This window comes from Patagioenas fasciata, chromosome 2 (assembly GCF_037038585.1).
Source record: "Patagioenas fasciata isolate bPatFas1 chromosome 2, bPatFas1.hap1, whole genome shotgun sequence".
Taxonomy (NCBI): Eukaryota; Metazoa; Chordata; class Aves; order Columbiformes; family Columbidae; genus Patagioenas; species Patagioenas fasciata.
Genome location: NC_092521.1, coordinates 49,114,259 through 49,221,223, shown reverse-complemented (window position 1 = coordinate 49,221,223; position 106,965 = coordinate 49,114,259). Strand labels below are relative to the sequence as shown.

Genomic DNA, 106,965 nt, shown 5'->3' with positions numbered 1-106,965 from the left:
ATACACATAAGAACATATGTTCATAGTAATTAAAACCATATCCTTTGCCTAATTTTGTCTGATGACGAAATTAAACCAATTTATGCCCCTTTGTGGTGATTTTTTGTGCGCATGTTTAACGTTTTGGACTTCCACATTCATAAATAGCAACAGATCTAAAGAAACATTGAAAAAAGAGTCTACAGCTCCATTTTTGTTGCCATGAAAAGGGAAATTCACACTCAAAATCAACATTTAAATAATGGCACAGATGCATACAAGCAGGGAAATAGATCGCTGCAATGAAAATGTGCCACATGTCTCGGAACACATAACCACAACAGGGTGTCTCTTTTATGACTTTCTTAATGCACTGCAATATGCCTAGATATCAAAGGACATATGGTATATTTTCTCTTTAATTGCACATTTCTTCGCTCTTCTGAGTTACTCGCAACCTTAACATTATTTAATTGTAATTTAGATGCATAAATCTAGATCATCACTGAAAGTTTCACATGCAAATGTGTTTCAATCAGATCTTCTTCCACCTCTGTTCCAACTTTTGTCAGTGTAGTGTCTCTTTTTTCTTGATGTGCACTTGGAGAGACAAGAATGCAGAAAGAACAGGATGGGTCCTTCTCAGAAAGACTTTCTCCCTGTATTTCCAACTCGTATTTCTCAGTAACAAATAATAGGTAAAGATACAGTTCCTGAGACAAGGGTCTGGAAAGCATTAAATTTAGTTCCTAGAGAAAACTATCTGTTTGAAATGACGTGCTAATAGTAAAGCGATTTTAGTCTTCTCAGGATGTGTCAAAATTCCTCACTGCAGATGAATTAATTTCGTTTTGGAGAAAGCTATAATATTGACAGTGATCCAGTCTTCCAACAATTCTGAGAAAAAATGGTAAGCAATATTCGGTCTCTGTCTGTATTTTCTGCCATTTGTATTATCCAAGTTTCCATAAATCCTCTGGAATAGGAGAGATAAGTAAGATAAAGAACCCGCAGACATTTCCATCCACAAGTAGGAAAATACAGGATGCTGATTCATCACCATTTTCAAATTTACATTAAAATCAAAATTTCAAACTTAGCGTTTACAAAGCTATATACACAGGAAAGAGCACAGCAAAGAATTCCGTAGTAGCACCATCTGCTTAAACCTGCTTGACTAAAGGTCTCAGTATGAAAGATGAGAATGATTCCTGAGAGTTACTCAGACAAAGCCTTTAGCATGTTGGTGTCAGAACCTCATTTTGTGCATTGACTTCAAATTCACCAAAATAACCCCACTTTCTTTACTATTCTAAGTACGATAGCTCAGGATCTACTGCTAAGAGGATGACAGGGTGAATTTGAGCCTCTCTTTCAGAGTAGACTGCTTTTTCATCTTGCAATTAAAAAAAAAAAGTGTTTATACATGTGTTTTGTAACATTAGCAATAAAATCAGGTAACAGAGTAGATGCCAAGAAAGATAGCAAAAGGGAGAAATGCTATTTTTGGTTTAGTATGTCCTCACCAACTGAACTTGGTGTGATCTCCTAACCTTGGTGGGATTTCCTACGTGCCATGTCTCCATGTTAATTCATCATGTTGCAAAACAGAGCTTGCACCTGAAGGTCTGCCTGTGTTAATGGTAGAGCCTTGAAAATGTCTCAGATTCTGTTAATTTAACAAACAGTAATTTGTGATCAAAATAGACAACAGTATCAGACTGTTGGTAGGGTAGATACTGCTTTTTGCTTACTAAAAGAGATCACACTAACAGGATAAATTTGTCTCAGATTTATTTTGTTAGCTTCTTATTTGTGTTTTTCAATTTTGCCATTTATATTCTGTGCTATTGTAGAGAATATTAATAAGAAGTAGCACCTGAAATTCAAGCCTATATGTTCTGATATAAAGTGAAATACCCAGACAGCACTGCATGCTACAATGATATTGGTGGCTCTGCCATGTTCCAGAGGGGCAATAACAAACCCAGAAAAAAATCATTGGGATGCTAAATTTTTATTCTAGTATCTGTCATTTTAGTCTGCAAATATAAATATTTGGAATAAAGAAACTCACAGCAGGTTCAGCAGTTTGCGCTAGTGTGAGTAAATGCAACAGCCATGGTGAAAAAAGCTTTCTGTGTCCTGATTTTATTCTTCAAAAGGGAATCTCCAGCTACTACGAGCATAGGCTATAAATAAAGAATAGCAGAACATCTGATCTAAGCCTCCTTAGAGCTGAAAATTCTTCAAGAATTTGTAGAGGTTAATATTTTATTTTAGGATACAGAAGCAAAGCACTGCAGTTCACTAACTTTCTCATTTCTTGGATGTCAAAAGCAAAGCCGAAAAGATAAACACAAGGAGGCACTGCCAAGCAGTGCTGAAGAAAAGGTAGCAATGATGTTGGTGATCTGAATATACAGAACTGTTTAAGGCAACACGTATGCAATGGAGAGGTATTCTTCTAGGGATGCTTCTGGGGACTCTTCTGCACCATCTGCATCATCTTCAGCTTCTGCTTTCTGAAGACTCATGACCATGAAGGACAGAGGAGATGACTGAATGGCTACAAGGCAGTACTTCTACCTTATTGTCACAATCCTAATGAACAACTTGCTGAAGGAGTATAGAAAGATAATTATATGAAGTGTAATTTTCTTTCACTGAGCCTAATCCCATGACCTGAAGAAGACCTCCCTCATTCTGCTAGCAGTGCTGCTCCCAGTGCTGCCCAGGATGCTGTTGGGTTTTGCTACAAGGGCACATTGCTGGGTCACATTCACCTTGTCCACCAGGACACCCAGGGCCCCCAGCATGTACTGGTGCCTGGGCTTGTTCCTCCCCAGGTGCAGAACTTGGCAGTTCCTCTTGTTGAACTCTATGAAGTTCACGTCTACCAATTTCTTCAACCTGTTGTTGTCCCTCTGAACGGGAGTACAGCCATCTGGTGTATCAACGACTCCTTCCAGTCTTGCAACACCTGCAAACTTGCTGAGGGTGTACCATCTCCTGTCATCCAGGTCATTAATGAAGATGTTAAACAGTATTTACCCCAGTATTGACCCCTGAGATATATCGCTACTGATTGGCCCCCAGCTGGACTTCATGCCACTGACCACCCTATCAGCCTGGCAGTTCAGTTAGTTTTCAGTACAGCTCACTGTACACTTAATCTGTTACTTCAGTTTGCCTGTGAGAATGTTATTGGAGGTAACTGCCTAAAACATTACTAAGGTTGACACAAAAAAAATCCACTGCTTTCCCCTCCCTGCATGCTCAAGCAGTGTCTCTGTATTGCTCCAGGTCACCTGTCCCTGCTTCCACTTCTGCTATGCTTCCTTTTTATGTCTGGGTTTTGTCAGGAGCTCCTTGTTCATCCCTGCAGGCCTCTTCGGTCTATTTCCCTCAGGTTGGGGTGGACCATTCTTGAGTTTGGAAGAGCCGATCTTTGAAAACTGACCATCTCTCTTGGTTTCCTCTTCTCTCCAGGGCCACATCCCATGGGACTCTTTAAAGCAGGTCCCTGAATGGGCCAAATTCTGATTTCCTGAAATCTAGGGCTGTGATTCTGCTTTTTGTTTTGTTCTTTCCTCTTGGGATCCTGAACTCCACTGTCTCACGGCCACTGCAGCCAAGGCTGTCCTAGACCTTCACATTCCCAACCAGTCCTTTCTTCTTTCTAAGTGTGAGGTCCAGCAGAGCCTTGTTGGCTCCTTGTTGGCTCCTCAGTCACCTTTGTTAGGGATTTCTCAATCAATGCACTCTCCAAACCTTTTGCATTGCATGTGCCCTGCTCTGCTGCCCCTCCAGCAGTTGTCAGGATGGTTTAGGTCTCTCGTGAGGATCAGGGCCCACAAACACCAAGTTTCTTCCAACTGTCTTCCTGATCAAAGTGTCTGTAGCAGACACGCAGAACATTGCCCATGTTGTTCTGCCCCAGCAGTTCCCAATTAACTCCTCATCTATTCCAAGGCAGAGCTCCATGGTCCATTCCTGCTGCTGTCACATAAATGACATTTGATTTTGTTCTCTTCTGTCCACTGTCTTTGTTGATATACTCTGCATATTGCTTTCTAAAATCATAGAACAACAAATAGCCATTTAACATTGTGTTCTTTAACTTTCTATACATAGTGTATCTGAAAGTTACTGTATATTTTATCAGAAGTTCTTAAAATCTTTGTCCTGGTTTTGTTGAAAACAGGTTTCTCTTTTGGTGAATTTGCCTGTCAGCTGGGGCCTTCATGTTAGCTGCATTTTCCTGGAGAACCCAACACATGTTTTGGTTAAACCTAGCAATGGAATGCAAACTTATTGATAAGCACGGATGGACATCTCGCGAGAGGGGCAACGAGAAACTGATGACCGAGAGACTGACCAATGGTGTATAACATTCCATTCACGTGAATACTTCATATAAAAGTGGGAGATCACGAGGATCTCGTCCCTTTTTCCCTTTTTCCTTCCCTTCTGCTTATGGCCAACATTAGGAGAGGACCTTGCTGGTCGTCCCTGCGAACTGAGGCCTAGTGAGAGACTGAATCCAGCTCCGGTTGGCTGCAGAGTCCAATCCAGGACTTTGAGTGCTGGCTCTGCAGTTGCTGAGACTTACAAGATTGGTTTTGTATATTTTGTATTATTTTCTCTATTCTTATTAGTAGCATTAGTAAAACATCTTTAACTTTTCCAACTCTCTTCTCTCTGTCCTTCTTTCTCTCCCGATCGCCTGTCCTGAGTGGGAAGGGGGGAGAGGGAGGGGCAAAAAGGGGGAAGTGGGGGAGGGAGGAGGTTAACAATACATCTGCCGGGGTTTGATTGTCACCCCGCAATCCTAACCCTCGACAATCTTAAAAGATTAATTCTTTTGGTGAATAAAAATACTAAATTATAAAATGAAATACAAAATAGGGAATACAGTTGTATTTGATGAAAACTAGATTATAGAGAGAGTCTTGTCATTGTTAATAATCAGTGTTGCTATTTCTCATACACAGCACCTCAGCGACAACAAAGCATAGCAAAAGAAACGATACACTCACATTTTTGTAAATATGCTTTGTGAGTATTACTGTGCTTGAAACCAATTTGGGAAATATACTCTAACTAAAATCTTGTTGTATTGAATGTACATTTATTGTTTTCCACTTTTAATGTCTGTGGGATTCATGCTTCTTCAATGCTTTTTTCTACTTTTCAGGTATTTCCAAGGATGAAATTACAATGACTGGAGATCCAGTTCCAGAGTGAGGCTCTATAACATTTCTTATACAATGATGCATACATTTTATTCTTAGCTTGAAATGACAGAGATTGCGTGTTCATATTTTATGATGTTAAAAAAGGATTGATTTGCATTTTCTAAGAAAAAGGTTTTGTGGGGGGAAATGCTGTTTCAAACTAACCATGAAAGAAATAAATATCTTATCTGCTCTTGAGATGTTGACCTTTCCATTAGTCTTTCTTAGAAGTTTTCAAAGCAGCATTCTTCATCTTTCTTTCTGTCTGTGGATATGAAAGGAGCTTCTCAGAAATGTCTGCAGTATGTCATTGTCTACCTTCGAAACTCTTCCCCACCAAAATACCTATAAAACCAGTGACAAGCATTTAAGTTGTAGTCTGGAATTACCTTATAGCTAAGTAAACCTGACAGCTAGCTGTTATCAAAAGCCATGTTTTTCCTTCCTCCCCTCAACAGTCGTGGCCACGTGTTCCCACACAGCCTCCTGTGCCACCGCTTTTACTCATGTGATCCTATACTGAGATGTTTAAAGAAGCTAAATCAGCAGAAAAACAATTGCTTTTCTATAAAAGCAGATTTCTGCCTGTTAAGTTGCACAAATTGGGAGGAGCTGAGTTTTGATGTCAAAGCAAGGGAAGGCGATTACTGGGGCATAAGAGTGGCGCAGTGTTATCCTTCTTTGTCAGCAGTTAGCTTTCAGATCAGCTTGGCCATGATCGTACCTATGACCAGTGAGTACTGAGAATATTGCTTATCGCATTGATCTGTGTTGTCTTGCTGCCTCCCTGGGCTCTTCTGTCTGTAACCACCTTATTTCCTTTGTTTTCTATTTTGGTGGTAAGGTTTTTTCAGGGGCTGCCTCTCTGTACTGCATTTGTAAACCACAACTTTTGCAACTTTGAAACTTTTTGCTGTGACGTTTACCACACCTTATCATTATTTCCTTCCTAACAGATGTCAAACATTATTATCTATCGTTCAGGGAGGATGACACTGCCTCCACACAGCTGTTTGCTGATGTCCTTGTGGAAGGACTTGCTATTATAACGTCTCCTCTACATAACATAAATAAAGTTAATATTGGAAATAAGAACAATTTCTTTATTCTCACCTAAGAGGTTGGAATTTGAGGGCTAGATACAGCTCTGTTGCATACACAGAAAAAAAAAATCTGCTGCCAAGCTTCCAGAGGAAAGAACTGTGAAGAAAATGTGTGTACTTGATGATTATGTCTGTTTGGCTTTTGCAGGTATTGTTCTGAGAGTTATTGCTCCACAGTTCACTCCTCTGCAGGTACGGAGTATGTAAAAGTCCTTTAAAGACTGGATTTATGAAAACATTGTGAGGGTGGATGTGGTGGTTTGGGATACGAAGGCTTGGGTTCCTATATAACTGATTTGAATATAGCTGAAGGATTCTTATGGGGCCAGTAGGAATTATTTAAATTGTTAAAACTTATTGGTCCCCCTTTTTTTAAAAATCATGTTACATGAGTCTCTTTGCAGCTCATCCTCAGGGACAAGCCACTTAATTAGCAGAAGCTGCTCTGTACTGGCTACAATGGCAGCAGGCAGACTGAAAGGGACCAGAAAGGCAAACCTAGAGATCAAATTCAGCAAAACAAATGAGGATGATATTGGAAATATTCCTGGAGAGTTGTAAGACAACTACCTCTTGAAATGCCTGTCTCAGTTATAAGAGCCCTGTTCCATATATCAACTAACAATTGTGAATATTTGCCTCTGCGAGGAATATTTTCCTTCAGATGAGGATTCAATGAAGGCAAGACTGCATGGAAACTCAGCAAACTGGTTAGCAAAACTGCCTAGAGCATATGTCTCATCTCAACATACAGTTCCATGTGACCTTTTCTGACTGGTCGTGGCTAGTTGCCACTGCAAGACAAAGGTCTTATCCTGGGCTGTGCTTTTCCATTGTCACTTTTGTGCTGGCTTTGCTGCCCGGCTGAGGCAGGGTGAGCCAGGCTGGAAGCCTGCCTGCTGGCAGAGAGATAAACCAGGAATAAAAGGTTTTGTGCAGTGTCTGGCCAGGAGAGAGCCAGCAGAGGCTCAGGGGAAAGGGGAGCAATTCACAGAGAAGAGCCACAGCAGCACTGACTTTGGCCAGTCTAAACTCTCATACAAGTGCATGCTCCTGGGTGGTACCACTTCTTCCTCCTGTCTCTGCTCTACCCTGAGCACTCCTGCCCTTTCTGATGCTTCTTTGACCCCTTGTGAGTTGACTCAACTCACTAACCTCACACAAAAACCCCTCTTAATCTGCTTGTTGAATTGATCCAATGTGCAACTGTATGAACCCCATGATTCTATGTGGGAAGAGGGGAGTGAAGGAAGAAGTTGGGGGAGGAGATGGCACTGTCCTTTTCTGGTGGTCAAACAATTATTACCACCCACTGAGGGTGCAATTTGATGTTACACCCAACCAACTGTGCAGGCAAGCTGCTGCTGAAGAAAATGTCCTAAACTCACTGATCTGATGCAAAGTGGTAGGACAAAGGGTAATGGGTTCAAACTGGAACACAAGAGGTTCCACTTAAATGTGAGAAGAAACATCTTCTCAGTGAGGGTGACAGAGCACTGGAACAGGCTGCCCAGGGGGGTTTTGGAGTCTCCTACTATGGACACATTTAAAACCCGCCTGGACGCCTTCCTGTGTAACCTCATCTAGGTGTTCCTGCTCTAGCGGGGGGATTGGACTAGATGATCTTTCGAGGTCCCTTCCAATCCCTAACATTCTGTGATTCTGTGAAAGTGAATTCTTCTTTTGGTTAATGGCCACAAAGTCGTGTGATTGTTAAATCCAGTTCAGGGGAAGCTGCTGGAATATCTATGTGGAAGTGGCTGGGAAGAACAGAATTGCTGCTTTTGGAGCAATCTCCATGTAGATCATACTATCAGGATGTGAAACTGTCCTCTTTGCATGCTTTCAGAAGGGTTGAAAACAAAACTCAGCTTGTCCAAAAAAATTTATTTCTGAGTTGGGTCAACACACTGATCTGACTTAACAGCTGCAGAACAGCTCATCCTAACATAGGGAGAGAATGAGAAGATGCAGTGAGGGACAAGAGATGGGAGAATCTCCGATTTTGATAGCAGTGTGCTCTTAGATTGGCTGATGCTGAACATGGAGCTGCACCCCAAGAAGAGAATTCCAAGTGACAGAAGAAATGTTCATCTTTTTGTAGTAAATGGCTCACCAAAATGATACAACTTAAAAAAGAATTTAAAATTTATCTTTTACTTTTGGAAGCTGAGTGTTTTCACTGGCCTCACAAGCAGGTGAATTTGTGGGAGAGCAGGAAGATGAAGAACTACACTGGTGAGTGAATAATTGACTAGAAAATTGGGAAATCAGGAACCTACTCAACTGGCTTTACTGCCAGGAAAGTTACCATGTGCAATTTGCCTTGTATTGTCTACAGTAGCTTGTAATGAAGAAGAGTAAGGATATACCTCAGCTGGTATGGTGCTGTAACCCCAGCTTCCTGGTACTGAGGGGTGGAGGGAGTTGTACAATACCAAAACATGTGGTACAGTAGGGAGCAGGGTACTTTTTACATTGTTTTTGGAGGGGCTAAATCCATATTGAGTTCTGTCAGTTAACTGTCTGTAAACTTAAAAACTATTATGGCCTGAAATTTACTTGAAATTGCTGTTTTTCACCTAGAAGAAAGTTACTTCTGTGTGCTGGTTTGAATTTGTCTTCACCTATGTAATTTTTGCAGCAGTTTCTGACTTAAAGTTGCAATAGTTTGTGCCTTCTTGAATAATAATGTATTGCTAGCTAATGAAAGAGTCTTTGTGATGATTTTATCATTATGATTATTCAGACCTGGCTGCTGGTGCAAGAATAGTGATTAACAGTGCCAGTTTTCACTTAAAAGCATCAGATGATCCTGAGTATTGAAAACAAACCAAATGTTTCTATTATTATCTGTAAAAAAGGAAGTGAGGCTAAGTTTCCTTTGCACAACTTCTAAAAAAAAAAAAAGTGAATATCACCTGAGAAAAATAACTGCTTTTCACAAGAAAATAATCACCATTATGAGCTCTTTTCTTTTAAGAAGCACAAGCAAACATAACTGTCCCTCATATGTATAAATCAATGAAGAACTTTATTGTATAATTTGGAAATAATAATTCAGAGAGACCAAACAATATTGCTGTATAAAATACCTGAGATAAAACTATAAACTTAAAACAACAAAATCTCTTACAGAAGAGATCAATGTGAAATGACAAATTGAATGTACAACTCAGATACAGATTCTTATTTTCTAATACTAAAGATTAGGAGAACACCTGTGAGCAGGCGGATTGATTGCGGTCATCTGAGGTGTTTCTTCAAATCTGTTCACAACGGTGCTTGAGACCATGTTAAAGGATAATCTGATTGAGCCTTAATTCCTGTAGTCTGTGTGGTTTTAACAGGGAGCAGTTTCTTCATAGTGATGATGTTTTTGCCTCAGTTACTTGCATGTGAGTTGAGCAACTAGAACACTGACCACAAGCTGACTTCTGATGATCAGAAATAAGCTGTTGAAGCACTGGAAATTAAGGGTTTTATGGTGAATACCTCTATCCAGCCTTTTCAGTCTTGTGCTTTGCTTGTGTATTGGGCTAGTAAATGTCTTAATTTTCTGGGATGCTAAAACCAGTCAGCTTTCCCACAGTGCTGCACACAAGACAGTGGCTGTGGACCTTTTGTCATGTCTGCCTCGACTGTGGGCTTTGATAGCAGCGGGAGTCCTGACCTGCACCAAACAGATCCATCTGGTACCTACCAATCTTGGAAGGTAAGTGTCAACTTAATACATGCGTATTATCTGTCAGTATCTAAGTACTTATATGTAAGTACTACATATATGGACTGTATGAGGAATCTATGCACTGAAAGTTTTTGCAGTCACTGAATATCTCTGACATTGGATGTTGAATTCTGAACCAAACATCAACAGGATCAGAAGGAAGGTTCAAGCTAAGTCACTGAAGCATACTTGGTTTTGGAAATAAAGTTATAATGAACTATAGCAAAAATACATAAATAGATGTAAAAGCTTTACAAAGGCTTGATACTTCTTCTGATAAATGGTAGCCTGTTCATACAGGAAAAAAAAAAAAAGATCTGAAATATATCTTGTGTTTCTCTGTGATTCTTTTGTTCATTGGTGACTTTTTATAGAAACTTTTCTGTATAGGTACTGCGAACTTGCATATCAGCTCTATTTGAAAGAACACAAACAGCAACTGGGCAGTTATCGGAGATTTTGCACCAGAGAATTTTGAGTCATAACTTGCTCTCCATCACAGGATTTTGTGATTGACTCGAGCAGGGCTGGAACAAATACAGTGAACCCTTCTGCGTATGTATGAGCTCTCCCTGTCAGCATTGCAGCTGTGCCACTGGAAGCAGTGGTGAGAGAGTAATCTGGATGATTATATTTAGGCTTCCTTTCCAATTGCAGAGAAACTGTTGAATATGCTGGTCGGTCATGGAAGCAATGGCCAAGAGTATTATTACTGTATTATTATTATTATTGTTGTTGTTATTATTATTATTTGAAGACATGTAGGGGCAGGGTTGAGGATGTCCTCTGGCTGAAGGAACGGTCACACCTGACTGCAGCCGCTGTTACCTGTATTTTGTACTGAGTCAATCAGATATTTACCACTTCAAACTACTGGTGTAATTTCATTGCTGAGTTTGTGTCCAGTGCTTGCTGAAAAAGCCCTTACAGTGCATGAGCTCACATGAGAGAGCTCACTCTTCATTAGTGAATGAAACTGCCAAAGACCACTTTTTGTCCCCAAAACCACTTTCATACCAGACTCTCCTTGCCTCCAGGATGGACTAGCTGTGTCCTGGCTGCCTGTTGCCGATGTGTGCTGGAGACTATTGTAGCGATAATCAAGCTCCGGTGCCCGGAGCCATGTGCTGACAACTTTTCTGTTCTGGCGCAGGGGTGGCTGTGGCAGCTGAAAGCTGCTGAATTGGGTTGATCTCCCCATTGCAGACAGGAGCAGTGTCCACCCTCACTGCTCAGAAGGCTTTGGATTAATTCCCTCTAAAAATAAGTATCTCTTAAACTTAGTAGGCAGAGAGAAGTTAGTACGCCAGCATGCTGTAATAGCTTCTGTTTTTTGGTTATGTGTAAATAGGAGCAATTTTTCTCTGGAATGGATTAAAACTCTCCCAGATGTGCAAGTGTATGTGCCTTGGTGAAGGCTAAATCAAAGATAACATTTGCTTTGAGGCAAAGAACTGAAGGGCATAAGGTTCCCTTTAAGTCTTACACTAGTTTTATGTATGTTCTGCATATTTTTTAAGTTTCTCCCTGTATTTTGCCAACCATGAAATAAATCCAAAGAGAAAGTCAAATAGTGAGCATCACTTCTGTATTGACTGCGTTTGTTTTCAACTGGACAGTTTTATTATATTAGTATTTCTCATTCCTGTGTTGGTACTGTAAATAGTGGTTTTATCAATTTGATATTTTTGCCTTTTCTCTTACACCTCTTAATGGTATTGATGGCTTTAACATAGCTGCTAGAACTGGCAAGTAAGTAAACACTTTGCATTGTCTCCATTTAAGAAACTTTGTGGGGAAAGTTGCCTTGTAGATACTTTAATATGTCAGATAATAGCCATTCTTGCTGTTAACATTATCTCCCAACTCCCTTTTGCTCTGAGATTTGGGTTCTTAACTTGGAGGTTATGGACAAAATGTTATGAGACATCCTAATTACTTCTTTCCCTCTTCCTTAATTATTGCATGGGGGTTTTTTTTTGTTTGTTATTTTTCCCAAGGTGGGCATAGAGTAGCAGCGTTACATACCAATGCAGGTGGTAGTGGTTTTGCTTTGTCGTCTTCTGTTGTTCTATACTATGATGTGCCCATCATGCCACCTTCTTGGTTCCCTGTCCTGCTGGGACCTGCCAGTAGTTACTTCTTATCCCCTAGCTTTTGCCTCAAGGGTGTAGTTAATTGGATTGCAGTTCATGGTCTCTGTTTGATTCCCAAGAGCCAGAAACCAGGGAAGTCCTAGCCGCCATCTGCTTTTCCCCTGTCCTGTGGATTTCTTTCATTCTCATGAACTCGGACCAAAACACAGACCGCTGTGCTCATGAGCTATCACAATACCTCAAAGGCATTTTTGAGCTAGCTGGGAAACAGTCCTGGGACATGCAGATAGTTGTTGGACAGATGAAGCAAGGAGCCTGTGAAAAACTGAGGATTTATAGAATCTGACAACTATTTATTAATGACAGTATTGTAAACATGAAATACTGTAAACAGTGCAAGACACCATTCTTGCCATTCTCATTTTAGTCTGAGAAAATGCTGATGGAACCTTGCCTGCAGGATTGGCAGAGGTGTGTTGGCAGCTGGGTCACTAGGGATATGGTTGACAAAGCGGGGTGGAAACGGTCATCATCAGCTTCTCAGTAAGCCCAGATGAAATTTCTGCTCACCTTCCACTTCCCTTTTAAATTAGTTAATGTTAGTGATTTTGTTGTTATTACTACATTTGAATATTTTTCTTCATATTACATTTCAGAGAGGGGAAGATAATCCTAGAAATATTTATTCACTAGGTATTGCAAGAAAATACAATAGCTGCAGTACTAGAAGCCAGTCTTGCATACCAGACCACATGGACATTCCTCAATAGGAATTTCTGATAGCAATTTAAATGCCAGTGAAACTGTAAAAGAGTTTTGAATTCCATTTGAGAGAAACCATGTGTATCCCTTTTTTTTCCTGATGTAAGAGCTACCAAACTTTGGCACTTCTTCCAAACAGAACCTCTTGGTTTTTAACTGAAAAAAAAACCCACCACAAACAACACAGTGTTTGTAAAACCCTGAATATAGATTTTCATTGGTTAAAGATGTATTCTATATCCTGGCTTACTCAGGATGTTTCTCCCATGGACAGAATTTAGCTTGAGTTTCTTCAACTATTGCTCGCAGGACTGTGTTAAATGGTTTTGAAATTTGTCCTTCCTACAGCTGTACATGAAAAGAGGTTTTAACAAACAGAGTTGCTAGAATAGTTTTCATAAAGAAAAAGACACATATGGCACGAAAAATTTGAGAACTGCTATTCTAATATATTTATGTTCCCAGATACCCTAAGATGAAGTATTGAAACGTGAGCAGAATCTAAGCAGAAGCTGCAAGGGGAAATCATTTGACCTGGCAGACTGGCAAGTTGTGCACTGCATGTTGCATAGTGATGGTGGGGGACTCCCAGTATGAAATATATACAAGCCTTTATAAGACTGATTACAGCAGGTAAGTTAATGTATGTTGTAGTGAGATTTATAACTTCTTTTCTGACCTCGACAGGCCAGTGCAATTGGTGGCAACGCTAAAACTGGGTAAGAGTTTTTGGAAAAGAATTACACACCAGCAGCTACAGGAGCTCAAAGGGACACCACTGAATCAGCAATCAGCTTTGCTAAGAAATAATCCAGTATAAAGCATGTCATAAATGCTTCAAGAAAAGCTTGGGCTTCTTTCCTTCATGAAAATGTGAAATGCTTGGTAAATCTACTTGTTTTAGTGATTTCATTGGATGCTATGCTGTGAAATCTGGCAGAAAAAACATTGAACTTGCTATAATAAGGAGAAACCAGCCACCACAGCTATGTCTTAATGAGTTTATAGGAAACAAGTGTATAGCTGGTATACAAAATCTTCTCACAAAAATTATTCTGGGTGACACATGTGCATTCAACTTGATGCATGAAATCTCCCCTAACATCTGGTGGTGCAATGTTAGGTGACTTTTGTAGTGTCACTGTAGATTGATAGCGCTGGGAGCTATAGTGATTACTGCTAATTTATAATAGTGTAAGACACTGCTGGGAACATTTCATGCAGGAAGCAGCGTAGGAAGGTGTATGGCAACACGCTACTTGTGTGGGCTGTGTAAGACATTATCATTGTCTTTGAAAATGATGAAAATGATAGCAATGTTTTATCCTGTAGTGATTCTTATCACAGTATTTCTGACATGCTGTGGTCCCCTTTGTAGCTTAATAGCTTCTGTTTCTACCACAAGTGGGGAATACAGGCTTTAGAGTGTATACAAAAAATTTACATTAAAAATATTACCAGAACACAGTATTTTCATTTTTTTGAACGGTTACTTTAATACTTACTACATTCTACAAAGTATTGCCAGCAGGTCAAAGGAGGCAGTCCTTCCTCTCTGCTCAGCACTGGCGGGAACACACCTGGAATACGGTCTCCAGTTCTGGGCTGCCCAGTAGGAGAGAGGCATGGACATACTAGAAAGAGTCCAACAAAGGGTCCCAATGATAAGCATCTCTCCTATGAGGAAAGGCTGAGAGACCTGGGACTGCTCAGGCTGGAGAAGAAAAGGCTCGGGGGGACCTTGTCAACATACATGAATACCTGAAAGGAGGGTAGAAAGAGGTCAGAGCCAGGCTCTTGTCAGGTGTGCTCAGTGACAGGAGCAGAGGCAATGGGTACAAACTGAAACGCAGGAGGTTCCCTCTGAACATCAGGAAACACGTATTTTTTTTTTCACTGAGATGATGACTGAGCACTGGCACAGGTTTCCCAGAGAGGATGTGGAGTCTCCCTCCTTAGAGGTATTTATAAGCCATCTGGACATGGTCCTGGGCAACTGGTTCTAGGTGGCCCTGCTTGGGCAGGAAGGGTTTGGACCAGGGAACCTCCAGAGATCCTTTCCAACCTCAGCCATTTGGTGATTCTGAGATGGTAGAAAAATAAAGACATTATCTTCAAAACTGCGTTCATTTTTCCAGCTCACGATGGTTGTTTTGTTTTGTTTTGTTTTGTTTCTTTTTGTGTGTGTTGTTTGGTTGTGGGGTTTGTTTGTTTGTTTTTTCCTCCAGTAACTCTCAGGTGTGGATGGAGAGAAGGTGACTGTCTCTAGGCCTTCAGCTTGAGTAACAAGTTTTAACAATGACTGTGTGCTTTGAAATTCAGTGTACATTTGATCTCTCCCAATACAACAGTACAGTAAGTGAGAGTGACTTGGATGTTTAGAAAAACAGCACAGAGAAAATAGGAGAAGGAGCAACATGTAAACAAACTTTCCCAAATATGTAAAGTTAAGAAATTCATTTGCTTTGCATTAATGCTTTTGACGTTAATTAGACTTATTTTTTAGTTTTAACATTTGCTCAAATTTTAAAATCTATTTGTGCCCCTTCAAATATCAGAACAGGATGGGGAACAGAGACAGAGGAAGAAAAAAAAAAAGTCTTGATCTTTTTATTTTTCAGCGAAAGAAGTAAAAAGATAAATTCAGGTGTTCTTTGCAGGCACCTTTTCTTTTTGGTCAAGTAAACCAGTTTGTTTGAGACATCCATCAAACTAAAAGAAGGATACAAGATTGCAGTTCCAGGTTCAGAAATCGTGTATTTCCATGCTTTTACACTTTGTGTGTGCTTAAGGGAGAATCAGATTATGAATTTCCAGTGGACAGCCAGCAGTTCAGCTAAAAAACACGCACCTGCTTAATCCACAATGATATGCAAGCACAAGGAAGTAGAAATTAAATGCACCAGTCCAGCAATAGTTTCCTACAACGTGGTACTTCTGAGGATAGAGGAAAACAGGGACACAACCTTGTAATTTGAAGGAGAATTCATAGATTACTCTGATGAAACTGATTTGCAATGTCTGTTTTCCAGTCAGTGGTGTTTGTTGGTGTTTGGTTAGTCAGTTTAGTTTGCCTTTTTTTCTCCCCAGAGAAAAAAATTACTGAGCTCTAGGCTTATTTTCTCAACAAAGTTGGAATACTCACCAAAGCGTTAATTCTTGAGTGTTCTGTTCTCTTTTAGAAATAAAAATTTCTAATATCTGGCATAACTACCTATGTGCTTATAAAATGCTGATAAATGCAATGAAATACAGTACACATTTTAAAATTTTGGAATGTACCTAGTGGAGTATAGTTCTGACTGACACCTGAGCTTGTTTAATACTAGGGCATAGCATGAAAGAACAGGAAGACATCCTATAGCAGAATTCCAGTCTCTATTTAAGGTGGTAAATGAATACCAATATGCTTATTCATCTTGTGCTCTACAAAGAGGCATATATTCACTTTTTTTTTTTTCTTGTACATGTGTTTGCCATAAAAAAGTTGTTAACATGTTATTGAGGAGCTGATGATTGCTCTAGTTAGCATTGGTACAAGATATGTAAAATCTGTCAGAACCCCTATTTTTTTTCCTTTTCTACTGTAACTTTTTGCAAATTGGATACTTACTGCTCAGTGGTATCATAAGTCCAGTAAAGTTCTGATTTTTCTCCTGTTTCATTCACTAAATGTTGCAACACTATACTTTATTAATGGAAAATAGATTAGCAATGTCACCTTACCTCATGCCACATTATTATAGGCCACTGCAGCTTCAGTGATACAACTGCTTTCTTTTTGTGAATTTTACCAGATAGCAAGTGGTATCCAGTATGACTTCTTAATACAGTTATATAGTTCTTAAAATGTTAAGTCTTAGATATTTTTTTTACTCTTTGTGTTCCATTGAGAATATATTTGTGCCTGATGGCTAAACCTTTAATACTGTGAACCTCTTTTGCAGAGACATTTTAACTGCACCTATTTCCCATTACTGTGTATTTTCAGCTAACCATTTCTATTGCTTGTGGCCATTCCTTGCTTCTTTCTCCCTTGTCTTCATTTAGTCCTCTGATCTTTCTTCCACACTTAAAGCCTAGCCTGTGAGGTGCATGTGCTTCCCTGACCTTCCCACCTCATCAGATCACTTCTGTGGCTTCATGTAATGGGTGCAAGTTAATCCTGGGGAGATTCCAATTGAACACGAGAGGGAACTTCTTCCGCAATGAGAACAATCAGCCATTGGAATAATCTCCCCAGGGAAGTGGTGGATTCCCCAGTGTTGGACACTTTTAAGCTTCAGCTGAACAGGGTGCTGGGCCATCTTGTCTAGACTGTGCTTTTGCCAAGAAAGGTTGGACCAAACGATCCTTGTGGTCCCTTCCAACCTGGTACTCTGTGATTCTATGATGATGTAGCGTTGGGTTCCCTAAACCAGCAGGAACTGGAGGTGCACATCCAGATAGGCTTTCCTCTGCTGGAATTTACTGCACCTCACCATGTGGCTAAGCTCCATGTTCAGTTAGCTCTCTTTGTTATTAGCAGCTAAGTATACTCAACCAGGCTTTACAGCTTAGAACAATATAAAAGTATATACCTAATTCTTTTGTTGTACCTTCCAGTTGTACTTTAAATGTTTTATAAGGTTTTAAAGCTGCAGTGTATTGTACCTCATGGAACAAAGAGTTTGACTTATTTATATAATATTTAATTTGGCATTTGTGACCTGAATGTCCAAAAGAGAAACATCTCCATAAAAGATCATCAGTCAAGACAGAATAAACAGGGCAGACTGTAATGCTGACTGTAAGTTTTAAAAGGATCTACACAAATTGCAAACTTAGCGTATAGGTGTGGTTACTGAGGATAATTAATAGCCAATTGTGATTTTGTTTGGCCATTTTCATTAGTAAATAAATTCACATTTGCAACTGTATTCCCATTACTTCCTCTTTTTGTCATATTTTCTATTATTGTATTTCCAACTAACTCATTCTCACTTTTTTTAAAAAATGAATTTTTCTATTTTCTATTCCCCGTTGGGTTTTTTACTGCTTTTATCTACAGTATAATTTCTTTCAGCATTTTTTCCTAAAGAGCTACTGTTCTTTATTACTATTTAACTTGTCTCATGGTAAGTTTTTAATTTTTCCCAATAAACTTCACTAGTTTAACTAATGAGATTAAATCTTCACATGTATTCCTTCCCATCATGTTCCTGTCACATGTTAAAGTTAACTCTGTAGTGCTGCTAAGTCTCTGTCATTTTAAAAAAGCTTAAGGCAAATACCTGTTGTTTCAAAAAGATGGACCCAACAGGAGAGGCGTTTGGGATGAATTCAGCTATCATCTTGATGTTGTCCATACAGCAGGTGGAGGGAAGATAGGGCATTTATAAAAAGGTTACTCAAACTTGGGAACTTATTAAACTGTTTGCAAATTTTTGTGCAATTATAACGTGTTGCCATCATGAAAGTGGGTCCATCTTTTTCAAACACTCTGTATTACAAGTTTCTCATTCCAGCTAATTTGCTGGTTGCATTTAATTGATGATTTATCAATCAGAGAGAAAATAAAACTTTTGTATTCATAGAAAGGATCATAGCAGATTAAAAACCCTGAAGCATATTAGACAGATTTTATATGGCTGTAGGAAACTAAAACCAACATGTTGGATGTGAAACTGACTTTAACATCTAAGGACTTTATAAAGGTTTGTCTTTTGAAGAGTTAAGGCCTGCTGCCTGGAGAGGAATTTTGGAGGGTGGGTAGTAGGTTTATATTTTAAATATGCTATTTGAAAGCCTCAAGAAAGCTTAGAACAGCAGAGACTGATTCAGTGTGCTCTGTTTAAGTGTCAGCTGCTGGAAAGGGGTTACACAGACCAAACTATGGGCAGTACGTAACCTAACAGCTCCTGAGAAAGAGATCTGAACTGTTGTTTGCAGTTTGCTGTTGTGCTTTCCTGTGCCTGGACAATAAGGAAGATACTTCTACATGAATGTCAGATGAGTCCATTCATGCTTTATTTGAAGTAGTAAAGCAGGTCAGTTTGCCAAGGCTGGGCATTCATGGTAAAAACAGCTCCATGTATCTTCAGCTGACTTTGACAAGCAGTTATCCTGTTTATCAGTATTTCCTGGATAAGGTCTTGAGGAAAAAAAAAAAGGATAAGAAAAAAGTTGTAAACAAGAATGCTGACTTAATTCAGACTTTTTTTTTTTTTTTGGTGGTAGCAATCATTCAAGAAAACAAAGATTTAAAACAAACCAAAACAACAAAACTCCAGGTACTGACAAAAGTAACTTTTCTCACATGTGCTGCAACCTGTTCTGTTATGAAAATAGTTTTAAAATTACAGATTCTTTATTCCTTGTTATTCTGATTGACTTTTTGCATATCTCTTAACACGGGTAATGAAGACTACATACTGGTAACATTCAGTCTTCTATTATAACACATTTTTCCAGTCTGGAAAAAGGACTCTTCCTTTTATCTTCTGTGCAGTTTCACAGAATGATGGGTGCATCTGCTTTGTTTGGAGACGACACTTACAGCACTTTAACTGAGCCCAGTATTTTTTTTTAAGATGCGCATATTTCTAAATCTTCTGGGCTTTTTTTCAGTGGCAGTGGGGAAGGGGGGGTGTGTTTGCTTGGTTTTGCCTTTTTATTATCATTGTGCTATACCTTTTTCTGGATTGTCTTTCATATCACGTTCTTTGCTCGTTTTTCAGCGTCCGTATGTTTTTCTCTTGCTATGCTGTATTTTCTACTTCCTCTTTTCACAGTCTGTTGTGCTTCACAGCTTTAGTACATAGATGTCTGTTGGCTTCAGCTGTTTCTTTTTGTCTCTTCCAGATATGCTTTCATTCCAGAGCACTTGTATGGGGGGCTCAGAGATTCCTTCAGAAGTTGAATGGCCCCAAGAAGAGAAAAACTTGTCCTTAAGGAATGAGCCAACTCCATTCTTCCTGAAGTCCAAGAAGAGTGGACAGCGTGCCTTCCCTTGCATCCTCCTCCTTCTGCCGTCAATTGCTGCTGGTCACCGCTGGAACGGAAGTTCCCATGTCTCCTGGTCTCTGAGCATCCTTTGGTATGTGGGAGGTAACTCACTACGTCCTGGTTGTTACTTCATGTGTAACACAGCTTCATAGGCACAAGAAGTGATGCAATTTGCTCAGACTTGGCAGAGCTCTTAGGTGTACAGAGACTGCCTCCCTCGTTCATTATCCCGTCGCTTCCTCTTCCACCATTTTCCTAGCTGGCTCTCACATTTGGAAACTGTAATCCTTGCTCTTGCTGCCTCTTTGGAATTTTGGGCTGTTTGTTCTGGAATGGTCAGCATGGTGAGAGCTGGGGCAAAGTGAGAGCTGCCATGATGAGGCAGAGGGGATGCTGGGTGAGAGAGCAAATGCTGTGTTTGGATCCTAAACAGTCCTCTTTTTGTGTTCCTGAATATAGACCTCTGTAGCACTGTGTTTCTTACCTGGTAGGTTGCAAAGGCAGGTGCAATAGCTGCGCTTTCTGCAATCTGTTAAAGCTACCAGTGTAACAACATTGGTAAAAGCATGGTAGAATGAACCTGGAACGCAGGTAAGAGATTAAGGCACTTATCGAGCTTATCCATTTGACTTATCTTCATGCCTGTTGTTACCTGTACTAATAGAGTTTGGGAGGGCATTTACCTGTGTTGTGACTGTGCTGGAAATTAAGCTGTGGCCATATGCACTCTCACCTCAAGGGATTTCTGTTCTGTAGCTGTTTTAGTTGGTGTTGATGGTATTTTAAAGCAGTAATACTCTGAAATCAAGCAAGACTGTGAATGGGAATTGTTGAAGAGAGGAGTGTTTCCTTTGCTGCCACACTGACAAACCCGTAAGCAGCAGTGCATGGGAACTATCTATCAGGGCATGGAAAGATAAGTTGTATAACTTCTTGCATTCTGTTCACGTTTTACATGATTTTCAGTATATCCTCAAGTATTATAATTTCTTCATTTCTACCTGAAAAAAACATTTTTGCAAAGTATGTTTCATACAAGAGTCATTATTTTTTGCTCTCCTAACATTTGGTTGGATTTTGTGCTTTTTGTACCACTACAATGAACTGTATACCAGGCCTTGGTAATCACGCTGTGCTCAAGTTGGACAGATGAGCAACGCCCCTTAAGTTTTTTGGGTAAAGAGAAGCACGTGCATAAGCATGCTTCAAAACCTACTGAAATTTAACCCAAACTTAGCTATGATACACAAAAACCTCCAAACAGAATTACTGAAGGTCATGCTGACATCCCTATCAAATGAGCAAATACCTTCAGTTATACTCCAAAAATTGTTCTATGTATCCTGTAATCATCACGCTTGCTTTGGAAGGAGAGTGAACTGCACTGTCCCTTCTCAGCCTTTCCTCAAATCGAGCCCTGGCATGAAGGTCAAACGGGACAACTTTATCCCCTTCATCCTTACAGGTATGTGCTCTGCTTGGCTTTTCAGCCTGTCAGCAAGTTCAGCTGCAGCCCCGAGCTGGAGAGCTTCTTGCTGGAGCCCCCTTTGTGTTTAAGGGAAACCCCAAGGCCACCTGCAGCCCTCAGACACAGCCGGAGGGCTGGCGCAGGCAGGCGGGATGAGCAGCGCCCGGCCCGCTGGCTCTCGGCTCTGCTGTGCCCGCACCACCCGGTGCACCCGGGGCTCGGAGAGGAAGGCGGGCGGCCGGTGTTGCCCTGCGGCGGCTGTGGTGGGACGCGGGTCCCGTAGCGAGGCGACGGGGACGTCACCTTCCCAGCGGAGCCGCGCAGCCTCGTCCCGGGCCGGCCTGGGTGCACCCCCTCCTCCCAAGTGTGGGGCTGCTGGGGTGCCGCCAACTTTCTCCGTGGGGAACGGGAGAAACGAGTCTGCCGCCTGCGTGGCGTCCGCATGGCTCTGTAAACACAGCGGCCACGGACGCGCCGTGGCCGGGCGGTCTCTGAGGGGCGGTGGGGCCAGGCCCGGCTGGGCCGGGCGCCGCCGCAGTAGGGTGCGCCGGCGGCGTGGGCCCGCCCTCCGCCCGGCCGCCCTCCCTCGCTCGCTCCCGCCCGCCGCCGGCTGGGGAGGCCGGGCCGGCCGGGCCCACGTGCGCGGGAGCTGGCGGAGCGGGGCCACCATGTGTTTCCGCGAGCGAGCCGGCGGCCGGTGCAGCGCCTGAGCGTCTCCCGCCCGCGATGCTGCGGGGCGGCGCGGGGCTCTACGCCACGCTGCCACCCCCTGTCCCCTCGCCGCATCCTCCTCCATGAGCGCCTCGGCGGCGGCCCCCGTCAGCCTGATGCCCAGCGGGCACCCGGAGCAGGCGGCGGCGGCCGCCGCGCCGCCCGTGAAGCTCCTCTGCGCCTCCGCCGCGGGCCCGGTGCCCGAGCCGGGCAGCCCCACCGCCAAGGTGCCCGGCGGCCCCGCGCCCTCCGCCGCCCCGCAACCGCCGCCGCCGCGCTTGGCGGCCGCTCCCGTGGTGGCGAATGTGGCCGCCCCGGGGGGGCCGCGGCCCGTGGCGCCCAAGCGGCCGCCCACGGCCACCCTGCAGTTACCGGCCAACTTCCAGCTGCCCCCAGGTGAGTGGGCGGTCGCCCTGCCCGGGCTGCGGGCTGGCTCCCGTGTCGCGGCTCACCTGGCGTGTCGCGCTCCCCGCTGCCTGGGAGCGGGTGGGGAGGACGGGCTGGCAGCCGCTTGTCCCCAGGAGCCCGTCGCCTTGCCCTTGCTGCGGGGGACGAGCCGTAGCGAAGGACGGGCAGGGCGGCGGGGGGAACGGCAGCTGCCGCCGCAGGAGGGGGCGGTTCGCGGCTGTGCCCGAAGTTTGGGACGAGTTGCTTTTCTGCCCCAAACTTCTGGGAATTGGGGTGTTTGTCTGTGTTGCAGGACGTTGGAAACGTACATGGGTTAAGTCACTTAGCAATGGCAATGCTTATAGCATCTGAGGTGTGTACGGCGTATCTGGAGGATGGATCTGGAAGTCTCTGGATTAAGGCAACTTTATACTTACTTTGCTGGATAGCACGAGGAGCAGGAGGACTAACCAAAAACTCAGTGGCCAAGTTACCTTGATTTGTGACTTGAAAAAGACTAATTGAGGCTTTCGAGGAACTTGGATGAACGGGTGACGCCGTGAAATGTGAGCGTGGGTTGGCGACTGCAAAGTAACTCCCACGTACAGTGCAAGTCACAGTGCTCTTACTCCCCCTCCAAGCAAGCTGTTCTGGAGGAGTTGTTTTCACTGTTACAACCAGGCCAATGTGAATCGTTATTAAAAGAAAATATTACCCTGCATAAGGAGTGTAATGTTAAAATTTTGTGACGTGTTGCCCTTTGAAATGCTTTTTTTCTGTAAACCATATGTGGGAAATGAAGAGTTGAGAGAGGTATCACATTTAAGGATGTACTTTCTATAGTGGCAAAGAAAATATTGATGTAGGAATTGCATAGTGCTGATAAAGATGTCTTAATACTTTGCATAGCAGCACAGAGTTATCCAGAGCTCCTACCTGCACTTCCTTACAAGAGGAAGAAGATGCTGTTGGTTCTAAACTTCCCTCTCTTCCCTGTTTGGCCATATTTAAATGCTTTTTTTAAAATAAAACGTGACTTTGATTCCACTGGTCTTGGTCTTGCTATATTGAGATCCCAAGATTTGTAATCATGTTATTGCTGTTGTTGCTATAATGATTTCCTGCCAGGACAGTTCCTTTGTTAGAGCATCTGTTGCAATTACTTTCAGGTAGGATGTTGCCTAAAGGATGACTGGTTTTACATTAATTCCTGTGCTGCTGGTACATATTAGCATTTTTTCCTTTTTTCTTTCTTTTCTCCCCCAACCTTCCATGTCTTTATCAAAGACCTGCACCTCTCAAGCAAATACATGATCCTAATGTAATTTTAAAAATACATTGCCTTTAATTAGTAAGTTTCACTGTGGATTCCCAGCACTCACATGATGCTATGTCTGGGTCATCAGCACTCAAGGATGAGTCTAAATCCTTGCCAACCTTTCTCTGAAATGAACCACGATGTAAATTTTTCTTTTTGTAGTAGGGTCCCCCAGATCTTCAGGTTTTCTCTCCAATATTTTTGCTTTCTGGAATGTATTTGCATTCAATTAAACATCTTTTCGTGAAGGTCAATGCTCATGTGAGTTGTCTGTAGTTTGGGAACTACAGATTAGTAGAACTTTTGTTTTTCCTAGTAGCTTGGCTTGATTACATCAAGGTATCCTGCTGAATGTCATTTAACTTGTGTCATGGCAGTTACCCTTCAGTTGCATCAGCTTATTTTCCTTGCTGCTGGGACAAGAAACAAAGCTAGCAGGCCTTCTATTGGAAGTTCAGAGGTGCCAGTACTGTGTACAGCATTGTAAATTGAAAGTAACTGTATAGAGTAATGTTCCAGAAGTTGTCGGATTTCAAATAGATCGCTGTTTCAGAGAAACGTCTCTATATAATTATTCTAAGGACAATTTAAAAATGCATTCTGGCTTGAGTAAGTATTAGTATTTTACCTCTGTCTTCTATGTAGATTTGATTGTTAATGATTAATAAAATCGTTCGGAAACTTAAATGCAAGATGAATGCCATTTAAGCTACAAGTGTTAGCGTGCTTAGAAAAGACAGTGGAATAAACCATCAAATTCTTATGGTTTAAAAGTCTGTATTTCAAATAAGTTGCAAACTCTAACCAGTCAGGACAAAATACAGAAGAGAGGATGCACTTGGCTTTAAAATCATGGCATTCAACCTGTTAAGAAAAATGCATACAGAAAGCGTTTTCCCCCTGAGTTTCAAAGGGAGGTATTTGAGCTGGTTCTTCTGGCGGGAGTTGGACAGCACTGCCTGTACTGGTCATCCTGAAATACTCTTGAACTGCATGTGGCCTGGAGCAGGCATTGCTCCTGTGCTTCTACGGGGCTGCAGTCTGGGAAGGAAGGGCACCAGGGGAGCTGCATTTGACCTTGTGGCTTGTGGGGGCAGCGGAGGTTCCTGGAAGCCAGGGATTTAGGGTGCTCTTTTTCCTCCATCTCTACCCAGAATAAAGCCTGGCAGTGGGAAAGGCACTGGCTGATGACCAGATATGACTTCACTTATCTGAGCGTGGATTGTCCTTCTGCCAAGTGCTGCTTTACCAGGTTGCCCAGGGAAGATCACTGAGCTTTGCAAGTTCTCCAAGTCTTGCAGGACCCAGACTTGCACATGAGTAACAAGGGTTTTTCAACACCTTCCTATGCTCTCCTCTGCAAAATGCTGATTTTCAACTGAGTAGCCAGCTGTCAGACCAGTGCTGGTACTCAGTGCCTTCCTCCTGTCTACAACTTTCTCTGCTGTCTACAACTACTTGAAAGGAGGTTGTAGCATGGAGGGTGTTGGTCTCTTCTTCCAAGTAGCAAGTGATACGACAAGAGGAAGTGGCCTAAAGTTGTGCCAGGGGAGGTTTGAATTGGATATTAGGAAAAAATTCTTCACAGAAAGGGTTGTCAGGCATTGGAACAGGCTGCCCAGGGAAGTGGTGGAGTCACTGTCCCTGGAGGTGTTAAAAGGCATTTAGACGAGGTTCTTAGGGACATGGTTTAGTGCTAGTTAGGTTGTGGTTGAACTCGATGATCCTGAGGATCTCTTCCAACTGAAATGATTCTGCACTTCCTTCACCCATAGAGCATCTCCTGTACTAGCAGTCAGGAGGTGTGAGCCCACCCCTGGATTACAGCCAGCTGCCACTGGAGGTTTTAACATGCAGTAAGACTTCATCTGGGGACTGTCCTTTGTACATCTTCAGCTGAACAGATTCTGCCTTCAAGGTTGGGTTGTGGCATTTTGACCTTACGTATCATGAGCTGTTAGGCTGAATGGTTGGACTATGTCTTGCTTTCTGGAGGGAATTGTATGATCTACCGAAGGGACCTTTCCTCAATTGCTCTTTTATTGTCAGGAACACATTAGCAGCATTTCAGAAGGGTTTGCATGTAGCAAATGAATCTGTGGGACTCAGCAGAGAGCAGATGAGCATGGCAAGTGCCATACTGCCAGCAGATCCCTTGGTCCTGAGCTCTGGTGATTGTGTGGTCTGTGTTGATGCTCCTAAAACTACAAATGTCTCATGTCATGGGCCATCTGCTTAACAAGAAATTGTGCCCTTGGTTAACCTGAGCTTAATGTTGGAGGTAAAAATGGCTGGGCTGTTCTATTAACAAAATGGTTAAACGGTTGGAAAGGGGAAGGAGTGACAAGGTTTCCATGGGCCGTGATGAATGTCTATAGATCACCTTAGTGTATTTGGGCCCTTCACCGCTTTGGAGAACCGGAGGGTAGAAAAAGAGCATAAAAATAATGAGAAGAATGTTGTTTCTTGATTTCATTTCTTCTTTACTTTTCTTTAACTTAGTTTTTTGTCATTTCTGTGTCTGTTTTTATGTCTTTGATTCTATCCCTGGCCCTGGAATGCTCATTACAGGCAGGTGTTGAAAGGGCAATTAGCAGATATATCTGCTTCTCTTATGGAGGGATGAAAAAAATACAGAACTCGCCTGGATGCTAGGGATTCTCAGTTGTTACCTTAGGATTGGCTTGTAGCAAGAAGCCTTTCACAAAGCTCATCTGGTGGCACTGCTGCTGGTTACAGGGCTATGACAGCAGCTGCTGATGCTTTTCGCTGTAGTGTCAGCTGCCTCTGCTGTGAGTATTTCTGTTTTACGCTTTCTGTTATTGCTAACACCAATGGGCCTGAACGAGTATGGTGTCAGCAAAGAGAAGCTGCCCCCAGTCTGCCTCAATTTGCACTAGTAAGCTGATGCAAGGCATGGCCACCATGTAGAGTTTCCTTTGCACCGGACTTGGAGGGGAATGGCAGCAGGTACAAGTTCTTAGTTTCTGTTTGCAGCTCAGTTGTCTTTGCCTGGATGTTTTTGGCGTGTCCCTGGCAGGTTTTCCGCTGCCTAGAGTTTATTTATCTAGGCTGATAGTGGGTAACCGTGCAGAAAGCACAAGCAGTGTTCATGGCAGGAGGCCAGGGCTGTGTCCCAAGAGGCAGGCAGTCAGGGTGCAGACACCCATGGGTGTGAGAGACGGAGAGAGAGAGAGAGAGAGCTGATGTGGGTGTCCCAAAACTGCTATGGAGTGATACAGAGCCTGATCTTGTCAGGTTTCTCTTAATTGTGTATAGAAACTAAGATAACATGAAGAGTTAAGGGCTGGTAGACATCTGGATACTGCTGCCTTCTCCTTTTGAAGTTGGCTTGATACCTCTCAAGCACAATACTCTGAATCTCCCTTGTCATGTTCTAGTTTTTATTTCTTGATTGTAAAACCACACAAAGAATTAAATATTTTAATAATTACATCTAGTCTTTCACTTTGGAATAGGAGGAAGTATTGATTTCAAAATACTTCTTAGTTCGTATTTTGTTTGGGTAGGAGGAGGCTATTCAAAGATTTCTTGTTTTGACAACACAAAAAAATCTAGAAACTCCTTTGAACTCTGCAATTTCTGAATGTTAATAATCTCATGAAGTTTGAGCATAATACTTGTGCATAGGATGACTAGTAGAGGCTAAATATTACATATTGCATGTCCTGTGTTTAGCAGGTTTATCAGGCTGGATTGTTTGCAAACTTCTCTCTTCACAATAGGTGACACCAGTCAGCTTTTTCTGAGGAGGGGTCAGCAAAGCTTTGGCAGACTTGAGGAGCTAAATCGAGTGTAAAAAATAGTGTCTTCTGCTGCAACCAGTAGAAATTTCAGTTGCTCTGCAGGACTTGATTTTCCTTTCAGGGCTGAATGTGTCTAGCAAAACAATGCCTTCATATCATTAAATGCACAGCCCTCTGGGAATTATGATTTAAATCTTGGCAGAAGATATAAAGCTAACGTCTGAATTTATGGCTTTCACAAAAAAAAAAAAAAAAAACCAAAAACAAACAAAGAACAACCAAATGCATCCTGAATACTGAAGCACTGAAATATGATGCTCAGTAAAATTAATGTTAAATGCTGTTCAGATTTTACAATCAATTGGAGTGCGTTGCAAAGAATTACAGCTACCAATTGGTGAATAGTAAACTTTTTTTAATCCTTAGAAGAGAGAAAATGTGAGCCTGACTTCTGTTGCTTTTGCAGTATTTAAAGGACCCCTCAGCTTGTACCAGTAAAAATCGCATCATCCACACACAACTGACAGCTGGAAGAAATACTAATTATATTTCATTATTCTTTTGCCAAAGATGCTGATAAAGTAGGTAAGCTCATGAGTTGTTATTTTGAATAATATGCAATACTAGATTTTTTTTAAGTTGTCTTAGAGAACCAAGTTGTGCCATGTGGTAGAAATCTGTTCTGTGCTTAGTGGTTAGGATTGTATGTTACAGTTGTATATAGGAGTTTTGCTGTAAGTTCCAAAGCTTTTGATAACTATCAAAGATGAATAATTAGTACTGCCCTAATGACTTAGACAAAAACCCAAAGCCAAATGCTTTTATGTTGTGAATGTTGTGAAGCTACTTCTCTGAAAACTATGATAATTGCAGAAGAAAAATGTGTACAATTTGCGAAGTGGAAAAGAGCACAATAGATGTTTCTAAGTGTCTTGCTACTCAAACTGTCAAGATTAAGGTCTGTTCTGCCATCTGGGTCACCTTTAGAACAAAGTCCACTAATGGATCTTTTCCTCTAGTATCTTGAAGAAATAGTCTCTGATCACAACTGAAGCAGGTTAAAAATGGCAGCAGATGGAAGATGCTCGTTGCTAATGAGCAAATCTAGGGTCTGGTAAGGCTGGAGAACTTGTGAAGCTCAGTGATCTTACTGGGGTGGTTTGGTGAAGTAAGAACAGTCAAATGTTAAGATAGTACATGTTTTTCATAGCTTATGTTTGCAGACCTCTTCTACTGCACGCTTCCAGTTGGGTGGAGGCAGAGGAGATGGCTTAGTACTGGCTGCTCTTAGGAGTTGCCTGGGCAATCAGAGTTCCTTGTGTGGTGTACAGGCTAGATTAACAAGTGGGGGTGAAGCAGCATGCTGTTTATCAAGTGGCATTTGCCATCTAGTTCAAGTGGAGTAATCAAAGGCGGGTCCAGCAGATTCCTTGGTGGTGTATTACCAGGCAGTCTGCTCAAGGCAGCTGATGGTGTTTTTGAAGGGGGTAAGTGTATTCAGAACACCTTTATATATGGCTTGCATACTAACCATTTGACAAATATCACACAGTTTTGGTGGCAGTTTCCACAGCATCCACGTAGACAGAAGTTAATACTTCCATGAAGGTTTTTCTGTCTTCTAGAAGAGTTTTTGTTTGCTCCATCCCACTTAGCACAAGGTGGCAATCACTGTTAAAATTAAGTGTTAAGCCTTTGCTTGCCCTTCAAAAATAAACGAACGTCCATCCAACAGAGGGGTGAATATGTACTTTTAGAGGAAAATGAGTGGCATTCAACCTTCTGCTGGTCCCAGTGTTAGCACCAATAAACAAGTGTCCCATTGCAAAATTAAGCTGGATTAATTGAGTTGATTCTCCTCTTATTTAAAGGAGTTAAGACATTTAAAGGGGGCTGATCTTGTCCTTTATTAGAACTCTACCAAGACACCCGTTATGTTCTTAGCAACTCTTGGTTTAAAATTGAGATTTATAGTTCAACGCTCTCTTAAGTTTCACGTTTCTCTGTAAGAGCTTAATAGCTCACAGTGTTGTAGAAATGGAAAAGGCAGCGTATTGGCATACTTTCTGGTCACAGAATCACAGAATGGTTGGGGTTGGAAGGCACCTCTGGAGATCATCTAGTCCAGCTCACCTGCTAAATCAGGTTCACCCAGAGCAGATTTCACAGGAATGTGTCCAGGTGGGTTTTGAATGTCTCCAGAGAAGGAGACTCCACAACCTCTCTGGGCAGCCTGTTCCAGTGCTCTGTCGCCCTCAAAGTGAAGAAGTTTCTGCTCACATTCAGATGGAACCTCTTATGCTTCAGTCTGTGCCCGCTCCCCCTCTTCTTATTGTTGGACACCACTGAAAAGAGTCTGACCCCATCCTCTTGACACCCACTCTTGAGATATTTATAAATATTTATGAGATCCCCTTTCAACCTTCTCTAGGCTTGACCCAGCTCTCTCAGGCTTTCTTCATAAGAAGGGTGCCCTCTTATAAAGCTGCATGCTGTGTATGTATGGCTGCAGTGTGCCAAGCATCTAAGTTGTTTTTTAGAGAATTTGACTCCAGTGAATACTAGGAGTACACAGCAAACTAGAAGAGGGTGAGGTACAAGATTTAGTGTCTTTTTCAGTGCCGTAGGAATTGTCTTGGAAGTAAGGAACTGTCACTGTGGCTCCTTTGCCACCAGCTGAATTCTTTGCAAGTACTTGAAGCTCCTTCATTTAGTAACTTGTATCCTGGAGAACTCTTAAGTCAGATCATCTTATCTGTGTATGGTCCTGGAACTGTCTGATTACGCAGATAGGAAAGCAACCAAGCCTTAAGTAGCAAAGGTGCAAACCACAAAGATGAGATGAAGAAATACTGATGGAAAATGATCCCAGTTGCTGAAAGACGTAGCCCAAGGATAAGAGCTAGATGTTCTCATGATACCAAATAAGAGTGCCTTGTGGAACGCAGCGTTGGCTGGGAATCCGATACACCTACCCAGAAAAAATCCTGGGATTCAAGTGTAATAAATACAATAAATTCTGTTGAATTCTAACAGATACAGTAGTGCCATCTTGGAACTATGCCCAGAGAATATCTATGACCTATTGGTTATTTACAGCCCTCCAAGAATCAGTGCAATGTCCAGATTTTCTTTAGGTGGTTGGTAGGGACATCTGTTGTTTGCTATATATAAAAGGTGTACTACCTTGCAACTGGGACTTTTTTTTTTTTTTTGCACAAGAGTTCTACTATAACTGTAGAATTGTGTGGATAGAAACGTATTCTGAAGTGATGAAGCTCAACCATGTGTGCAGTCGAGAACTCTTAGCTGTGAAACATGGGCCTGTACTCTGTGAACACGCATCAGCACTATGGGGGTCCAGTTGCTACTCTGTTAAATAGAGACATACATCTGGGCACCAAAATGCATTGATGAGCAACTAGCCTCCAACAGCTTGCGTAAGACTTAATGATTAAGCAGTGTGTGAAACCCGGCTTCAGATTTTTAAGTTTTTGGCACTTTGTATCTAGTTTCTGGAGGAAAGGCGGGAGAAGGGTTGTTGTTTAGACTGTTCAGGAAGATGTATGGTGTCCGTTATTCCAGACTATTTGAAACAATATGTTGTCAGACTCTTTTCCATCCTGTCTAGAAGAGAGATGTTTTTCCCTTTCCTGCCTCCCTATGTTTGAAAAGGCTGTGCCTGTACTCAGTGTCTCAGGAGCTGGTGCTCACTGTTAGCACAGAACTTTGCCAGAGAAAGGTTGGAGTTACTGGAGGCAGCAGCTTTCACTGAGGCTGTACGTGTCTTGAGCTGTTCGTGTGACAGATTTGTGAGAGTGCAGTGGTTTAAAAAGCTGCTGATGGCAACACAGGCAATCTGAGAAACATTAATGCTAGTGAAACAGCGCTGTCAACTTGACAGTGATGTCTCTGAGGAAGGCTGGTCCGTGGCTTCGAAAAGGTGAGATGTGAGACATCTGAGGCTCAGGCAACCTTAAAAGTTGTAGACCAGACTTTACAAGAATTTGCAGTGCGGTGCTTGTGCAGTTGGCAAAGATGCAGTCAACCTCTTCAGAGAACTTGCGGGTATAACATTGTATTGTATTTTATTTAGGCTGTCTGTGTTCTGTTGGAGCATGAAAGCATATTGGGGTTATGCACCTTGAACTTTTCTCCTGACCTGGAAATAAGTGAATTCCACATCTGTGGGCAAAACAAGGTGTCTTTCATTTGAACTCAAAACCAGGCATATCATTGTAACACTACAGTATCTACATGCCAGTCACTGATTCTGAGCCATTCCTACAAAGACCCATTAGTATAGAACCTTCCCTGGAGGAGAGGGAAAGGGCACAGAGGTGATTTGTGAGATATAGAACTATTTGGTTAGTGAAATGACATGGTAGCAGAATGAATTGGTTGAGGGCCTGGGTATGTGATTCTTTTTGCTGCCGTAACAGTGGTAATTATGGATTGATCATTGCTGAATTCCTCTTGCATCAACTAATACTGACTTCCAAAAGTTGAAATGATTTATCTTAAATGCTTTGTGGGTGTAGTGTACAATCTGAACAACTCAACTTGACCCGCATGGTGTAGATGAGCCCTCTACCCTTCTTGTCTGGGAAATCTAAGAGCAATCAGAGATGCTTTCCCAGGAAAAGCCCCAAACAGACAGTCTTTGTGGCTTCATAGAAGATCAGTTGTTCAAAGTCAATTGTATTTGATTAAAGAATAGAAGTTAGAGCTCATTATTGGGAGCCTGTGGCAAGGAAACCATGAATGGCCGCCAGATCGTCATTGTAACTTTGTTACTAAGACAGAAGCACAGCTGGATGTTGCCTCCATATTGGGCTATTGTCTTTGTTTCTTCATCTTCAGTACAGAAATCTGCAGTAGACATCTAGGATGACTCAAGCCCCAAGTGAAGGTCATGGGGAATAAGTAGTTCTCCTCCATGCAATACATTCCATACTTGATCTGAAAACATACAGCCTTAACATATTAGAAGGGTTATGTAAGTCATGTAAAAGTTAAGTCAGTTCAGTATCGTAAACATTTCTGTTGTTGAACTGTTTGCTTACTGATTTCGGACCTGAAATTCTCATTTAGTCCTGTAACTGTAATTGGTGTTAAAGCGAACTTTACTAAAGTTGGCAACATGCCTGATGCAGGCACCCCTGGTTTTGATATAAGCTAAACTTAGCCTTCTTTGAAAGCGGCTTTTGTAACTTGTGTTCTCTTAAATGAGTTGGGTCTAATGCAGTTGGTTGTTGCTTGTATTTTGTTTTAGGAACAGGAGACTTGACTTCCTCATGTTGCCCCCCAGCCAGCTGTTGTGTTGAGCAGTTGTGTTGTAAACCATGTAATCAAAGTGGTGGCTTAGCCTGATAACTTCAGCTTGATGTGTAGCAGCATATGGTGTATCTCCACTGGAGCACACCTGCTAGCTGGTTCATCTCAGGAAATTCCTTCTGGATGTTCCCCTTCAGAAATGTCCTCAGGCTTGTCTTATGTTGTAGAAATTGAATGGTGGAAGTTGCCATCATGGTGGGATGCTTTCAGCACACATTGGTGAACACTGCTGCATGAAACCCTGAGCTTCAGTTGGCAGCACAGCTTTACATTAATAACAGTGTGGTTTCCTTAACACTGTTCCCTGAAATACAGGGAAGCCCATGCAGATGGCCTTACGTACAGTGGCATAAACAGATCTCTACCATGATCCCACAGCATCCTTTTCATGTCTCTGGTGAGTTTTTGGTTCTCTGTAGTTACAATGAAAAGGTATCTGGCAGCTGCTCTTCCTGCTAACTTGTGTTTCTTGATTCCTGGCTTGGATGCTAAACACAGCTACAGCTTAGAAAATTTGAACTGTATTATAACTGAATCTGGAAAAAGATGGATTTCCTTGACTGGTGGTGCTGGGACAGCAAAGATTTACAGTGAAGGCACCTCAGGTTTGATCAGCAAATGGAATTCCAATAGAAGGTATCTGGTTTTCCATGGCACACACTGCTGGCTTGCCCAGGTAGAGGCTGTTCTGGGTGGTGGCTGCCTGAGCTCTGCAGGATTGATGCCAGGTGCTCTTTTTGGAAGTATGGTTCCTGGAGCCCCTGTGCCAGGAGAAGCCAGGTTACTGCAGAGAAGGGTTATAGATCTCAATGAGACCTCTGTCAGGTGAGAGGTGGCTCCTTCTGGGTGGCTTTGGAGGAAGCTGAGCTGGGTTACAGTTGTTGGTTCCTTCCTCTCCAGCCTTTCTGCAGGATTGCAGCTGAAGGAAGGTGTGAACTACCTTCCCCTTACAATCAAATGCACGAGTGGTGAGAAAGTCTTTCCTGTTCTCTGAAACAACTTCAGTAAAACTTATCAAACTCTGTATCCTGTAAATGGTGCTTTATTGGAAGTACTGTCCAAAAGAGGGCACCTTTAGTGTTAAAAAGATGCCTGATTGCTGTTGGGTAACTGCAGCTGGTGCTGGTATTGTGGTTGAAGACTGCAGGTATCTTTTCTGGTTTTAAGTGCTGTGCTGAGCAGAATTAGCTGAAACTTCACTGTTTCAGATGTTCAGAGGTTTCCCTCCCTACCCCTGTGCCTGTTTTCCTGTGGAGTTGCAATGGCTGCACGACTTGATCTGTTTTCACATTTAGTTTGGCAAAAATGCTTTCTAATGAATGTAAAAAAAGCTCTTGATAATAAATATTATGTTTTGTTTTGTTTTTAAATTTTCCCATGTGAAGAATATGGATTCTTGCACTTATCTTCTCTGCATTTCTGATAGTAGCATCTTGGTAGCTGCAGGAGTCTGTGTATGTGATCTTTCTATTGAGAACCTCAAGGTTACCATCACCTGCTGTTCCCTTGTTTCACACATATGAACTGTATGTGGTGTATGAGACTTAAGGCATTGGTTTTGAGTGCTGTGGAACCTTCTCTTCTGGCAGAAGACACCTGTCTCTCCTCCTGGAGCCTGTACTATCGACTTCAGTGTTAGGTTGTTGCTTTTGTTTCAAGGCGAAAAGGGAGTATCAAAAGACTGGGGGTATTTTTAAGTTGTGAAAAAGTATAACTAAATTGTGGCAATCAGAAGTGAAAACTAAATGCTGTTCTCAACAGCTTTCAAACTGTTTCAGACCATCCACTTGTCAGTTTACTGTCACTTCGCAACATTAGGTTGTAACTGCCCAAAACTCTGTTTCATGATTGAAGTGATGTCTTGTGGCTTTCCACTGTACGGTTCTGTAGCTATGACAGTCATTTCAAATTTGCCTTCATTTGTGCTATCATCAGGTATTTATGGTATTAAGCCTACAAAAGCAGCAGTGACTAGATTACCGTAATATTAATTTTGGAGTTCTGATTTTGCTAGCTGTTGTGAAGAGCTACAGCCATGAACAAGCTACCACCATATAAAAAAAAATTTTCCAAATGGAACAAATATAGGGAAATTAATGTTTGTTCCAAGTGGAACAGGTTCTTATAACCTATATGGAAATAAACAGACATCATCTTACTTGTCTGTTCAAAGACTATGACCACTGGAGCAGCCTTAGGTAACATCTGTGGATGCTCTCACCAAGAATAAGCCTGAAGTTATTTTACAGTGTTCTGGTGAAGTATGGATTTCCTTTTATAGAGTAATCCTGTTACAAGGAGGAAAGATGATTTCTGTTTCAGGGTACAGTGCTGTTGGAGGACATCGGGGGTCATCGTGCTCATGGTCAAATATTAAGGGGCTACTGGGACTTGTTAAGAATTGTGGCGGTTGGTTTTGTTTACTTTTTGTTTTTCAGATGTTCATGAATTTGCATATGAACTGTATTGTATTTGCTTAAGCTTGCTAGCTGTGTTGCTCTTGAGTTCATTGGAATCTGTTGGAAACTCTCCCCAGTCAAGTGCTTGGAGGATGGGAGACTCTTCAGGCAGAGTCTCCATCTCCAGCAAATGCTAACTGGAACTTCAGAAGTGTGAAAAAACCACCAAACCTATAATCGAGCTGACTGGTGACATTGGTGTTTCTGGTATGTGCTATGATTCGGAGAAGTAGAAACTGTTTCTGACGGTTTGACTTGAAAAACAAATTAATGAGTAGTGACAAAATATCCAAATACATGAAAACAAAACACTTAATGCATTCCAAATCTCTAAAGGAATTAGATGATAAATTTATATGTGCCTTTTCAAAGAGTAGAGCTAGCAATGGCATTTTTAAGCAAACTTAGAAAACAAGCCCTAAAACCTCCAGAAGTAACACTTCTGCCATCCTGAGTGTAGACCTAGGGCAGAGAAAAATGCTATTGCTATCAAAATCAGTGTGGTAACATCAGCTTTCTCTCTTCCCCTAGAATCTGCATAAGCATGCAATGGGAACAAGAAAAAAAGATTACCTTTTTTGACTGATGATAAATTGTATGCCATGAATCACTGTTGAAATAAGATGGCATGAAAAGAAAATTAGAAATCTGTTATGTTTTCTGTGATTCTGGGTATTCATTGATTAAATTAAAAGATCCATCTGTCCCTAAGTATAATTATAGTCAAGATGTCAGTGCAGTAGGAGAAAGCTGAGTTGTCAGATGGAGTAACAGTATATTTCTGGATATGCAAGTGTCCTGTGCATCTGCCCCATCTGGTAAAGGCTGCTTGGGAAAGGAGGGAACCGCTCCAGATGCTACCCTTGCAGTCTCAGTTTGTGTGTGCTATGTAAATGGCAATATGTTTACATTACAGAATTTCATACCAAGTCTTGTGTTGTCTTGCAGTATCCTCTTATACTTTTAGATGTGGAGGATGAAAAACTGTTTCTGAGCATGTGGTGATGGCTTGCTTGCTTGCTCATTTATTTATTTATATAAATAACAAAACCCAACTCAAGGAGCTTGTGGCTTTTCCAGTTGTATTAATTTCAGCTCAGACAGAAGCAGTGTTTTAGGCTGTATTGTACATTGACAGCTTCCAGACTAACCAGGTAGTAAAAAGGCTGTTTTATTGATGCAGTCCTTTTTTATGCTAGGGGAAGTCGTAAGTGTGGATAGAAGATCTGGGATTCTTCAGATATTGAACAGCTTGGAAGAAAGTTTAGTGCAGTCCTCAAAAAATGTTGAGGTGCTCTTATTTACGTGTCTGGCATTCTCCTGCGCCTTCCCCCTTTCTCTTACAGGACAGGCCTTTGTTGAGTGAGGTGTTTGAGAATGAGGGAGGTTTTGGTGGTGGACTCTGCAGCAGCTGCTGTTGAAGGTGAGGGAGTTGAGGCACCAACAAAGGTAAGGTGCACTGTAGCTCCCTTGAAGGAACTGAAGCGGTCGAGACCAGGGATCCAGATGACGTTTTGTGTTTGTGACCCTGATGGAACGTCTGAGTTTATCCAGAGCCAGGCCCTCAGTGGACTGGGGAGGAGGAGGAGGCATTGGTAGCTGAATGGTTCCCACCTGCAGGGAATATGTGACTGCCATGGCATCTGTCTGATCCTCAGTAGGGTGATTTTCATTTGAAAGCTTTAGTAAAAATACTCATTGTTTGTTAACTGTTTAATTGTTTGTCGTTACAGCTGTGTAGGAGAAGGGTGGTAGGAGCTGAATCCTACTGGGTGGACCATAGCTGTAGGTTTGCAAGAAAAAAACAAAAAGTAAGGAAACAAGACAGAAGAGTGGTGTTGGGATGTGGTTTTGTTTTGTTTTTCTCCATTGGAATCTCCTTGTTTGTCTGTAAGCTGCTTTCATGAAAACCATGCATTTTAACGCTTTTGCACTGACCCCTGACAGAGGGACAGCTTCAAATGCCGCAGTGGCCTTGGCTTTCATTGGAGACCACTGCCCTCTCTGACCACCGTGAACTGGTATTAATCAGGCTTCAGTTCCCATTACAGGTTTTCTTTAAACCATGTCTTCATCTGTAAGTATATGCCTAAATGTTCAGAAAGTGAAGATGTATAGAGGCAGCCCAATCTGATAGTGGTGATGAATTTTGAGGAACTGCTTAAAGAAGTTACTGTTGAAGTAATCTCAAAGTGTATGTGTGGGCTGGCTCTGTCTTGTTAATGTCCAAAATACTGTTCTAACTGAAATAATGCTTTGCAGTTTGCATCTTGTGTGCACATAGTGTTTTGATGTCGCTGTCTAGTTAAGTTTTTCTCTTGACTTTAGGAATTGTTCTCTGTCATAAAATGCAGAGTAAAACTGATGTACACTTAGCTCTTACCTTTCTTGACAGCTGTTCCTTGGAGTAAGAAACTAAATATTACATTATCAGTGTGGTCTAATTATTTCTTCCACAGAAGCATAGGAAAGCTGTAATATCACTTCATTTCTAACACTCTGGATGTTTTTCTTATACAGGAACTGTTCTCATTAGAAGCAGTAATGGCCAACTAATGCTAGTATCTCAACAAGCAACAGCACGAACACAGAGTCAGCTGCAAAATAACACAAATGTGACACCATCTGTACCAACCAGCACACCTACAATCAGAATATGTACTGTACAGGTAACTTCTCTCATAGCTTTAATTTGATGTAGCTGTATGTTTTGTAGTTATAACAGGGTTTTCAAATAAGTTATGGAGGGTTAAACACGCATTTGAATACTTTCTGAACAGCATGATGATATTTGGTTTTGCACATAAACACTACGTGCTTTGCTTTCTCAGTTTGAAAACCTGCTAGCTGTTACATACGGTGTAGTTCAAATTAAGGAATTCCTCCCTGATGATATAAAGGGTTTAGAAAAAAACCCCACAAGAACACAAAACAAACAAACAACAACAACAAAACCTGACTACCTAAATGGTTACTGCTAGTAAACAATCATAAACCATCCTCTGGTGGGATAATTTCTCTGAAGCTGAGTGAAGCTGAGGACCTTTCCAGTGTCCCCAGGATGTTCCTCCTTCCTTGAGCTCTGCTGACCTTTTCCTTCCATCTCTTGTAATGTGGTCAGCATGCAAGAGTAAGAGTGGGTACAAAAAAAGTAACCATCTGCATAGGTCTTGCCAACATGCTAATCTTTTAACTGTTTTGTTCCGATTAGGCACTGTGTCTAGATGTCTCTGAATCTGCTCTTGAGTATTAAACTGGTAGACATACAGATTTGAATGGTGTTTAAACTGTATGGGCTACATAGGTGAACGATACCTGTTTTGCTGCTGTAAGAGTGGGTGTCACAGAGTCGCAGAATGTCAGGGATTGGAGGAACCTCAAAAGATCATCCAGTTCAATCCCCCTGCCGGAGCAGGAACACCTAGATGAGGGTACACAGGAAGGTGTTCAGGTGCCCCCTGGGGAGCCTGTTCCAGTGTTCTGTCACCCTCACTGAGAAGTTTCTTCTCATATTTAACTGGAACCTCTTGTGTTCCAGTTTGATCCCACTACCCCTTGTCCCGCCGTTGGTTGTCACTGAGAAGAGCCTGGCTCCATCCTTGTGACACTCACCCTTTATATATTTATAAACATTAGTAAGGTCACCCCTCAGTCTCCTCTTCTCCAAGATAAAGAGACCCAGCTCCCTCAGCCTTTCCTCATAAGGGAGATGCTCCACTCCCTTCATCATCTTTGTTGCCCTGTGCTGGACTCTCTCCAGCAGTTCCCTGTCCTTCTTGAACTGAGGGGCCCAGAACTGGACACAATATTCCAGATGTGGTCTCACCAGGGCAGAGTAGAGGGGGAGGAGAACCTCTCTCCACCTACTAACCACCGAACTTCTAATACACCCCAGGATGCCATTGGCCTTCCTGGCCAGGGTGTCTCAGTTTATGCTGGACAAGAGCAGGTACTAACTTCAGTGTCTATTTTGTCATTGACTTGTTTGACAACTCTTCTCTGCATATTTAATTATTCTTATTTTTTTAAGAACTCTGGCACCCAGTTACTAAAGAAAGTAACATCTACTCCTGTGAAATCATTATCTCAAACAACAAATGCTGTGGCTTCTACTGTGCAGGCACCTGCTGTAATACAGGTAGGTGGCAAGCTTTATAGTGCAGTGGAAAAATGACAGAGAGAATTGAAGAAAATGTGGATGCATTCTTGTTATTTCTAATTCTAATCTGCTTTTCACTGAGCTGGTAACTTTTGTCCTCATGATAAATTCTTTCCTGAATGTCTTTTTTTAAATGCATAATTTAATTATGCTTCTGCCAGTGTGCATCAGCTCATCTCTCACTACAGTAGAAAGAGCATGAACAATGGATAAAATGAATAGTTAAGAGAGCCATTTCCATTGCTTTTGTACCCTATGACACAGCTTCTTCAAGGTCTAGCTGAAGCTTTTCTGGGAAATGGACACTTCCTAATGCTCTCTCATGTTTGAGTTCCCTGATTTGAATTCTTAGAGGGGAAAAAAAAAGTATACCTGGGATATTGTTGAGGGGAAGATGCACCAGTCAAGCTGGTTTTCATGTCTACACTTTTTTTCCTTCTTAAAGGAAGGTCATAGCTGAAGACCGCTGTTCTCTAATTCAATTTAGCAGACAGGTTCCAGAGATATGACTGTAAATAGACAGTGGTTGGACATACCTCTTTATTTTTAGGTAATTTTTTGGTCATATTTCCTAGGTCTTATTTCTCTTTTTCCAGAGAAGAATGCTGTAGGACTCTTCTGAAGAGGCTCTTACTACCCGTAGAATATGAGACTTCTCCCAGATATAGATCTTCCTCTCTTTGTGCAGACCAGAGTTCTGGATAAATGTGTGTGATGAAAACTGCTGCTTTCTGCAGCTAAAATGTTCTGTTCTCCTCCTAACCTGGAGGGGAAGTTAGGAAGAAGTCTGGCTTGTACATTTTGTTTGCGAACAAGATCTTGAAGGAGACTGGGCTGTTGTAGTTGACCAAACACTCAGTAAATGAGCAGGGTCAGTCATTCAAAAATCCCAAGCTGGATATATGTTCTTGACCTTGAGGGTGTTTGAAGGATTGGGGGATATGTTCACTGACAGTGGTAACTAACAGTCTGACTTATACTTTTTTATTCTTGCTGTTCTTCTGTATCAGCAACTGAAAACTACTCACAGCTCTCTCTGTGATCTTCTCTCTCTTCCTTCTCTACTACAGATGGATAATGTTTGGGCTAAAGGGGAAAACCCAGAGGCCTCTCTTAATACACTTTCTGTTTTGCTTAGAATGGGAACAACGTACACTTTGCGTCTAAGAACAGTAATGGATGTTCCTTACCCACTTTTAATTTGGAATACTAGCTTGCAAACCATGTGCTTGTGTTATTTGCATAGAGATCTTCAGAATATGAAAGCAGTAGTCATCTACTATACTATCCTGACACTAAGGAGAAAAGATGAAGGTTAAGATTTTTTTTCCATCTGATGGATCACAGAATCACAGAATGTTAGGGTTTGGAAGGGACCTTGAAAGATCATCTAGTCCAATCCCACTGCCAGAGCAGGAATGCCTAGATGAGGTTACACAGGAAGGTGTCCAGGTGGGATTTGAATGTCTACAGAGTAGGAGACTCCACAACCCCCCTGGACAGCCTGTTCCAGTGTTCTGTTACCCTCACTGAGAAGAAGTTTCTTCTCAAATTTAAGTGGAACCTCTTGTTTTCCAGTTTGCACATGCTACCCCTTGTCCTACCATTTGTTGTCAGAGAGAAGAGCCTGGCTCCATCCTCATGACACTCACCCTTTATATATTTATAAACATCAATGAGGTCATCCCTCAGTCTCCTCCAAGCTAAAGAGACCCAGCTCCCTCAGCCTTTCCTCATAAGGGAGATGCTCCACTCCCTTCATCTTCTTCGTTGCCCTGCGCTGGACTATCTACACTTGCTCTTGTTATATTTCATTACATTTTTCGCCGCCCAACTCTCCAGCCTGTCCAGGTCTCTCTGGATGGCAGCACAGCTTTCTGGCCTGTCAGCCACTCCTCCCAGCTTGGTGTCATCAGCAAACTTGCTGATAGTACACTTTATTCCCTCGTCCAAATCATTGATGGATATATTGAATAGTATTGGTCCCATACTGACCCCTGAGGCACTCCACTAGATACAGGCCTCCAACTGGACTCCGCCCCATTGAGCATGACTCTCTGGCTTCTTTTCCTCAGCCAGTTCACAGTCTACCTCACTACCCGATCATCCAGACTGCACTCCCTCAGTTTAGCTGTAAGGATGCTATGGGAAACTGTGTCAAGCGTTTTACTGAAGTCAAGGTATACCACATCCACTGCCCTGCCGTCATCTATCCACCTCCTTATGCCTTCATAAAAGGCAATGAGGTTGGTCAAACACGACTTCCCCTTGATGAAGCCACGTTAACTGCCCCTAATGACCCTCTTATCCTTGATATGCCTTGAGATGGCACCAAGGATAAGTTGTTCCATCACTTTCCCAGGGATGGAGGTGAGGCTGACCAGTTTATAGTTACCTGGGTCTTCCTTCCTGCCCTTTTTGAAGACTGGAGTGACATTTGCTTTCCTCCAGTCCTCAGGCACCTCTCCCATTTCCCAAGACTTGGCAAAGATGATGGAGAGTGGTCCAGCAATGACCTCAGCCAGCTCCCTCAGCACGCACGGGTGCATCCCATCCGGTCCCATGGATTTATGGATGTCCGGATTGCCTAATTGCTCCCTAACCCAGTCCTCATCAACCGAGGCAAACTCCTCCATTGTCCTGACTTCCTCTGGGTCCTCAGGGGTATGGGGCTCCTCAGGACAGCCTCCGGCAGTGTAGACACAGAAAAAGATGACATTCTATAACTCTGCCTTCTCTGTATTTTTTGTTATCGGGGTACCCACCTCATTCATCAGTGGGCTTATATTGCCTCTGGTGTTAGTTATATCTGCCACGTATTTGAAAAAGCTCTTTCTGTTTTCCTTGACCCCTGTCACTAGGTTTAATTCTAAGGAGGCCTTAGCTTTCCTAGTTGCTTCTCTACATCCTCTGACAACAGCCTTATATTGTCCCCAAGTGGCCAGCCCCTCATTCCATGATCTATAAACTCTTCCACTTGAGCTTATCCAGCAGCTCCCTGTTTAACCGCGCAGGTCTTCTGGCTCCCTTCCTTGACTTCCTACATGTCGGGATGCTCTGATCTTGAGCTTGGTAGAAGCAGTCCCTGAACACTAACCAACTATCTTGGGCCCCTTTACCTTCAAGTACCCTTTCCCATGGAATTTCCCCTAGCAATTGTATGAAAAGGTCCAAGTTTGCCCTCCTTGCAATTCTGCTTGCTATTCTATTCTTGCCACATGAGATCCTGAACTCCACCATTTCATGATCGCTGCAGCCAAGGCAGCCCTCAACCTTTACTGCTTCAACCAGACCCTCCTTGTTAGTGAGGATGAGATCCAGCAGCACTCCTAGTTGGCTCATCCACCATGTGCATCAGGAATTTATCATCAAGGCACTGGAGGAACCTCCTGGACTGTGGCTGGCTGGCTGAGTAGTCCTTCCAGCAAATATCAGGGAAGTTAAAATCCCCCATGACAACCAGGGCCTGTGACTGTGAGGGTCTCAGATGCCTGTAGAAGGCCTCATCAACTTCCTCACCCTGATCTGGTGGCCTGTAATAGACACTCACAGCAGTATCACGCCTCCAGCCTGCCCCTTACTTCTCACCCACAGACTCTCAACTCACCCCTCATCCGTGACTGGACAATACTCAATGCATTGTAGTTGCTCTCTCACGTAAAGAGCAACTCCACCACCTTGCTTCGCTGGCCTGTCTTTCCTGAAAAGGACATAGCCATCCATGACCACATTCCAGTCATGTGGGCTGTCCCACCATGTTTCTGTAATTGCCACCAGATCATAATCTCCTGACTGAACACAGGTTTCTAACTCCTCTTGCTTATTCCCCCTGCTGCATGCATTGGTGTACAGGCATTTCAGGGAGCGAGCTGAGCGCACCAATTTCACCATAGGGGTATGGGAGGCCTCCTCGTCTTCATCAACTGTAGAGTGCTGCCCCACTGATGCAAGCCCAGGTACAACCCCATCCTCCTTCGAATCTAGTTTAAAGCTCTCCAAATGAGCCCTGCTAATTCCTGTCCCAGCATCCTTTTGCTTCTGTGAGATGAACCTGCCTGCATCCTTATAGTCTCATGTGGATAAACATTGAGGTTCATCATGCTATTAATTTTTCTCTTTTTTTAACTTGTATCTGCCTTTGACTTGGTTCTTTGGTACTTTCTTAGTTCAGTTTTGAGGTAATCAGTTTAACTTGTGTATTTCTGAGATATTTAAAGAGGTAGACATGGAGTATTTTTTTTCTAAGCCATATTTTTTAGTTGTAGATCCTTGAACACGTCTAATGTTGAATTTAAACAGCAGTAAGGATGACTCTAGGGAAAATGGATAGTGCTGTTTTGTTTGGAGTGGCTTCTTTGCAGAGGATTGCAAAGCTATCTGTGTAAGTCCCTTGTACAGTAAAGAGTAAATAGGTGCAATGTGGATATGTCCTGCCATCACAGAACCACTTCAGTTCTTACCCTGGGGTGGGCGAGAGAAGACTGCTGACAAGGGAACCTGTGCATAAGGTTGTCTGGAGAAAGAAAGGAAGAACCTTTGGTTCTGACTTTGTCAGCTGTTTTATTCATCAGTCCTACAATAACTTGCTGATGTTAGTCTTGGCTGGTTTTTGAGGTCATAGAAGAGGAGTGTTGGTGTGGATGTACAATGTCAACACAGAACATGGGAGACAGGGGAGAGGGCATTATCATTGGCTTGGTTGTGTATCTCCTATCCTGTGCAAAGTACAGCTTGGAACTCTGCTATCTGCAAAACTCTCTCTGGTTACTGACTCCAGCGTTATTCTCCTCATCTACAAAAATATTTCCATTTGTTCACATTCCTTAATGTTTAAGCTCAGAAGTTAGACAAAATACCTGCACGTTTTTATTTTTTACCTTCTTCCCAGATGGGGTAAGGAAGCTGCAAGTATCTAATTAGTATCATGCTGGGGCACTTTCATTTAGATGCAGAGCACCTCTTGTCTTGAAACTGCTTCAAAATATGCAGGATTAATCCTTTTTTTTTTTTTTGGTTGTGGCTGTTTCTCTGTTGCTCGCAGTGAGAGTGAGAATTGTTGGTAGTGAAAAAGGTTGCGGGCAGATGACAGAATTTAATTCCCATATATTCATTTTCCTGGGAAAAGGGTCCAGCAGGCTTCCTGTTGTTCCCTCCCTCAGCTGATGAAATGCTGTTCTGGTCTTGATGTATAAACACGCTGGAATTTGCAAGAGATCAGCTCCCGAGAACATCATGTTTTCAGCTTTTAAAAGCCCAGGGCATTGCAGCTTGACAGATCTGTACTCTGTCCCCTTCTGTCTTCGTCCCGTCCATCTGTTTGTGGGATTCTCATGGCCAGTTTGCCTCCCTGTGGTCTTAGAGCTGTTGAGCCTCATCCTTGGAAGAGGCAGAGGTGGTGGCAAAGATCCTGCAGAGAGCTGCTGAAGTGTTACCAGCAGTGGGAGCCTAAGCTGGAAAGCTCACTGGTAGCTGCCTGCTTCTTTCATGTCAAACTGGCAGCAGCTTGGGGAGAGGGGGACACACACCCAGGAAAAAAAATAATTTATAAATAAACAACAAAAGTGTAAGTGTTGTGCTTCAGCTTTAAATGTTTCTCACTAATTTTCGCTATCCTGAAAGACTTAAAAGCCCTTTGATATTCTACATGATTTCTGTCCAACTCTGATCAGTTTTTGTTTTATCCATGGTAGGATAAGTTAGGCTCTTGTGTTATCGTCTTGTCATTAATGCAATTAGCATTTAGCAATTAGCATTAATTTGTGGTTGTTGGGCTAAACTGGGGTGTTTAAATGTGTTGAGTCAGTGAAAGTAGATGTGCATCTCCTAAACTAGAACTTGGCATACAAAACCAGACTTTCCCTTTCTGCTGAGAGATATAGAGGAAAAACAGCACCCAACTTCAGGTTTCAAATGCTAGCCTGAAACTCCTTATTTTCTGTAACCTGCAGATTCAAATTGGCTTTTTAGTTTTCAAGCTAAGAAATCAAAAGTAGTGGTTTTTGTAGAGGCAGACTTATTCATATGGCATTGTGTTGTATGGGAACTGTGTTAGGCTTTTTGGTTGCAGTGCTTTGGGGTTAGTTAATTTGTTTATTTGTTGGTTTTAATATCTGAACTAGAAGGACTTCAGTTTAGTAGGTTTTCTTCTGGAAACTTCCATGTAGCCTGGTATTCAAAGGAGAGAGGCAATTGTGTTCTTATTTTTTTCCTAAATCTTCATTACTTTTCTGTTGCTGGAGCTTCTGAATCTGTGGGTAAATTCTTATGAGATCTTAAACACAGGTCTCAAGACAACTGAATTTTGTGAGGGTCTGTATCTGGGCAGAGAGGGAGCCAAATAGCTGCCTACAAGGAAAAGGCAGGAAGAAATTGTTAGGTGCATTTGCTTAACTGGCTGCTTCTGCTGGCACATGCATCCTTCCAAAGTGGACATGACATCCTTTGCCCACTGCATGTGTGATGGGCAGAGTAGGGGATATTGCAATTGGAAGGGCAGTTGCAGAGGAGGAAAGGAAGATAAATAATCACTTGAGGTTGTATTTATCTTCAGAGTAGTATCACCTGGCTTAGCATTGTTCAAAATTCATTAGTCTTAGACTGAACAAGCCTGGCAAAGTTAATATATTGGCTTCTTCAAGACAAGTTTACCTTTCTCTCTTCAGTTGAAGTTGCAGGCAGAGCTTCAGTCTGGGTGAGCCTTTGTCATTTCTTTCCCCCACCCTCAATTTAAAAACAGAATTATGGCTGTGAGGGTTCTGTCACTTACTGTATTAAATAGAGCCTCTCAAAGCAAATTAATCAAAACTTAAAAAACAAAGGTAAAAACTGTTTATTTATGTTTTAAATAGTAGTGCGAAGGGAGGGTGCTACCTTATACACTAGCAGAATACAGTATGTTTGTCACGTTAGTCTTCGGTTAAGAAGTGTTAATTTTTCTTTTCAGCCAGCAGCTGCAACAGCTAGTGTTACTACAGTTACTGCTGTAAAGCCTTCGAGTACTGAAACACCTGTAAAACTTCCAGTTACAGGACCACCTGCGCAAGCTGTCTCCCAAAAGGCAGTCTCTGTGAAAGCAGAGGGCACAACAGTAGCACAGACCAGCACTTCTACAGTAAGGAGAAAAAAAAGTTTTTAATTAAAAATTAACATTCTCTGTATTCATCAGAGGTTGGAGAGCCAATGCCACATCTAACAGTCTTCTCTTTATTTCCATGCTAGGAGATGCTAGAGAATGTGAAGAAGTGCAAGAATTTTCTTGCTACACTAATAAAACTGGCATCCAGTGGACCTCAAGCTCCTCAGATGGGGCAGAATGTGAAGAATCTGGTGCAAAATCTGTTGGTGAGACTTTTTTTAAACAAAGTCTGCGTCATTTATATTTAATTTTTGACATGGCTTTAATTACACTTTTGTTCCTTGTCTTTTTTTTTAACAGCTGAAGAGTTGGATTTGTGGCCAAGTACATCTGAGCTTCTCTAAGTCTTACTTTATAACTCTTATTTCTAACTGGATTCCATGCTGTATTTTTTCCCCTTCACACTCCTCTTTCATTTTATGCACACAGATAACAGACAGCAGTAGGAGCTGATAGTGTTAACACAGCTTCTGGGTCTGAGCTGCCTTTTTTTTTTCGTGTTAGTGTAATTTTGAGTCCTCAGTTGCAAGAGTATTACTATGGAGGTTGTAATGCAGTGCCACGTTCATACTATTGCTTTATGGAATGGACTTACAGGTTGATAGTGAAGCTCCAGTGGAACAAGCGTGACCTTATCTATGTCTTTAGACAATGAAATGGAGGAAATAACGTGGTGGCTGCCAGCTTCTCTCTCTCCTTGCAGGTGGCTTCCATGTGCCGCCTTGTGCTGTACCTCCGCACAGCTGGGTTTTCTCAGTAACGATTTCTTCTGCCACATCTTGTCTTGGCATTTGACCACTACTGCTGTTTTGTTGTTCTACTGTAGCAGAAGGCTGTGGGCTGGTAGAGGGGGATGGCTTTGCTAGTGGTACCAAAGGACTTTCCAGTCTAGAGGAGCATGGTGTAGACTAAGTGTAATTTCAAAGAGCAGATTGTTCTAAGATGCAACCTTGCAAAACTATTTGATTCCTCTTCTTCCTCTGCCTTTGTGTCCCTACTGGACTATACACCTTGAGTATGTGCACTATACACCTTGAGTAGGTAGGAAAATACTAGAATTGTTCCTTCTTGTGCTTACAGTACTTTATTTTTTTTAACAACAGTTGTTACCAGATATTAATATATCGTTTAAGTGTGCATTTATTTGCTTTATGTAATATTTTAAAAATGCTGCTGTTCTGCCACTCAGTATGTATATACAATTTAAATGCAAAATAAATTAATGTTTCATATGTGCGAGGGAAATGGGTAAATGGCAGCTGAGAAGTAAAATGACCCTTAAGGCAGTATCTCATGAAGTGGGTGTCAAACACCTTATATACAGGGAAATGTGGTGTACCAAATCACTGGATCTGTGTCTGTGAGACCTCAGTGAGACCAAACAGGCAGCATATCAAACGACTAAATAGGAGAGGTGCTTTAAGTTCTGTTTGTCTGTGAATATACAGTCCTAAAACCAGTGCTCTGGTCATGGAACTCCTTGGAACAGTTGCTCCGAAGGAGAATATGGGTGAGAGGAGTAATTTCTCTGCAGAGACAGATTTGTGCTGGGGTCCCTCTTCCTGCGTGTCTGCACCTTCTTGGAGGAGGTAACGTTCTTGGTGACTCTGTGGCAGGGTCTCATCTGAGACGGTGAGAAAGGGCAACCTTTTTGGGGCTACCCACCACCTGGGCCCTGTTGTGGTGGCACTGAAGTGGTGAGTGAGGGTCCTGAGAAGTCTCCTGCAGCCTCCTAACCCTGTCAAGCCCTTGGGTCAGGTGTTTCTGTTGGGGCAGAGCAGAGAACATTGAAGGGGACTGTACTCAGCAAGCCAGAGGACTGTTACCATGGTATGCACAAGTAATGTTCCTATGTTCAGCTTCCCTTGCTTTTGAAAGATGATGTTAAGTGTTCTGCTTTATTATGCTATGTGTGCATTAGATTAGAATTGTCTTACAAAAACTACTGAGTTGTCTTTTGTCTGCTGTCTCTTTAAATTGATCCTTATGCAGATAAACTACCTTTACAGAAAAGAGTGGATTTTAAATATTTCTGCTTAACAATGAGGTACTCATTGCTACTTATAAACGTGTTTCTATCAGTTCACTTGAGTGAGGTGTTTGAACAAGTATCCTTAAGTGTGCTACTTGCCTGGAGTTTAAGAAATTAATTTAATTTGATAATACTGTATCTAAATTACAATATCATCCTATCCTAAAACCTTGTGTTTAAAGATAGAAGAGGAAAAAAAATTGAGTATTGACGTTGAACAATTCCACAACAATGTAAATTTCCATTAATCTTTAAAACACCTGGGAAAAAAAAAAAATCATAGATTACCAATGTAATTATACTTTCTTCTTAGGAAGCGAAAATTGAGCCAGAAGAATTTACCAAAAAACTGTACATAGAGCTCAAGTCATCTCCACAACCGTATTTAGTTCCTTTTCTCAAGGTAAGTATCTGATTGTGGATATGTAGTATTTAATGAGGCTGGGTAGAAGGACCAGAAAAGGCAAGGAGAGTCAGAGCATTCAAGCAGATGTTTGCTCAGGTTAGCTGAGGAAATGGTGTTTTACTTTGACCTGTGTGACTCTTGCTCTTGGAAAGACAAGATTTTGAGGGAGGGAGGATTTTGGAGGAGTAATTTATGCTATGTTCTTAAATTGGAGAGTAATTACCCTTTAGTCATTAGTGGAGATTAATGTTTTGGAAGCTGGTGCATCTACAGTAGAACAGCTGTGCTTAAGATAACCTTTTACTTTCTCATCAAAACTGTAACTGTACTAAATTCTAATTCAGATGACTGAAAATGGAGGCTGTGCACAGTTTATGCATTTTTTAAGCTCAAAGAATCTACGTGAACTAGTATTCATCTGTCTGCTGGCTCATGTTTAAGTGGAGTCAGAAAAGGTCTGCCAGGACTAATGCAACTTAGGAAGAGTAACTCGGGATAACTCTGCCTCTATTCAAGCAAATAATAATGTAAATTTTTAAAAATGCTGTCCTTTTAAAATGGAGTTTATTAACAATCAAAATTAAAATGAATATCTTTGTTGTATAAAAAGCATTAAATTCCAGTGGAAATATAGAAAACCTCATTATATTTAGTTGCAAAGCACATCTTATTGTTAGGATTTATTGGTCTGTACTTTTGCTTGCCATTCACTATAAGCACAGTTGAGAATCAAGGAAGAAGCGAGAATCAAGCTAAAGCTAGGACAGAGGTTTTCTGGAGTTTGTCTTCTTAGTATTTGACAGCACACGTAACAATGCATGTGATAATGTTGATATTACTTTAGGTGGCTGATGTTAATCTGCTAAAGTGTGGGATGAATATTTTTGTTACAGTGGCAGCCTTTAAATGGTTTGCTGGAGAGTTTGCCATGAGTCTGGAAGACTACAGTCTTTTCTGCAGAGTTTGATATAAAATTTTCATGTTGGTTACTTACTTATTCTCTGGTTAATTCCTTGGAGGTTTCCTAGAGGCTCATGCAAAAGCATTAAAAAAAAAATAAAAAGCTCAGAGTATGGGCCCTTCTGCACCCAGTGTAGCTCTGGCTGCAGAAGGAGCAGGTTGTGGGTACAGGGTCAGTGTGACTGGCACAGGTTTTCTGTGAGCTGCATGTAGTCTCAGCAGAGCTCCATTAACTGCCAGGCCAAGTTTGGCTTCAGATGTAGCGTAGCTGCCTTCTGCAGGGCCCTGGCTGATGAACCCCACTGGATGTGGGCTGGCTGCTTGTGTGTGGGGCCAGCTCAGCTGCCTCTGTGCTGTGAAACCCAGTTGCTCCACACAGACCTAGCCTAAGACTGGCACAGCTAGACCTCATCTGGGGCTGGTGAGCCCTGACAGCCCTGGTCTGGTTGATGCAGAGGAGCTGAAGCAAGAGGTGGCTTCACACCACTTGCTAACGCTTCTACCCCTTTGGGTGCTCCAAGGGTTTATTAGCTTGGGCACAGCGGTGTCCTTGTGCACTCGTGGAGGTGCTCAGCTGGGGTTCATAAGCCATCCCACAATGTGGAGAGCTGTTACGTGTGGTGAACAGACCCTGAGGCGGTTCCACAGGAATTAAGTTGGGTTCATCAGCGTGGGTCAGACCCTGACCCATCACAGCAGAGCTGCTGCATGTTTTTCTGTGACAGGGTGCTCTCTCCCTGTTGCACACTATATTAACAAAGAAATACTGTGACTTCAGAAATATTGTTTAGACACCATCATGGTCAAAGTTAGCGGTTTTGTAGTGTTACCCATCCTTTAAAACTTCTTGCACCCTGATTTTTTTTTTTTTTCCAAAATGTGTTATTGTTTTTTTTTGTTGTTGTTTTTGTGTGTGTTTGTGTTTTGTGTTTTTTGTGGTTTTTTTATGGGAGGGATTTTTTGTTTGTTTTGTTGTTTTTTTCTCCCAAAAAGCCTTAAAGATGTGTAGTTGATACACATCAGTTAGGTCTGGTCTGTAACTCCGAGCAGCTGTGACAGGACCAAGTGCCAAATGGAAGATGACTTTAGGAGCACTTCTCTAAGGTGCTATGAGGATCCGTGCTGGCAATGTTTCTGGGGGAAATGCTTCCAGCTTATGGCTGGGAAGAAATGTGATAGATACGGCTTGTTGCCAATTCACTTCTAGCCAATGCAGTGGAATTCTAGAGAGGACTCTCTGGACTTGCCTCTTATCTTTGAACTGCAGGTTTTTGATGGAAGTTGTTACATGTGTTTTACTTTGTCTGTTCGGATAGGTGAAAAAGTACAGTGGCTTTGGCTGTAAAGCCTGCTTGATTTTTGTATCTCTGCTGGATCCTTTTGGTAAATAAATTGCATCAGGAGCATGAGGAAAGCTGAGCAGCCTTTTAAAAAAGGAAATTAACATTAAAGATAGATGTGCCACAGAAGGTCTAGATGTCCAAACAGTTTGTTCACTCAGTATATTAGCAAGTGAAACATGTTCCTTTTTCATGAAGCCCATAGCAACAGTACTGTGCCAGAGACTCCTACAAACTTCAAAAACTGTTAGGAGGGGAGATAAAAGGTTTGTGAGAATATACAGGGAGCTGCAGAACTGATTTCCCCTGGTTCTGAACCATAATAGATTGTAAATAGTCAAGGAGAAAAATCTGTAGAGGGCTTGAAGATTATTTTGTCCATTAACCTTCTCCAACATAGCTGTAATAAAACTGAGATCTTCCAGGATACCTTTGCTAATGTTCTCTTGTTGCAGGGAACTATCTGGCTTAAGTTGTGCTGCTGCAAGCTATACAAGCATTATTAAAGTGGTATCCCCCCCTAGTGTAGATCCAGCTGTATTGGTATGGAAGTGCTCATATCTTTGGAGCTTGTTTCTGACTTCGTTGGATAATTTGTAGTTCTGTCAGACAGGCTCCATGGAATAAACACAGCTGTTACAATATAGGAGGGATTTTTGGCAAAACAGATTTTTTTTTTTTTAGTTAGTTAAACACTTAGTGGTGTTTTTCTAGGACACAAATTTCAAATTGAAAAATCTAAATGAAAGAACAAAGTTGTAGGTGAGGTTCTCTATAGATGGAATTTGCTACATGCAGTGAAGCTGTGATGACTGTTGAGCTTTGCTCAGGTTCTGTTGGTGATTCTTGTGGTCTTCACTGAGCAGTATAATCAATTTAAGGGTGCATGAATTCTAGCAAAACCTGTTTGGAATAAGCAGTTTATTGTCTTATGAAAAATTAAATTGAAAGATGAGGAAGGAGATTCATTTGCTAATGTGGAATGTATTGTGGAAGACTCTGCTGATGTTACATCCAGTGTTTTTTCGTTTTTCTTCTAGAAAAGCATGCTTGCCTTACGGCAGCTAATGCCCAATGCTCAGAGCTTTATCCAGCAGTGTATGCAGCAACCAGCTCCAACCCAAGACACTGTTTCAACTTGTACCTCTGCAGCACTAGCTCCTTCCGTACCTGTGGCAACAACTTCTCTTCCAGTTATAAAACCAGTGTCTGCCTCTGTAACAGTGACAGCCTCTCCGGTTATCAAACCAGTCCTTGTCAGTGTGTCGACAACAACTGCTGTGCAGACCGTGAAGCCTGTTCCTGCCTCTGCGGTGGTGACAGCATCTCTTCGGCCTGCAGCTTCAGTCCTCACCACAACAACATCAGGGCTGACAGCTGTCCAAACTGTCAAGCCAGTCCTCACTTCTGTGGTAGCAAAGTCCTCTCTCCAGTCTGCAAAGCCAGTGCTGGTCTCTACAGCGGTATCTTCAGCAACAACCCCTCTCCAGTCTCTGAAACCAGTTGCTGGAACCCCAATCAGTATTAAAATCTCACAGCCAAACTCCATCGTTGCACAGTCAGTGGGTGCTCAGCAGGTGGTTAAAGTGAAACAGTTGGTAAGATGAATTTCTCTGCTTCTCTGTAACTGGGTTTCTTTACTTTGACTCTTACATTTTGTAAAGAGGATATCAATTTGGATCTTAGCTTTTTTTGTTTGTTTTGTTTTTTGTTTAACATATGAAGCTAGTCTGTCATGACTTTACCAGAAGCTAGTCTGTCATGAGTTAATCAGTTCTGTTTTCCATAGGTAGATATATTGAGCTCTTGCTGAAAAGGTGAATTTAAAGCCAAGCTGTAAGCTCAGTCTCTTGCAAGACACACTGACCACTGTTCTACCAGGCTGAACGTCCAGCTTGAGACACAAGGGAACATGAGTTCTGACCCTTGTTGTGTGTGCAGCTGGGCTAGGTTGGAATCTGAAAGAAAAGGCAGGAAACGCAAGTGTCAGAAACATAAATTGCTGATGGGATGCTTATGTTAGTTACTATTAGATGGCCTTTTAAGGCTGTGCCTCAGCTGGCTGCCAGGGATTCCAGTCTCTAGCTCTGTAGTTCCTACCCTGGATACTTTGCAGGCACAGGTGGCGTGGTGATGTTTAGCGATATGTTAACTGCAGTGTACAAACTAGCTGAAGGAGCTTTTCAGAGCAGAGCTCTGACCTCCAGATTTACTAAGACATTTTAATTACGAAGTCATCCAAAAGTGAGCTTTTTCTATCAGGTCTTGTTAGCTAGCAAATTCCAGGAGGGATAAATGTCTTATTAAAGCAATACTTGCAAAAACAATGTGTTAATATTTTTTTTTCCTTGGCACAGGTTAAGTTCTTGCTAATGTTAATGTTAAATACCAACAAACTGTGGATCACAGGTATAGCCTAAAGAGCAATGTTGTGAAATATGTTAGGTTTTTATGGGTGTTTGAGATACGTAGTATGCTGTCTGACTGGCCTACCTGTGAGTAATGTTCTCAAGTGTTTTGAGAGACTGGTCCCTCTTTGGCAGATGAAGAACTCAATTCTTCAATAGCACTTCCTTATAAAGACTTGTTCCTCAAAAAGAGAATAAAACATTAGTATTCATGTAAAGCTGAATTTACTTTCCACAGGTATAACAGGTCATCTAGTTTGTGAATTTCCTTTATAGTTTATTTATTGTGTATACTTGATTTACAGTATTCAGACCCCTAAAATGTTTTGCTTTTAAAATTTTCTTCCTTTCAAAGTGTGTAAGGTGGATATAATACAAGCATCCTGCATTCTAAATAAAAAATTCCAGATAAATGAACAAAGCACTCCCCTATGAAGGGGGTAGGGGGTCTTTTTTACAAGTGTTTTTTAAAAACAGTACAAACCAACTGAACAACCAAACTGAAGAGTTATCAAGAGTCTTCGATAGTAGTAGCTAAAGCCAAATTGGTACCCTTACTGTCTTTGAGGACTGAATTTGAAATTCCAGCCAGAAGAAAATGAGGGTTTCTTAGGTGGTAGAAGGGCTGGAGAGCAGTTTGGCTACACAGCAAGGCATGTAATCCAGGGGAGAGGTTGACCATCTGTACAAATAGACGAAGCAGCTTAACTCTACACTAGGGATTCAAAACACTTCTTGAATATTATATTGTTGAACTCAATAAATTACTTCTACCTCCTCCACTACTGCAGCGTGGCAGCCTATTGCAATTGCTTTTCTTCACTGTGCCGTGCAAATGTTGACTTGCATACAAAACATGTTTTTATCCTCATTTGGGTAGATCCCAGGCATGGTGATTAAAATAATTGCTCTTCAAAATACCTGTTTAATTTTGATTTTGGGTATGGTTGAAGGGCTGAGTTGACCACTTCGTGGCAAAGCCATATCAGGAGCTTGGTGTTTGTTCAGGCAACCTACTAGCACAAAGAGCAAGTTAGTAGAAGCATCTTCATCTTCTGTGGTTTCCCTGATGCAGTTCATTGAAAGGACAGAGGGTTTCTTTCCTCCCACAAGAAAACAAATCTGGATGCACCTTCCCTCAACAGAAGGGTCCTGCTGCCAGCTGAAAGCAAGCACATGTCAGCTGTGCAAATCTGTCCGTACAATACTGCCAGCAATTTCTTTGCCTTTCCAGCCTGCAGGGCTGTCTGATGCTGTACTCTCCATCTCCATGCCCATTTCTAATTTAGGTCTCTGGTGCTTGAGGAACGTAAAGCAAACTTTCATGTGCCAGCTCTGTTGTAATGTTATTATGCTTAAGAATGCAGCACTGCACTATTCTAAAATCAAAATTGTGACTGGACTGATGTGACATTTAAGTTTCTTTTCTGTGGCTTCATTGTCAGAACTCTGGGTTTGCATGGTGGACACCAAGGGACTTGTTCTTCAGAGATGCTGTTGGGATTGGTCACACACCTGTGCTGCAAGAGTTGCACGTTTATTAGGGTTCTCTCCTGGTAACTTTCTTAATGCAGCCTCACGTAAGGGCTTTGTCTTACAAATAAGTATCATACTGGAAATAAAGCTTGTCATGCTGTACTATTGCTTTGTCTCTTGTTAAAGCACAAGAAATGAAAATGTACATTACCAGCTGCTGGGTTCCAGTAGTGAGAAAGCTGATGTGAGACTACAACTTCATGTTAAGCATAAAGAGCAAGAGTTTTGCAGTGTAGTCCCTGCAATTACCAGTGAGATGCTCTCCCTGGATATTACTAATAGTTGAAACAAGGAGTCAGGTGCTTGTGCTGTTTCAACTACTTGTTCTTAGAGAGCTGGTAGTGTCGAGTGCCCTCAGAACTGAGCTTTCTTGAACAAAGAGTCTCCTCCATGATTTTTCAAGAATTTTTTGTCCTGAGTATATGCTTTCGCATTCAAATGGTGAGGCTTCCTTCATGAAGCACTACTGCTTGTAGTGTGTGATGATACCTCAACATCTCTCTGCTGTCTCTGAGCTTTGCTTTATGAATGTGAAACAGGCCATTTTCTTTTGTCCTATCACTTGTCACTTGGGAGAAGAGACCAACCCCCTCCATGCTACAGCCTCCTTTCAGGTCGCTGTAGACATCGATAAGGTCTCCCCTCAGCCTCCTTTTCTGCAGGCTGAACAGCCCCAGTTCCCTCAGATGCTCCTCATCAGACTTGTGCTCTAGACCCTTCACCAGATTTGTTGCCCTTCTCTGAACTCTCTTCAGCATCTCAGCGTCTTTCCTGTAGTGAGGGGTCCAAAACTGAGCACAGGATTCGAGGTGAGGTCTCACCAGTGCCAAGTACGAGGAGACAATCATTTCCCAAGTCCTGCTGGCCACACTATTCCTGATACGAGCCAGGGTGCTGTTTGCCTTTTTGGCCACCTGGGCACGCTGCTGGCTCACGTTCAGCCAGCTGTCAATCCACCCCCAGATCCTTTTCTGCCAGGCAGCTTTACAGCCACTCTTCCCTGAGCCTGTAGCGCTGCCTGGGGTTGTTGTAGTGACCCAAGTGCGGGACCCAGCACTTGGGCTTGTTAAACCTCATACAACTGGCCTCAACCTAATTGTTGTGGTGCATTTTTTTTACTTAAGAGTGTCAGTGCTTTTTATTCTGATGTCTCTGTCAACGTACTTGTTGGGGCACAAAAGAGTAGTCCCTTTTCTCCATTATTTCTTGCTGCTAACCTAAAGAAAAGAGACAATAACTCTTTCTCACAGATATTACCTGTTTTTGTAATACTTCTGTCCTTAGATCCTTGTCAAAATTTCTAGAATTGTTGCCCTCTCCTGTTCTAAGTCCCAAGGACTTGCAGCTTTTGTTAGTCTAGCAGCTAGAGTGGCAAATAGAAAATCAGCTTTACTGTCAACACATCCTTTCTGTTTTTTCTTTATCTCCTCCGTTACTTATTTCCCAGTCTCCACCTAGGCTGTTGATTTGACATAATTGTGCTTTGGTAAAACCCCATGGAAGCAAATGTTGGTGCCTGTGCTACTTCATGAGGAGGTGCCGCATGTGTGAGCCTTGACCATGTCCACAGTCTTTCCCTGTACTCCCGTGGTTCTTTCCTCTTAAGGATCTTATATTTCTTCTCAAGAACTGTCTGTTGTCTCGTCTTTAGATATCACCTTCAGCTCAGCTCTTCTGTGTTACCACTGCTATACCAAATGATGATACTATTAATATGGGGATGGGTGGAGTGTATCTTGACTTTTTGATACACAAAGTACTACTTCTTGTGAATGCATGATGCTTTTGCTGCTGAGGTTTACTGATAAATCTGCAGTTAGATGACAGAAGGAGACAGTCTAATTTCTGAAATACAGTACATGTCAGTTCTTTAATGAAACTTGTGCAGTCGCTGAAGGAGCATTCTTTAGACTCTCTGAAGCTGAAGAACAAGCAGTTTTTGACCCTAAAAATTGCTTTGTGTTAGCTTTTTGCCCCTGAAAAAAATAAGATTCAGTCTGAAGATGCTGATAATTCTGTTCTTTAGTAAAAGCACATCTGTCTACTAGTAATCAAGAACTTTTCTAAATGATGTATCAAAAGCTGCAGCTCACATTCTGCTAGCTAGAAGGCTTAGAAATGAAGCTTTTCAGGGCTGCTGCAATTTAGAACTGTCTTGCATTTTAATAGCTGCCCCTGAAGAGAAAGTATTAGTATTTATGGGCTGTGCCTGTAGGTGTGTGTTGTGATGACACCCTGCTGTCTGGTTTTGTTTCTTTCAAGAGCCTCTTTAAACAAAACTGTCAACCCCCTTCCTTTTTACCCTTCAGCAATGTACTGATGTTTTTATGTAGAGGCTCTACTCACTGTAGGTGTTGCTAGTTGGTACTTCATGTTCCCGCTACCTGATGTGTTCAGTGTACTTTTGCTTAACACTTTGAAACTCAGCAACTCAATTTACAATTGATGTTGCAGCTCCAAAAATGCATTAGTAACTTTATAGCGTATCCTCTTAATTTTTGATAGTAAAAGAACTTCATGCAAGACTTCTAACTGTTTGTTTTGATATTCTCTCTTTTCAACTAGGTGTATGTGATACCTACCCTTTTGAACTTATTGGCAGGCAGACTCAATATTCAATTGTTAGACTGTTAAGCAGGACTTACAGAGAGGAAAGCCTCTTAGTGTAATGGATTGTGTAATACTCGGTGAAACTCGTCTAAAATGGTTATCAATAGAGAGCAGGGGTGAAGTGTCTGTTAGGGCTCACCGAATGAGCTGGAGCTTAAAGCTCACCACCAGTTGTCAGGATTTCTTGTCATTAAATGAAAAAACAAAAAGAGGTTTTTCTGAGCATGCTGTTTGCTTTAAACTGAAAGGTGGACACGCATGCATGCCCAGTGGCACTTCTGGCTGAATCAACATGTTGATACTATTTACCTCTCTGTGTGTTTAGCTCTTCTCACTCTTGCTATTGGATATTCCACTTCCAGGTAGTCCAGCAACCGTCAGGAACCATTGTAAAGCAAGTATCCACGCTCCCACAACCCTCAACGCTGACCCTACAGACATCTGCTGAGAAAAGGATACCGCTGAATACACTCGTTCAAACTAACCAGTTTTCTGCAGGTAAAGAGGGACCTCTTTAGTAGAGAAGGGAGAGGACTGCTGAAGTACAGAAATAAGCACAGGCTGTTTGTAGATTGTAGGAATGTAAAAAGGTGGTTTTCTGTCAGGAGCAACCAACTCTGTGCAAGAAGTTGAACATATTTATTGCCTGCTTGGAGTTCTGATGAGAAACTGTGCCGTGTCTACTTCTGGCACCTGTTAAAAATGTGTGAATTAAACATTTGTGCTTGTTAAAATACTGCAAGTAAACTCCTTTAAACCATGATGCTTTTGAGGGTTGTTTCATTAGACTCTGCTTTTTCCTTCAACAGGTCCAGGTTGATGCATAATGTGAGTTTGTCTCAGCCAGATAGTTTTCACTAGTCAGCACAGAGGGTAGTGTTTGCTGAGAACATGTAGGGGTTTTGGCCATACAGAATTTGTAGAATGTAAGTCTCTACAGTGTCTGGATTTCAAATGAACCTAATTAGTTGTTATTGAGTCTCTGGTAGCCTTTACCAGAAGTATGAACTGATGAAACAGTTACCTTATATTGTGCCTTCTGTTATGATGTGTTCTTTGCTTTGTTTTAGGTTCCATTCTGAAACAAATTACCCTGCCAGGAAATACAATTCTGTCACTTCAAGCATCTTCTGTTCAGAATGCTAAAATAAAAGAAAATGGAACAACATCCTTCAGGTAAAAAAATACAATATCAGAATTTTACTGTAGGAAGAAACAAAAGGAACAGACAGCAAGTACAGAGGTGGGAACAAAATCCAAATAAAACCAACTTTCTTTAGAAACCTGTTTATTATAGGTGTTTTTCATGTTATAATACTAACTGACAAGTACTTAAAAATTTTCACCTCATAGCAGATTTAATTATTCTTAGTATAAGAAAACTGTTTTGATGAGGTTAGATTTGCATCATATTGTTACGAGAGTGTAATTATATAAACAGTGTGCATCAATATAAATCAGTTTTAACTTCTAGAAGAGGCATATTGATCTCCATCCTATAAGTACTATTAACTAAAGCAAAGTAAGCTTGTATTAAAAGCTCTCCATAGGATTAAAGCAGATATAATCTCTGTTGTTTACAGATGGACAGATAGCATTGTACTGTTATGTGGGCTGGGTGGTAACCTGTCTAAAGCTCTATGCAGTATTTCAAAATCTTATTTCAAAATCTTCAAAATTAGCTCCTCTTACAAGCTTATTAATGTATGTAGAGGTGGGTGTCTTTGACTATACCTCTAATTATGGCTTCTGGCATATTCACTAGGCCTTTGGATTACAAGAATGCTTAAAGCTTTTAGTTCTGGTAACTGATGAACTTTTCAAAAACAGAAATAATTTTTTGAAGCTCTGAAATGTGATGCTGGGACAGAGGTACAGACTGCCATAAGCATTATTGATCTTACGACTTAAGGCAAGCTTGAAGTTGCTCTTCCAGGGATAAAAGCAGACATGACACCTTTGTCTTGTTGACCAGTTGACACATCTCTTGAAAGCTACAGCTTTGTCTGCACTCATATAGACAGAACTGTTGTTTACAGTAACATACAGTGTACACTGAACACTTAAAATGCAGGTAGCCAGAAGTTGAAGTGAAAAGCTGATGTTAAAGCAGTTGCTTTTTTCTGCTGCCTCAAGCTCTTCTGAAACATACTTCAAAGTGTAACTTGGGATGTAATTTTGGGTAGTGATGTTTGGAAAAAAACCCACTTCATAAATATAATACTTTTTTAAAAAGCACAAAAAGCAACAAACAAATTCCCTCAAAAAAGATAGAAATAATTTTTTTTCTTGTGATCTTCCCATTGAAGTATATCAACCGATATATCAATACATCAAGAGTTTGAACTTTTGAAGTTCCTTCCTTGAATTGCTATTCTTAGTGTAGGAAAAACACTGCTTTTACATCGTGATCCAAGATGGATTTCTATTCTTGCTTTTGGATTATGATTTTCAAAGTAGCTTAAGTCCATGAGAATTCAGATTGGAAATCTCTAACTTGCCTTGAATTTTTCTAGTGAGTCTCTTGCATCTGAAGGATTTATCCCTTTGGATGCATCCCTGGTGCATCTCTCTTTTGCTGGTATGAGCGGTGTGCACCTGAGCTCTTGGCTTCCTGAGGTGAAATATCTGTGTTCACCAAGCAGACCTAGCACCACATACTGTTAATCTGGCCTAGGCAACAGATGTTCCCCAGTAAGCCATGTAAGGGTTTGCTCTCTTCTGTCCTGACTTTCAGTATTCCAAGCACAGCTTTTCTTTGTGACCTATGATCCATCAAATGCTGATCATGTGTGAGGCAGGGAGAAGCACCATGGGCCCCTTTCAGGTTTTGTGATGAGACCTGTTATAGGCAGAGAGCATGTCTTGGAATGGATGTGATTGTACATGTGACACTTAAGCTGTGTACTCACATTGCAGTGTGTCATCAAGCCTGACGCTGTCTGCGATTGTGTGACCAGGTTAGGTTAGGATTTGAGAATGTAATACTCACTAAGCTGTACTTAATAAGTTGCAATTTGACCTTGTCTGCTCTTTGACAGGCTGTTTTAGTTGCTTGAGATGAACAGTAGAAAAAACGGTGATTTCCACCCCTACAGTTAAAAAAAAAACCCTCTGGAAATTATTTCTACTAAGCATGAGCATCACTGGTGCTTGATTATCCCATGGCATGTATTATAAAGGACAGTCTGTTTTAAAAGCATCAAGATTTTTATAAAGTACTGCACTTACTTCTTCTGTAAAGTGTATGGGATAGCACCCTGGAAAAAAATAAGACATGTATTTGCATCTTCAAATATCTTTTTGCATCTATTTATTTAATAGAATTGTTCTCCAAAGCACATAGAACTCCAATTTGTGCTTTTTGTCTGGAAGCTACCAGCAATCTCAACTAGCGGACAAACAGGAGTGAGACAGCAGAGTGGAAAACATCTGAGCAGCTGCTCTCCCTGACCCGGTGGTGGTGGGAAGCACTGGTGGTTCTTGCTCTGCTGGAATTGTTCTGTCCCATGTAGTTGTCTGTAATGGTGTAGGGAGGTTTGGGGTAAGTGTGCCTTTCTACTTTTCTGTTGTATAAAATTGAGTAAATAAAGATGGATTCAGAAGAAGACATGTGCCTTGGTCCAACACCAGAGGGTGCCACAGACTCACGTTTCAGCCAAGACAGGCACATTCTTAGATCCGAGGTGTATCTGCCTTGCTTAGGCTTTTTTTCCCGTGAAATATTAAGCATAAATGTCAAACCTGACTTAATGCATGGTAGTACTCAGAACTCCATGTTCTGTTTTCCCCTGTGTCCTGATAAGCTTAAGTCACTGGAGACTGGGAGAGTTTTTCTTCTTGATTTTTGGGTGTGACCTGATCAAATGCAAAACACATTAAAGGAAGTGTTGTAGAAGAGGAGCTTTCTAGAGGGATTGCTGAAAATGAAAGCAGGTCCATATCCAACAGAAACGTCTGCATGTATACTCTGAAGTATTTTGAAATTATCACTTCAGTAGAATGATTTTTATAGCTTACTCAAAGTACATGGTACCCTGCTTAAAAAGACTGAGATTTGTTTGAACAGCAAGGAAAAAAGAATAGCAAATGGTACAAACTCTACATGGCTTCTGAAACTTATGTTAATCTTTAGTGAGCATGACTTCTAAGGAAATGTAATGATAGTTTCATTAAGTTAGGTAGAATAAGTGCAGCAGTATTTTCGTAGGCGCAAATCAATCTTTCATCAAGGCTAGTGACTTGGTGACTTAATGCAAACTTACATTCCACAGTGAAGAAGTTAGAATTGGTCATTAAAAACAGCACAGGTAGAGATGTCTACTTGCATATAAGCTTTTGTACATGTGTACTCCCAAGAGAGACTGTGCATGGAAATATTAAATAAAATGGTAACCTGATAAAGGCTGGTTTTAGAGAACTGAAACTTGTGTATGTAGAGAGATGTATAGTGTAGAAGTTTACCTCCTTCTTGCTTGAGTACTTGGAGTATGTGGCCAGATTGAAAGCTAAAATGATTTACTGAAGCTGTGTGGAATACAGTTGTACTGAGATGCAAGCATCCCTAGTTGCATTCCATGTGACAGCTCCATCAGGGTAATGTGGCAGCTCTGATAGCTTGTGATGTGCATTTTTGGTACTAGTTGTGCTGATTTTGTAAACCCCTTTATCAGCAGATCTGTGGCAGTCCCACTTTGGTGGGATTCTTGTCTTTGCCACCAGCAAAGGCTTCTCTGTAGGGGTCATTGAAAAGAAGAAACTGGAGTGTACTTTGGAAGATCAGTTAACACTCAATTAACATGCAGTGAAGCTTCATTTACATGCTTCTTGAAAGATCAGGATCTCTGTTAGGCTGGTCGGTTGCTGGTTGTAAAAGGGTAGGTGAGGAAGGAAGCTGTTAGGGCAGAGGTGACTTCAGCTGTGGATCGTAACTGTGGTCATGTCACCATTCTGACAATCTGAGGGTTTAATGCTTGTCTTAGCAAGATGGATTTGGGGCACAAGCCTAGTCATGAAAATATATCTATTTGGCTTATGAATGAAACTGGTTTGAGAATTTCTTGGGTCTCCTTTTTCCTGAACAAATCACATAGGAAGTCCTAGCCATGAAGGCACAGAAACGAATGGTGGGATGAGTAGGGGAAGGCTGGACTCCTTTCCTAACCAGGCTTCTCTCTAGAAATTTGTGGGAGAAGACTTGCACCATAGAAACCTATTGAAGCCCAAAGGAAAAAATGCATCTATAGTTTCAGAAAAAAATCCCAGCACTTTCTTGTGTCTTTTGAGTATTGTCCAAACCAAACCCATGTTCTGATAACTTCAGCTTCTACCTGTTGCCACTCAAGAGGACAGCCTCCAAGAAATCCCATTTCACCCAAGAATAGCAAGTTTCCTCATTCAAGAGTTACATAGACCACACAGTGTTTTCTGAAGGTGGGAGGGGGAGTGGTGTTTTTGTTTTCTTTTGTTTTCCAAATCAACAGACCTTCAGATATAGTGCTTCCACCTGTCTGTATTAATAATGCTGACTTGTGTTTTGATTTTAAATCCTTGAAGCCACCGTTACAGCCTTTGTCACTTTGTGAAGTAAAAAGGCTTTCTTTGGATTATCTAAACTTAATTGAAAATAACTTGGGTATTTTCACTGCTGAAGTCTTGCAAAAACTTTACCCATATAAAATTTATGCAGTATTTTAGTTAAAATTATACTTTAAAAAAAAGCTGAGGCACACAGGCTACTTGCTTAACATGAGCTTTACTGTGATTATAGTTAGTTATGTTAGCGCGAAGTATGCCAGACTTGAGTTTTTATTTTGAACATGTAGACCAAAGCTGCTACAACAGAATCCAGCTAATGGAGGGAGGGATGTTAAGAACTAGAGCTCTGCTGCTGTTCTTCAGAAGTGTAGCATCCTTCCTGCTACATACATAAGTACTGTATGGTAGGACTGATTCAAAGGGCAAGGTCTGGTGTGTTCTATATACTACTCACAAGGAGTGTTTTTATCTTATTTTTAAGAGAACTCACTAAAAGGAGAATGAAGATCAGTTTTGTGCTAATACAGTTGCACTGTAAGCTTCAGTTTGTAGGACAGGCATCTCAGAAAATGGGCTTGTTTTTCAGTTCAATGAGTCAGTATTTAACTTTATTCAACTCTTGGTTCTACCTGGTGAATTAGAGTTCTAGAACAAATTCCAGGCTGTAAGAGCAGTGGTGCAGGGTGGAGGACTTGTGGGGACTTTTAATCCAGGTTTACCTGAATCCTTGGTTTCCAAGCTTGCTCAAAATTTCATTTTAATGTAAAGTATTTTTATGCCTAGCAACTGAGGCATTTGTCAAGCTAACATTTGAGCTAACGCACTGGAGTGTGAAAGTTAATAGGAGCCGTCTGTCTGTGTCCATGCCTACACTAAGCATCTATCATATAGGGGTAGCTTCCAAGGTACCTGAATGTGGCTGTTTATTGATAGTTGGGAGGCCTTTTCTGTTTATCCCTTTTGAACAGAGTATAAAATATTGGTTTTCTTTTTAGTAGAGATGAAGATGACATAAACGATGTGACTTCTATGGCTGGGGTCAATCTTAATGAGGAGAATGCGTGCATTTTGGCAACAAACTCTGAGCTCATTGGTACAGTGATCCACTCTTGTGCAGATGAACCTTTTCTCTCCTCGGAAGCACTTAAGAAGAAGATCTTGAACATAGGTGAGAAGAAAGCATACATAACGGATATGTATGGATGTAGTATGTCCTTGCTTGTTTCAGCAGCCAACCTCCAGTCTCTCAAGAAAGAGCTGGAGCTATGATCTGTCATCTCAATTCATGTATTTCTACCAAACTATACTGAGTTTTTTTACTTGCTCTTCTAGGAAACAACTGTTCTTGAACTTTTTTACATGAAAATAGTATGAAGCACAACCAGAAAAAAGAAATTGATGCCACTTTTGCATGTGACAACCGAGCAACTTTATTACTGTTAATGGAACACATAACCATATAGATGCTAGACTCAAATCAGACACTTAAGCGTGCTTTTCTATTTCTGCAGCTCCTAACTTGATGTGTTACACTGACTTTTCTAACAGTTTTTGCATTCCTCAGCCTGTTCAGATATATGTACTCTATTGACCAACATTTCAGATCCTGGCCATGTGATGAAGAAGAAGTTTCAAACTGCTAATATGCACAGGGCAGGCCTCTGTTTATGACTCCTTCTGTGGAAAATCTTTCATTAATTTTCTGTGAAAGAAATGTTAAAGTTGTCTGTATCAGTGAACAATACTGCGGAATACATGTTGAATGGCTGAGACTAAACTGTAATAGAAAGTTTTTAGTGTATGTATCGTTTCAGCTGTTAGTTTCTGAGCAAAACAATAACTGTTGCTTAGCAATGTTGTATTATGTCAGAGCAGGGAGCATGAATTTGCACAGCACCACACTGGCTGGTACCACTGCTCTCTATGGCAAACTGGGTGAATGTTGCTCAGCTCCTTGCTCCTGCTTTCTGCTGCCACACTGGAACAGTGAGTCTACAGCTGAGCACTCAGGAAAGCTTGTGGTTCGTATGTGCAGTCATAATTCTGTCACAGTGCTTTAACTACATGATTGCAAAGTCCTGCTACATGAAAGCAAACTCGCCTGTGATGAGCACAGAACCTGCAAATGCTCTTTGCTGCCTCAATACGTCCCACAGTAGTTCTCCAGGTGTGCCGGCTGAGCTGCATGAGGCATAGCTGAATGAAGTAAGTGCTGTATTACTAGTGAAAAAGGGAAAATATACATTGAAACGGATGCCTAGAAGCTTTTCTCAAAATTCAGTAAAGGGGGAAGTAGATATAAGGAAAAATAAAGACCTCTACAAAAACATAAAGTGCTTCTATAATAACTGTCTGTTTTGGGCTGTGAAGACAGTTCATTGAAAGATGGAAGGTACAAGCCTGGCTGTTTATGGCTGACATGGTAGCTGTTCTACATTAATACCACTACCATGCCTAAGAAGAAGAAGAAAAATAGTTCATGTCATAAATGAGAAGTTTTTTGATTGAAAGGGAAGGAATACTGTCAGGAAGTACAGCAATTCAGAAAATGAACGCTTCTGCTCTTGAACTGAGCCCTCTTTGGTTTAGGAAGTGTGTGTGTGCACATGGAGGGAGGTCTTAAGGTTTGGGGGGATTTTGTCTTTCAGTTGACATCTCAGTATGCTGATGGTATAGTGGGAAACTGCTGAGAAAGTGTTGAAAGGTGCTTGAGCAAAATGAGCTTTGCACTCAGCTAATGTAAAGGCCAGTGCTCACTGGCCAAGATCAAGCAGCGGGAACACTATGATCATATTTGAGAAAACATTGTAGATTCTCCCTGTCTTGTGAGATTGTTATTAATTTTCATTTAGAGTAGCAAAGGCAAATGAAAAGGTGATTTTAAATTTTTTTTACAGTGTACTGTTTATCCATTCTTAACACTCCACTTGGCAATAAATACCAAAACAGCTTTTGAAAGCGTGCTGTATATTGCATCATAAAATGTTACAGCCGCTGTAAATGCAGCGAGGGGCGAGGAAAAATGCTTTTGACAGGTACAGCATATGAAAGCATGTGAAACTGCTGCCTGCCGTGCCTACCAGGGAAAAGTTGCTGCTGTCCAGGTGTCTTGACGGAGTCGTGTTGAGTGATGGATGGTGTCAACCACAGGAAGGCTTCTCTGTCAGCAGCCTGCAGCCGCAGGAAGGTTGCGGAGGTGATGCCCGGCTCTGGGCATGGGGCTGGGACAGCTTTGCCTGGAGCTGTAACCAGCCTCTGTCACAGCTGCTGAAACACAGGGAGGCAGCGGCAGCCGGGGAGAAAAGGTTGAAGGGGATGGCATGGTGACCCCCGCTGGACGTGATCTGTGCTGTCCCAGCTGCTGCAGCGGGATGGCTGGGTTGGTCTGCCTCATGTTATTCAGGCAAGGCAGGTGAGAGGGTCCCATGTGCCTGAAATACACTGCAAAAACCATCCTCGCTGATCGAATAAATGTCATGAGTTGTTAACAAGCATGGTGTCAAGCAGGGCAAAATGTAATTCTCCATTTTTTTTTAATTACTGGAATTAACAGAATATGGCACTAATTTCTACAGCTACTGCTTCTCCCCCTCCCCGAACATGAAGCTTGATTTGTGTTCTTATTAACTTTGTCCTATAAATGACCTTGCAAGGAGAGTGGTTCTGGAGGCTAAGTGAAACAATGTCTATATTTTCTGAAGCTCCAGGCTAAGTTTTATTAATGTAATGTCTAAGATCTTTGAAGTTGTGACTTTTCCAGGAAAATCATAATCTCCAAACCTTTATTCATAATGGGTATGACTTCCAGGGGGAACAGAATACCTGCTGTGCTAATTATTTCAATTATCAGCTACTACTAAAACACGTAATGGATTTTCTCTGCTTCCACAGGTAAAAGGCATGACATTATGGAACTTAACTCTGATGTTGTGAACTTGATCTCCCATGCTACACAGGAGAGATTACGAGGGCTCCTAGAAAAACTAACTGTAATTGCTCAGCACAGATTATCAACCCACAAGGTAAAGGAAATCATTAAGCAAGTTTTGCACCAAAGTTTTCCTGCTTTGCAGCCTTGAAGGTAAACCTCTTCCAAGCACAGGCACATCATATGCAATATGTGCATTTTCAGTATCTACCAAAGGCTAGTTGTATTTTAACTGTTTATGGCCTCTAACTACTCCTTACGTTTTCCATTTGGTTTATTCGATAGGTGCTCTTAAAACCCAGCATAAGAGTAAATGCACACATTTCTCCTCTTCCATAGAAATGATGATTGTTACACAAAGTCTGTCTTGCATGGTAAATGTAAAGCTATTTTTGAATGCTCTTGGTGGTCAGGTTGATTTAGGGGCTTGTGTTTGCTTTATGCATTTACTGTTGGTGGAACTGCAGTATTGGCTCAGTAAAAAGCCTTGGGAAGCTGAATTGAGTATTTTAGTTTTAGAAAGTGCTCATTGTGAAGGCAGAGATCCTTTTGATCTTAAAGTTTCCAGGACTTTTTTTTCTGCCAGTGCTGCTTAAGATTTCCTCCCTCTTGTGTAAGCTCCATTCAATATAAAGTATATTGGGTTTCAGTGAGCCAGTATCCCTTAAGATGCTTGTATGTTACAAATGGGAAGCAATAGCTTACTAGTAGCCAAAATAGCTCTTTGAGGCTTTTTTTTTTGTCATTCAATAGTAAGATATTAGTCCTTATTTTTTTCAGTATCAAGCTGTTTTAGAAAAAAATTGGAAGTTAGATTTAGAAGTTAGATGTATCTGTCAACTCTTAAATTCTTTTTTGTTGTAGTGGTTTGGGATTTTTTGCTCTTTTTTTCTTTTTACAGGAGCTTAACACTTAATGAAACTTAATAAGAGCAGCTAACTGATGGGATAGGAGTTATTTCTGTACTGAGCGCTTTTTATAGGCTTTTAAGCACTGGAGAAGCAATAATAAAGAGCAGGAACTATTTGGAAACTTCCAAGTATTTATAGTGAATGTCTGGAGCAGTTGGAGTATACTGTTCCTTGCCAGAAGAAGATGCAGTAGAAATAAAACCAATACAGAAAAACAAGAGAGTTTTATTTTTATAAATCTTTAGTAATCTGCACATGTTCTGTGTTGTCTCTCCAAAGCGGGAGATCCAACAAAGCTCGTGAGAAGAAGTGATGTGGAAGCTGAAGTCCTGAGTGGGGCTGAGTGTCTTTGCAGACAGCAAGGACAGAAGGGAATGTTTTTGGACAGTGGACTTGATGGGGCTGATTTCTTTCTCATTGTTTGTCTGACTGAATTGCCAGAAACAATGATAAGATTGTAAGACTGCAATAAGCTTGCTTGCTTTGCCTCTTTTCTCAAAAACAAAACAAATAAACAAAAAGTAATGGGCATAATAATCTTAGAGGCACAGGTACCCTCTTTTGTTAGGCAGGTGTTATTGCACTACAGAAGAGTATCCTACAGGATTGTGTTTGTGAGTAGTAGTATTGTGAGAGATGCTGACTATCTTATAGAAATCCAAATTCAAGAACAGAACACTACAGGGATTTGGAGCCCTGTTATGTGTTTTTATGTATATATGTATATATGTGTATATATATATATTTACAGACCCCAGGATTCCATCTCCCCCACTGCTTGCCTCTGCTCTCTTTTCCCTCTAGGCTGTTCATAGGCACCAGTGTGCAATGTGGGCTCCATGTATTTCAGAGAATTATCCAGATCCTTTCCAGGAAGATTAGGTAGTTGCCCTGTAAGGCTTTCTGTTGGTCTACCTTCATTACAGAAAGACACACAGTAATAGGGATAGGTGTGGTGAAACCAAGGTAACTATTGTTAGGGGAGAAGTTGGTGTAAAAAGTCAGTAATTCATAGGATCATGCTCAGGAAACTCTTCTTAAAAACAGAGAAAAAATATATGTAATTGGAAGTTACTAACTTAACTGGGTTGAAACTATCATGGTAGTCTCTTCATCAGAAGAAGGAATAGCCTTTCAGATTGTTGTAAGCTGCCCCCTCTGTTGCAACTCATTGCAGTGCCTTTGCAGAGCCTTGGTAAAACATAAAGGCAATTAGCTGTTTTGGTTCCTCAGCTGCTTCCCTCCCACAATCTGGAGAACTGCTGAGGTATAAGAGTATGCATGTGACATAATGTAATACCCGAAACCAGAATTAATAATGACAACTAAACAGTACAGTGATTAAAAAAACGTTTTTGTGGGCAGGTTCAGCACAGCATGAGATGACTGCCATGCTCCTGTGTTTGGAGCCCATGAGCACGTGGCTTTGAGGGGCACTGTACATGGCTGTGCCATAAACGTTGCTCCATGAAAACATTTTTCCCCATGTGCAGTAGCAGTAAAACACTAAACCCTAAACTACCTGTAGGGCAATGTGGTGTGGCAGCTGCATTGTTTTAAGGGGTGAGCTCTAAATGTAGTGGAGTGAGCGCTCTTAGATGTGAAGACAGCAGCCTCCTCCTTCCCACCCCACGCACCATCAAACTGCAGAGTGCAGAGGTAACTTAGCAGAAGATTTTTTTACCTTGGTTTAGGGATTCACTGTATAGAGGCCAAAGTTTAGTAGGTTCCCACTTAGTAGCTGGGCCCCTGCAACTACCTGTCCCTCATCTGTCCTCAGCAAGGCTGTTCAACATGACTTAAACTGTTCAGATCCTGTGGGAGAACTGGTCTTCGTGGGTCTTCCGATTTCTTTCCTGCTGCACTGGAGTGCAGCTTCCTTGTATGTGGGTTTTTCCTTTGTGCCCCTGGACATGCAATACATTCCTGGTGCTAAACCGCAAGTGCCTTAGTCAGGTTTCAGATTCATTTACAGGTATGTGACAATCTAGGAAGGAAGTTGCAAATCACAGACAAGGCAAATAACTGCTCTTGAATTTGTTGCCAACTCTCTTCTCACTAAATTCACACCTGGGAACGCTTTGCTTCAATGCTGTGTATTTCAAATATGTGAAAACCTAACATAAAAGATTTTGGGAGGAGTTGGCTGTGCTTTAGAGAGCATCCATGAAGTCTTGAGTGTGTACATTTCTCTTGAAGAAAAAAAAATTGTGGAGGAATTAATTTCATAACAGGATTGTAAAGATGCACTAGTGTGCTGTTGTTGTGTGAAAGCACTGGCTTCTTTCAGGATAGCAAAGTGAACTCTGGGTTGAATTTAGCTCAGTTGAAGTAAATATGACTTTTTAACTGTCAGATACACAAGTTCGGCTTTGGCATATACAAATCTAACCACACTCTGTATTGTGGTTACGTGTTCTATTTATCACTAAGTTAAATTCTGTTCTCAAATACACTTGCAACTTCAGTTTTGTTGGGATTGCACTGTTGTAGCTGGGGTCAGTTTGGTCTTACCCGAGGAAGTCGAGCTGTTACATGGACAAAAACTGAGTCCAACTTGCTCATTACAACTGAGTAGAACTTCATTATTACAGTGATGACTACAAGTTGTGAACAGCTATATAATACATTTTTTTTTCTGTCTAAGCAATTCAGTGTTAAATGATCACAGAGAACAAGTTTATTGAGTATTACAAAATATAACTGCAGGTGTTGCTCTTGTAAAAAAAAGAAACAACCTGGAATAAGGTAGCTTGAAACAGTTGATGAGCAGAAATACTGTTAGGAATGCACCCGTTTATTGTCCCATATCAGCTCATGGTAGTGCATTGGGGTGCTTCTGGTTGAGAGGCTTGCATTCCTAATTGGTATGGGGTCTTGGATTTGGCTTTAAAAATTTAAGTATCTAGCTCTCAGCATTCCAAAGTGAAACACTTCTAAACTTTGGGAAAATAATCTTCTTGTAATATGGATTTCTTCTTTGTCCCTTTAAAAGGATTGTGGCATGGTGGTATATTCTTATGAACTTCTGCTTCAAAACAAATTGTACTAATGTACTGAGGCTGAGTCAAAGTAGCATGTGTCTTGTGGGGAGCAGTAAAAAAAAATCCTGAGCAGTAGCAGAAGGGGAGGGAAAGGATCGTTGGACATTTTTTTGCAAAGCCACAGTCTCTGCTTGGGAAGGAAAGTCTCCTTGGTAGGAGCACATGGTGTGGTCTGAGCCACAGTTGTTGATACATGGCAATGTGGTGGCTCATTGAAGGGAACACAACTTAATACCAGAAGAGGCATTGATTTCATGCTCTGTCTGGGTTGTGTGAATTCAAACTGGGAAACAACAGTGCCCCACAAAGAGACTTTTACTTTCCTCCCAGGTTTTAAAAATACATAACTGGGTATGGGAAGGAGAGTCTGAGTATCATGTGTTTGAAAACTAAAAATTTAGGAACTGAAGTCACCAATAGTCCATATGCTTAAAATATACCCTTGCCTAAAATGTAGCTCTAATATATGCCCTGCTTATGCCAGAACAGTTGTGTGTCAAGGTTGCTTCATTAAAGTGTAAGATTGGGGTTGGGTACAAAGAAGGGTTGATGAAGAAAGTAGTGGTTTTGGCTAGTAAAAGCCCAAGGATAAATTTCTCAGGAGAAGACAAGTTCACAGAGTAAGAGAAAGAAAATTACTCTAGGACATGCATTAAAGTGTGGTACAAACAGGTGGCACAGATGTACCTCAAGAATGGGCTTCCTGCCTTGTTTTGCCTAATGCCCCTTGGCCAATGCATGGCTTAAATAGCATGTGTTTGGAAGAGCAGAACAGCAAAACCAAGCTTTTCATTGCCAGTTGTCCACGTTTTAAGTCTTTCCTTTCTGTCTTCTTTCCTATCTAGACAAAGCAAAAGTAAACTCACTCAGACTTTCCAGTGAGGACAAAAATAGTATGAAAAATACACTACTGATGGCTGGTTTTTTAGACTAAAAGCACCATAGTCTTGTTTCAATGCATGTGTCTTCAGTTATTATTAGAATTTGTCATTCACTGGTCCAGCTTTGCACAGGGGGCTGGACCGGATGACTGCCACAGGTCACCTTTCAACATAAACTATTCTATGACTTGAGAGCATCCACTGAAGCATAAGTATGTATTCCTAAAGCTATAATGAACCATATATAATTAATCATCTCACTTTCTCCACCCTGAAGATTAATTATAACTAGTTTTAAATCGCCTCTCTGCTCCATAAACTCTCTCTTGGAAATACCAGGTGAGACTCATTTCAAAGTCTAGATTAAATGGCTGAAATTAAAATACCAATCACTAGAAACATAACTTTTCAAATTTTATCTTTTTATCACCCTTTCTCTTTAAAATGGAAAGATACGATGTTCTGCAGCTTTAAAATTCTTTTTTTCCCCTCTTAACTTGTCCAAAAGACAGTCTTGTACATGTGTTTTTACTGGATATGAAATTGCTGTTTAAAACAAAATTTTAGCCTTTAGACTTGATTTTTGTTCCATTGTTGTTAGAGTTACAGAATTAGATGTTGCTGATGTCACTCTTGCAATAACCTCTTGCTAGTCATAGATGCCAAGAAACATTTTTCGGTGGAGAGGAGATGTGCAAATGACTAACCACCACCTGAAGTCATTCTGACACAGCCTACACTTTTACACTTTGAAAACTTAGGGTGTTCTTTTCAGATTGTTCCCATTGGCTTATTAGCTGTAGTGGTGTATGTGAAAGCCTGGTTGTGTATAACAAACTTGTCTTTCCAGGGCGATGATAGGTACATCGTATCTAGTGACACCAGAGCACAGCTGAGATTTCTTGAAAAGCTTGATCACCTAGAAAAGCAGAGAAAGGATGAAGAGGAACGTGAAATGCTGCTTCGAGCAGCCAAGGTAAGAACTTCGCTTCTTGCTTTCCAAGGAAGTAGTGGTGTCCTTTAGACCGATGAACATCTTCAGATTTCTCCTATTTCTGCTTTAAATATAGTAACCATTAACCTTGTAACTGGAAATGTGTAATGTTTAGGATATCTTAGGCTATACAGAATGGGATTTTAGCTTTTTACATTCTTTAAAAAAATAACAAGAGTTCTTTCAAATGTGTAGTGGGGTAAATTCTCAGTTTGAGATTATTCCTACTGGTGAAAATTAAATAAAATAAGTATTCACATAACCATAAGTGTCCTTCTTGGCTCTGTTTCTGGCTCTGGAATCAGTATACCTGTCTCCGTATCTGTGTATGGGTTCACTATGCTTGTTCAAACTGGAGCCTGGTGGAATCCCACACCCTGCCAGTTGTATTGTTTTTTTCTGTAGTCAGATCAGAAGGCTTAGCCATGGAGCTGGTACCCTGGCATCTGAGAACCCCTGATGGAGCCACTGCTAGCACAGAATAAGTACTCTTCTTCCCCTTTCCCTCCCCTCAAGAAGCAGAGAAAAAAAAAAATCAGTAGACGTTGCTCCCTCAGATGTGACTTGTTTGTCTTCTGTTTGTTGCTTTTTTTTTTGGTTTTGTTTGAAGATGAATTCTGGAGCCCCTTGGGTGGAAGCCTAATCTAGATTTGAAAGAATCATGTTATACTTGCATGAGTATGACTCCCTTTCTTTCCTGTACTTCCTGTCGTTTTTAAGTGTCTGCTGCTGACATGAACAACATCATGCCTAGACTGGACCTGACTGACAGTGTTAGCATCATTTTCAGCTTAATCTTGCTTCAGGCTAGAGCAGAGGCAGCCGGCCCAGATGAGAAGGGGGGTGTGTGTATGTGTGTGGAGGGGGAGGGAAGCCAGTCTGGATTGAGGCATTCAGCCCTGGAGCTAAATCTTTCAATCACCAGAGAAAATTGTCATTTATTAAATATTTAATGGATACGATGGTGTTTGGATGCCAGTTATTTATACTCAGTCTTTCTCTTCTTCCTTTGGTAGAGCCGTTCCAATAAAGAGGATCCAGAGCAACTGCGGTTAAAGCAGAAAGCGAAAGAGGTAGGACTTTCCAGTTACCATTCTTGCCTTTGTGTGTTGAGAGAAGGTTGGCAGCCCTGTCCTGGCAATTAGGTCAGGGTTTATTTTGCTGTTGCATACCATTTGCAGGGGCCTTGGGGAAGGACAGGAACTGCCACAGGCAAGGGCAGTGCTTCAAATGAGGTCAATGAATTATGAGCTCTCTTTTTTAACATTTTATTTTCATAGTTTCAGTCCTGTCTAGAAATGGTCCTTTGTAAACTGCAGTGCTACACTTGGTAGGAATATAATGTGGGATTAGGGGGAAAAAAAAAAAAGAAACTTTGAGATTTAGCATCTGGGACTGTACAATAGGCTACATTTTTCCAGGGTAATTGTTCGTTTTGTAAATCTGATACTGCTTATAATTCTTTGGCTGGGAGGCGGTACTGGGATTTAGTTTTAAATGGAAAACGCCTCTGGCTTTTAATTTTCTGGGCCCAGCAGTTTTCTGTTCTGGAATGGAGCCCTTGTTTCACACAGTTCATGTTTAGCTGCAGGGGTTTTAGTTTATAGCTTAGACTGGTTAAGCTTTTACTCCCAGAGGCCTCTGCATAGCAACTGTAGAAATCAACAAATAAGTTCATTTATGTCTGCAGCCTCCTCTCAGTAGCTGACTTTTTACATTTCCCAATATCCATTTCCTGACTTTTCTAGCCTGAGAGAAAAAAGCTCCACTAATTGGAGCTTATTTTAATTGAGCCTTAATATTGGATCTCACTGGAGTTGCCCCCAGAGCTACTGGGAACAGAATGAAATGAAAGTACCTAAGGTTGAAGATGTGTGTGCGTGTGTATGTGTGTGTGAAATTTTTCACTTGACCTACAGATTCTTTTCCCTGCTGAATAAATCATCAAGCCTGTTCACATTTCTGATTAAGGATCTGACAGCAGACGATAATAAAGACAATTGAGGTGTGAGACGTGTGATACAGAGCTGAAGAAATTGGTTTCTATAGTTACTTGACTGATTTCATGCAATTTTTAAGGATCTTTGTGCTAAATGAGAGTGATTTTCTGAGCAACCTTTTTCCTTAACTGTGCCTCTTGAACTATGAAATTTGTTGTTGCTTAACATTGCTGCACTTGGCTCCTACGAGCCAGCAGCAGCAGCAGGTTATTTATGAATGCTTTAAAGGCCCTTATTGTTTGGATTAATGTAGGAACCCAGGCAAAACAAATGGAAATCCAGTAAAATAGTATTAAAATCAATGCTCTGGATTTGCACCATAGTATAAGAAATTTGTAAAATAAGAGGAGAGAAAAAGAACGTGCTTTACTATTTGTCTTTTAATTCTTTTTTCTGGTTACATCTCTTTCTTCATGCTTACAATCTGTGAGTACAAAGTTGCCCTGAAGCCCTTCCCAGTTTGCCTCTAGTGCCACCAGGATCAACAATCAGTGGGTGATGCTAATTTGTCTTGTTTTGTAGGTGACTTTACCTCCGCATCATCTGGTCGTTTCTAGAGGTTCTTTCTTTTAATAAAACACTGCAAAGCAATTCGTTTATGCAACTTCTCTCTTTTCCTCTGAACAATAATGTGTAGGATCTTGAAAAATATTCTGTGATTTGCACGTTTAGAACAGAAAGAAGTTAGATGTGTGTGTTTCAAGTCACTTTTTAGATTGGTTGGTATTGTTAATGAGACCTCTTAAAAAGTGGCATATAGGTGTACAAAAAAAGGAGCCAACAGAGTGGAAAGGTGTCTGAGTTTAGTACTTAATGTTCTATCAAGTGCTTTAATTCACATCCTTCAGTGCATCTTATCTTGTGCAAGATTAACACAGCCTTCATCGTATTTGTCCTGCATATTTCTCTGTGCTGTGCTGCTTCAAGAGTGATGGTCTCCAACTGCTTCACCAAAGAAGAGGAGACAGATGTGTCTCTTGGGACAGCACAGATCTTTGTATTGGTATTGCCTTGCCATCTGTCCTGCCGCTTTGTTCTCAGGAGAGTGGGACACCCAGAACTTCTCCAGGCTTCACATGCCGCACAGGAAACCCACCTCCCATGCCAGGGGTGCTTTCTTATCTGTGAGACTGTCCCAAACTTGAGAGGAAATGAGCCCAAATGCAGCTGGTCAGTTTGGGCACTTTATTGACAGTTTGGAGATAAATGGTCAACACACATTTGCATGAAAAAAATGCAAACCTGAGTTGAGCTGGAACAAGAGCAAAATAAAAATCAACAAATATCCCAAGGCTGAAACTGGTGACTCAGAAGCACAAAGTATACTGGGATGAAAGCCTGAAAAGGCTCACCGTTGTCTGTCTTGTCATGTTGTGAGTTTAACCTGCTCCTAACAAACCACACTTGAGAATTTTGATACCTCTGTCAGTTGGAATCGGATCATTTCCAGGCCACTGTGGTAAGTATCTACTGGAAAGCCCAATCTGATCTGCTTAAAGTTCTTTAAGAATGAATGTGGCCCTTCCTTCCTCAAAGGTGTCTCTTATGTGTTGTTGGTGACCTCCCAGAAGAAGGCTATGAGATAATGGCACTGGGGCATGTTCTAAAGAAATGTTTCCCAAAATGCAGAGTGCACATCCTAACAATGAATACTTATGAATCCAGGATGTGCTGTCATCCGGCAGCTGGAGGCAACATCTTAACATTGCTGGAAGTACATCCAGAGACTCAGCAGTGGATTCTTTTATCCAAAAGGCTATATACATAATTGCTGTGACCTTTTCATCCCTTTTTGCATGACCTATTGCCTCAAACTTCCCCTACGCCAAATCATTTACTTCCCTATATTCTTAGTCTATGTAGCTTGCTATGAATTAAGTCTTTATTTACTTCCCCCTTTCACCTGTTCCTGCAGATTTCAGTACCTGCAGAAAGTGTGCATTCCTTCTGACACAGCTGCGAGGCTCGCCCCAAGCTGCTCCTTTGTGCACTCAAGATTTTTGCCCTTGCTCACCTCATGGGTTAGCTCTTTATGCAAAGGCATTCCCAAAGTCGGGGTAAATTACCCCTGGTTTTCTTTCAGCCTTATCTGCTACTTCAAGCTGAGAGGAGACAGTCCTTGCATTGTCCCTGATGTTTGCAATTTTAAACCATACCTTTTTTTAGGTGCTTTCTGCTATTTCCTGTTCTACTTTCAACTGTGCTTCCCATCACAAAGAAACTGTTCTGTTGGTGTAGTTGTTCTAACTGTATTTATAGTTTATCCCTGGCTTCATCCCTTTTGTGAAATGAGCTTGCTTAAATTGAGTAGATGTAGGATACCATCAGATGCACAAGTATGCCATATGAACAGTGCATCCCAGAAGAACTGTAAAATTGTCAGTATTAAACAGCACGTACTGTAACTTTAAATATAAACCCTGATCTTTTGTGCTTCTGCCTCTCATCTTCAAAAGTGGCTGTGCTCATAGTATGGCTTCAGGAAGCTGAAGGCAGAGGCCAGGCAAACCTTCCCGATTGTATGTGTGCCAGGTTGCGACTTGGGGTCAAGCAGGTAAATGGGCATCATACTGGCAGCATCTTAGCTGATTCTGCAGCAGCTCCCTTTGTCTCTGCTCTTACATTGTGGCACCTCACAGCATCTATTGGTGGATAAAGGAAGGCACGTGTGAAGCACCTGATGGGCAGCAGACTTGCCTGCCCCACACCTTGCTCTTCCAGCAGCTCTGTTTGCTTGTGACTGCATAGCTCTGCCCAGTCCCATGTTCCTGCCTGCTTGATGCATTCGTGCATTTTACTGGTTTGACTTTGACACAGATGTCGCAAGATGGCAGCAGATGAGATGCTGAGAAAATTCAGTACCTTTACTGTCAACTGACTGGGAGGGAAATAGCAAACCCCAGGGTGTGTTGTTCGTTTGCTTGTTTGTTGGTGGTGTTTTTTTTTAATAGAGACAAAACAAACCCTATAAAAAACTTCGAACAAAAGGTCCGCATGATTCCAGTGTGTTGCTGGGTGTTATATAGTAATGACTGAACTATAGTTGTTCTGTAGTATCTTTTTTCAAAAATAATCTTCTGGTTTTTTGTTCTATTTCATGTGTCCATCCTAACTCTTTCCCTTATTTCCTCTCACATTCTCAGATAACAAGTAACTGTAACCTGATTCTTTGTCAGCTGCTCTCCCTACCACCTCCAACCCACATTTTCAAGCTGTTTGTTTCCTTTTTCTCCCACACCTTTTCTGCTGCTTCTGTATTTAGTCTCCTGGACCTAATGGTTCAAATTCTTTAAAACAATTCTTCTGGCAGGGGAAGAGGAAACTCCCTAGTTAACCATAACCTCTCAAAAAAGCAAACAAGATGCTGCGAGCAAAATAAGATCTCATCACGATCAATTGGCTTTTATATGAGCCTTCAGTGACATCCTGAGAGCTTCTGTTTAATTATCTGATTTATATTAACTATTTTTTTTTTTCTGTAGTGTTTCTTACCTGCATCTGCGTGTTTTGGGGAAAAAAAAGGCATGATTCTTGAATAGACATAAATTTTGTTACCTGTAGTGTAGCCCTACAAAATAGCAAAGGGCTGTTATCAGAGAATCTGTGTGTTATGCTTCTTGCAGAAAGTCAGGGATGGGAATCCTGTAAGTGTTACGTTATTGAGGAAACTAAAAAGTTAACCAAATCCCTGTTTATAGGACATTTGTATTGGTGTTTTGAAGGAGCAGAAGAAAAGAGCAGCTGAGACGCTGCATAGGATACCCTAAACTGAGCTGAGTGGAAGATCAGAACTACTATCTTTATCTAGTGGAAAACAAAAGCGCCCCCAGAACTCCATTAAGCCTGTTCTTGGGTTTTCAAATAGCCTTTTCTAGGTTTGTCTGATTGATAGACTATAATGGACACGTAACCAGCTGGAAGTATGGCCTGGGATTAGAAGCTTGCTAATAGAAGAAAATTTAGAACTGAAAGTATGACAAAAAGATGATAATGGAGAACCAGAGAGTTCTGCGCCGAGAATGAGTGTTGGGTGGACTAAATCATGAGGTGGAGAAACCTGCAGGTAGAAGATAAGTCTTAGATGTCCTCTAGCTTTGAGACCTCAAGAGTGAGTGAATGAATACACAGTGTTTACAGCAGCTGAAAAACCATTCCAAAAATCATGTGTTTAGAAGAACTGTGATTGGTTTTACAGTAATGTCTTGCAAGGGCTGAGCACTGTCCTGTTGTGATGATGCAGGTCTGCTGATGGTCATTGAGCAGTCTTCTTGCATGTGATAGCATCTGAAACAAAAACTGCAGAATATATTGCTTTGGTGTGGTGTGCCGTAGCCTCTTCTTGACCTTATAACAAAAGTAGCCTGGGCGATGTCTGAAAACAGACATGAAAAGAGCTTGGTGCTGGATGCTAGACACCCAGGAACTTCTCTGGACCTCCAAAAGGCAAGCTGATGCAACTGCATGGGGGAAAGCATGCTCCAGGTGTACTAGAATATACAGACATGCATCAATAAATAAGCAAAACAAAACAAAAAAATCATTGTAAAAGGAAATAAAAAAGCAAATATTATTAAGGGAGTGGAGCATCTCCCTTATGAGGAAAGGCTGAGGGAGCTGGGTCTCTTTAGCTTGGAGAAGAGGAGACTGAGGGGTGACCTTATTAATGTTTACAAATATATAAAGGGTGAGCGTCACAAGGATGGAGCCAGGCTCTTCTCAGTGACAACCAATGGTGGGACATGGGGTACTGGGTTCAAACTGGAACACAAAAGGTTCCACTTAAATTTGAGAAGAAACTTCTTCACATTGAGGGTGACAGAACACTGGAACAGGCTGCCTTGGGAGGTTGTGGAGTCTCCTACTCTGGAGACATTCAAAACCCACCTGGACACATTTCTGTGTAACCTCATCTGGGTGTTCCTGCTCCGGCAGGGGGATTGGACTGGATGATCTAGAAATTCTTAACAAGAATGGGCAAAATTAGGAGTCAAGTTGTCACTGCACCCTATACTTTTTTTGTTAATTCTGTGGGGACTTAGTTATTTATATATCAGAGAATGTCAAATATCAACTGAATAATTTTTTTTTTTTTCCGAATTGATAGATTACTACTGGAAAAAAATTCTGTTGCTCTCCAAAACATCTTATTGCACCCTCTAGTTCTAGACAGATGATGAACCTGGTCTTGGGGACACAGCCACATTAGTGCCCATTTCTGCCACTGAGCACATATGTGAAACATTACCTGAAAAAACCTACACAATTACGTAAAGCCCTCTTATAAGTTAGGACTGCATATCAAACCAGTGCTTGCTATTCTGCCTTTCTGCTGTTAAATCTAAATTACAACAGAGGGAAAAGTCACTGGAAACTAATTGTATGGCTAATTAAAACAGTTTGAAAGGAAGCAATTGCAAGAAGAGAAATTGCATTATAGGCAAGAGGAGAGGATGATAAATGTTTAAATATGCAGCCTTCAAATGTCAGTTTCCTCAGAGAATGTCCCCCATATGAGAAGTCTGCTATTCAGCCACATTCAACCTGTAGGGCAGAAAATTTAGTATGGGAAAGGTAGAGGCTGGAGACAGTAATGCTCATGGAGCTTTATGACAACCAGTGCGAGAGGCTTGGGATAGAAAACAGATTTTTAAGGTTTATTTTTCATTTTCATCACAAGTTCCTTAAAATGTTTAACGGAATGTGGAAAAAAATGGAGTTCTTTTTTTCCAAAGACAGTGAAGGGAGAAGAGACTGGGAGCAGTAGAAAACTTTCAAAGCACTAAATGGAGGGCTCAATGAAACAGTGGAATGTTGAAAAAGATGCTCAGGAAGAAAAATGAATAGAAAGAAGAGAGAGAAGTTGGTTCAATGGAATAAGCGGCCCCACTTAAAAAGTACCTCAATATTTAATTCTTCAAAAATTTTCGTTAAGAGGCAATAGTAACGACCCATGTAGGTTTTCAGGTTCCTGTTTCACTGATGGAAGCAAGAAAAAAGTGAATGTTGATATTTGATCACAGTTTTTCTTTCTTACTTTGAATTTTAATATTAATTTATTGTTTAGTTTCTTTATTGTGGAAGCTGAAAGAATTGTGGGCTTCTGCCTCTTTTGTATGCTTATATTCCTTGCTTTTTTTTTCCCCTGCAAGTCTTCTACAAATTCTTGTTCGTCTACATTAGTGCTTTTATTACTCCTGATGTACTTATTGCTGGATAAGACACATAACCCTTAGGCATACATTAACTTGTCTTCAGCCTTCCCTGGTTTCCTTTCCTGCCAGTTCTTCTGTTAGTTTAAATATTTATTTAATCTGTCCCATACTCTCAGCCTACAATGTCACATGTGGAAACATCCCCACTTTTTTATTGATATTAAACCCAGTATCATGTACAAATGCTTTTTAGTCTTTCTATTAATCACAACCAAGTCCAATGTTTAACTTCCCCACCTGTCTTTCCAGCATTTCTTCTGAGCTCATTTACATCCATACAGCTGTATTTATCTGTTGTTATGTTGTCAATACTATTTTTGGGGTGTTTTTTTTTTTTCTAAACATAAGTTCCTAGCCTTTAAATCTGAGCAGTGGAGAAAAGAAATCTCTTAATTTATCTCCTAGTGCTTTAGATACTGAAGCTTCTGCAGAAGTGGGCAGAAGCTTCTTGAGATGCATGTCATCTGCCAGCATTATGCTGGACAAGTTCCACCCATTTGGCTTTTCTTTAACCTCAGGCCTGTTACTGTTCTATGAGCCCTGGCTAATACAGGTGCTTAATTTTTTGTCTCTAGGGAAGTCTGCCCTGGTAAAACTATTCTTGAGGATCTAGAGGGTAAAGGTTTCACATGCTTCATCTTCTATGAAAGCTTATACCAAATACCCTGTTCTGCCTTGGGTACTTTGTGACCTGACATGAGGGTTTTGTTTACTCCTTTTGAAGGTGAACATGAACACAAGTCTGATGAGGAGTCGCTGAAGGAACTGGCGCTGTTTAGCCTGGAGAAAAGGAGGCTGAGGGGAGACCTTATTGCTGTCTACAACTACCTGAAAGGAGGTTGCAGCACGGAGGGTGTTGGTCTCTTCTCCCAGGTAGCAAGGGATAGGAAAAGAGGAAATGGCCTCAAGTTGCACCAGGGAAGGTTCAGATTGGATATTAGGAAAAATTTATTCACAGAAAGGGTTGTGAAACACTGGAACAGGCTGCCCAGGAAGTGGTGGAGTCACCATCCCTGCAGTGTTTAGAAGACCTATAGATGAGGTCCTTAGGGATGTGGTTTAGTGCCAGAGTAAGGTTATGGTTGGACTCGATGATCCTGAGGGTGTCTTCAACCAAAATGATTCTATATATTGAGCTGGGTAGCACTTCTGTTTCCCCCATTTGATAATACAGCTGCTGTATACATCATGGATTAGCTGGTATGAATTAGTTGACTTTACTTGTAGCAGAGTATACTTTTTCCTTTCTTCAACTGTGTTTAAGGAATTCATCCTCTAGTGTCTGCATAAGTTGAGTTACTGGAGTTCTGATAATGTGAACAACCACATATCCATGTACTTAGTAACTGAAAGGATTTAAAGCCAACTTGCAGTATTGCTTTACAAAAACAAGTCTCGGCATCTCATAGCCAAAGTACTTCTTATCTTCTTATGCAACTTGAAATTTAATTTTTAATAATAAAATGCCACAAAAATGTCATTGGTGTAGTACTAAAATAGATTTTGCTTTTTTTCTGAAATGTGGAATATGAAATATAAGTGAGATAGAATTCCTGTGAGCAGGAAAAGAAATATTTTTCTCAGTAAAGGATTGAGTGAAGAACGGAGAGGTCAATTTAAAAACCTTTCATTTTGTGTGATTACAGCCATGCTGCAAATGCCATTTCACTATAAGGGAGGACTTTAAAACGTGTCTTACTTCTTGATTTGTGCTGCAGGTCAGATTAACTAAAATGGTTATTGTGCCACCCTAGAGATTCCTGCTTGCTACAAGACCAGACTTTAAACCCTATTTCTATTATTAAAAAGGCCAGCAGCAACAAAGACTATTTTACAAGTTCTGAGACGTTTTCATAGCAATTTGATCTTTATACACAGGTTTTTAGAACTCTTTGTACTGCAATTCTTAGCATATGTAAAAATTGGAAAGTGGGGAGAAGCAGCATGAACATTCATTTGCCTCTTGCCTGGAGAGTGTCCCTTCTCAACACCCTTCTCAAGGAATGAATTTTGAAAAGAACATGTGTTGGACTCTTGTGTTGTGGTGGAACAGCAGCATCTTTCACAAGATGAAGTAGGTCAGGTTGAGGGGAAACCTGCTAGTTTGTGAGTCCAATGTATGGGGCGGGTTCCCACTCCTCCTCTTGAATCGCCATGACACACTTATGTCTTCAAGGGGAAAACAAAAATCATGTTTTCAAGATACAGACGTGGGTATGACAGTTCTTTCTTGTATCCTACTTCAGAGACACCAGTATTACTGAAAGCAGCCCATAGAAAGGAAAAAATATTAGATGCAGCTTCTCTGTTATATTTTAATAAAGTGTATTTACTATTATAGTTTAACTGTCTTTCACTTGCTGCAGTGATCTTTCTGCCCTAACTTGTGTGCTACAAAACTGTCTGTTTAAGAGAGATTTGACTCAACATAGTTGCCTCTTGCCCTCTCTTAATCTTGTTTAGGAAAATCCAGCAATAGTTAGCCAGCCAGTATCCTCAGGTATCCCTTGATGTTATCTACCTGTCTTCCCCTTATCCTGTGCTTTTAACTGCTCATACAATGTTTGGACATTTAATCTCACACTTTTTAATGGAACAAAACTTGATGAAAAGATGATTTTGCTGGCTTCAGCAGGGTAATTTGGATGCCTGCCCAAATGGCTTAATGGGGATCTGTTGAGTCCATTATGGAGATTGAGTGTTTAAATTCATTTGTCTTAATTATCTTCTCAGAAAAATCCCCAAGATGTCTAGAATGCAACAAGACTATGATTTCTTTTTTTTCTTTTACAGTAAAACCCAGCTGAGATTCTTTCTGATTTGAAAAATCCTTTGACTGATAACAGGGTGGAAAATGTATTGGGGAGAATAGATGATGGTAATGACATGCATTTCCAACATCATCTTGGGAACTGCGTGGTCGAAGATGCAGCAGTTATGCCTCTAGAAAGCACGTCATTTTCATACCGTGTCATCCCGCCCTTTGTATCAGTGCGTTTTCGGCCAGCACTGCCCTCCAGCAGCAGCACTCGCTGCTCCAGGCGTCTGTGGTGACAGCGTCTGTGGTGACAGTGTGCTTGGCCAGCTTTGATTGTGTGGGGTAAATGGTGACAGTGCCCCAGTCGTCAGCCAGAGCAGCATTCTGGTGCCTTCCTCAAGAGGCACCCAAGCCACCCAGTCCCCTCCACTCGTGCTGATTGCAACCGAGAGCCCCCTCAGTATTTAATTCATAGCTCTGCCTCTGGTCTTTGGTCTTTACCATGGTTGCTCCTCAACATCAGCTGTAAAAAGGAGAGGCGGCCTTATTTCATATAATTGTTTTGGTTGGAAAAGACCTTTAAGATCCTCAAGTCCAACCATTAGCCAAAGACTGTCAAGTCCACCTCTAAACCATGTCCCTAAGAACCTCATCTACATGTCTTCTAAACACCTCCAGGGATGGTGACTTCACCACTGCCCTGGGCAGCGTGGTCCAATGCCTGACAACCCTTTCCATGAATATTTTTTTCCTAATATCTCAGCTGAACCTTCCCTGGCACAACTTGAGGCCGTTTCCTCTCGTCCTATCACTTGCTACTCAGGAGAAGAGACCAACCCCCTCCATGCTACAACATGTAGACAGCGTTAAGGTCTCCCCTCAGCCTCCTTTTGTCCAGGCTAAATAAGCCCAGAATTTCAGTACTGCTTCAAGCCAGTGACCAAATGTTCAACAACCACCTGTTTTTGACATGTGTAACTGCAGCAAAGCTGGTTTGTATGTGTTTTGTAGGGTTGAGGGAGAAGAGGGGATGTGTTTTGTGGTGGCTGCCAGAGGTGGAAGCACAAGGTTAGACTAATAAAGGCTATTAGTTTTTTGTTTTAGATTTAATAGTTTTACAAGTCCTTTTCGTTTTAAGTGCATTGATTCTTAAAAGTAAAGCAAATCATCTTTCCCCTTATGGTTCTCTTTGCCACTGGAGCCTTTTGGGATTTAATCTGCTCCCAGAGGAATGCCATGTGCTTCGTGTGTTGCAGTGCCTCTTCTCATGCAAGAAAACTGCAGTGTCCATGCAACCACTGTGATGACCGAACTACATGGTTCACAGGAAGGTGCATTTCTACAGGGATGCTCCCAAGCTGTCTGTAGGTAGAGGTGGCTCCAGGTGTTGGGCAGCTGGGGCTGGAAGTCAGCACGTGCCCCTGCTCAGTATTTTATTCCTGCCAATTAATCCAGGGAGTGATGAAGACATCACATAAAAGTAGTTTCTGAACCTCAGTGTTTCACAGAGGTTTATGAAGTTTCAAGTTACTTCTTTGGATTTAGTCTTGTTTTTGCCCATTCCTGATTGGTTGCAATGTGCTCCTAATAAATATAGATATTTAAGACTGAGATTAAAGGGAACTTTATCTTAAATATCTTAGCCAAGTAGGCCAGCTGGAGGTAATGTCAGATGGTTTCAGAACTGTAGTTTTCAAGTTTAAGGGACATAAAACCTTACAGTCTCTAAAATATTCTTGAAAGCAATAGTATATACTTGGGAAAAGACAAAAAACCCCACTCAGAACAGAAATAATTCTAATAAATACAGTTATCAATGTTTACTCGGCACACTAAAGCATGACTGGTGTGTGGTAAGTGAATGATGGTGTCTAGCATTGAAGAAATACTTCTACACTTCTATAAGGAAAAGCCTACGTAGTGTGATGAAAGCTGACTTGCAAATGGTGTTTGTTTTTGTAATTGAATGATGTCTCATCTTAAAAAACCCAAACAGATAACAACAGCAAAAAAAACCCACAACAACTACTCAACATATGTACATCAAAGTCTTGCATTCCCCAGTTTCTGTTGAAAAATCTTGAGCATATGTATATTTTGAGTCTTGTGAGGCAGGGTATCCTTTTAGGAATCTTGCACTGAAATACTGTTTTTCTTTAAATAGCCTCACTGGCTGCAGTACTTGATGTGAATCTGCCAGCATCACTAAAGTAAGATCGAGTCTACCAATCTGAACTAAAATAACAGACTTGGCGGGGGGGGGTGAAGCCAAGCCCCAAAAACCAACCCAAATGAAAAAACAAACTCTTGACAACAATAAAGACACCACTGTTCTGCCCCCTGAACCCATGGTATTTTTTTTAATTATGGATTCTTAGTGATATAGTAGCAAGTGGGGGATTAATGCTGTGTAGGTGCTAGGAGCTCATTTCTTTACCAGCTGAATTTTTGTTCTCCAAGTGAGATCTCTAGGAGCTGAAAAGCAAGCAAAAACATATTGTGTATTGCAAGCTTAGTAACCAAAATATCTATACTAACTGAATGAGGTTGTTTTTTTTTTTTTTTTAATGAATTACTGGGTTGAGGGAAGGGAGGAGAGTTGGATGCTTTGCTATAATGATATGGCTGTGCCTTCTTTAAAGACATGGACATCCATGAATGTGAAGAATTCCCATCCAAAGCCCCAGGTTCCAGTATAAATTGGGGAATGAAAGCAGCATAGGGGAAAGGGACCTGGGGGTCCTGGTGGACAGCAGGATGACCATGAGCCAGCACTGTGCCCTTGTGGCCAGAAAGGCCAATGGCATCCTGGGATGTATCAGAAGGTGGGTGGTTAATAGGTCGAGAGAGGTTCTCCTTCCCCTCTACTCTGCCCTGGTGAGACCGCATCTGGAATATTGTGTCCAGTTCTGGGCCCCTCAGTTCAAGAAGGACAGGGAACTGCTGGAGAGAGTCCAGCTCAGGGCAACAAAGATGATTAAGGGAGTGGAGCATCTCCCGTGTGAGGAAAGGCTGAGGGAGCTGGGTCTCTTTAGATTGGAGGAGACTGAGGGGTGACCTTATTAATGTTTATAAATATATAAAGGGTGAGTGTCACGAGGATGTAGCCAGGCTCTTCTCAGTGACAACAAATGTTAGGACAAGGGGTAATGGGTTCAAACTGGAACACAAGAGGTTCCGGTTAAATTTGAGAAGAAACTTCTCATGAGGGTGACAGAACGCTGGAACAGGCTGCCCAGCGGGGTTGTGCAGTCTTCTTCTCTGGAGACATTCGAAACCTGCCTGGACACCTTCCTGTGTAACCTCATCTAGGTGTTGCTGTTCCAGCAGAGGGACTGGACTGGATGATCTTTTGAGGTCCCTTCCAGTCTCTAACATTCTGTGATTCTGTGATTCCGTGAGTGGGAAGAGCATGGGCTAAGGAGCTGTTATAGTTGTGTGTTGGATCATTTAATTTAAAGATTAACATCAAACCTAGAGGTTTGTGTTTGAGGGCAAACTCAACTTGTGTAAATAGAAAACCTTCCTTCTCTACAGAGAGAGTGAGCGTGCCCCCTCCACCCACGCTCCAAGTTGGACAGCTGGTGGATCTGAAAGCAGTGTAATTGTATTAGCAAGGAGGCCCGTCCAAGATATTAATAGTAAGTTTATGAGAGGACTTCACTGGGTTGAGCTCCAGAGTGACTGGCATCTATAGTTATTCAATAGAAATAACTTGTATGTACCTTGAAATGCTCAGATAATTAATCTTCTTGATTATGGGTTTCTCTCATCCCAAGTTTACCTAACCCAAGTAGAGGTTGTTTCTAAGGATTTCTTTGTGTTGAACAGCTTTTGGAGGTGAGTGAAAATAAATATACGCAGTGTATCTCTAACTTGCTTCAGATATGCCTGAAGATTCAAATAGGTACTGGGAAAAGAAAGAATATTGGTGAAAAGTAAGCGTCCTGTTCAGTTGGATAATAAGATGTTTCGGAATGGCAATATTGAGTGCTGGATTCAGGTAATACAGCATGAAGAAATTGAGTGTCTTGCTTGTGCAGTCATGAGTTGAGATTTTGAATTAAGAATATCCCCAGTTCAAACAACATGGTAACTTCATTTTTTAAAACTAGTCCAGCTTCATAAAGCAATTCTGATCAATATTTTCTGTTAATCAGAAATGGTAAAGCTTATGAGCTGAGGAGCTGCAGCAACCTTCTATTAAGGCTCCACTGATTCCACAATGCTATCTCTATTAAAAGTGTTACTTAGTACTATCTATAGGATCATTAGTGTTCAAAGCTCTAAGCATGACTGAGTATTGGAATGTTTCCAAAATACTGGAAAGCTGTCTAGAAAGGCAGGAAAAAAATGCTGTGAAATACGTTCTTTCAGGGGGGACTACAGAGCTGTCTGAAGGTGCCATAAGGAGAACCAAGACCTTCAGAATACTGTATACCATAATTAATGTAGCTGTTTTCTTTTTAAATTAGATGCAACAATTGGAGTTAGCACAAATGCAACAAAGAGAAGCCAACCTCACAGCTTTGGCAGCCATCGGACCAAGGAAGAAAAGACCACTGGATTCATCAAATGTTGGATCTGGGCTGGAGGTACGGAGATGACTTTTATGTTGTTGTATCTTCATACTGAATTATTCTTATCTTTCCTTGTAGAAAGAAATTGCTGGTTACATACTGTAAGAAAACTAGTCCATATATTAGATACTTCAAAGGATTGTTTCTGGTAAATTTGATGGGGATGTTTAATGGTGTATTATAGGAAGAACTGTGGTTAAAAGCACTATGTGTAAAGGACTGAGTGAAATGATGTCTCGGAGAAACTTCCGTCTGCAGTGGAGGGTAACGAAGCTGTGGTGGTCTTCCACAGCAGATGGTTGTCATGGCCTCTCAGTTGAAGTCGTGATGACTGTTGGGATGGCTTTTGAAATGGCTCTTGTTTTGACATTTGGCTGTGGACTTTTTTCCATGCACAATGCATAGGGATTCTTTTCAATTATACTGTGTTTGCCTTGGCTAGACCCCCCAAAAAGCAATAAAGAAAGAAATAAAAGCTAGACCATTTGGTTCCTCATGCTGTGTTGTAAAAGTGACTGGAAGGTGCTTTTAACAAATCTTGCTCTGAACAAATCTCTTAATGTTGTGCTGGAGATTAACTTTTTCTGGGACCTGGGAAGCTTGTGGGGCTGCACAAGGTGTTTACAAGGAGATTGACAGCCTACCTCTGTTAGTGATCATCTTGGCTGGAGAAGGGAGAAATCTGTTGTGAGCTGTCGCTCAAGTGTTGTTGCCTGTTTTGCCCCTCTTCCTCATGAAGCCTCAGCATCGCTCAAGTGAATGGCTGGTTAGTTGTGACCCAAGCACAGTGAGCAGGAGCCTGGAAAGTAACTCCTGTGTAGAAGTAGTGGTGCCAAAGGTTCTGTCCTTTCAGATGAACCTGAAGTCTTTTTCATTCTTGTGGCAGAGGAAGCTTAAATACTCCAGCTTTTTTATATGCTGGAGTCTGGAAGGACCTTGTATGAAGCTCAGTTATTTGCAATGTAAAGGAGATAGAGGTGGCTTCTGTCCTGTAGGGTTTTCCTTCAGCCTGGATTGTGATGAGACATCTCACTAAGGAGGTGAAGTGGTCTCCATTTCTCTGACATGGAGACACAATTAGCTCCTTGAGCGCTCCCTGTTTTACCACAAGTGAAGGAATCTGTATCTAAACAAGCCACAGAAAGCAGTGCTCCCAGCTTTTGAGCAGCTATTCTTCATTTCTTTGAAGTTTTTTAATGTGCTTTCACATGAAGCTGAAAGTATAGTTTTGTTGTTTTGGTTTTTTTTTTTTTATAATACCACTGGAAAAACTTGAAAAAATAAGTCTAGCACAAGAACAGTTTTCCCCATCCTTTTCTCCTCTTCCCCCAAGCTTCTATTGAGTAACTATTCCTGTTCTTCGTAGTGGTTTTCTGTAATTATTGCCGGATTTGTTTCTGAATATTTAACAAGTCTGCCTATTAGGTACTTTTCAGTTATTTCTCATCGTCTGCAGTGTGTCTGCTTTATTAAAAGCTGCATGAGATTGTGCCAAAGTAAGACAGATAACAGTGTTGCTAAAGGTGGTGATCCATTATTTACATTGTCAGTTTAAAAGAACCTGGACATAACATGCCTAAAACTGACCATAAACCTTGACAGTATTTCATTGTCACAAATTTACCCGCTGTATTTTAAAATGCTTTTCGTATAGGTGCATTACTACACTGAGTTGTAAGGGCAATAGGTCAAAGTAATTCTGCCAGTGCATCTACTTGTGTTTGTCACATGCAATCTTGCATTCCAGTGCATGGTACTTGGGCTTCATGCTGCCAGAAAGCAGTTCTCTGCAGACCTTTTTTCTCTTTTGTGAAATTATGCAGATAGCAAACTTGAGAGGGATGTTTAGATTTAGACATTTAAGCGTCCCAATATATCTGAGCAGGATTTATAAAAGGCTTAAGACTTCTTCTGTAGAATAAAGAATGGTTTTGACAGACACTCTCTAGTTCAAGAAGCAGAACATTTGCAATACATTCATGATAACATGGCAAAACATCCTGAGCAGTAAACAACATTCCATTCTTCAGAGATGAAAGGAGGTCTTTGAAACTGAAAGCAAGCACAGTATGGCCTTAGGCTGATACACATTTGGGCATCTTCAAAATCGTCTTTTTGGGTAACCTGTCTGAGAATAATTTAAACAGGCAGGATGTACTTTCTCATTTCAAATTGCAAATACAGACAGCTTTCCTCTCAAGTAGTCTTAAGTGTCAGAACTTCCTGACTATGCAATAGTAAGGAGTAAATCTGTACATAATGCTCCTGTGATCACTTTTTTTTTTTTTAAGCCTAATATCTTGGTAGGCAGGTATGATGGAAGAAGTTATTCTTTAATATGATTGATCCTTTGATAGCATCAAATGAAATATCTGCTAACTGCATTTGAGATTTTAAATAAGACTTCAGCTTTCCTTGGATAATGTTCTTTGTACAATGTTTGTATCTCTTACGTCTGGGTTGGAGCAAAGTGGACTCTCTTCAGCTTCTTTTTATCGTTACCTACTGCAATAATTAAAGGAAAAGAATTGTTTCAAGCCATTATTGATGTAAATTGAAGCCCTAAGGTATTTGAGGAGACAGGGAAGAAATAGTCAGTTACTGTATGTATTTAGAAAGTGAAACTGTAAGCAGGTTTGTTATATATTTCCCTTTCTTTATTCAGTACCAAAGTATAATGGGTAGTGGAAGACTGAGCTCAGGAGACTGGGTTGGTATGAGATCTGCTACCTTCTGCTGTAATAACAGGTGTGAGGGGCTAGGAACAGCATTTTGTCGGTATGCCGTATTTCCTTTCTCCACAAATGAGTGTCTGTGTTTAATTGGGATGGTTCTTCAGCCCCAGGTATCTGCTTCCTCTGTACTCTGCTATCTGGTTTTGCACCTCTTCTGGAAAATCTTTTTCCTGGGATAGTTGAATGCCCAATTGCTGCACATTCATCCTATCTTGTTCTCTGAAATTCTGCTTTCTTTACTTTGTCTTTTAAGGAGACCTATTATGGATTATTTTAATCTGGCAACTAGAACATGAGCATGTGCTTTACAACTAGGAGCCTGTTTACCAGCAGCCACACCACTTTATAGTATGACAGGTAGAAAATAAAGAGGTTCTTGCCCGGAGGAATGTCTGTCAACTAATTTGGACCCTAAAAGGAACATAAAAAGGGTAAACTATATCTTGCCATGGTTATTGCTTGTATATTACTAAACCTGAAACAGGAATAGAGGGAAATCCTTGAAGATCATGGGATGAAAAAATAAGGCTAATGCACCAGTCCGAATTAAAAAAATAAAGGCATCAGTATAATGGGAACTCTTTTTCTCCTTCTGGTTGGAAACACTGGTTTGGGTAGTTTTACATGTTCTCTTCACTACAACTTAACATTTGAATGGTATTGTTCAGAAAGAGTAATTTGAGAAAGCCCTGGTAAGAAAATCCCTCTATTGTGAAAATGTGTTAATTGGTGCTACTTGTATTCCAGAGGTGGTAATATCTTAATCTATCCCATTTTGGTCCCTCTGGACATTTTTGGATACAATAAGGGGGAGAAGTCTTTGGATTCTATTCATATGTGTTTTTCTGTTTGTGTATTTGTTACCCACCTCTTTTCCTTTTCTGGGGGGCATGTGGTGAACAGTAATGAATGAAAGGGTGGGAAGAATTGAAAAATAACTCATCTTGAGAAGGGAGAGCACTTCTAAAACAAATCACAAACAAGTATACTTGAAGCCACAGACTTATTTCCCCAATTCTGTGTTTTGTTTCACAGTTTTTACTGGTTGGTAACATGCACCATGATGTTTTCAATGCTGAGAAATAGTCAAGGATTATTTTGAATTAAGTTTTACTGCTTTTTCTGATGACACAGCTATTTCGGAAACAGCTTTGTCTCATTCTCACTGTAACTGAAGTCTTAGAAGTCTGAAAACCCTTGCAAATATTTAAAACTTCTTTTTGCTGTGAGGAAACAGGCTGTAGTTCTGAGTCCTTAAACTTTCTTTCCTTCTATCGAAAGGTGTCTCAGCTCCCAGCTCCTCTTTGGCCTTGAATTGAGAGCAGTATATTTGTGCAGTATCATGCAGAAGGGAAGGAAAATAAGTCTAGATACTTCTTTGAAAGTAGGGTTTGGAGGCTGGCTGTTACTCTTATGGTCAACTTCTAAAGAGTGTGGTTGGACCATTCTTCTGCTTTATACAGGCAAACTTAATTGAATTTTTTGGCATACTGCTTGCTTCTGATCTGTTTTCTGGCTCAGTGGTAACACATTAACTACTTTGAAGTGATGCATGTGTCTTGCCCTGAAGTGCTGTTGGTGGCACGTCCTTCACTTGCCTTCTTCCAGGTTGGTCACATTAACTGACTCAGGAGTAAATCTTGTGGGTTTTCTTTCTTTTTGCCTGGTCTGATGGCAAAGGAAATTTCCTCCTTCCAGATACGCTTTCGGCTCTTCTGTCCCACACCAAGACTGGCTGCTCTGTCAGTACGTGTGGCTCTTGCTTTGCCACCCACGGTCTGCCTCTGCTGTGGAAACTGAGGCTACTGCAAGTAGCTGCTACAGAAGTGAATGATGCAGCTGATATCCTGGGGTCAGTTCAGAGCCATTCAAGTGCTTTATTTCTGTCAGACTCCTAGCTCTGACCAACATGCATAAAATAACGTGATACTTCCAGAGTGACACACATCTAATGCAGCAGTCCGCAAATAAGCTTGTCTTCTCCTTCTGGGAAGAAGTTTGGCAAGAGGAAATGGGAGAAATGTCTTGTTTACCACACTGGTCATTGTTCCATTTTTATTATTGATTGTGGGTGGAGAAAACATGCGTGTCCTCTTCTAGGGCTAGTAGGTGTCTGCACATCTGACCATTGTTAGGAGAACTGAAAATTACCCATCTTGCCGTACAGCTTAGGATGGTGGTACGCATGTCGATTAAACATATTCTGTATATGGTGCTTGTTTAAGCTTTGGAAATGCTCTTTAGGCTGACTCAGGAAGAGCTACGCCTTTGAGCAACAAGTCCTCTTCTGCAGAATGAAAGAAAATCCTAAGTCTTCTAAATGACCGAGGAAGAGAGATGTTTTCCTTTTTCCACTGTGTTATGATTGAATCACTTCCATTTTTTTGGCATTTGCAGGAGGGATATGTGGTAGTTAAGTGGGTGTGTGGCTTTGCACTCTTACAAGCCATAGCTGTAAAAGTTACTGCTGCCTTTTTGGCCATAAGCTCTTCTAATGAGAGGACACACTAGCATAATTCATCAGTTTCAGTACTGGTGTTAAGGAAGTGACTGTGTTTAAATGTGAATTAAATGCAGAAGTTGGTTCTGCAGTGACTGACGATACGTTTGCTGCTCTCTGTATGTATCCATGGGGTGCAGAGGAGCTGCTGGCTGGTGTGTGGCATTGGTACGTGATAGCCTGCTAAAGTATTTTCTTAAAAACTGCAGAAAATTAATTTAAAAGCAATAATTTTAAGATGGACCTAGACTACTTGCATGTAAGCAGGTGTTCAGAGCCAGGCCACAAAATCTATTTCTCCACTCAAGGGGTTTCCCTCTCTTTCTCTGTATCTCTACACCCCTTACCCCATCCTATACGTCTAAAGTGATACAGGAGGAGTTTTCTTTTTTTCTACTTCGCATATGCTTAATATATGCAGACCCTTGACTTCAGTTTCTGGTTCTCATTCAGGCTATCAGACAATTGGAGAGTCTACAGAGTGGTCATACCTTTGGGGAAGAGGGGAGCTAAAAGTGTTGCTGCAATTATAAAATATGGCTTCAGCATCTCGCTTATCTGCTGCAAGACCGAAGCGCAGCCCTGTCAGCTAGAGAGTTTCAATTTCAGTGCTGAATTTCCTAGCTGCTGTCAGTCTAGGCCATATACTTGATGTGAATTTTTTCCCATGTAAACAGGCAAAAATATTCTTGACTGCCATTCACACACTTCAGAAATACAGTTCATTGGCCCGTATCGTGCCTTCTCCATGCTAGAGATGAACTTAATTCTTCATATGTGCGAAAGATATCTGCAATTTAAATGACTAATTGCATTGTAGCTTTAGGCTGAACATATTGGTAGTGCACAAATGTTGATGACATGTGAAGGGTCAAGAGATTTATAATTTAGTTGACAATACATTGCTTGAAATGATGTGGCAAAGAGCCAGAAAATTTCAGCTTAATAATTGTCTATTAACTAACATGACATATTTGTATAGTATTCATTACCTCCAGGTACAGATTAAGCATCTGATGTAGCCATACGAAGTGACATGCGTACATGAATCTTGGGCATAATAGTGAATAAACTGACATTACATTCGCAGTGATTTGTTTCAATATGTAAAACATGCCGTTGCCTACATTTGAAAGGACTTGCAGGAATGTTGCAATAAAATATGAGGAAAAATGCATAGTTGAATAGCATTCTCTATTATATAGATCTTACAGCTTCGTGAGACTTCTTTGTAGACTACAGATAACATCATAAATATACGTTTGTTTTCAGCTGCATGAGAAGCAGCCTGGAAATAGAGATTTAAGCCTTTCAGACATTGGCTTGATCTATCCTAATGGTCTAGAACAGTAGGAATAGTTACATTTGTACAGTCCTAAAATTACATTTGGCCCTTTGAAGGCAACTGGAAGGCTGATGTGACCCCCACAAAAATGAGTTTGACACCCCTGGTCTAGAAGGTAAAAAAAAAAAAACATTAAAACTGCAACCACCTAACACAACCAACTTTATTTTTTTTAAAAAGGATTATATAACTATTGAGTAATGTATTTTAGTATTGTGAATATGGGAGTATTTCTGTCAGACTGAGGCTTGTTAGAATAGGCTGGCTCGTTACCCAAGTAGTAGCAACTTCTTACACTTTGTTTTCTCCGGCCTAAATTAGGCACTTATTTGTACAAGCAAAACTGTCTCAATTCTGACAGGGTCTCTTCCTTCCCCCTTGCTGCTGGGGGAGACCCAGGAAAGTGTTTGAGCACTCTACAGTCTGTTAATGGATTTTTAACCTTTTTTCCTCCTGTGAGACAGGAATGTGTTCTGTGTTGTACAGCTGGGAAACTAATGTACAGGGTACAGTAGATGTCACAGACCTCAGTGTGGCCACAGGTGACAGAGCTGGGGGTTGAACCTGGATGCTTTTGCTCCAGTTTGGTAGGTGCTCTTACCACCTTGTAACGACATCTCTGCATGCAGCTGTAATTTTTCACTGTTTGGAGATGTCATTGAAAACTGTCTTGCGACTTTGCTTCCTTCTGCCGTTGGTCTTTTTATAATGCACAGCAGAGCTGCAATGACAGTTTGCTCTCTTGGGATCTTGGCTCTGATTCTGGGATGTGTTTATGCCACACCAAAAATTGAAATGAGAACTCTTGGCTTGACTTTTGACCAAATGCTTTGCACCCCTGAAGTGCCCACCTCTTAAGAGTTTTAAAATGTGATTGGTACGAAGCTGTTGAATTTGAGAAGAGAGCGTGTATTCTGCCAGAAACACTCATTGAGCCTGACCCAGACTTGGGGGGAGGGAAGGTGTCTGCAGAGCCCTCTGATCTTTGTGTCAGGGCCCATAGCATAGTTCTGAGCACCTTTGATATCCTTGTCAGTACCCAAGATGCAGACTTGTAGGTCACATGTTCCGGATACCTTTCAGAGTAAGAATAAGGTGATGATGGTAGCTGAGGTAAAAGAAGAGCCTTGTTGTGAGCTGTGGCTCTCCTATCAGCTTCACTCGTGCCTTTTCAGAGCTAGTATTTAATTCTTGGTCCAGCCACTGGAGAGAGCTCTAGAGATCTTAAAGACGGGCTTTGGGAGCAACCTCCCAACAAGACTAGCTACACAGCAGGCGTGGGACTACTGCAGGAGCTCCTATCGTGTCTTCTGCTGCCAAGATCACAGAGAATAACAGATCTCTGTCAGGTGTATATAAAAGGCTCTGAGGATCAAGCAAAGGCGACGGTGTGTTGCTTTGGCAAAGCTACTGATTTGATTCAGCTCTGAGGAGAGGCCAAAAGCAGGACTGCAGCTGTTGTGGCCTCACAGGGGTGGTTTTAAGCCAGCTGGTGGTCTCTGTACTGTGAAGGGTGGTTTCCAATGGTGCATAGTCCCATTGTCACAGTACCTTACCTGACCATGACAGGGTCTGTCAGCTGGGCTGAAGCTGTTGTTGCTGTTGTAGCACGGCTGCTGATACCCAGGTGGTATCTATGCTGGTGTGTCTCTGTATCATTTCTCTTTCAGAAGGAAAATGGCATGCTTGGGGCTCAGTAAAAGACAGGAACTTCTTGCAGCCTCCACTGTGGAGAAGAAGAGTGTTTCTGATTTAAAAAAAAAAAGTTAGTTAAGGCACTAAAATTAGATATTGCAGAAGGGGGGTACAGCCTGGTTGCAGTACACTTTGCTAGAATTGGTTCTGCAGGGATGCATTTTATATTCACTTATCTTTGTATTTGTCTGTGCCCTGGTTGCAAAGCAGCATTTTTCACTTCCCCTCAGAAGAGATTCACAAAGCTGTCTTGGGGTAGTCTGAAGACTTTGGCAGTGAAGAATCGCCCAAAATAGCAAGATGCAAGTGGTCACTGCCCAACTAGGAGGAATGTAATAGAGCCAAGGAGTGGGCTGGTGTTTTTCTAACCAGGGTATTAAGGTCTCAAAAGCAGTGTGGGGGAACTTCTGTGCAGGAAGGTGTGTGTGAGATTTAAAGGAGGGTACTGCTGACTGCTAGGGCCGGACAAGTTCGACCTGCTGCCCAACAGGGACTTGCTCAAGAGTAGGCTCTGAGAACTGAGCAGCAGAGGACCTTCCCCTAAAGTGTCCCTGGTGTGAACTGGAGAGCTCAGAGTCTGGCACTTCTTAAATAAGGTTTTGGATGTTAACAGAGGCACCTGTGATGATTCATTTTGATGCACAGATGTCATCTTCAAGTGTTTTCACTTCTGGTTCTTTAAATGTTCTATTACAAAAAGACAGGCAGTACCTCACCCTCCGCTTCTTGGTCCAAAGTCCAAAACAAAACCATAAAAAGATCCATCTTTTGATGCAGCTGTGGAAGACAGAAGCTAAAAGGAATTAGTGCTCATCACTGTATAAATTTCATTGAGAGACGCACGCAGAGGGCTCTGTGCAGCTAGGCATATGGTGCTGGGTGAGTTCGCCAACCAGACGAAGCCTGTCTGCTGTCCTAGTCTGGACTGGAATGACCCAGGCTGTCTGTTGGCTTCTTTAATTTGAAACCATCTGCGCTTTAAGAGAAGGACCTTTTCTTTTAACTTGGATGTGGCGGCAGCTGTCAGTTTAAGTATGTTCAGTAAGCAGTCAAAGAGTCCCTGAAATGCTGCGCTCAGTAGCTCTGATAAGCTGGTGTGATGTTACATGAAACTTAAAAGTATGAACCAGCTGTCTTAGCAAACAGGACTCCAGGATAAGCTTGATTTTGTGTGTGATATTACAGCATAACTTTGCTTAATGGCTCTGCACTGGGCATGGGGTAAGAATTTAAGAAGAAACAAGTGCATAACTGTCCCAAATGCAGGCAGCTTGACACCTCTGCCCTGTTGTATAGCATCTTGCAGCTCCAACAGCTTCCAAAGCAGGCAGGGGGATTTGTGCTGTCTGCCTCCTTTTTGTAAGGGGGTGAATAGAATTGAGGTGGCTTTGTTTGGTGTCTTTTTAAAGGTAAGACTTCTAGTCTAATGACTACTTAGAGAGAAAATACTTTCACCTCCATAAAGTTCTTTGAATTATAAAGGACATTGCTGTTGGGTTACTGAAAACCCTTGGGGTTTGTTTCATTTATAACGTCGCCTCAGGCCTTCTGCTGCATCCTGTTGGATTGACCTCCTTTTCAACCCATGCTGGCAGCTGCATTGCAGAGCTATCTTTTCCCTGGATCCTTCAGGGTCGTCATATGACAAACTTGAACTGTGACCCTTTTGTGTCTTACCAGGACAGCGGTGCCCTCTCTGTGCAGTGTGGCCAGCAGTCTTCCCTATGCACGCCTTTGTTCCAAGCCATTTAACAAACTGAAAGTTTGAAATGATGGCATTTTGTAGTGTTTAATAGTATCGACTGTAAAGCAAATGAAATGGTGCTGAATACCCTGCATGCCGCTAGTGAGAAATACAGCTTCCATTTCAGCAATATGCCCTGGGTTTTCTGTGGCTAGTGTGTGCTCTCTGGTCAATCTCTTCATTTTTTAAAATAAATTTCAATGCCTCCCCCCTAACAAGAGTAGCATTCGCTGCTATAGATAGCCCAGCACTGGTATTTGTTTCTAATATATGGAGTTTTTTAACCAGATTTCTCTAAGCAAAGTGGGCAAAGTCATTTTGCTGAAGTCTTGCGGAGAGCGTTAGGGTAAGAACTGATATAGTTAACACGGCATCCAAGCAACACCATCTCCAAGTGGTGTTGATGCTGGCAGGCATTGCCTTGCTGAAGTTACAGAGACTGAGCACTCGTATTTGTACAAATTGCATTCATTACCAAGAACCCTCCAGTAGTGATAAGAGACTGGCTGTGTAGCATAGATTGGCTCCAAGATAAGTAGCCGGTCTATTGTGCAGCTCATGGTAATCTTCCTCTTCCCCACCCCTAATAATAAATCTTGGGGCATTTTGGAATGCGTGGGGGTTGCTCATTCCAGTAGCCTGAATGTATAACTACTAAACATCATCATCTCCTACCAGTTGTGCTTTCATAACCGAGCAGGGCGGCCAACTGAGATGGGTAGGCGCAGATACAGCGTTCTGAACACGCGGGTGCTTCGGCTGTGTGTATTTGTTACTGCCTTAAAGGACAATTCACAGGTGATAGTTGGGGTAAGAGTTTCTCCTGGCTGTGTTTCAAGGCTAAAGCCTATTCTCCGTGATGGTTTTCTTCAAGAGATGCGAACATCTAGAGCTTGGGAGGTTTGCAAGTGTGGGAATAAAAACGGTGCACAACCTGGGGCTCTGCACAGGAACTGTGGTCGTACCTTCTTTGTAGTTAGCTTGTCCTTTCTTAGAGCATGTGTCTCTGTAGTATGACTTCAGTGAAGCGGCAGTTATTTACCTTACCAAAATAACATAGTTTTAAGGAAAGATAAAATTTTCTGGTTGCTTTGACTGAGATAAACCATTAACTGGCAAGTGCTTGCTTTGTCTTTTAAAGTATCCAATGTGCAAGGACTTTTGGTTTTCAGCTGAACATCAGCAGACTAGTTTAATGCAACAGGCACTATAATCCAATGAGTTTGATTAAAGACTTGCGTTTATATGGAATTCTAATGTTTTTCTCTCTCGCTCCCCCACTTAGGGTTTGAATGGCAATGGAACTGCTCCTGGATCATCAGGTTTTGGCCTTACAAAACAGCTGCTCTGTCCAAGAATAACCCGTGTCTGTCTCAGGGACTTGATATTCTGCATGGAACAAGAGCGGGAGATGAAGCATTCTCTAACCTTGTACCGTGCTCTTCTGAAGTGATTTGAATTTTACATTTCAACTTGCTGTCTACTGCCAAAGAAAACACTGAAGCATTGTTGCACTGTCTTGGAATTCCAACTTGTGGAAAATGATCCATTGTAAGGATAACTCTTTGTTTACAGATAAACATTTTTATTAAATACCTAACTTATCACCTGCAGGGTTTTTAGTAATATTTGACTTAAACCAGTGAAAACACTGAGCTGCACACACAAGCACCTGACTACCTGCTTGCATTTAGCTGTCATGCAGGCTCAGAGGGCTTGATATGTGCCCCTAGTTTAGGTATGTCACGTGCTTTAGTACTCCAGAGTCTGCAACATCTGCTCTACATGTAGTGCCTTCTTCTAATTCAACCTCTTTAGGCAAACAAATAACACTTTAAAGGCACTGCATAGCATGGCAACTGTATTTAATCATGAAGCAGCAGTCAGTCAACATGCTAATGTATTGCCTATCTGACTCAGCATCTCCTTAAATTTTCTGGGTTTAGAATTACGACTGAATGCTTGCTTGTGGAGAGCAAAGTAGCAAGAAAAAAGGAATGAGGGGTGCTTTCACCCCCCCTGGCCTCACCTGCCTCCCCCTTTCCTCTGAGAAACTGACTGAGGGAAGGTGAACAAATTGGTCATTCTTGTGATTGGAGTACATCAGGCAGTGTAGTTAGGGCATACTTTGATGTTTGGGGGAAAACTTACAGTTACTAAACTTGAATACAAGGAGTGAAAGAGCCTAAAAAGGAAGGGTGAACAGAAGAAACAGTTTATCTTCCTGTAACTATAAAAAATAGCATTGCCATTGAGCATAGATGTGGAAAGAAATGAACAAAAGCAACATGTGCTGACTGTAAAAAAGGGAAAACTTGAGATGCATTGAAGTTTTGCAGCTGGATGCTCTCTTAAGGAGAAAAGTGTTTGCAAAGAACAGGATTCACTGCTTTGTTTAGAATATTGATTTAATATCTCAGTGTGGTATAACAGGGAAACTTCCCAAATAGAAAGTATTTAGTCAGTTACCTGTTTTCCCTTCAGTGAGGAGGACAACTCCAGATTATTAAGACTGCTAGAATAGATTCAAAGATTTTCTCTCTACTTGCTGGTATACACTGCCTTGTGGTGGAAGGAAAACCCCCTGGGTCACCCTTCTCCCCAGCCTCCATACATTTTGCCTCCTATGACACAGTGCTGTATAGCATGGCTGTTTTCCAGGACCTGTGAGAAAGGCGCTGACTGTATTGAATGGCTTCCTGCTGAAACTGTTTTTGTTTTTCTTTTTTAAGGAACAAGCTTCCAATGGTTGTTTGGCATGCTACTTCAAAACTTGAAGCGATGATTCAAACACCCTCCACTGTCAGAACCACTGCAGATAGTTACCAAATTCACTACGTTTTGAATCAGTTATGGTTTTTTGTTGGAACAGTAGTTAAAAAAATCCAGTAAATGGATGCTGTAAATTATTTATATATGTATATATAGCATATATATATATAAATATATAAGAAAAGCAGTACTTTGACAAAGCTATGGTTTGCAAGATATTGATGGCATCAGGCAAAATTGTTTTCTATAATTAAATGCTTAGCTTTACTTTTTATGTAAAGTGCAGCATTTTCCATATTTGTGTACTGTATCTTATTGATCAGATGTTTAAAATTATTTTAAATACTGCATTAAAGTGATTATTTTATTAAAAATAATAAATCGGTCACTTTATTTCCTAATGTGAGAACTTCAGCGTCTGAAGCTGTCATCACCATGACTAATGGCGTGGCTCTGAGAGCAAGCCCCAGCTATCTGCACATCACAGTAATTGGCATGGTTGCCTCACATCACGTATTAACGATAAACATCTATATTTAAAGTTTTTAAACAGAACTAGGTGATGGAGTGAAGAATTACTTGAAGGGAGGTGGGCAGGGAGAAAAAGCAGCCTCTCATTTGTCTGATTTCCACAAGTCAATCAGCACAGAGTCTGGTGGTGGTTGGGGTTTTTTTTGGTTTGGTTTGGTTTGGTTTGGTTATTTTAGCAGCTGGGTAGAGGTGAGTGCTTTGCCTGTGTTCTGGGAAGTAAAAACACAGGAGCTGTCTCAGACTCTAGCCATGTGCATTGGAAGCGTTGTCCTAAATTATTTTTAAAGCAACTCACATGTAATTAAGTGCAGGCTGGAGAAAAAGATGGCCATCTGCTTACTGGCCTGCCTTTTCATCTTCTTTAAACCAATGCAATAGTTAAATATGTTGGAGAAAAAAACTTTATTGATAAACAGATGTATATAAAGTATGATAGACGAGATTGAAGTGCTTTTATGGCCTGCCTGCGATGCAGATTGCTTGCTTTCACTGCTGCCATAGCAGGTTGTCTCTCCCCAGTGGTTCCTCCCTTTGTGCCACCTCTTCCCCTGCCCCAAACACACGCCAAGCCCCAAATTTATGCTGTGAGGAGCAGCAGACATTTTCAGAAACATTTTCCAGTAGATCTTTAGGCCTGATTTCAGACAGGGACAGATGAGGCCTTGATGCAAAGGTTAAAAATACTCGTTTCCCTCCCAAGTGTTCCACCTGCCCCTCATTCGAGCTCAGATTTGCTATTAACAAGTTTCCTCTAAAATGGCACTTAGGAGACACTTGGTCTTTGCTCAGCCACACCAGGAATTAAAAGGAGAGATGACCAGGGGTTCAATTCCCTGCTTTTGGCCCAACCTTGCTGCCTTTTATGGGCATACTAAAATCCCAGTCATAATGTGATGAGGACAAACCCTGCCATGATGCTCCCTTGCCTCTTAGTTCTTGGGATGCTCGTATTCAAGCCTGGGAACCTTGCAGTAGAGCCATGTATGCCACTGATGTTGTGAGGGGTCTGAGTGTTGCTCCAGGCACTTATTGCTGTCCAGGTGGCCTGGTAGCATAGTGGCTATTTCTGATGCACTGAGCTGCCTGGGCAACTGTCCTTGCCACTCAAATATTCAGCCTTGAAAGAAAGCATTATATACAGTTGGGGGGAAGCTGTTGTTGCTGGCTCTTGACTGCTACTATCTTAGCAGCATAATTTGCCAAGTTTTCTGTGTTATTTGGTAACAAAAGTGTCCTGTACTCTTTCTCCTTCAGCTGCTGCTTTTTTCCCCTTATCGCCATGCTAAATCCAGCCCTTTGCACTGTCTTTGACTCCAGCTTTTCCCTTCTCCCCCTGGGAAAGACTAGCCGGAGTGCGCTAACACACCCCGCAGCTTTGTTCAAGGTTTAATGAGGAAGGTAGCAGGGCCCGCGAGACATTGCTAGATGATTCCTCAAAGCCATTGCACTCTCTTGGACACTTTGACACGAGTAGCTTAAGGCTACTGTTTGCATCAAGTTGTGCAGGCCCACTCTCTTGTAGGCACCTGTGTCCTGCCATGTGAGTGCACTGTGCTCAGCAAAAGTGCTGTCAGCTCTTCTCCAGCTTCATCTCTTTGCTCTGTTCTTTGCTTTCCTCTTCGTTTGTAATCACTGGGGTGAAGAAGGAAAGACAAAAGCAAACGAGGATGTCCTGAAGGGGCAAACAGTCCAAGTGATTGGACTTGATGAAATGGGCTTGCTCTCAGCAAGTTTTCAAACAAGGGCTGCTGGGTTTTGGAGGCCAAGCACTGCACACACTTCCCTGTGCACGTAGCACACATGATGTCTGCACATCCTCCAAGAGCTGGATCCAACCATTGTTATTCAAAATCCCATGTCTGGAGCCTGCAGGTCTGGAGATAACTGCAATCTGCAGTGAAGGCTTTGCTCCTTTGATGAGCATGAAATTGACTACCGAGACCGAAGAATGTAGCACACCAGACGTGTCTGTTTTCCACTTACGGTACTGGGCTTGTTACCACGTGTCGGTGGCTTGTCCCACTCTCAGTTGGTAGAAAGGCTGCCTATCTGGAGGTTACAAGGCCAGTGTTTCACTTGGTGCAGGCCCTTTGTGAGCCAGATGAGCACCCCTTTTGGCTTTATAACACTTAAAAGGAATAAGCAAGAAATCTTGTCTTTTCAGATACATCAGTCCTTGCTCCACCTCTTCATACCACTTCTACTATAGGCATGAGCTGGTCACTTCTTGCCTGCTCCCTACGGTTACTCTGGCGTGTTAGCTGCTAACTTTGCTACCCAGTCTCTCATCAGGATCCCCTTCTTCTCTGTGTATAGGCTGCCTCCAGCACCCTGCTTTTGAAAGGGTTTTTTTGTGAAGGAGCAAGGAAAAGGAGAATCTCCATCCTGGACTTAAAGGGTTATACTGGAGTGGAAGGAGGTGGTGGTGCAGGTCAGCTCATGTCAGCCCTGGGGCTGCTACTTTCTGTGCAGGGAGCAGATCCTCACAGAAAGTTTGTGTTTGATGGTGGCTGAGATCTCTACCATTAAGTCCTACTTCAGTCAAGAGTTTTCTGTAAGGTCCTTGCAGCAGTAGGTACTTTCCACCTTCCAAGGGATGTTTCCCTGGTAGAGCCACCTAAAGTTCCTGTTGGAGACCACATCAGAGTCGGTCATCCATTTTCTTCCACAGCTCCCATCTCACAGTTCCACAGCTCTTCCAGGTATCTCCTAAGTCTGTTTCTGTCTCAGAAGTAGGGAGGGCTATCAAGCCCTGTCTTGCATGATTCAGGTGGACATTGGCTAGATACAGGACCTGCACTGAGACCACAGGGATGACCAGTGTGTGTTTCTCCAGAGCTCTGCCCGTCAGTAGTGTCACTGAAGGGCTGCTGACCCTGAGGCCCTGGTGCAAATGTGGAGGTCGTCTGCATGGACACTGCTAAGGCAAAAAAATTATATTCATATTAGACACTTGGCATGAATGCTCCCACTCCACAGGCTTTCCTTGAAGAATCGCAGTTACCAGTAAGTAGTTACTCTGTCTACCAGATCACAGGGAATATTACTTTTAAATCTATTTGGAATGAAAAATTATCTGACAGATCATCTGGTTTTGAGAGTTAATTCATAATTATGTGTAGTTCCCCAAGCTTCTTGAGATATTTGCTCTTCCACTTTGAAGTGTTTAGCGTGACGGGGTTTATTATTTACAGTTATTTGAAGGTGTTTCTTATTTCTGTCCTTAGAAGCTGGAAGGGAGGAGGGAGAGTATTTTTTTCAAGTAATTATGTGTGAATATACATGTTCTCTGAGAGTATAAGGATGGCTAAGTAACTTTTTAAAAGAAATACCCTACTTCTTGTAAGGGCTGAGTTATAACAGCTCCCAGGTGTGAAACTCTAGCAACAAGGAGAGAGGAAGGAGACAAATTCTTGAAGAGGTTTCAAGTTTTAATATGTTAAAATCCTTTGATACCTGTGTGCAAAATTAGGCAGAGAATAAAGACTCCCTTGAAGAGCTGATCAGCAGGACTTCTCAAGAAGGGAGGGTAGGAAAAAGAGAAAGCACTCAGAGGACTGAAGACAGAGCTTGCTCCTCTCTCCAGGAGCTTTGGTGATACCTTTATGTGCATTTTGGCAATGGCTTTCATTTAGATTAATGACAGAAAAAGGCCTTTCTAGAAAAAAAAAGATCCATCAAAGTAGGTAGACATTTATATGTAGACTATGTATTTAATGAAGCAGAATTGTTGAGTAATTTCTATTTGGGAAGAAACCCTTAAATCATTGTTTCCTGCTCAATGTATATTTTGTTCTTAATGTCATGTTTCCTACAATTGGGATAATCCCTCTGAAATAATCTCATCTCTCTTTGAAGGAGTGGCAAGAAGGATTATCACCAGCTGCAGCCCAGTGCTGTGGTCCAGTCACAGAGCTGAAGGACTGCGGGGTGCAGGGGGACGTGTGCTGTCCATGGGAGTTGATGGCCTCACTGATGCTGAGAATCCGGAACAAGCAGAACATGTGTAGATACAGTGCAGACTAGTCAACTTCTCAGAGCCAGAGCAGTTTTCTTCTGCTGATGTGAATAAACCACAGATGGAGGCTTACAGCCCGTGTGAGCATCTGCCTTGCGCCGAGCTGACATGGTAATCAGGGTTGTACTACCTCTTGTCAGGGCCAGGACTGTAATTTTCTGCACCCTGCCCTTCAGCAGCAATGGCTGGCGGGCGGTGCAAACTCAAACGGGCCTCATCTCACAGAGCATTCAGAGTCTTTGCTTCTAATTTGAAAGGTTGAGCCTTCTTTATTACAGGGGAAAAAAATTTGAAAGTGACCCAAACTTCAGGTACAGAGGGCAAATATTTAAAGTAAGGTTGTTTTTACGCCTTTGAAACTCTTTGCTTCTTAGAGACTGTTGGTGAGTGATGCCCCAGAGCTGGGGAGGATGGCTCCAGAAAGAGATCCCCTCGAGTGGGTAATCAGCCCTTCACAGCAGTCTGCTCGGGATGCTGAAACAGAAATCAGTGTTTCGTTTTTTGTTTCTTTTTTTCCCATGCAGTAAAGAAGAACCTGTGGGAAGGTTCTGCCTGTGTCCTTACACAAAACCAGGATATCCAGTAATTAGTGAGAGATACCTGCAGGGCAAGCTCAGATTTTGCAACACTTCCCAAGGCAGGGAATACGCTCAGGGCTAGGGCAGTCTTGGGAAGAGAGTGAGTCAGGAGACTTTTCTTTCTTTTTTTTTTTTTTCTCTATAGTCTTGATCAAGTCAAAATTTAAGAAAACTTTGCAGGGACTCGAGTCTTCCAGACATCCCTACAGCTGGGTGAGGCTCCTCCACCTCCCAAATGGCTGCGTTTTCAGGCTTTTTCTCTTTAACAGGCTAG

The 106,965-nt window shown here is 41.6% G+C and overlaps 1 protein-coding gene across 4 annotated transcripts; it reads left to right on the top strand.

Annotated features, from left to right (window-relative positions):
* The first annotated feature begins 21,983 nt into the window (after positions 1–21,983).
* Positions 21,984–106,126, top strand: TAF4B (TATA-box binding protein associated factor 4b). Of its 4 annotated transcripts, none has more exons than XR_011737448.1 (16): positions 21,984–22,469; positions 37,862–38,010; positions 39,372–39,479; positions 46,444–46,611; positions 46,719–46,841; positions 48,981–49,070; positions 52,414–52,971; positions 58,290–58,425; positions 58,998–59,103; positions 64,461–64,633; positions 67,357–67,487; positions 73,080–73,205; positions 74,240–74,296; positions 88,669–88,788; positions 100,078–100,343; positions 105,954–106,126. XR_011737448.1 is itself a non-coding variant. In XM_065831346.2 (15 exons), the coding sequence occupies exons 1-15, from the start codon at positions 22,157–22,159 to the stop codon at positions 100,243–100,245; spliced, it is 2,523 nt and encodes an 840-aa protein (XP_065687418.1). In that variant the 5' UTR covers positions 21,984–22,156; the 3' UTR covers positions 100,246–101,914. The 4 variants fall into 4 exon arrangements, 2 of the variants coding, with proteins under 2 accessions (XP_065687418.1, XP_065687417.1); XR_010650919.2 differs by lacking the exon at positions 105,954–106,126 and adding an exon at positions 101,525–101,914; XM_065831346.2 differs by lacking the exon at positions 105,954–106,126 and having other exon boundaries at positions 64,464–64,633; positions 100,078–101,914.
* The last annotated feature ends 839 nt before the right edge of the window (positions 106,127–106,965 follow it).

Coding starts and splice junctions, on each gene's coding strand:
- TAF4B (XM_065831345.2), top strand. CDS start 22,157: ATGAGCGCCTCGGCGGCGGCCCCCGTCAGCCTGATGCCCAGCGGGCAC. Junction 39,480..46,443: donor AGGCACCTGCTGTAATACAG/GTAGGTGGCAAG, acceptor TTTTCTTTTCAG/CCAGCAGCTGCAACAGCTAG. Junction 59,104..64,460: donor AATGGAACAACATCCTTCAG/GTAAAAAAATAC, acceptor TTTTCTTTTTAG/TAGAGATGAAGATGACATAA.